General features: G+C 46.0%; 1 protein-coding gene and 1 pseudogene across 5 annotated transcripts; one reads left to right on the top strand and one right to left on the bottom strand.

Annotated features, from left to right (window-relative positions):
- Positions 1–38,472: 38,472 nt before the first annotated feature.
- On the bottom strand, positions 38,473–39,044 carry LOC309643591 (transmembrane protein 14C pseudogene; annotated as a pseudogene). Its single transcript has one exon. The product of its transcript is annotated as a transmembrane protein 14C pseudogene (transcript).
- A 12,424-nt stretch (positions 39,045–51,468) lies between these two features.
- Positions 51,469–121,242, top strand: ST6GAL2 (ST6 beta-galactoside alpha-2,6-sialyltransferase 2). Of its 4 annotated transcripts, none has more exons than XM_082426382.1 (7): positions 51,469–53,793; positions 54,155–55,550; positions 92,476–93,399; positions 101,655–101,752; positions 103,156–103,257; positions 105,803–105,977; positions 116,430–121,242. In XM_082426382.1, the coding sequence occupies exons 3-7, from the start codon at positions 92,532–92,534 to the stop codon at positions 116,681–116,683; spliced, it is 1,497 nt and encodes a 498-aa protein (XP_082282508.1). In that variant the 5' UTR covers positions 51,469–53,793; positions 54,155–55,550; positions 92,476–92,531; the 3' UTR covers positions 116,684–121,242. The 4 variants fall into 4 exon arrangements, 3 of the variants coding, with proteins under 3 accessions (XP_082282508.1, XP_082282507.1, XP_082282509.1); XR_014253830.1 differs by lacking the exons at positions 51,469–53,793; positions 54,155–55,550 and adding an exon at positions 55,687–55,980 and having other exon boundaries at positions 116,430–117,385; positions 117,608–121,242; XM_082426381.1 differs by lacking the exons at positions 51,469–53,793; positions 54,155–55,550 and adding an exon at positions 55,687–55,980.
- The last annotated feature ends 654 nt before the right edge of the window (positions 121,243–121,896 follow it).

Genomic DNA, 121,896 nt, shown 5'->3' on the forward strand with positions numbered 1-121,896 from the left:
GTCTTAGATCACAGGGTTTCAGCATCTCCGTGTGTATTAACTGTATTCGTTGTCACTTTTTGTGCCCAGCCTTGTGCACCAGACATTCTACATCCATTACCTCACTTAATTTTTTACACAGCTTTACAAGAGAAAAGCCGTCTTTATTCTCATTTTCACAAAAGAGGGGTTACAGCTGAGATGACAGAACCAACACCAGAACCCAGTCTGTCTCCAGAGCCCCTCGCTGTCTCCTGCGACACCCCCCGAGCCTCCTCAGGTGATTGTACAGGAAAGTAGGAAGAGAAAACCTTTGTTTCTGCTCCTGCTCTAGCTGCCAAACGGAGGTAGGTCCCGCCTCCTTGAGTTATTGCTCCTGCTAAATGAGGTCCTAAGATTAGTACTAAAAGTGTATTTCAGAAAAAAAATCTACGATTGGCTTTTGCTCTGCCTGGGTCTGGATATTTATGTAAGGGAGAAAAATGCCAAGCCCTACCTTTGGCATTATCTCCCTGAATTTGTGTTTTCTCCTAAATTTAGTGTTTGCCACAGTTTTCCCAACTCTGTGATGTTGACTTTACCCCTGGCCCTGGATTTTGTTTGTACAGCCCCAGAGCTTGTCATTCTCTTTCTATTCTGCAATTGAACGGGGTTTCCAGCGGGCATCTGAGCCCAATTACATGCAATGACTCTGCTCTCGAGCTACACAGTTTCATTCTCTGAGTGTCTTCTCCGCAGGGCCCATGGTCCACCCACAGGAGCAGTTACCAGGCTCAGACCAGAGGGCCAAGATGCTCCTGGGATCTCGTATCCAAAATGTACCAAATGCCTAATCTGAATTCGAGAAATCAAATCTAACTGCCAGCGAGTAAAGGACTGATCTGGAGAAATCAAATTTAAAATAGCCCGTGTCAAAAATTCTCAAATCCAAATTATCGCCTAATTATGTGCAAGCTTTCAGTAACATCACACCCCACCAGGAATTCACATCAACGCAGCAACTAAAGCTGACGTATGCGCCAGAGGCTCAATATACCAGGGAAAAGACAGAACACGATAGAGATTTCACTGATAAAGAGCACATCCTTCCCAGGAGTTAGAAGGAAGAAAAAGAAACTAAGACAGTGCCAGACCCAAGGCTGGATGGCACGTGATGTTTATTTGACCCACACCTGCTTCCATACATTTAATTTATGATCATTTGTACATACCTATCCCGCAAAACATAAAAAGGATGTTATACATTGTTTACCATGTGAGTCAGAGCGTAGACTTTTTCAAAGTCCCACTGAACCAATTCTCCTCATTTTTATTACCCAATAAAAAAGAAGTTAAACCAACAATGGCATTAAAATAGCATTAAGATTCATAGAACAAAACAAATCCTAAGGAGCTCTCAACGTGTTACCCTGGGTAGCACATCTATCAAGGACCCATCCTCCATCTGGTTTGCCAGTATCCCCAGATGTTCTATTTGAAGAACACGACCATGAACATGATCTCATGTATAATTTTTAAAGAGGCAATGAGAACATCACTAAATACGTTTTTGACAGGAAATTGCACCCTAAATCGAAAGGATCAATAGCTATGTCAAACCAGCTGTGGTTTTTGGATGCCAAAGAGTTGTCCTCTAGAGAGAAAACATTGTCCAGTTTATGTGTTTGTTCTCAAGTGACAATAGGTTGAATATCCACTGTTTTTGTTTTGTTTCTATACATAATTACAATTTTTCCCATGATGAGAATTTTTAAGATCAACTCTCTTAGCAACTTTCACATACACAGTACAGTATTATTAACCATAGTCACCATGCTGTACATAACTTCCCCAGGACTTATTTATTTTACAGCTGGAAGTTTGTACCTTTCGACCCCCTTCACCCATTTTTCCCACATCCCACTCCCATCCCCCTACTCTGGCCGCCAGAGCTAGAATCCCACATGACACTACCCGACCCATCAGAGTGCGGCAAGACGGAGCAGGGACTCTGCAATGGAGGAAACTGGAAAACCTACCGTGGCCAGGTGGCCAACATCATCAGTGGTAAGTGATGCTGAGAGCATATGTACCTTTAAAGTGATGTGATGAAGACAGCACTTCACCTCTGGGTTCATTTTCTCAAAAACCCATAACCCTAGGCCCATCAGGAGAGAAGCATCAAACAAGCCCAAAAGCAAGGACAGTCTGCAAACTACCTGACCAATCTCCTCAAACTGTCCAAGTGGTCAGGATAGGGATTCTGAGCCACTGTCACACGCCAGACCTGATCACTAAACCCAGTGTGGTGTCCTGGGGTAGATCCTGGACCAGAAAAAGGGCATTAGGGGAACTTGGGAAATCAAACAAAGTGTGGATTTCAGTCCATAGTAATTCCTATCCCTGTGCTGGTTTTCTAGTTGTGACTAAGTTACCGCAGTAATGGAAGCTGTTAACAATAGGAGAAATGGGATGAGGGGTGAATGGAACACTCTGTACCATCCTGGAGAACTTTCCTCTTTCTAAAACAACGGAATCTAAAACTTCTAAAATTAAAAGTTTACTCTATAAAAAAAAAACATTAGGGCTTCCCTGGTGGCTCAGTGGTTGAGAATCTGCCTGCCAATGCAGGGGACACGGGTTCGAGCCCTGGTCTGGGAAGATCCCACATGCTGCGGAGCAGCTGGGCCCGTGAGCCACAACTACTGAGCCTGCGCGTCTGGAGCCTGTGCTCCGCAACAAGAGAGGCCGCGATAGTGAGAGGCCCGCGCACTGCGATGAAGAGTGGCCCCCGCTTGCCGCAACTAGAGAGACAGCCCTCACACAGAAATGAAGACCCAATACAGCCATAAATTAATTATTTAATTAATTAATTTTTAAAAAAATTAGCTATGCATGTTGACAGCATGATACATAAGAGGGAAATTTGATAAACTGACTGTTTTTTTAAAATTTTAAAATTTTGCTCTGTGAAAGACCCTGTAAAAAAAGATGAAAAGACAAGCCACAGCCTGAGAAACTCTAGAAAACACAAGCTGGGATGAACATTGTGGTACATGACTCTTTTTGAATTATGGTAGATGTTAAAAATATATATACCTGGACTTCCCTGGTTGAGCAGTGGTTAAGAATCCGCCTGCCAATTCAGGGGACACGGGTTCGAGCCCTGGTCCGGGAAGATCCCACATGCCACGGAGCAACTAAGCCCGTGCGCCACAACTACTGAGCCTGCACTCTAGAAGCCCACGAGCCACAACTACTGAGCCCGCGTGCCACAACTACTGAAGCCCGCGCGCCTAGAGCCGGTGCTCCGCAACAAGAGAAGCCACCGCAATGAGAAGCCCGCATGCAGCAACAAAGACCCAATGCAGCCAAAAATAAATTAAAAAATTAATTTAAAAAATATATATATATCTATATTAAAAGCTGAAAAAAAAAAACCCATGCTGGGGAAGGTTTGCGGTGAAACACTTCTCCCTATGCTATTGGCCTACGATAGTGAACCTCCCCTACCCCACCACTGCCGCTCCATCATCAACCATCACTAAAATGTCAATATTTTATCAGGGAAGCAGCAGGGGAAACTCATTTGCCACTTGCACCTGGCTGGCATTAAAGCCGTCAGGAGACTCAGGCCCGCCCCGCGCGGACCTCAGGAAATGAGTGGAAATGTATGAAGCATCACGAAAACCTGAGCTGGAATGTCTAGCAGCACGAGTGCCGTGTCCTCCCACAATCTGAGGGCTCGCTGGTGACAAAGGGAAGCCATCAGCCAAAGGAGGAAGCCGGGCATCCAGGCAGGGGCTGTTTGGCCGAGCAGGTAGGCAACCTCAGGAGCCGGGACCAAAGCGGCCGGTGGCCTGGAAAATCAGACAGGCGCTAGGGCTGTGTGTGCAGCAAGGAAAGACCAGAGACCCGCGGTGTCTGCGGGGTCCCGGCACTGAACCCCCAAACAGGTGTGACGCAGGGCACCCGGAGGGGACAGTTTTCCTCAACCCCCTGGATGTCGATAGTTGGCGGGGGGGTGAGGTCTTGCAGACAAATGCAGTATCCCACCAGCCCACGGATGAGCGTGGCCATCTTCCCCGGGCACAGGGCACGGGGCTTCTGATGTTCTTCCTCCCTAACGTCCCCACCGCAAGTGGCTGCTTCGCTCTAACTGACAGGCAACATGGTTGTTTAAAGCTCAGTGGCAGCCCAGCCTCAGGGTTCCCTGAAGCACGATGCCATCGGCTTTAGATCTGGAAGGAGCCTCCACATTCCTCCTCTGTCACTCCTTCCACATCTGCTGTCACCAAGTCACTCGAGGACTCCACGCCCTCCGGTCCCTGGTCAGGCTCAGGGACTTTGCCATCAGGCTCCTTGTTTGAAACAACTGAAAAGCTTCCCCTTGTCCTTTTAGCCAAAGCCTAGGGGTTACTTCCTTAGGAAGCCTTCTCTGCAGCACCCCACGGAGGCAAAGCCACTTCTAGGCTCTAAGCGTGTTTGTCTGTATTTTTATTCTAACACATTAAACGTTGCATCACAGTCATATGTTTACCTGTCTTTCTCCTCTCCCCATTCCCCTAAAATATTCCCACAAAAGTACAAAACTCCTTTGAGGACAAGGTCGTTATCTCACGTATTAATCACACCTGGAGGCAGATAGCTTAAGAGAAAAAGACTAGGGAGGAATTTGTTGTCAGGAACTCAGAGTGGATCTATGTAATTATTTCTGTATACACACACACATGAACAGATTCTTTATGTAGTTACTAATCCCCGGCACCCTTTTATGTGGTTAAGATGCTATCATATGATTAGGACTATTATGTTCTCCATTCACAACACTTTTTCAATAGAGGCCTATGAAAGCACGGGGAAGTTTTTCAAATTCTCACTAATCATTGCAAAATAAGAGAGGAAAGGTGATTGTGTGGCTTTAGTTAAAAGGCTCTTCTGTATCAAGACTGAGCCTGTGGCATCTGGTTTAAAATGGCTTCTGAAAAGTCGTCCCCGGCGTGGCCTCTTCCTTCTCCCCATGAAAATGCTGAAGAATACACAGAAAAGGCATAAAATGTGTGCTGAGAAGTCCAAGATCTAGGACTGCAGTCCTCGTAGAGAACTCTGAAGTAAAGGAGTGATGGACGTGGCCCACAGGACAGGGGGAAGCGAGACAGCCTCTCAGGTGTTAACACCAAATAGAAAGAACTCCCAAACTTTCTCTTCCATGGCTCAGAAGCCACACTCTCGCGGCTCTGCTGTCTCTGTGATTCCTCTTTCTTCCAACAGGCTCTCTCTGCAGGGCCGTGAGGACCTTGAGACCCCACGGTCCATGGCCTCCCCGTCCAGGAGCCTTGGGAGTGTGGTCTAGGGCCCACGTCCAGGGGCCAGGCTCTGAGCAGTCCAGCTCACGTCCATCGGGACCACGGCGTGGGAGAGAAAATGGGGTGGCTCACCTCAAGGGCCATTCCTGATGGGGCAGGGAACAGGCGTGGACAGGCTCCGTGTCCTTCCAGAAGCCAACTGTGTAGGGCAGAAAGATGGATGGGACACAGCAGATTCTGAGATGTGCATGCAGTAGTCAGCTAGGGCCGCTGGAACAAAGGGCCACAGACTGGGTGGCATAAATAAACAACAGCGGAGTTTGGGATTAACATATGTGCACTACTATATATAAAATAGGTAACCAACAAGGACTTACTGTACAGCACAGGGAACGATACTCAATATTTTGTAATAACCCATAAAGAAAAAGAATCTGAAAAAACATAGATATATATGTGTGTATAACTGAATCACTTTGCTGTGTACCTGAAACTAACACAAAATTGTAAATCAACTGTATTCCAATTAAAAAAAAAAAAACAGAAATTAACTGACTCACAGTTCTGGAAGTTTCAAGATCAAGTGATCAGCAGAGTTGGTTCCTTCTAAGGGCCATGAAGGAAAGATTTCCTTGGCGTGTAGGTGACCATCTCCTTATGTATGTTCACATTGTCTTCCCTCTGTGTGTGTCTTTGTGACCCAATTTCCTCCTTTTATAAGGACCGTTGTAATATTGGATTAAGCTCCAACCCCAATGGACTCACTTTTTATTAATTGAGAAAGAATTGACATATAAGACTATCTTAGTTTCAGGTGTACAACATGATGACTCAACGTTTATACATATTCTTAGAATGGATAAACAACAAGGTCTTACTGTATAGCACAAGGAACTATATTCAGTATCCTTTAATAAACCATAATGGAAAAGAATATGAAAAAGAATGTATATGTATATATATATATATGTATAACAGAATCACTTTGCTGTACAGCAGAAATTAACACAACATTGTGAATCAACTATACTTCAATAAAATAAACTTTAAAAAAGCATTTGTATACATTGTGAAATGATCTCCACAATAAGTCTGGTTAACATCCAGCACCATACAGAGTTACAAAATTTTTTGTATATATGTGGCTATAAAACCAGCTGTGGTTTTTGGATGTCAAACCGTTGTCCCCTGGTGAGAAAATATTTTCCAGTTATATGTGTTTAGACTCATGTGAGAATAGGTTGAATGTCCACTTTTTTGTTTGCTTTTTGTTTTTTATACATAGTTACATCTTGTGATGAGAATTTTAAGATCTACTTTCTTAGCAACTTTCAAATATGCAATAGAGTGTTCTTGACTATAGCTACCACGCTCTACGCTACATCCCCAGGACTTACATTCTTACAGCTGGAAGTTTGTACCCTTTGACCCCCTTCACCCATTTCGCCTACCCACACCCCGACCTCTGGCAAACACAAGTCTGTTCTCTGCGTCCATCAGCTTGTGTTTTTGGTTTTGCTTTTTTGTAGGCTCCACATATAAGTGAGATCATACAGTATTTGTCTTTCTCTGTCTGACTTATTTCACTTAGCATTATGCCCTCCAAGTCCATCCATGTTGTGGCAGATGAAGATTGCATTCATTTTTATGGCTGAGTTTTATATATATATATACATGTATAATGTATATGTATATACACATATAAAGCTGCAATGAACATAGGAATGCATATATCCTTTTGAATTAGCATTTTCATTTTCTTCAACTAAATACCCAGAAGTGAAATTTCTGGATCACATAAGAGTTCTATTCTTAATTTTTTAAGAAACCTCCATACTGTTCTCCACAGCGGCTGCACCAATTTACATTCCCACCAACAGTGCACGAGGGTTCCCTTTTCTCCATGCCCTCCCCAACACTTGTTATGTCTTGTCTTTTTATAATAGCCTTTGTGACAGGTATGACGTGATACCTCATAGTTTTGATTTGTGTCTCTGATGATTAGTGATGTTGAGCACCTTTTCATGTTCCTGTTGGCCATCTGTATATCTTCTTTGGAAAAACGTCTTTCCAGATACTCTGCCCCTTTTAAAATAATTGGATTGTTTGGTTTTTTTGCTGTTAAACTGTATGAGTTCTTTACATATTTTGGATAGTAACCCTTATCAGATATAAGATTTGCAAACATTTTCTCGCATTTGGTAGGTTGCCTTTTCATATTATTTTGGGGTTAATGGATTCATTTTAACTTGATTACTCAGTAAAGAGCTTATCTCCAAATAAGGTCATATTGTGAGGTACAGGTTGGGGGTTAGGAATTTAACATATGAAACTGAGGGAGGCGGGGACATAGCTCACTCCATAAGAGTAAAGTTCTAAGTGCACAGACACACAGGACTTGGGCAGTGTAGTATCTGATGCCCTTTCATCTCAGAGCGACGTAGTCCCTGGGAGCAGTTAAAACTGTTCAGTGCAAATGCTCACCAGAAATTCAGAGCGGGGTGAGGGGTTACACGGGCACCAGTGCCCCAGGTGTGACTGTGGGAAGACCATTTACGAGCTGATCCTTTTAGTGACTACAAGTACGCAAAACAAGACGACAACAACAAGTCACCTTTACTTCCACTGGGCTGACAGAAAGTTGAAACGATACGCCATCGTGAGAAGAATGGTTTAGAGGAACACACACACGCATTGATGAGGGGAATGCAAGATGCAACCACATTTCCAGAAAGAGTTTGCTGATTTTATCAAGGCCCCTTTTTTAAAGGTATGTAATCTGACCCAGGATCCCTGAGTTTAGAAACTTTCCTTCGGAAACTAACGAGGGCTATATTGCAATTTTCGATATTCTTCCCAACGTTGATTATAATAGTGAAAAAAAATGTGAAACAGCCTCAATGTCCAATAAAAGGGGACACTGATATATATTCTGTCCAATAAAAGGGGATAATGATGTATTCAAATGATAGAGAACTACACCAAAACAAAGAGTTTTCAAATAATTTGTTTTGATGAAAAACAATTTTATGATATGATATTAAGTGAAATAAGCCTTGACTGTATAATATAAAATGTAACTAATTTTGTTTAAAATAGTCTCAAAAAATAATGGAAATCTTAACAAATATTATTTCTTGGTGATAAGATTAGAGATTTTTTTCTATTTTTTAATTTCCATATTTCCTAGCTTTCTTACACACAGTATATTTATGTGTTAATCCAATAAAGCACAAAGGATGGAATTATTTTAGTATCGTGCTCCCCTTTCAGTTCCCTTCTCTCCTCCTCTTGGTTTATTTTCCTCAGGGTTGCAGATTGAACAGTGACTAAGTACTCACAAGTCCATTACCCTCTTATATTCATTACTACTGCATCCATTATAGCTTTAGCCATATCCTGATGCTCATGAAGCTTACATGAGAATCTCAATTTGTTTAACCTGTTATCGCTAAGTAAAGATGCACTTGCCCCTTTGCTTCAGCTGTGTCATGGCAGTGGGATGAAAGTGCTTTTAGTGAATGGAAAATGGATTCACATTAAGATTTATAAGGGCTAGAAATAGAAATAATCCAGCTGTATTACTGTCACTTATAAACTATATTTTTCTATATGTATCTTGTAATTCCTAACTTGGAGTTCCTCCATGATAGAAATAGTTTGTCCTCCCTATCGAGAGAGAAAAAGAAACAGAGGTAGATGTAGAAGTAAGTGTAGATGCAGATGTAGAAATACAAATGCAAATATCAATGTATTTATTAGTATGGCATCACAAATTTTTCGCGAATTCTTTCAATACTTTCTTCTCACTTCTGCAGGATAATTATTCTAAAGAAAGAATGTGATCATGTGAACTGCCTGGTGTGAAATTCTTTTAGTGGGTGCCGTGCTGTGCCACCTCAACCCGCCTTCAGAACGAACACTCACTTCCCCAGTTGCTGGTAGTCTTGGGGGCTAACGGCTCTCGTTTGAGTGACCCTCCAGGAGCTGCCCTCAGCCAAAGACAGCAGCCTCACCCCAGGTCACCCCTCCAGGGACAGCCCGCATCTAACGACTCATCAATGCAGGGGTATAAAGGGCATCCCAGGTCTAGAGCTCCCTGTGGGATGTGCCTTGCAGTTTACTGCTTCCCTCTGCCCACCGCTCCTTTCTTCACTCCCCTACAAACGTTGGTCCTGAGAACACTTTCTAATAAATACTTACACACACACACACACACACACACACACACACACACACAAATCGTCTCAGCGTTTGCACCTGGACCTAATCTAAGACTTGGTACCAGGACTGGCCTGAGGAAACTGACTCTAAAATGGGGTTTCGGAAGGAGATTACCCTGGGTAAGCTGGCTGTGAAAATCCTATCAGGGGTGGTAGACGGAGCATGAATAGCCCCAGGCATCCTGCAGCAGTGAGATTAACTTTCTCCAGTAGAGAACTGGGATGGGACACCAGTGGAAAGAAATGCACTGGAGTGGGAGACATCTCAGAGAAATTTCAGGAAAGTAGAAATGAAGGATTACTGGAATCAGGTAGCAATTTTGGAGTGCGATTAACACATTGAAGAAAACAATAATCTGGGTAAGTCTAACAGTCAGAGGGCTTCCTTGTCATGATATTAATATAAAGAGATGCTTATCTTCTGCAGCAGAAGGACAGAAATCACTTAGGATCAAATCCAGGACAGATTGGCAGGGCTTCAGAGGCAGTTGAATTCTCAACCCTAGAAAGTCTTCTCTGCCAATGTCAGGGCCCTTGGAAAGGAGAGGGGCCCTGAGACACAGGATGAGGGGCCCTGAGACACAGGATGGGGATATCTGGGCTCATGCACTTGAAAATTTGGAATGCTAATCCCTCTGGAATCTCTGGGCCTGCTTGAGTAGCTACTCTTCCTTGTTAAAAGCTAGGATTCTCCTCTCTTGTTTGAAGATGGTAAGTATATCTCTGTATTCAAGATAGCACACACCTCCTTCAGGACCTACGCTTACATCCTCTCCTGGACACAAATCAATAATTCGGGTTAAGTCATAACATAAACTTGCCAGGAAGATGCTAGGCTTACTAAGAGAGGAAAGTACTATTGCCCAAAGAAGCCACACCACTTAGCCAACATGAACCAGTGGGAGGTGATATGTGGGGCTGTATTTTAATGGTCTGAATCAAGGGAGGCAGAAAAGTTGTATAAAAGTTTATTCACATGGACGTACTCTCCCATGAGACAGGATTTAATATCCAGGCAAAGACCCCAGAAGATAGTACTAACGCCATGCTTGACTGGTTCTTAGACCCCTGGAGAAAGCAATGGCCTGTGTGCATGCAGTTGCCATGCCATGACCATGGCAGTGAGACAGGAGATCAAAAGCTCCGAGAAGTAGACATACTGGAGGGAACACACCACACAAGGCCAGAAAACCAGCTAGCCGCTGAGGCTCTGTTGGAAGGTACCGTTTACAAAAGCAATAAAAAATCTTGTTGATGCTTTCCTTTGCTGTATAGAATCTTTTTAGTTTGATGTAGTCCCACTTGTTTATTTTTGCTTTTGTTTTCCTTGCCTTTGGAGTCAGATCCTTAAAAAAAATCACTAAAACTAACATCAAGGAGCTTACCGCCTATGTTTGCTTCCGGGAGTTTTATGGTTTCAGGTCTTACATTCAAGTCTTTAATCTGTTTTGAGTTTGTTTTTGTGTGTGGTTTAAGATAGTGGTCCAGTTTCACTTTTTGTGTGTGGTGGTCCAGTAGTCCCGACATCCTTTATTTCCAGTTGAGTTCTTGACAGTGTTTTGAGGAAAGTCAAGTCAAGACAGTGACATGGTCCTAAGCGTGTTTCAGTGAAAGTTAACTAGAAGCTTCTCTCACCTGTGACTCCGTGTTTGCAGTTGACAGAATCCTGCCAGGCTCTCCATCTAGGAGAAATTCCACGGCAGGAGGTTCTGGGTGACGTCCTGACCAGGACCTGCACTTACCCGCTCACTAGGGAGTCTGAGTTTGCAGCTATAACAAGCAGTTAGTATAGCGAACAGAAACGAAACAACCGACTCTTCAGCGTCTCAGGATTCAGAGAATTTCCTCGAGTTCAAGAAAAATCCTCAGAGGCAAAGTGTGTTTCCTCCCAGATGCCCGCGGTGCAGAGCTGGTAAACACCGTAGCGGATGCAGCCAGGGCTCTGCCCCAGCCCGTCCATCCCTTTGGCATTTTCTGCACACGCCCCCGTCTGGCCTCTCAGTGACGGTGACCGTCGTCAATCGGCCAGACCCGCTTTGCCCGCGAAGGGGAGTCAGAGGGCCTGGAAACAGGGAGCGGGGGAGCCGCCCCTCATCAACACCCGGGCGGGGCGGCTCCATAAACCCCACGCCCGTCACTCCCAGGCTTCGAGCCAAAGTCACCGTCTGCGGGGCCCCCTCGGCAGCACACGGCCTGCAGAGCACAAAACCAGCCCGGCTTGAGACTCACGCCTTTAGACAAAGCTGGAGACGAAAACAGCCTGCCTTGGTGGTAAGGCAGGGCGCGCCAGCATCCCAGGCAGTGGCAGCGCCCATTTTCAGCAGTCGGATTCCCAGAGCCCCCGCTGCCCTTGGGCTCCCTGGGGACCGGCTTTGCGATGGGCAGGTGCAGGCGAGGGGCAGGGCGCCCAGGAGCAGCCCTGTGAGGGGCCGGCAGAGTAGCAATGGGCAGAGGAAGAGGTTCACCCGGGAGACAAACGAAGAAGCGGCCTCCCAGGACGCCCGGGCTCCCGTGGCCCTGAGAGTTGGTCCCGTGGAGGCCAAGGCAACCGGCCGTTCCGGCCACCAACAGCGGGCCGGCCGTGGGAACCGGGGCATCCCTGGAGGCGAAGTGAGGCGGCTGCCACCCTGAGGCCGGTCCCAAGGGAGGCCGAGCTGGGAGCTGCCGGCAGCCGACACCGCAGGCAGCGGGACCGGGCTGGCAGGTGCTAGCGGACAGGCCACTGCGTCCGCTGCAGCATCTGTCCTCGCGGGCCTGGGGCCTCCATCCCAGCGGGAAATCTGCGATCCCGGTGCCTGCGGCGGAGGCCTGCCCCCCACTGCACACAGCGGGACCGGGAGGGTTTATGAGGCAGCTGAGCCGCGTCCTTCCGGAAAGCTCCCCCACCCAGGCCAGGGCTCCCCACTGCCCGGGTCTCTGTTCTCCATTAGCTGCCAGCTTGCCCTCCCTGGGTCTCCACAGAGCAGTCAGCGCGGGGCCGGGCGGTGTCAGGCTCGGGCACTGACCTTCTGGCTCTGATGTGACCCTCCTTGCAGGAGGTGGTCACAGGCGATGAGAAGGCTTCAGGCTGTGCGGTCTGCCCCACCTTGCGTCTGTTCAGAAGGACACACGGCAGAGCAGGACTCAGCTGTCGTGCCCTCCGGCCGGCTCTGCTCTCCCAGCCGGGGGGACCGGGGCCCTCAGCCTGCAGCCAGCACGGCCTCTGGGCCAACAGAATTGACCCCTGCGTGTTCCTCTTCTGCAGGAACCCCTGAAATCTGTCTGCTGCTGCCTTTCATTCACTTACCGACACTTACTGAGCTCCCATCAGGGTTCACCTGCAAGGCTGCTCGGCTTGTCCCCGTGTCCCCCATGCCCCGTGATGTGACATGGTCCAGCCACCACCAGGCCGACTGTCTGCACCACTGACAAGCCTGGTGTGCCCTGAACGTCCCTGTGCAAAACCCGGATTCTTTAAAATCCCTTATTTCCAAGACTCAGAATCCTAAAAGGGGTGACATCAGCAGAAATACTACAAAGAAATTCTTCAATGTTTTCAAATATGAAATCTGACTCTTATTAATCATCAGTAAGTTAAAAAATATAACTTTAAAAATGTTTCTACTATAAAATTATTAATTAAGAGGTAAAAACTACTATGGATGAAATGAATAAGCTACGAGGATATATTGTACAGAATAGGGAATAGAGCAAATATTTTATCATAACTTTAAATGGAGTATAGTCTATAAAAATTGTGATCACTATGTTGTACATCTGAAACTGATATAACATTGTAAATCAGCTATACCTCAATAAATTATACATAAATCTAAGCTGACATATCATGTAAAGGCAGGCCCTTTCCTTTCAGAAGTACCCCCTGCAAACCTGTCACTGAGATTCTGTGGCTGTTTCTACCCTAGACCTACAAATGCCTGGAGAAGTGAAGCCAGGATCTTGTCTCTGTTTTGACCTGGAAGCTTGGGAGCTGGGGGCTGGGGTTCAAGGGCATCAGCCACTGAGACCGGAAACGAGAAGGGGGTGTGTTAGAAACCTCACCCCGTCCTTTGTCCAAGATTTTGCCAGATAGCCTCAATTACGACAAATGAAGCAAACACTCTGTACCTTGGTTAGACCGTATGTCTGCCGGTGCCCCTATGTACGGTTCAGAAGATAGGAAAATATTTTCACTGTAGGTACGAAACGTAGTGAGAACCCTTTACCTAAAATCTCCCCATCGTGCTCATATTCGCAGAAACTGTGGCTCTTCACCCATTGAGTCACACCCGGCGATGAGAATCTGATGCGTTCCTCTCTGCACAACCAGGCACACGGAACCTTCCAGAATTTTCAGACACTTCCAGGGGCCTCATTGGCTTCAGAAGTTCCGTGCGCCCCTTGGAGCCCAGGAAGAGAATCCCAAGCTCCCCACCAGGGGAGCGCCCCGACTTTCTCTGACATGTACAGGGAGACAGTGTCTGCACCCGCTGTGCCCTGCGACCTGCGACCTCCATCACTCAGTCGCCTCGGCGACATTTGGAAGCCCAGCGGCCTGTAAATAGATTTAGGTGCATGATCACTGAGTTTCACAAGCTATTATCAATTTCATGTGTCCCCTTTCATGGAACATTGAATGTGTCACTATAAAAACCTTTTGAGATGCTTTCCTCCCAATTACATATATTTTAAGAAATAAAAAGGGGACAAGATAAGTATAATCTCATCACAGCAATTGATGGTAATGTTCTACTGACAGTATCTACATAATCAATCAGCCTGCAAAAATCCATGACAAAAAGTGATGTCTAGTCTCCCAATAACCCAGGTGTTGTAGATTTTTCATTGTTAGAGAAGAAGATAAAACTCTGCCGTAGGCTCGAGAGTTGACATTTGGTTCTGACCTACCCATCTTTGGAGAAAGTTCTTCAGGTCTAAGTAAGATTGTTTAGAGAATATCACACAGGAGATGATTCTCACCAGGCTCATCACTTAAGAAACTCCTGTTCTTCCCCATTCATGAAATCTTCTCCCTGATTCCTTTCACCTGTTTAATTCCTGCTGTGATGCTATAAGAACGGACAATACTGCCAGAGGAAAGTTGAGCTGTATTTCTGGAACCATATACGGTTCAGTTGCCTCAAGGAAGCCACCCAGGAAGGTGCAATCCACACATGCTCTCTCTCTAAAATTCCTAGGCACCCAGAGTTTACAGCATTCCTTCAAACACTGAATTGTCTAAAACTTGGTTTCAAGCACGGCTACCATCAGCCCAACCCATTTGTATATCTCTTGAAGACTGAACTCCAGCTACGGAATTTCCACTTCAGGGATATTCAAATAATTAAAAATAAATTTCTGATCATTCAGAAATGTATCAAGAATAGAGAGTTCGTCCACAATGCTATCAATTTATTTTATGAACAATAATTGTGAAATTTTTATCATAATGGATGTGAATTGTCTCAGTGCTGACGCAAGTTGAATTGCTATCTTATCTAAAACCATTCTTATAGTATGATTTAGTAAAATATGGTTTAGATACTATATATATCTACTGTGGCTTCATGAATATATATAGTATCCTGGTAAGCATAGGCTAGAGATGTATGACTAATTAGGTTCTGAGTTTGACAGCCTACTAAGAAATGGTAACTAATTTATATAGCATTCTGGAAAGCTCCCTTCCCTAAATTGAAAGTTATTAAAACATGCTACTTATAAACCAGTGTATGGAAAAATAAGAAAATAAATATTTTTATTTTAAAGTGTAATCTGCAGAAAACAGAGATGAGCTCGAAGATTTATGTATAAGAATATTTGTTGTCAGATTATATATAAGATTAAAAAATGGAAAACATAAATTTTCAAGAAATAGAGTTAATACAATGCAATATTATACACTCATTAAAAGAGAGTTTTAGGAGAATTTTTAATAACGTGGTAAAATGTTCGAAATTATATTAAGTTTTAAAAAGTAGGTTATATTGGAAATTCCCTGGTGGCTCAGTGGTTAGGACTCAGTGCTTCCACTGCAGGGGGCCTGGGTTCAATCCCTGGTCCAGGAACTAAGATCCCACAAGCCGCACAGCACAGCCTAAAAAAAAAACGTAGGTTATAGCATTATGTACAGTATGGCTTCTTATTTATTTTAATGTATAAAAATCCAAAGGAAAACAATATTTTAAATATTAACTGTGATTAGCACTTGTGAATGAGAATTTGTATTTAAAATCTGTATTTAAAAATTTTCCCCCAGTGCACACATATGACTTTTGTAATCAGAAAAGAAATAGCAAGCATTTTTTCAAAAAAATTGATATTCTGTATTGGAAATACAGTTTTTAAATAAATTCTGATTCTAAAGCATAATTTCTATTAACAGCAAGAAAAGTGTGAACTCATAAAATTTTCTCTGAGATTTAAAATAAATAAAGTAGAATTCACCTAGCACTCTGATTTTGTTTTCCAAATACTATTCTCCAATAAAGGAAACCAGGTATTTTTAGGGGTCGAATTTCAGGGACTGAGGCAGGGAAAAGTCAAGATGAACTCTGAATATCTTTTCATTTTTTTTTTTTAATTTTCATTTTGCACATAAATATTTTTATTCTTAATTTCATAAGCATTACATGCAGAAGTAGTGCTTTGAATGAAACACATCCGAGAGTCCATACTGACATAAAGATAGATGATATAGATAGATGATAGATAGATAGATGATAGATGATAGATAGATAGATAGATAGGAAAATGAGGGGGAGGAAAAACGCCTCCTTACTGTAGAATTCCCATTAATAAGTGAGCTTTTAGTAATTGTACTGTGGTTACAGAAAATGTTAACATTTGAGAGGTTTGATGAAGGAAGTCAAGAACTCTTCTAGTTTGGCAACTTTTTTGTAAACTTAAAATTATTTCAAGACGTAGAGTTTAAAAATTAGGATGATTTAAATAATAAGGTATAATTATTTTATATTATTAAATTAATTTGTCATGGTTGTAGAAAATGGAATAGGAGACAAAAATATCACAACTCACAGGTCAGTCAGACAAAGATACATTTCTATTGTCTTTACTCTTTAATGGATATTTTTGAAGGCACTTAAAGGCAAGAGCTGTATAGATGTAAAGAGAAACCTGCAATGCCTGCTGGGTTTATTCAAGTATCTGACCCTGAGCTCTTACGAAGGACCTTAGACGGACATCTTTGCAAGCGTTCTGACTCAGAATTAAATCCACATGTTGAAACATGGGAGGACAGTGGGCCAGTATCAGACACGCCAAAGAGGGCCTCTTCCCAACCGCTCAGAGCAAGCTTCCGGCCTGGGAACTGCCATCAGCCCATCCCATCTGGAGAACATTAGCAGGAATTTCCACTGGTAGCATCAAAACTCCCCTCCAGGCATGAAGGGGCCTGATGACAACCGGGAGATGCTAACAAGATTTCCAGCAGAAGAGAAAGGGCAAAAATTATGTTTAAAGTATGTAAAACTGCTTGTCTTAATATAGAATCTTGATCAAACACCAAGGCATCTGAAGTAATTACAAGGCATCTACCTGGTAAGGCATCGTTACTAACTTGGAAGCAAACGAACAAGAGGCAGCAACAAGGACATGCCTTCCATTCAAGCCACCAGAATCTTGGTACCACGTTACACGCCCCACTAGAAATGATGGTTTCTAGCTGGACGGGGAGGGGAAAGCAAGCTCAGGGTCCCATGTGAGCCAACACAAGGGATCTGGTCTCTCCAGCTGGAACAAGGCTGTTGCTGTAGCAACCACCAGATGATGGACAGATTTCTGAATGTGCAGGGGTCTGGGATAAGCGCTTCCGGGTTATCCAATAAGCATTTTCAAACCTCCTAAAATGTGTACACTGTGGAAAGATACTAAATGCTATGTTTCAAGATCAATTTTAAATGCTTTTCTTTTAAAACAAAATGGAAAGGATGGACAATCTAAACTATTTTTAGTCCTAAATAACCATTTGCACTAATACCAGTTTTATTCACATGTCAAGTCAAAACTCCCATTCTTTGGGCAGCTCTGCTTATTTGCTTTCAGGAAGGTTGGACAGAATTAATGAAAAAGTATAGTAGCCCTAGATCACAGCAAGTTCTTTCCGAGGTGAATTTAATGCCAGGAGTTGGATAGGTTTTAGAAATCAACATAGTAAAAACACAGTGGGATGCTTTTGACCTTCACTTGCTGTATATACTTGACTCATTCCCTTAAGAAAATACTGTATCCACAAAGCAATTTCACTTTGGTTGAAACAGGAATGAATAATGCCCATACTACAGTAGCATTTCCAGGCAACCAAGATTCAATTCTCTGAGTTTTATGCAAAATACCCTTGACTTCAACACATCTAAAATGCTTTTGACACCCAACATTTACAAAATGCAGTGAGATGCCTAGAATTACTGGAATTTGGAGCAAGTGGTTTCCTCAGATCCTGCCTGGAGAAGACCCTGGTAATCACGTAACCCACAGCTAACATCTGAAGGAACAATCTTAAAATCCAGGCAAAACTTTTAATGGGTTTATAATTATAACTTAAGCTTCTTTGATTGAATGTGGATTGGCTTTACTAAAAAACCTAAGCTAAAAGTCATCTATCTCAAGGCAACCATCAGACTGATTATCTTCAATGACCTTTTCAATGAAGCACGTTATATTCAGGTAGAGGGACGTACCCATATCCTAAGTGTAATCAGCTCAACACCTGTGTAACCAGCACCTAGAAGAAGCAACAGAATGTAAGACAGAATAAGAAGGCAGAGGGACCTTTGTGCTCCCCCCATCACCGTCCCCCAATGGCAACCAGACCCTGACCCAATAAGTTAGCTCCCCTGCTGCTGAGCTTTACACAAACAGACTCACACACTGTGCTCTGTGTCTGGCACACTCAACTCAACTGTCCTTCCATGCTGTTGCTTGTAATGAGAGTTTGTTCATTCTCATCCCGGTACAGTATTTGATCTATCCTTTCCATTAAAAAGATGATCTGGATCTACTTTCACGTGGTCCATTCTAGGAAATAGTTACAATTTTCAAAGTAACTTCTTCTCAAAGCTGAAAAGCAAACAAGATAACAGAGAGCGTGGTGGGGGGGGGGGGTTGACACAAATGTGTTTTTCCTTGAAATGTGAGTGGTGATACTCCTGTCATGTTGCTTTGATGGGATTAGAATAAACATCAAACGTGATTGCCTCTGAGCACTGAGAAACAGTATTTTCAAAAGTCACCATAACTTTTTGTGTACAACACGTTCGAATCCCGTATATTTTCTTCCATTTCTGAAACCCACCCTGAGATTTGGTGGAACCGTTTCAAGGAGGTGTTAATTGATTCCGTCTTATTTTTTTTTTTCAGTCTAGAAGGTCTAAAATGATTTTTGAAAGGAAAAAAATAACACATTGCCAGCATGCATATTTTCAAATATATGACCGGTCGGAAGAGGCAGAAATCCCATGCCTCTGTACCAGGAGCATATTTTCAGAAGAGTCCCCATTTTTATTACTGCTGGGGAAGCAGTGGGACCATCTGCAGAAGCCCTAGAGCAAACACATTATCTTGAGAGCCTGCAACATCCTACCCAAAGCACAGTTCTGCTTTCATATTGCTTCCTGGGAAATGCTTCCACACACCTCCCCACGTCATCCAGATGAGAGCTTAACGTGGTCACTGCGTCATTCAAATGCACGATCTTCCCAAGCTCATTTCCATGAAGAAAAATGCAGGCTCTGCCTCTAAAGGCAGGTATAGACCAAGGCTTAAAAGTCAAAATTAATTCTATTTTTTACACTCTGCTGCATTAACTAACGAATCAAACCTAGATGATCTTTTCTTTTGAAAAGGAGTTTTAGGAGCTTTGATATCTGAGGAGAAAGAAACCAGGTAAAGCTTTTGTCTTACGTTCCCTCCAAAAGATTGAAAAAGTAGTTCAGAATGTTCAAAAATTAGAAGTATGTCTTTTTAGCCAACAGATATTCTTTTACTCCTGCTTACCCTTTCCCGAAAACATTGTGTATAAAACACGAGCAAGATCTAAGCTGATCTCAGCCTCAAACTTCACACGAACACACACGCACACTTGTGGTTTTGTGTGTATGCACAAGACATATAACACGAAATCTAAAACAAAGCTGCTGTCAGGAGTGTCCAGCTGGTCAAGAAGGGCCAAGACCAACCTTGACAGCCAGGTCTGCAGGGGGTGGGCCGGGGCACAGTCTCCCCAAGGTCAAGATTAGCACTGAGCCCTCCATTTCTCTGTCTCTGTTTCATTTTTTATACAACTCAGAAGGATTTGACTACACCGTCTAAGTTTCTTTCCAGAACTAACAGGCTTTGATTCTTCTTCAAAAATAAATCAAATGGTGAGAGGCAGGAAGGAGGTCAAAGCAGAGGCCAGGGGCTGGGTGATCAGCGTTAGAGGAGGTTGGAGGCCTGGCAGCTGGTGAGGGATAAAGGATCAGATCCCCAGGGATTTCTGGAAAGGCCTCGGGATCTAGACACAGCAATAACACACAGCACAGCAATGGCCTAATCCTCGTGCCTTTGCATTTCCTGCTGACTAAGGGCAGGTGGGGGAGACAATACAAGAGTCAGAGTCTGTCCAGAGGGAGGGCAAGTTCAGGAGATGGGCATCGCCAGACCATGGGGCTCCCCACCCACTTCAGAGAAGGCAGCAATTCAGGGGAGAATATGGTATTTGGATTTTTTAAAATAAACTTTAAAAAATTTTAGAATAGTTTCAGATTTACCTAAAAACTGCAAATTTTTGCACTCTGCTCAATGATGGATAAATAATGTGAATGAGTAATAAACCTTTGTTCAATTCAGTTAGATTAAACTAAACTCCTGCGATTTTAGGGTCCCTTTTACTCTGTTTCTGCTGTAGGATTTACCTTTGTTTTTTCCCAGATGCTTATCCAGTAGTATCATTTCAAATTGTTGAGTAGTTTGTCTTTCTTCAGTTACCATACACAAAATTTGAATTAGGGTCAGTTGCTGGACTGTTTCTTTTCTAACTGATTTTGTTTTCCATTGGTCTGTCTAGTTATGCAGCAATACCGTGCTGTTTTAATGTATCTGGCTTTGCGAGTAACTTTTTATGTCTCCTAAGCATAATTCCTGCCCATCAGTCTTCTAATTCAGAGTTTTCCTCAAATTCTTTTAAAAAATTTTTTTTCCATGGGCAATTTCGTATCTTTCTCTCATATCTTACGTCTACTCCTAAATATGTCAGTTTTAAAATTGTGATCCTTGGACTCCAGTTATTACAAATAAGATAGCTAATTTTTCTCCATTTCGTTTTCCTTTTCTCCTTTATCAGTGGCCTCATATACACATTATTAGGTTATTTAGCACCGACATTTGTGTTAGTCTCGGTTCCACTCCTACATGTGCAATGCTTACTTAAGTCTTTCATTGTGGTCTCTCTTATCATCTCTTGGTTAGCGAAGAGCACCTTCCAATAACTCCCTTAGATGAAATCACGGGAACAATGTTTCCCTGAGTTTGCACAAGTTCAAAACCATTTGCCTGTAGCCCTTATACCTGAAGGACATTTCAACGAGTATAAAATCCTTAGCTCACTCTTCATTTCTTTGGATGTCTTCGTCCTGTCGCAAAAGTTCCTGTGGAAAAGAACAAAATAAACTTCATTCTCCCCCTATGTCTTAGTTTGCCCTGCTGCATTAAAAGTTCTTTCTTTACCCTTGAAGTTATGTTTTTAAATACATTTTTCAATTCTGTTATTTTGGTTTCCTTTTTCAGCAACTCACCTGTTGGATCTCTTTTGCCTATCATCTATATTTTTCTCTTTATAATTTTTTTTCTGATAAAATTTCAAGCATACAGAAGAGTTGCAAGAGTTGCAGTACTCTTATTTTCCCTTTACCCTGGTTCACCCATTTTTTAAATATTTTGCCCCGTTTGCCTTATGGTTTGTGCATTCTCTCTCTCCTCTCTTTCTCTCTCTCGCATATATTTTTATTTGCACTCCTTTACCTTAAATATATCAGTATATTCCCTAACAACAAGGCTATTCTTTTATAAAACCACAAAACAATGTTCAAATCCAAGAAATTTAATATTGATACAATACGGTTATGTAATTCACAGTCTCTGTTCAAAGGTCGTCAACTGTCTCAATAATGTCTATCATAAAGACCGCCCCCCAGCCCTGCCCAGCCCAGGGTTTCATAAAAGGCCACACATCATAGTTCATCATCATCTTTTGCATCTCCTTTAATCTGAAGCGTTCTTACACTTCGCTTTCTTTAATAACTTTGACCAGTTGTCTTCGAGAATATCATTCAGTGTGGGCACTTGGATGTTTTGGTGTGATTAGTTGCAGGTTACATGTTTGGGGCAGAAACACCACAGAAGTGATGTTGTGATCTTCTCAGTGAATCATAGCAAGAGGTACTTGATCTTGCTTTGGTGCGAAGTTAACTTCCATCCTTTAGGGAATATGGTGTCTGCAAGGTTTCTTTGTCTCTAAAAGTGTCTTGTGGGGAGACGCTTGGATGGAAACAAGACGTTTACAGGCTCAAACTATCTCCCCCTGGTTTTGACCCAAGTCAACGGCTGTCCAACGGTGATTTCCTAAGGCCACTGTCCCTTCCTCTTTTCTTTGTTGGTTTTCTACATGAAGAAGGAGTGTTTCCTTCTCATTCATTCATTCATTCATTCAGGGATTGACTGATTCTCAGTTTATTCAATGGATAATACTTTCTTTCCCTTGTTATTTATTTTGACGCTCAAATGGTTTCAGAATGGACCAGGGGGAATGTGTTTGCAAGTTGGCTCGTAGGGCCTTTTGGCAGGTCTCTATTCTCTGGTTCCTTTCTTACTTTGAGCACAAAAGGATGCTCTGTTCCTCATCTTGTACTTTCCTTGCTGCAACCCTAGAATCAGCCATTTCTCCAAGGAAACCATTTTTTTAAGCCATTTTGTTAGAGGATGGTTTTCAGAGCTCAAGATGTGGGTGCCCCTGGTGCTGAGAGAGCTGGGGACTCTACGGATAGAGTCACACATGTGTGCACCTGCACATGTGTGTGTGCATGTGCATGCACACAGTCATGAGATTACAAAGACACCTCCAATTCCTCTGCACACAGTGGGGTTTGTTTTAATCTCCACCCTCTCTGTACTTGTAACTCAGCCATCCAACAGGAGAGGAGAAAGTTGAGGCCAAGTATCCTCAAGATATTTACTTATTTTCTCAATCCTAAAATACTCAGAGGTAGTTTCAGAGTTAGTAACCAAAATGACTGTGAAAAACACAGTCACTAATTAGGATTCCATATGTATATACTATTTTTATCTTCAGGCTGAGGTAAATAGTCAAAATATTGTGTTCAAAGTTTTTTGGGCTAGTTTCCTGCTCACCTTTGTCCTGTAATGTTTTTAACACTTTTTTTCCCTGTTTTCTTTTGAGCTTTCTCATTTCTACTCTTCATGTCACCTCATTTTTTTTAGTGTTTATTTGCCCTTAGACTCTATCCAATTCCATCCTCATTTTGGTGATGATTTGCTGTTTCATCATCTTTCACCTGAGTTCTTGCATTTCTGCTTCATTGTATACCTTTTAAAATAGCACTTATTTTAAATTAATGAAAATTTTATTTTTTACCATTTTCATCTCTTCCAAAGCAATGATTTTCTGGAGAATCCCCTTCCTCTGTTGGTTGTCTTCACTGTCTTTTCTTTCTTTTGCAGCGTCTTTGTACGGGTGCTGTACAGAAAGGTTCTCCTTCTTTTTCCATCATGCTGGTCAAGTGAGTGGGCATTTGGAGCCAGTTGCCTGCAGGACTGAGTGAGGGTGAAGCAGGTGTGTTTCCACAAAGCACATGCTCTACTCCTTGGCCTCCACACGCAACTCCCTCTGCAAAATTGCTGTTTCTGTGCAGTTCCACACACAGCCCACCTCCTCTGCTTTTCTTTTTATTGTGTCACCTTATTCCTATAATTGTTTTTCACAATTTTTTCCTCAGGGTGAGAGCCACATGTCCTCAAACTTCACTTTTGTGAGCCCTTTTGAAAATCTGCAGACACTGGGCTCTGTCTTTGTGAACAGTCACCCACAGGTCGTTAAATCGATAGGTTTGGTCTCATAAAAATTCTATTTTCTTAAGAGCCCGGCCACTAATGTTTACAGCTGCATGCTGCCACCAGCTAGTAGTTTTTCCCAGGGAACTCACTGAAATGCATTCAATGGATTCCCCTAAGACAGGGCCAAGCATGCTTTTTATGGACGTGAGTGTTCAGAATTCCCTTAGCCTGGTTCCTCAGAGAGCTTACGTGTTACTGCTTTGTTAGGAAGTGAGATCTCTGGGATCAGGAGTGGGAGAAAGGAAGAGGAAGCAGGGAACGGGGGAGAGGCCAGCAGAGTGCATGGCAGAGCTGCCCGGCTCCACAGCAAGCTCGCCCCACTGTCCATTCATCCACTACTGTCTTGGAGGGGCCCTCTTCCTACATGTGTCAGGGAAGGAAGGGGAAAGACAGTGCGCTGGCTCCCATTCCCCAGTGATCACAGCTTTGCCCCACCGGTGGTACTTTCTCACACTTCCCAGCCTAGGCCACGATTCTTACACCTCAGAGTGGACAGGCAAGCCCTGATAAGAGCTGCAGGTGGGCAGGCAGGAGTCACCACTTTGTGCAGACTTAGCTTGGCCGTCCGTCCTGGTTCCCCAGACGTCCCCATGTGAGTCTTTGGTCCCAACGTACTTATTAAAAGCACCTCCTTTTGCTGAAAAAAATGTTTGGGGATGGATGACAAATCACATGGTTATATGGCTGGACCAGGAACAATGCGCCCAGCTCCCTGGAGACCGGTGAGTCTGACAGATCCTCTGTACACAGAGGATGTACACAGTCTGGAACATGTGTCTGGATGTCTTGCCTTCAAGTAAGCTGCCTGGTCAGTCACTCGCTCTGAGAGGATGAGGATGGCTTTCTCCTTTGCTCAGAAATGTTCATCTTGATGTTCTGGGGACCTAATTCTCTCCTGCATGTCTGCTAATATTCAGATATTCAGATATAAGAAAAATGGCACAATGCATGGGATGGTACTGACCTGATAATCCTCAAAGGAGGAGATGAGGTGCTTATTTAGATGAGATATCCAATATGACCTGAGGAAATAATGGGGAATGTAACATTCAACCTGAAAATTGTCACCTGTCAGTGTCACTTCAGTGGTGACACGCATTGATTGAGTTTAATTAACTGGCCCATAATGTACTATTAAAAAGTCTCTGGGCTTCCCTGGTGGCGCAGTGGTTGAGAGCCTGCCTGCCAATGCAGGGGACACGGGTTCGAGCCCTGGTCTGGGAGGATCCCACATGCCGCGGAGCAACTAGGCCCGTGAGCCACACCTGCTGAGCCTGCGCATCTGGAGCCTGTGCTCCGCAACAAGAGAGGCCGCGATAGTGAGAGGCCCGCGCACCATGATGAAGAGTGGCCCCCACTTGCCGCAACTAGAGAAAGCCCTCGCACAGAAACGAAGACCCAACACAGCCATAAATAAATAAATAAATAAAAATTAAACTTTAAAAAAAAAAAAAGTCTCTGCTCAATGCAAACTAGTTTATATAGGATGGATAAATAACAAGGTCCTACGGTATAGCACAGGGAACTATATTCAATATCCTGGGATAAAGCATAAAGGAAAAGAATATGAAAAAGAATGTATATATGTGTATAACTGAATCACTTTGCTGTACAGCAGAAATTAACACAGCATTATAAATCAACTATACTTCAATAAAATACATTTTTTAAAAAGTAGTTTTGTGCTCAAAACTACTTCAAGAACATGCATGTAATTTAGAAATTGTTACAGGGTGCTAACTTCAGCCACATTTAAAAAGAGCATTATCACACAAAATTTATCTTCCTAAATAATCTCTAAATATTTTCAAACAACCCAGACCTAGTATCCAATGTACTGTTCTGCTTCTTGTAATTTTGGCTTCTACGGTAAAAGTTAATTGGATATATTGAAAACCTCAGTGACACCCCAGAGGTAAAAGTCATCCATTTTAATTACGAAATGTTCAGAGCACATCATGTGAGCTGTGGTCAGCCCGCATCCGAAATTCAGATCATGAGTCATCCCAATATGCGAATCACAAAGCAAGGGGCAAGATTTTTCCAAATGTTTTCTCTCCCACAGAATTGAATTTGCATCTAAAATCACAAAAATAAATTTCTGAAAGATTCAGTCACAACACCAGCAAGAGAAACATTAGCTATAAACTGTTCTTTGCCAAGGCACCAACAAGAGAGTTAGGAGGGGTTGGCCACGGAACCCCTTCGGTCAGTGAAGTCAACAGATCAGAAACCTGGGATGTGAGTTTAGAAGAAAATGATTATAGACAAAATATTGGAAAATAAAAACTACAGGAAGAGTCTGTGCTTCCTTATTATACAGATGTTTGCTATTTCCTTGATTCTCTTGACACCCTCAAATAGAAGCTGCTTCATCAACTGAATAACAGACTTTTGGAGAAAAAAATGTACATATGTTTGGGTTCTGTGTTTATTTTTTAACTAAACAAACAGAACATACATACCACATACTAACTCATTATTCTTTCCTTCTGTTGTTACAGAAGTTTCCCTGCTTTCAGAAGTGAAAGATTATTCTAGAAGACTTTTGGCCATCACTAACCATAGATAAGATTACGGAGGCACGTTGTCTTACAAAATCCATACCTGTTAGTGTTTTTGACCTATTTAGCTGTTGTAGAATCCACAGCATAATTTTGAAACATGTCCAATAACATTATGGTTTTGTCTGAATTTCCTATGATTAAATGTATAGCTTAATTGTTTGTCTGACTTGAAACATATGTTGCTGAAAGTTAAGCAGTTCTTCTTGACAGACATTTTGACAGACAGATATTCACTGAGTGACAGAAATATGAATTCATTATGCCAACCAATCCAAATTCCCACTATGAGACTTCTGGCAATTCCTACAACCTTTGATTATATTGCCTGTAAGGTGACAGGCATTTTTTGGCATAGGAAGTGGTTGTATTCTTAAAGTTATAGTTGTAAATTTATGTTTTAATATATCTTAAGCAATGAATTACAGATCCAAAACTGAGTTAAGTTTCAAAGGCGTCTACTACTACCATTTCTATTGCAAATAACTACATATGTAGAGGATGGACAGTACTTTCTAGGGCAAATCCATGAGTAATAATAACCAATAATCATTTACAGAGAAGTTCTACTTCTGGCTTGTAGCAGACCCATGCTCCTACTGCCTACAAGATCTGGATTAAAATTCATTTAAAAATCCTTCTGAAGGAACTGGGGAGCAGCTGTGACAAGATTTGAGTGGCCACATCTTGGAGAGAAGGGAAGTTCTTAAGGTGTACTTACCTGTCTGCGTGTAGCTCTTCCTCTCAAAACGTGTTTCAATCCATGGCTCATGGCAACAGTGTGAGAAGCTGGTCAGTGGGAAGGTGTTGGGAGGTCGAGAAGCCAGTAAAGCTTTCAGCAGCCCCCTAAGCTTAAAAGACAGATGTGGAGTTTAGGCCAGCCAAGGTCGCTGAGGTGGGTTCCAAAGAAGCAACATTTGAGTTGACTAACTGTCTTTATCACTTGCCTGTTTCCGTTTTCAGTGATTCCTGTTCTGTCTGCTTTCTCTTGTTAAGTAGTATAGAGTCAGCTCTGCTTTGTATCTAGTCTGAAAATCTCAGCCTTTTAATTGGAGTGTTTATATCATTTACATTTAAAGTAATTATTGATAAGGTTAAGTCAAGGTAACCATTTTGCTATGCCTCTTCTATTTTCTTTTGTTTTTGGTCACTCTGTCTCTTTCCCTGTCTTCTTCTAACATTGTTTCATTCTCAGTCAGAGAAAAATCACTTTAACTCAATATGCAATCAAGGAAGCTATGAAATAAATAAATGCAAAAGGGCTTGAGTAGAAAAAACTTAGAACCTATAATGCATTTGCCCAGGACACTTTTATCCTGAAGAGAAGAAGGGTGTCAGAAAAGGAACGGGGAGTAACCAGGGACTCCTACATCTAACCATTCCATCCTGTTTACAGACCTTCACTCAAAGCCAAAGTAAAAATACACTTTGTGGCAGCCATTAGTGCCGTTTAGAAATATCCTGGTTCTTCTCCTTATAATGATATGGTAGGATTGTACTTCCCTCACCCTTTGAAACTGGGTGTGGACGTGTCACATGCTTTGGTCATGAAATGCGAGTGGAATAAGTATCACGTCTGGGCAGAAGCTTTAAAAGCAAGTGTATGAATCACAACGCAATCTCCCCTCCACCTCAGGAATCACAAGCTGTTTGAAATCAAAGTCTGCCGGGATGAATATGTGAGCGAATGTGACAAATCTGCTGACCGTGTCAGAAATGAGTGTAGTGAGAAATAAACTGTGATGTAGTGAGCCGGTGAGATGTGGGGTTGCTTGTAATGCAGCACGACCTAACTTATCCTGATACACTCTCTACAACTTTTCAGATGAGATGATGCAGATTTTATAGCTATGCATCCGCACATATGTATACATGAACACAATGTGAGTTTCTTCTTAGCTGTGGTTGTATGTTTTATTAATATTCAGGTTCTGATTTGTACTTCTATCCTCAATTTTATTTAACATAGAATTTAGTTTTTGCAGTACAGCAGAAATTAACACACAACCATACTTCAATAAAATAATTTTTTTTAAAAAGAATTTAATTTTTTTCAAAATTATCATATTATAAGTAGAATCACATGCTTTTGATTATCATTAGTGGGTTTTTCCAGTCTTTTTTTTATGATTACACCTTTTATTCTCAGCATTTAATCTAAAATTATTCATTTTGGGAAAGACTTGGGCTAATCCATTAACAGGGAAGTTATGGGAAGGCTACTTAATATATATCCTATATAATGTTTTACATTTCCTCAAACTCAAGCAACTTACTAGAAATGGATTTTGTGGATGAAAAAGGCTAAGTATTGGGCTCATTAAACAATGGACCTGGACTCCATCTTATCTGTTATTTTTATCAATGCTTTTTAAATTGCAGAGTAAAATCCCTTGGTTCACACCTGCTTAAGATCTGCTCTGTAGATAAGAACAAGCTCCAAACCAATAAAAGTGACTTGTATAAAATCATAAAATTATAAACCTTTTTTACTAACTCAACATATATTTATCTGACATCTGCTCTATGCCAGGCCTCGGGGACACTCTGGCAAATCAAAGCCTTTGACCTCATCTGCTTGCATTCTTCTAAAGGAGTCAGATAATAAATTTATATTTTTGTATAAAACATACAATATAAAATCTCAAAGATCCTAGGCAATTATATACACTCAGAAGTCTGAGTTTTTCTCCACTTTGCCTGCACTGTGTTCTCTGTGTTTCTGCTCCCGTTCACATCTATGGCACGTCCTGCCCTCTGACAGCTGGCTTTCCTCCTCTTCCATCCGAACACTGGCTCTCCACCACGGCTCTGGTTAGTCATAATTTTCGTTTCTCAGAATATCACCTTCCTCCAGGCTCACAGTCTATCTCATGGCCTTTCTTGAAGCATCCTATTAGCCTGATTCCAGCTACCTGTACTTCTCCATATTTCTCAGCTTAAATTCCCAAGACACCGATTCGGACTTGTCCAGCGAGCTTTGGCATAAGCCACTTAAAAAGCATGTAGACCACCCAAATTTGGAGAAAGTGCCCACCCCAACTCAGTCAGGGCCTGAGAAACATGCCTTCCTGCTGCACAAAGATGGATGAGGACATTTCCTCAAAAAGCACCAGGAGTGGAGATGTTTCCCTTGAAGAAGCAGTAAGCATGGTTCATGATTATTTTACTATTTACAAGTGCTAAAAAAAAAACACAAAACACTCTATTTAGACCACAGGTTCTTAGCTATTAAATCCAAAATAAGGATGAAGAGTCAATATAAACTCCTTATGTTACAAAGACAAACTAAACTAAACTAACATAAACAACACTCAACTAACATAAATTAAACTAAACTAAAATTAAATTAAGTTAAAGCCAATACGACGAATGTTGAGGATGTGGAGAAAAGGGAGCCCTTGTGCGCTGTTGGTGGGAATATAAATCGGTTCAGCCGCTATGGGAAACAGTATGGAGGTTCCTTTAAAAAATTAAAAATAAAATTCCCATATGATCTAGTAAGCCAACTATTGGGTATATATTCAAAGGAAACGAAATCATTAACATGAAGAGGTATCCACACCCCCAAGTCCATTGCATTACTTAAAATAGCCAAGACACAACGTGGAAAGTGTTCACCGATGGATGAGCCGATAAAGAAAATGTCACATATGTGCGCCCCACAGCCTCTCTCAGAGCACCCAAGCCCTGCACTTTATTCCACCATAAATCTTCCCCATTCCTCTCTCTGCCTTTGAGTCTTGAGTCTCTGCCGAAACACAAGTGACAGTGCCTAACTCCCAGCCATAAAAAAATAGCCTCTGTTTGTTTTCATTCAGTGACCTTTGTTTACTACCACAAGAAAAAAAAAAAAAAAGTTTGGGAGTGAAGATGATAAATACCTATAAAATCAGAAAGGATTTGAGTAGGGCAAGCAGAGACTTAATCAGTACATTTTTGTCCTTTGAGAAGGACATCGTAAGTTACTCAGTGTCATTGAAACTTAAAGTCAAGGTCAGGAAATATCCCCTATGGAAACAATCATGACAAAACAGACATGTCAGGTAACCATGAAGGAACCCATCTTAGGAGATTATTTGTAAAGTTGATATTTACTAAATACAGTGTTGTCTGTCTCTGTTTCTTCCAAGGTCTGGCTATCAAAAAAATCTGACCAAGAGCTGAGTAAGTAATAAATCCACAATGAGAGGCAAAAACTGAGATATCTGAGGGTCAGCTCTGATCCACATCCTGCCTCTTCCTTGAAGCTGGTGCAGATCTTTTAAGCACACTCAGCTCTCCGCTTGCCTTCAGTATCACCCTCACAGCCTACGAGAGCCCATGACCTTAAACTCCATGTTCTGTCTGATGCATAGTTAAGTAACTACTGTCCCCGGTCTTGCTAGGGTTTCATGAGTTAATATCAGATCCCTCAAGCAACGGTTAATTTTCTGAGAACAGAAGTATAGACGTACACACTGGACCACTCACTGTGGTAGCAACACAACTGGACTGACCATGGTCCCAAGTCCTCGTGAAGCGCCTATGTCTTCCTACATCATAGCTCTTCCCGTAGTGTGTGCAGCTGCCTGTTTTCTTAGGCGTCCACCACCCAGCTAGAAAGACCCTAGGGCAATAATTGGGTTCTTTCATCTTTACATCCCTGGTATGTAGCATAGGAGCTGGCTCATAGTAGGGCTTGATACTGATGTTTCCTAGGCTGTCGACTCCCATCTGAGAAAGAGCTACACATGAGTCAGCAATGACCCGGCCGAGGTAGCAGGTAGCAGGTATGTGTTTAACATACCAGGGGTTGCAAAGTTTTCCTTAAAGGGACAGATGGTCAGTTTTCCATTTGCAAGATACGGGGTCTCTGGTGCAACTACTCAACTCTACCCTTGTCAGACAGAGCAGCCCTAGACAACAGAACACAAATGAGCATGGTTGTGTTAATACCACTTCCTTCACAAAAACAGACAGAGGGCTGGAGTTTGAGACCAGCCATAGACCTACCTTTGACATAGAATGTCGACACCTCAAAGGGATACGAGCATTAGAAACATCCAACAAATCCAACAATACTTCAGCCCAAGGCTCTGTCTCTGGACCAGTCTCAAAGACGATGTGATTTGTTGCCTGCATTCACAAAGGCAGGAAGCGCAAATTTTCACATCAGTTAGGGAAGAGGAAAGTGGAGGCTGGGTGAAGAGCCTGCCCAGGGAGAAGCAGAAGGTACCTTGGTCTTCAGTCTCCACAACGACCATGAGTGAGGCTCCGACCACCTCACTTAATGCTCAAAGAGCCCTACAAAGCAGGCATTATCATTTCTGTTTTACACCTAAAGAAACAGTGACGCAAGTTTGCAAACTGTCTTGTTTGAGAACACAAGGCTCCTGGGAGGAAAAGACAATGTCAAGTCCAGGTCTACCCACTTGCAGTAGCCCTGGGCTCAGTTCCAGGACTAGAGCCAGTGTCTCAGGACAGGTCCTGTGTGTATTTACAACAATGACCCGCAGTGACCAAACAACCCTAGCCTCCATTCACAACATGATGTTTGATATTCTCTTAACTCCTGAAATCTGTCACCCAAAGATGAGAAGAAACCTTGCACGATGCAATTAAACAGCTTGGATTAACAACTGCACTGAAATTACATTCATGATCTCAGCGAAATGCAACCCATTGCACGTTTGTAAAGAAAGAAGTCTTCGTGTTAAAACGGTTCCATCTATTTCAAAAGCAGAGAATATAGTTTTTCTATAATTAAAACAGACTATTTTTATTACTTAAACACATTTTAAAGGAGTATAAAAGTTCTAGATTTCAAGTTCTCACTAAGATGAGGTTGAACTTTTAAAATGGAATGAACGTTGATCCACAACATTCACACAACTTGCTATGTCCTCTATTTCTGGCAGACCTTCTTATCTTTTCTTCCTGGCCACAGTCTTTCTTCATACAGATTTCATTAAAAAGAAGCATGAAGATTTGGGGAATCAAAATCACACACACACACACACACACACACACACACACACAAAGCCTGTTAATATAACTGACTCAAAATATACACTAAAAAGATGATAAAAGTTCATTTGTTCTCCAGTGGATTTTGACCTAAGCTCATTAGCTGTCTCCTTTCAAAAGATGCAAACTTTTTAGAGGCAGTGCAGAAACAATGGCTAGATTCCCAAGTGTGCCAGTGGAGGTTTTCCTTTTGAGATGCTGATAAAGAGGTTGTTTGGTTTTGTTTGTTTGTTTCTCAAGTTTTAAACACACACACACACACACACACACACAAATGGCTGGAACAAATTCCTTGTTAGAGTTCAAGGGCAGCGAAGCTCTCACGCTTCCTCTTAGGAAGTCTTTGCACTGACTCTGCCCCTGCCCCCAGACCCTCTCCTGTGCTCGGGCATCTCACAATCTCCCCGCCACCAGCTCTCCAGAGGTCTCCTGGCCCTGTTAGCCTGTCCTGGAGACTTGAAGAAATTCTTGGCTATGGTGTTTTTCCTAGAGGTTTAAAAAGTCATTTTCTTAAAAAATAGCAATTTAACATTCAGGTTATTTTGAAGCCTTTGCAATCAAAGACTGCACAAGCAAAGGTTCTTATAGCACTCTCACCCACATGTCCATATGTTATATTTTGGATAGCCAAGATGTTAAACATAAGCTTTAATAAATGCAGCGAGGCTAAATGAAGTCAGCAAGCATGACATTTGCATTTACTGTTTAACCATGATTTAGCCTCACTGTTCCAAATGAAGACAGACAGGCTTGAGCGTGAGAGGGAAAAAAAACCAGTCTCCCTGGATTTTTACCATTTTGTGGACATACATTATAATTTTCAAGTATACCATCTCATTTCTAGTCTTTTTTTTTTTTTTAGCTTTTTTCTTACCTAATTTTTCTTTCTTCATAACCTCATTTCGTGGCTCAAATGAACACAGAGGAAGTAGGGAAAGAATATTGCAAACAATACCTCTCAGGTATGTTTGAGATAAGATTAGAACGCAGAGGCTCAGGCTTGCCTGGGACTCGTGATTCACGTGATGTAAGTTACCATCCTGATGACTGTGGCTCGTTTTGTAAAACACAAAGTCTTCAAGAATACTCCTATGATTGGGTAGTGAGAGGAAGAGCTACAGAAGAATACATCTTTGTTACTTGATTTCAAGTATAATCGCAAATAGCTTTCGACACTGACAAGGGAGCAACATTCAGACACTCTCCTTGTGGAGCCGAGACAAACACCTGGACGGAAACTGAAAAAGAAAAATCAAGCAAATTACCTGTCATTGAATTGTCATGAAGTGAAACACTCAGGTCTTTGGAGACATCAAACACAACCTTTTGATGAGTGGATCCCTCTTCACAGCTAAAATTCTCTTAAAACTGCCCTGTGTTTCTTACATAAAAGTCAGAGTGTCTTCAAATGAACTTATCTACAAAACAGAGACTGACAGACACAGAGAACAGACTTGTGGTTGCCAAAGGGGGAGGAGGGATGCAGGAGGGATGGATTGGGAGTTTGGGGTTAGCAGATGCAAACTATTATATAAAGGATGGATAAACAACAGGGTCCTACTGTATATAGCACAGGGAACTATATTCAATATCCTGGGATAAAAAGAATAATGGAAAAGAATATGAAAAAGATATACATATGTATAACTGAATCACGTTGCTATACAGTAGAAATTAACACAACATTGTAAATCAACTATACTCCAATAAAACTTTTTTTAAAAAGTCAAAGCGTCTTACGTCACAGAATGGCGCAGAGTTACAGAGAAATGGGACAGCAGTGGGGAGAGCACTTCGGGGGCTGGCCTGTCCTCCAGCAAGGAGACAGGAGGTGAACTAGGACACACCACCAAAGACAGACTGACAGCCAACATCTCAGGATTCACGCCAACAGGTGTGGGCCAAGTAATTCACCTCATTAAGCCTCAAAACACCCCCGGCATGTGATCTGTACTGCTCCTATGATACTACTAATGCTACTGCTAAGAGTAGCTATGACTCACTGAGTGACTGTTGTATATCAAGAACTGTTCTAAGCACTTCATGTTTACATCTATGCATTTAGTCCTATGACATAGTCCTATGACTATGCATTTAGTCCTATGCATTTAGTCCTATGCATTTAGTCCATAGTCCTATCTATGCATTTAGTCCCATGTCCTATGACAACCTATGAAATCAGTCCCACTTACTAGATGAGGTCACTGAGACCCACAGAGATCCACTTACCCAATCGACATACCTCAATCCGTGTGGACGGGCTGGTCCTGGAGAGGACGGCCATGTGGAACATGTCCCCTCAGTCTCTGAAAACCGGCGGCATTCCAGTCTAGAGTGTTCTGTCCAGGGATCCCTTCCATCCACTCAACACGTGACTAGTTGAATAACTACCGTTTACAGGATGCTTACTGCTCTTGGACAGAGCCTGTGCCCTGTTGGTCTTGGTTTTTTCATGGCTCCCGTTTATAAATGCAGATAAAAACCATCTGATGACCATGAACATTTTCAGCTGTTCTTTTCCTCTGCTTCTGTTTTCATACATCTCAGAACTCACAATCCCACTGCTTAGTTATTAGTTGTCAGCAATAATGAATAAATTGAGAAGGACACAGAAAAAATGCAGAGAAGAGAGGGATTCTACTACTTACTTTATTCACCATGATCCTGGCAACTAAAACTTTTTTTTTTTAATTTTTATTTTATAGTGGAGTACCGTTGATCTACAATGTTGTGTTAGTTTCAGGCATACAGGAAAGTGATTCAGTTATACATATACACATATCTATTCTTCTTCAGATTCTTTTCCCATATAGGTTATTACAGAGAACTCACTAGAGTTCCCTGTGCTCTACAGTAGGTCCTACTAAAACATTTTTTAAGTGTTAGCATGTGGTGCTCTACCATTTAGTATTTTTACCCTGTAATACATTAATACAAGTTTTTTCATTCTAAGGTTGAGACCTTCTGGTTTGACCTTTTAGAGAGAACCTTATTTCATTATAATGCCGTAACTATCTATCTTTTCTGCAAATGTCTTTCAAATATTGATATCAACCTCAGACTTTCACAATTCATGTAAAGCTTGGAAACAGGAGTTCCTTGACCTGGAGAAGGTAGAATTCCAGCTCACTATAACCAATTAGACAACAAAAGCAATGCGAGTAGAGAACTATGTTTAACACTGTCATCCGACCTCCCCCATTTGTAAAGAAAGCAGGAGGAGGCGCCAGAATCATCCCTTCAGCTAGAGAAGGGATTGGAAGCAACACCTAGGCCAGCAGCCACCCTGACACTTCACAGCTCTGAACCTGCTAGTGTATGATGACGATGTTTTTCTAACTTAAGCAACCAAGGCAACATAAGCCATTTTTTCAAAAATGGTTCAAATCATTATGCTTTGAATTGTTTGTCTTTAACAATAAATGGATGTATTATGCCACGTAATGAGGAATCAGGGGTCAGGTGGTTTGACAATTGGAAAACTGAGAGTCACAACTTCCCCAGAGACCCATGTTATTTCCACCTTCTGTTTTACCATTTGGTTGTCTTTTACCCTCATGCTTGTCCCCTCATGACTGCAGAAAGGCTGAGCAGGTCTGAGCATTCCATCTTTTTTTTTTTGGCAGACTTCATTGTTGTTTTATTTTAAGAAATTTCCAGAGTCACCCCAACCTTCGGCAACCACCGCCCTGATCAGTCGGGAGCCATCGACTTCAAGGCAAGCCCCTCTCCCAGCAAAAAGATTACAACTCGCTGAAGTGAGCATTCCATCTTCACACAGCGGTAGCCAAGACCTGGGGAGAGAATGGTCCTCCTTTGCACCACTTTTTAATAAAGAAGAAAACTTTTTCAGAGACCCACCACCAGCAGCAGCAATGATGAATTCTGTTCAGAACTTTGGCCCATTTTTTTAATTGGATTCCTTGTTTTCTTACTGTTAAGTTTTAAAAGTTTGTGAATATTTTGGATACCAGTTCTTTATCAGATAGGTGTTTTGTAGAGATTTTCTCCCAGGGGGTCTTTACATTCTCTTTACAGTGTCGTTCACAAAGCTAATTTTATTTTAATTTTAAAGAAGTCCACCTTAATAATTTTTTCTCTTTCATGAATCATGCTTTTCATTTTATTTATTTATTTATTTTTAATTTATGGCTATGTTGGGTCTTCGTTTCTGTGCGAGGGCTTTCACTAGTTGTGGCAAGTGGGAGCCACTCTTCATCGCAGTGCGTGGGCCTCTCACTATCGCGGCCTCTCCTGCTGTGGAGCACAGGCTCCAGACGCGCAGGCTCAGCAATTGTGGCTCACGGGCCTAGTTGCTCCGCGGCATGTGGGATCTTCCCAGACCAGGGCTCGAACCCGCGTCCCCTGCATTAGCAGGCAGACTCTCAACCACTGCGCCACCAGGGAAGCCCTATGCTTTTCATTTTGTATCTAAAAAGTCATCACCGGAGAAGGCAGAGTCAAGATGGCAGTGTGGGAAGACACGGAGTTGGCGTCTCCCCACGACTAGGGCACCTGCCGGCCGCTGGTGGCAGACTCTGATGCCCAAGGAGACGGGAGGAACCCCAAAGTGAACCAGTAGGATGTGGGGGGACTGAGGGGGGAGGAGAAGTGGAGGCCACACAAGGTCATCGGCTCTGAGTCCGAGGAGATCAGGAGAGGCAGGCGGGAGGGACCCTCCGGGACCAAAGGAGCAGGAGAGGAGAGGAGGGCGTTTGTCCCTCCCACTCAAGCCCAGGAAGCCTGCTGGGCTCCCAGGTGAGGTCCCCTGCCCTCTGAGACCAGGGGTGGGGGGCATGCCTGGGCCCCTTCTGTTCCTTGAGCCTAAGCCCCACCCCTGACACCCCCAGGGCCTTTTCCAGCCCTGTGGGTCCTGAGCATTGGCCCCGCCCACAGCCCAAACCTCGCCCTTGCTTAGGCCCCATCCTCCACAGCCAAGGCCTTCCCCCCCCCTTTTTTTTCTTTTTTTTTTTCTTTTCCCTCCTCCTCTTTTTTATTATTGTGTTAATGATGTACTTTCCAGTTGTTGATTCATCTGTATTTTTATTTTTGCATTCTTTCTAACATATCTGTTAGTTTCCTAGTCTAATTTTATTTTTTACTTTGTTATTGTTCTTTTTTTTTTTTGCCACCCCACGCGGCTTGTGGGATCTTGGTTCGAGAGCCTGGGGTCGGGCAGAAGCACCTGTGGTGGGAGCTCTGAGTCCAAACCACTGGATTAACAGAGAACCTCAGACCCCAGGGAATATTCATCAGTGTGAGGTCTCACAGAGGTCCTCATCTCAGCACCAAGACCCAGTTCTACCCAACAGCCTACAAACTCCAGGTTGGAAGCCTCAGGCCAAACAACCAGTAAAACAGGAACACAATCCCACTCACAAAAAAAAAAAAAAAATGAGATGGCAAAAAATTATGCCACAGATGAAGGAGCAAGGTAAAACCTACAAGACCAAATAAATAAAGAGGAAATACGCCACCTACCTGAAAAAGAATTCAGAGTAATGATAGTAAAGATGATCCAGAATCCCGGAAACAGAATGGAAGCACGGATTGTGAAAATACAAGAAATGTTTAACAAAGATCTACAACTAAAGAATAAACAAACAGAGATGAACAACACAATAACTGAAGTGAAAAATACACTGGAAGGAATCAATAACAGAATAACTGAGGCAGAAGAATGAATAAGTGAGCTGGAAGACAAAATGGTGGAAATAATTGCCAAGGAGCAGAATAAAGAAAAAAGAATGAAAAGAATTGCAGACAATCTCAGAGACCTCTGGAACAACACTAAATGCAGCAGCATTCGAATTATAGGGGTCCCAGAAGAAGAAGAGAAAAAGAAAGGGTCTGAGAAAATATTTGAAGAGATTATAGTGGAAAACTTCCCTAACATGGGAAAGGAAATAGTCACCCAAGTCCAGGAAGCACAGAGAGTCCCATACAGCATAAACCCTAGGAAAAACACACCAACGCACATATTAATCAAACTAACAAATATTAAATTCAAAGAAAAAAATATTAATATTTTAATATTAATAAATATTAATATTCAGTTTGATTTCATTGGTCTAACATGTGTTCTCAGCATCCAGATGTTTATCAGAGGCCCCAATGGTGACACCTTACATTTTATCCCTGGAGATTTCACCTACAGATTCAGAAAGAAAAGATAACACCAACATACAAGAATCAAACTGTATGCTTCTACTATAGGAAGAAGCGCTTGTGTTACACTCTACCCACCTCTTTAGGGTTGTAATGATAATAACTGACTTTTTTCTCTGCAAAGTTGGGTTTTTTTGGTTTGTTTTTGTTTTAAGTAAAATGTCAGAATATGTGAAAATGCTGTACTTATTTATCTTAATATGCTAAAAATAGTGAAAATTTAAAAATTCTTCATGAGTCCAAGCTGGGCCATGACTTCTACTGATGGGGTTTACCCAACGCACTAATTCCAAGTTTGGCGACCATCAGCAAACTGGCACCTGCAATTAAGGCTGCAGGCATAAATTTTCCAGAGTGGTAGAATCTCATTCCCATAATGCCAGCCAAGGTTCCAGATGTAACTAAGAAAACCCAAATGTTCCTTGGATCCTGAGACAGCTGATAGGCACCCAGGCTCACTAATGCACCGAACAGGAGCCCGGCAGCCAGGGATGGGACACTGCCTGCTTTTGCATAGCCAATGATCCCGCCGGAAGCAACCAGCGCTACATAGCCAAAGCCAATCCAATGTAAAGGCACTAGTGGGCCAGAGTCCTTCTGCATTGTTCTCTTTCACTCCGTCCAAACGGAAGATCACACAAGGCCTTCACCTCCTTCCCGAAGGTCTGCATTTGCCGACGAGGGTGCACAAGCCTAGGAAACCTACTGTCTCTGCCACAAAGTTTAACAATATTTTTTTCTAATTCTATTACTCATCAATTTCCTCATTCCTCCTTGTTTTACATGTGGCCATTTCAATTTATATTTATGGTAATTAAAAATAAATTAGATTTAAAATTCAGTTTCTTAATCACAACAGGACTTTCAAAGGATTCAAGAGCCACCTGTTTTGGCTACTGTCCATGGTGTCAGGCAGCACAGATACAGGCTCTTTCCATCTTTGCAGAGAGCTCTGTTGGGCAGCCTTGATCTAGAACAATAAACTTAGCTCAGCATGCGTTGTGCCAAAAACTGAGATTACTGACACACAATCCTGCCCTCACAACACTTAACATGCAGCTGAAGAAACAATGCATGTGAATACATAATTATAATAAAATGTGATATTAACAATCATAACATATTCATTACACAAATATTTGGGAATCCTGATCCACTTCTTTTTTAACAATCCACCTTTTAAAACATTTCAGCCCCACTTTTTCCCTTAGGTATTAAAACTGTATTTCCATATACTTAAAAAAAAAAAAAAGAATGTTTATAAGCAGCAGTAACAGGGGTAATGGGGTAAAGAGATGTTTCTTAAGGTAATTTCCTGCCCTATAAAAAGTGACACCCCCCGCACTGTCACCAGGTGCAGGGGGTGACCCAAAGCAGCATGTCTGTACAGTGTGATAGGACCAGAAGGGCTCTAATTAAGTTAATCCTCGAGAATTGTAAAAGGCAATGAGAAGCATGAATCCTGCAGTACGAGCAGAACCGGGGGTGTTGGTTCTGCCTTAGAAAGCTCACAGGGCACAGAAATATGCAGCCAGAACGGCAGCTCTCATATTTACAGCCAAGCGAACCACAAAATTATGTCAGCCCCACTGCTGAATTCTCTCCCCCTTGGCGAGTTGCACGAGAAGCCCAGTCCTCAGAATTTCATTTGTGCATATGGCATCAGAGTTATTCCTTGGAGAGTGAAGTGGTGGCCTGGGGTGTCTACAGCCCCAGAAAGGAATTACTGTCAGGCCGTGTAGACATGCCAAGGAAACAGGGTCTCAACACATGGGAAAGAGCAGATCAACTTAGGGAGTTTGGTTTCGGTGCCGCTCGGAAAAGTCTCTCCCTTACTTTTCTTCTGGCAACTGACCCCCTCTCTTCCCCTGGATCCCTCACCTGAGAACTGTGTTCAGAACCTGGGGACACCCGTGTTCTCCTTGCTCAGCATCCGGACGCGCTCCCCAGGCCCCCGCAGAGGCAGTGGGGCAGTCACGTGACACTGGACCAGCCAATCAGCCTTGAGGGGCGTCCGCGGAGGCCTCACCGCCACCCCGCCCCGGATCGCAACTCAGAACTTGGAGCCCTTGCTGCCTGCCGCCTGCAGGGTGCTTGCTGCACCAGCAGAGAACAGCAGGCATTGGGAAACCTTCAGACGGATTTGTAAGTCTTTAAGCAACGTCGTGTTCTCAAAGCGCAGAAATGCTGGAAAGGGGAAATGTAAATAAAGAATGAAAAGGTGTTTGATTTTCTGATATAGCCTAATTTTACTACAATTTTAATCCAGTGACACATATCTTGAAAAAAAAAGAGAGAGATGCCCTAGTGGATTGAACGGTGGTCCCTAAGAAGATATGTCTAAGTCCTAACCCCCGGAACCTATGAATGTAACCTTGTTTGGGAAAAGGGTCTCTGCAGAGGTAGTTGAATTAAATATCTCAAGGTCATCCTGGATTATCTGCCCTAAATCCAATGACCAGTGTCACAGAGGAGGCGGCCATGTGGAGACAGTAATCAGAGTGATGTGGCCACAGAAAGCAGTACCTGAAGCCACTAGAAACTGAGACAGGTGAGGAGGGAACCTCCCCCAGAGCCTTCAGAGCGAGAGAGGCCCTTCCCAAACCTTGATTGCAGACTTCTGGCCTCCAGAACTGGGAAAGAATACATTTCTATTGCTGTAAGTCACCACGTTTCTGGTCATTTGTTACCGCAGCCCTAGGAAACTAATATAAACGCTAAATAAAAAACTTCATTTGTGGAATCATTCAAAATTTTGGCTATAGGAAGTCTATACCTAAAAACAACTTCTTGCTTGTATTAATGCTTGGTCTGACATTAAAAGAATATCCAACAAAATGCTTGGTGCTTATCCAAAAATATTTTCTTTCACGCTAAGCCAGATTTGGGGAAAGTCTTGGCCTGGTTTCCCAGACTGGCTTTGAATCCTATTTCTTAAGTCAAAAGCAATGTCATTTTTGACGGCCACTAGAAGTGGTAGAGCAAGAGCATTTCAAAGGGAATTTTTATCTTCAAATAGAATTTCAGATTTCTTACGTGGAGTTTTTAACCATGTGAGTATTTTGACAGATGCGCTTAAGGCATTTAAAAGTATTTCCATTGTTTGGTTTTCATATTCTTATATTACAGGCCAAGATAAAACAAGGAGAATGGGTAAAATTGCTATTATTCCCTTCAGGAAATAGAGGACAGAGTCTCCTCCATACATTTAAATTGGCTTCTTCATATTTTTACAATTTTTCTAAGGCTTCTGGCAACCAAGGAGCAGAAATAGTACTTCCCTCTTGTAAAGCGTCACATCGTTCCCAGCAAGGAAAGGATCCCATTGATTATAGGGAAAATTAAACAATTATATTTTCAATTGATTCTTACAATGCCCGAGTGTGGCAGCTCAAAATTACTTCCCACCAAAGCATTCAGTGGCTCAGGAAAGGACAGACCTCTGCCTCTCAGGGATCTGTGTTAGAACACCAGGACCTAGTGTGAACTTACTCATTCACACGGCTCCCCTGTTGAATCAGATCTTCGCAGGGGAGCTACTTGTCCTTCAACCGAAGCCAGAAGGAGACTGTTTCCAGAACAGCTGTAGGAGGGGACCCATTTGTACTTACCGGTGTTCCCCTCCCACCCTGCAGCGGGCAGCCTCTCTCAGCCGCTCTGGTGCCTGGAATTGCCCTTAGACACGCGTTCCTTCCCTTCTCAGCCTGGAGTGGTAACTTCTCAGCGTGGCTTTGTCTGAAGCTGCCTTAGAAAGGGGAGCCCTGGGACCTGTCCTCAAAGAAGATGGGAATAGGGAAAGTTCTCACAAGGGCAGTGGAGATGCTGAAACAAGACCCAGGGAAGATAAGCATCCTGCCGAACTGTGTTCCTGCAACAAATGCAGAAGAAAAAAACATGGAGGGAGGGCCCCAGCTAAAAGAGGCATTTTCTTCATTGGGTATTTCAGATTGTGCCAAAATGTGCCAGTGCAGCATTAGGTCCCTTCTAGGTGCCTACTGGGCTGGTGGCAATGATGCTGTTGGTGCTCTGCTCGTACCCATCAGACCTGGCTGTGTCAGCGCAGCAGGCTGACTTCCAACCGTCACCGCTTCATCCCTGTGCCTGGGGACTTCTTCTGGCAGCTGGAGTCTCGTTAGGCAGCATCAAGGAATTAACACCCCCTCCCCCCCCCACCCCCACGCAGCCCTTGAACAGAGGCTGGGAGGAACTAAAGCCTAAAAGCCCTGGCTCCATCATGCTCTGAGCTGAGTGTACTCTGCTGGTGCCCACGGGACCCCTGCAGGATTGAGCTCTGAGCGCCCACACTGGTTATCTTCTTCACAATGCACTCTTTATTGGCTGCCTCTGCTTACAGGCCTTCCTTCCCCAAGCCCCCTCCTACTGATGTTTCCTGGGCTCTCCTCCAGAAAAACTTGCACTTGTCTCAAGGTCTGCTTCTGGGGAAACCAAACTAAAACAACTGGCAAAGTTATCTGTAAGAAGAACCTCCCCTCTGCCTAATGGCTGCTAGCTCTGCATTCGCAAAAGCTCTCTCTGTTCATAGCACCGTCTTATTCTCTCAAGAAAGAGTCAGCCAGGATAGTTATCTGGCCTAAATACATTGTTTCCCTCTTGCCTTGTGAGTTGATTGTTGACAGAGAAATATTTTAGATCTATCATTTGTAATACACCAAGAAAGAACAGTATGCCAGGTACCAAGGTGGTATCAGCAAGAGTCCTAGGGGGACTAAACCCTCACCCCCAACCCAGAAATCCAAGGAGTCAAACCCTGCCCCCAAGGAGGCCAAGTGGAGAATCTAGACTTTCACTACCACCTGGAAGTCACAAGGTAACATCCCCTTACCCCCGCTGGAGTGGTGTCAGAGGAGCCCTACCAAAACACTAGACTTAAAATTAGATCCTGAACCATATACTGCCCCAAATATCCAGGTTTTAATTTTTAAAAAATCACTTTTCATACAAAACATCAGGAATATCTCAAACTACATGAGAAAAGATGATCAGTAGACATCAACACAAGATGACACAGATGTTAGAATTATCTGACAAGGATTTAAAGCAGCCATCATAAAAATGCTTTGTTGACCAAATATGAAAAAGTCGAAACAACTTTTTAAAATTGAAAATCTCAGAAAAGATGTAGAAGATATAAAGAAGAACCAAGTAAAAAGTTTAGAACTAAGAAATGAAATAGCCAAAATAAAAAGCTCAGTGATGGGATCAACAACAGAATGGAGAGGAAATAAGAAACAATCAGTGAACTTGAAGATGGAAGAATAAAAATTACCAAATCTAAACAACACAGAGAGAAAATAGATGGAAAAAAATTGAATAGAGTCTCAGGGACATGTGGGATTATAACAAAAGCTCTAACGTGTATGTCATTGGAATCCCAGGAGATCAAAAAGAGGATGGAAATAAAAAATACGTAAAGAAATGAAGACTGAACACTTCCTAAACTTGCCAAAAAGTGTAAACCTACACATCAAGAAATGAGCAATCTTCAAACAGAATAAAACCAAAGAAACACATGCTAAGACACATTATAGGCAAACTTTTGAAAACTAAAAACATGTGCGAGACACTGCTTCCTTCAGGCGTGTGCCCTGACGCACTCAGCTGTGCTTCAATGTTAATGGGTCGACAATATATATTATACCAGATGTCTTTAAACAGAAACACAAATTTAAAAGGTTATCAATTGGGCTTCCCTGGTGGCGCAGTGGTTGAGAATCTGCCTGCCAATGCAGGGGCCACGGGTTCGAGCCCTGGTCTGGGAAGATCCCACATGCCGGGGAGCAGCTGGGCCCGTGAGCCACAATTACTGAGCCTGCGCGTCTGGAGCCTGTGCTCCGCAACAGGAGAGGCTGCGATAGTGAGAGGCCCGCGCACCGTGATGAAGAATGGCCCCCACTTGCCGCAACTAGAGAAAGCCCTCGCACAGAAACGAAGACCCAACACAGCCATAAATAAATAAATAAATAAATAAATAAATAAATAAAGGTTATCAATTGATCAGCTCATGAAAATGTTGTGGTCAGGAACTTGCAAGACCCAATCCTGTGTTTCACATGGCGCTGTGATTCAGTATTGCTAATCCACGGTTCATGGGGACATTCTAAAACATTACTACTACAAATAACTGAGAACCGAGTGTAACTATTTGAAAAACAATACCTATGGATTGAAGAGAAAAATACTTTTGCTTCGTTCCTAAATATCCACGTTACTTAATAATGTGTGTGCCTGTTGGCAGCTGCGTGGCTTCCCAAGCTTGGGATCAGACGGAACGAGGCTGTCTCCATTTCTGTTTCCACTTTGGTTCTCACATGATACTTACTTTTAATCACAACAACTTCTGGAACCGCAGTTTCTAAGAGATATGATATCGCCAGTGACAGTGTAGCACGCTGTAATGTTGAGGCTGTCAAACCGTGTTATCCCACAGGCATCAAGTATCACTGTGTTTCCCTTGAAATTTTAAACTATCCTGCAGCCTCTCAGTGAGTTTCTGTGCTGTCCGGGTCACCTCCACACAGTTTGAGAATCATGGGTCTAATTAGGGAAAGAATAAAGACACAGTGAAATGGAATATTTTATTTAATAAAGAACAAATTTTGTTTTTTTCCCAATATGGACAAAATTGCATTTCCTTTTTTTTTGCAGAAAATAGGCTGGGAAATGAGGTTTGAATTAGCAGATGAAGGCTTTGAACACCACTTTAAATGTGTTTACCTTTTATTCTGAAGGCATTAAAGAACCAAAGATGGCCTTAGAGAGGGAAAGGCAGATTGGCAAATCTGTACATAAATGTTTATATAATATTGATATGTAGATTCATCTATGCATGGAGATAGATAAGTTTATATTTGTGTATAATATAAACATAATAGACATGAATAGTATATATTTAATGTAAACAAATATCTAAATATAAATATATAAATAAATGCCTTCATAAGTATATAAATAAATGCACATATAATTATATATATATATATATATATATATATATATATTTTTTTTTTAGGAACCCAACGTGGTGGCCGTGAAAGACAGATTGAATTGGGGATAAATTAGAGGTAGGAATGAGGTAGGAGATAGATGGGCCCCTGGGCCGGACAGCTGGTGTTTGTCAAGTGGGGTAACACTGAAGCTTTGTTCTCACCCAGACACTCCGAGGACAAAGCTTCTTCCAAGGCAGAAGCTGAGCTCTGCTGAAGTAAAGGGATAAGATGAGCACTCCTGAGGTCAAGGAAAACTTCCCTGTCTGCACATGCGCAGGAAGGCTCCTTGGGGGTCAAAAAGGGAGGGGGGCGCCACCCCATAATAAGTGTGGACATGCACCCACAGGCCACTGTGGTGGGATCCATCTTAGCAAAAAGTTGCACACACATTTTGGGGAGGGTCCTAGGACCCGTCAGGTGTGAAAAAAGAAACAAGATAATTGGCCAAAGGTAAACAAAGACCTGGAAGGACTGTCCTATATAAGTGATTTTAATCACCTATTTACTGGGCTCCTTCTCATTAGGGGGGACGCCCACACCCTTCCTCTCCGGGTGGGTATCTCTGCCCTGCTTCTGTCTTAACTAAACAAACTGCTTCTCTGTGTGCGCTCCCATACGTTGTGCTGTATCTCTAACAGTAAGCTTTGTACCTGTTTTTACAGTTTTTGCCTCCTTGAAACATTCTTGCTTTCAAACAGAGGTAAGAGCCAGGGAAACTTGACTTCTAGCCTCTAGCCCCTCGTGGTCTAGTGGCTAGGATTCCTGGTTTTCATCCAGGCTCTCCAGATTCAGTTCCTGGGCAGGGAACTGAATCTCCCTTCAGGACCGCTCACTGCTGTTCCTCTGAGATCAGGAAGATCAGACTGTACAGTAGTTGATCACTGTAATTACAGTTTTGTTACGTGTGACGAAAGAAAAACACTATGTGCCATGAAGTTATATCTTTAAAGGACTTAGCCTGGTCTGGGGTGTCGGTAAGTTTTCTCTAAGCTGAGATGCGAAGGATGAGAAGAAAGGGGCTGGAGGGGGCGGCGGGCGGACACCAGGGAGAAGGCACAGGGAGCGGGGGAGGGGACGCAGCAGGCCAGCCTGGAGGGGCGAAGGCAGGGTCCGGGGCGCTTCCGGGGGGCTGGGGGGAGCGCTGAAGCGGAAGACAGACGGGTGGAGCTCAGGCTGCTGTCCGCCAGCCAGGGAGCCCCGCATTCGAGAACGTCTTCATGGGCAAACAGGCTCCAACCCTCCAGCAGAGGGATTCTCCAACTTTTTCATCTCAGGACTTCTTTCTGTTCTTAAAAACTATTGAGGATCCCAGAGAGCTTTTATTTATATGGGTACACCTATGCATTTCAACCATATTTATTTATGTGGGTTATATCTATTGCTTATTTCCCATAATTAAAACTAAGAAAATTTTAAAACACTGAATTCACTTAAAAATAACAATAATAATAAGCTATCACCTGTTCACGTGAGTCACACATTTTTGTGAAAATGTAACTATGTTTCCCGAGACAAAGCAAAACAAAAAAACTAGGAAAAAGAGTCACATTGCTTTAAGTTTTGCAAATTGCTTTAGTGTCTGGCTTAAAATACAACTGAATTTTCACAGCTGCTTCTGCAATCGAGCTGCTGCAGAATCACGCCACACAGCCTCTGAAAAACTTCACCATATACTCACGAGAGAACGCGAGTTAAAAAGGAACCTAATCTCTAGCATTATTACGAAGATAGTTTTGACCTCAGGGACCCTTCTTGAGAGGGTCTTGAGGCCCCCAGACCTGAGCCACACTCAGGGTCTCCTGCTCTCATGTGGGAAGGTGTCCGTGCAAGACAACCTGACTGCATGAGGACAACCCAGGACGCTGATGGCTCTGAACTCTTCCTCCAAGAGGGCTCGTAAGTGGATGTTATCATTCTCAAAAAAAAGTAAAATCATGAGTGTACTTTTATCACTTTTCCTTTTATCATTTCTCAGTGATTCAATACATCAGGAACATCCTCTGCAACCCACGTAAACTATAAAGGAAAAGAAGATAAAATGTTTAAATTGCTAACCTTTTCAGAAGAACAAGTATGACATCAATGCTGCCACCGTAAGTTACAGCTGAACTAAAAGGCAAAAGAGATCAATCTGTCCCTCTGATATTTTTTCATGTCACAGGATAATTGGTTCCCCTCAGATAAGTCACTCAAAAATTTAAAATTTATTTCTTGCATGTAATGTAATACCGTTTACCCTGGCAATTCTTTTTGGCTCTTGTTGCTATTTGAGTTAAGAAATGTATGGCTATCTAAACGTATGTGCTATTGAATATATAACTTACCGCCCATCCCAGTTCTGTGAGAATTCTCTTGGGAAGCAAGTATTGATTTTTTTTAACTTTATTTATTGAAGTGTAGTTGATTTACAATGTTAATTTCTGCCGTACAGCAAAGTGATTCAGTTATCCATCTATTAACATTCTTTTTCATGTTCTTTTCCACACTCCCAAAGACAGTCTATGAAGCCACCATCACCCTGATACCAAAACCAGACAAAGACACTACTGTAAAAGAAAATTACAGGCCAATATCTTTGATGCATATAGATGCAAGTATTGATTTTGAACTGTGTTAAAGGAGACCTAGAAATATGTTGGAAAGAATAGCTTGAGTAGAACAAGAGAAGTATCAGACAACTTAGTACTTCTTTAAAAAAAACTAATAGGGTTTTTTTTTTAAATGTGAATGGTACCCTTTTATTATTATTATTATTATTTATTTATTTATTTATGGCTGTGTTGGGTCTTCGTTTCTGTGCGAGGGCTTTCTCTAGTTGTGGCAAGCGGGGGTCACTCTTCATCGCGGTGCGTGGGCCTCTCACTATCGCGGCCTCTCTTGCTGTGGAGCACAGGCTCCAGACGCGCAGGCTCAGTAGTTGTGGCTCACGGGCCCAGTTGCTCTGCGGCATGTGGGATCTTCCCAGACCAGGGCTCGAACCCGTGTCCCCTGCATTGGCAGGCAGATTCTCAACCACTGCGCCACCAGGGAAGCCCAAAAAAAAACTAATAGGGTTTTTAAAAATGGTCCAAAGTTTCCACTTTGCATTCATGCTTCTGCTGTCTCTTAAATTAGTGCAATTATTACCCATTAGTTTCTATAACTAAAGCTGTTTTGTACCATTTCTATCACTGGTTGAAAAAATTTTTAATTGCTGTAGGATTTAGACTTCTGAACTGGAATGCTGTTTTAAACTCGGTTGTAACTGTGTGCAGTACAGCCTGCTTCACCTTAAAATGATGAGTGTTTTGTGAAAGATAAACTGCAGAGCTAATCAATGGGAAAATTACTCAGCAGTGGAGGTAGGTTTTAATTAATGATATTGCTTGCTTGTTAGGAGAGGTCTTTGGAAAGGTAATCAAAGAAACATCACATATGGGCCGTTTGTTCTCGTAAGACTATTTTTAAAAAGGGAATTTCTTGACTAGTTTTCGGTCCATCTCCAAATCCTCCTAAGGATTAAGGATGGAATTATGTGTCCCCTAGCAACTCTCTGATGGGTCTCCCCTCTCCCTGTGTGGAAATAAATGAAGACCACCCAGATGAGAACCAGCAAAGGCTGATATTCAGAGCTGGCAGTAGCGAGGGAGTCAGCCATCATCGCTTGGTTTTGACAGAGACTCAAAGGCAGGCAGAGGAGTGGGAGAGCTTGATAGTGGGAAAAATGGAAGGTTTCAGGGATGCCCTGATTGGAGACTGCTGGCCTGGGGAGGCTGCATGTGGGTGTATTCGTTTGCAAGAGTTGCCATACCGAAGTACCACAGGGTGGGTGGTTATTTTCCCACGTTCTGGTGGCCGGAAGTCCAAGATTAGGGTGTCGGCACAGCTGGGTCCTTCTCGGGCCTCTCTCCTTGCCTGGTAGACGGCCATCTCCTGGCTGTGTCCTCGTGTGGTCTCTTCTCTGTGAGATGGTATCGCTGGGGTCTCTGTATCATTAATCTCCTCTCCTTATAAAGACAGCAGTCATGCTAAATTAACACCCACCCTAACGACCTCATTGTAACTGAATCTCCTCTTGAAAAGCCCTATCTCAAAATACAGTCACTTCCTGAGGTACAGGGTGTTAGGCTTTACAGTATCCATTTTAGGGGCATGTAATTTATCCCGTAGTCATGGGCTAACTAGAAATGGGGCATCCTCTGTGGTTGGTTAGGGGAGCATATGTGGCTTTCTAGGAATGCTGTACGTCGGAAGTGAGGGCAAACATTTGAGAAGTTGGCTGTTATCAAGCCCTGACTGTACACAGGCTGGGTTTGGCTTCCTGGTCGGGGTGCTGCAGATGTTGGGGCGGAGTTTTACTGTCATATACGGTCTGCTGTCATGGGTTTGTATATTCAGTCTGATGTGGAAAAAACAGAAGCACCTGTTGTGTCACGACGTCTGTCTGCCGGTCTGGAACTGAAGCTGGCTGGCTGAGCGCTGGCACTCGACAAACAGTGGCCGAAGGAGAGGACTCGGGTCGGACTGCTCCCCTGTAACAAGCATCCCTCTCACCCTCTACGACCGGCTTTTCTTATCTAGAAATCAGCACGCTCCACCCTCCTGACAACAGCCGTTCACTGAACAGTTACTAGGTGTGCGATCGGGGTGGGCACTTTGAAGTCACGCTGAACAGCCCTGTGGGTCATCATTCTCATTTTACAGGCGAGGAGATGGTTTCCGAGTTATTACCTTGCCAGGTTTCTTCCATCACTGGATGTGTGACCCAGGACAGTCCGCTCTCTTTGTCTGTGACCTTTCAGTTTCCTCTTTCCAAAGACGGAGGAAAAAAAAACACTGGCATCAGAAGCTTGTTATGAAATCAAGAAATGGGGGAAATGAAAGAAGCTCTTCCTTGTGGCAAAATGCCAACCACTCCGTGCAAAGGGAGAATGGAACGAGGAAATCATTGTCCTTGCAGGAGAGAATCACGATCAGAGGCTTAAACCAGCGAGTAGGAGTTTGAGGAGAAACAGAACATTTACATACTCTCCACGTATCTCCGCACAAATTACCTTTAATTATAAAGGAAGGAACAGTAAAGTCACTGTGGAGAAACCTGGCAGACGCCACCTTGACCATGTAATAGAAGTTAAGCTCATAGTATTGGAACAAATGAAGCCAGTACGTAATTTTGAAATGATGCTCTGAGAAGGACATAACACTGGGGTATTTCTGGCCAAAAAGAAAACAGCATAATCTGAGGTTAATCTGAAGTTGATTGTGAGGAAACAACAGACAAGCCCAAATGGAGGGCACTTAACACAAGAAATAGTCTGAACTCTGCAGAAATGTTAAGGTTAAGGAAATTCTGTTCCAGATTAAAGAGATCGAAGAGAAGAAATAACTAAGTAGAGCAGATGATTCTGGATCGGGTCCTGGCCTTTATTGTTTATCATTATTATTTGCTATAAAGCACATTCACAGGACAATTGGTAAAATGTGAATAAAGTCTGAGATTAGATCATAGTATAACAATATTATTTCCCTTATTATGTAAGAGAATGTCCCTGTTATTAGGAAAATAAAATAAAGCACAGTTCCCCCGCCCCTCCCCCGACTCTCTGAAAGTAGAGCATTCCCAAGGAAGCTTTCGTAAGCCGAAGAAGTTACCTTAGGACAGGTCTTGCTAGCTGGTGCACAAAATAAAGAGAAAAAGCACAGATGCTCACAGAGGTGCTTCACAGCCCTGTGGGCTGGATGCTGAGTGTGGTTCCAGGAAGGAGCTTGGCGGGGCCACTTGTGCAAAACACCTGGACGCAACTTTCACTTTTTGCCTTTTTGTAAAAGTGAGAAATCATCCTAGGATTTCTTTCTGTTAGTGAAAACAGGCACTAATGTAGGTTTTTTTCTAAAAGCGAAGTGGCTTAAAGCGAACTCACAGAAAGCGGGGGATCCGTGTATTTAGGGGGAAAAGGGCAGGACAAAGCAACTTGCCCTCCAACAGTTCACAACAAAACAAACAGAAGTAAAGGATGATAGAGCAAACCTAGTCAAGTGCCAACCTTTGGGGAATCTGGGGGAAGGTATTGCTTACCCAATTTTCTGTGTCTGAAATTATTCCAAAATAAAGTTAAAAAAAAAAAGACCCTTGTTATGAGTACAGTGTTAGGTATTATTACTGTCACACAATTCAGAAGTGGCAGGGCCACCTCTAGATGGCCTTTAATCCCCTCATACCTTCACTTCGTAATTCGGAGTTGTGGGGCAAAAGCCTTTACATAAACTGTGAAGTGCTGTACCCTTGTGAATGTCTGTGAGCTTGTGATGTGAGCTCAGGGTCTTGTAGGTGTTTGTAAAGCAGGCTTAGTCTGCATCGCTGACAAGGTCATTGAGACAACACAAGGTTCAAACAGCTTCACGAAGGTGACAGGTTGGAGGAAAATCCAGATCTCCCAAATTTGAGTCCTGTCCCTTTAACTTTAGGTTGTGGGCTACAAGGGAAAGTTTAGGAAAGGGGAATTTCTTTCACAGCTGTACTTGTTTTCCGCAGGCTCAGTCCTGCAAGTGTGGCTGTGACCCCTGACCCCACCGGAGGCCAGGTCTGCCTCCCAGTGGACCTCTAGGATGGGGAGGTGCGGAATGGATGACAGGAACCCAGGGGCAGCCAATCACACCTCAGTGTCTTCTCGTCTGCATCGGATGCTGAAAAGGCATCTTACTTACATCTGGTGCTAAAAAAGATCCTTTTCTCCCCATCTGAAAATACTGTAGGTGTTAGCTCCTGCACGTCCAGGATTCTGGCCGCTACATGCATCCAAAATCCTGACCCTGTTTCTTCTTAATAGTGGTCATCTCCCCATTAACGTTTGTAAAGACTAAATGACAATTTGAAAGAAGAAAACCTATGAGTTGGCTGGCAAAAAAATGCTTCTTCCCATGTTAGCATTGTTTAATGGGCTCCAAACAGGTATCTGAAATTCATTTTTGCACTGCCCACTAACAAATTTGTTTCACTGATTAAGTATGAAGAACACGTCTGTAGGTTATTTTCCTCCCTGAGGTATGAATTTCATTTACAGAATGGCAACTCAGGTAAATCAGAACCTGAAGACATTACGCTTAGGGAAAATGATCCCCCCCCCAAAAATATATATATATAAATATATACACACACACATATATATATGTCAGCCTCAGTTTCCCCATCTGTAAAAGAATCTGGAGGTTTATTGTGAGAGCTGAATGGCATAATAATAGGAGAGAAATATTTTCTATGAACAGTAGTTAAGTGAAAACAAATACCCCAGATTCAGCAATGGTACCGTTAGAAAATATTTCCTCATTTCCTACCCAAACCCAGATACTTCAGAGCTGGGAGACTCACGGAACTTCCTGATTTGACTGCTAAACAAAGACAAGGTTCAGAAAACAGAAGGAATGTTCCCTGTAAGCACAGCCCATCATCCATCAACAGTGGATTAAAAAAAAAAAAAGGACAGTGGTGGACCCTGAGTTTAAAAATAGAAAAGGAAATTCAGGTTATTAGGAGCAAATGGATAACATCAAGTGGGTTTCTGATGCTTAGGAATAAGTTTATTCGGGTTTTTTGGGTTTTGTTGTTGTTGTTATTTTAAGAAAGGAATATTAAAGTGCCAGAAGAGGCTGGGAATTCCTAGCAAATCCGTAGACTGATAAAAAAAAATTAAATAATCTGCTCCTCCTTTGGGTGCCTCTAAGCAATTAAAGGATGTCAAAACATTTTATTTGCCATACATTTCGACAGAAACAATCATCCGTTGACAGCTTTATATATATCAACTAGCTTTGTGATTTCCTTAGGAAGCCAGAGATTAAGTCCCTTTAGCCCCACTTCACTGATTACCCCAACCATAAATAATAAATTCACTTAAAATTTTACAACAATGATTTGCATATTTGCCCGCAGGTGGTAATTCTGCTACAAGCATAAAGTTATTTGGCCACCCTTATTGAACTTCTCATTAAATTTTCCTGAAGGTAATCAAGGCGTCAACTTCTGCAGCGTTTAAATACATATACACTAAAAGAAGAGCATATAAATTATTTTCCTATTTCATGGTTAAGGGGTTTTAATAATGGCACTATTATTTATTAATTACTACAATTATTAAATATCACATTCCAGGCACTAGGGAGACATTTCAACACCTGATCTCTACTCTTACCATGAACCTTGAAGGTAGGTACTGTTATATGCCTTACACAGAACACAAAACCAAGGCCCGTAGAGTTTACGACCTGCCCCGCGTCCCTCGGGGGATACGGGGCGGATTCTTCAGCATTACCCCCATGCCCACTAGCCCCAGGATTCTATCACGTCACTTTTCTGTAGCCATATTGCCCCTATTTCACTCTTCCTTAAGTCTGTGTGCCAAGTTGCCCTTTCCATGCAGTTCCTCTGAATTCCAGGTGTCAGAAACTGTCACCAGAATTGGGGAAACACTGAGGAAGCGTTTTCGGCCCGCACTTTTTTTTTTTTTTTTTTAAATTTAGATTGTTGGATGGGCAATATTCACATGGATCAACATTTTAATTAATTAATTTATTTATTTATGGCTGTGTTGGGTCTTCGTTTCTGTGTGAGGGCTTCCTCCAGTTGCGGCAAGTGGGGGCCACTCTTCATCGCGGTGTGCGGGCCCCCCACCATCGCGGCCTCTCCCTTTGCGGAGCACAGGCTCCAGACGCGCAGGCTCAGTAGCTGTGGCTCACGGGCCTAGTTGCTCCGCGGCATGTGGGATCTTCCCAGACCAGGGCTCGAACCCGCGTCCCCTGCATCGGCAGGCAGATTCTCAACCACTGCGCCACCAGGGAAGCCCCTCGGCCCACACTTTTGATTGAGGGCAGCGCATTTTGCCCAGTCGGTTTTGTCAATGGTTGAACCCCTGTGACGTTTTAAATTTCTGCAAGCTTCTAGAGGATAAGGAAGGAGATTCTGCTCACGTTCGCAGGGCTACTGCCCGACCCAGAGTCCCCAGCACAGAGCGGGCACTCAATATACACTGAATGAACTGGGTATCTAGTTCATTGCTTTTGTTCTAAGAATCCTCAGTGAGGTCAATGAACGTAAATACATACGAATTTTAAAGTAGTATTTTTAATGAAGGATTTGTGTCTCCAAAATGTTAGCCCTCGCAGCGACCCGGGGACGGAGGGGCCAGCGGTAACTTTTGTCCCTCTGAGATGGGCACTACCTGGTAGTGTCACTCAACTCCTCAACGCAACCTGGCTCCACCCGGGGGTCCCGTCAAGCCGCACCCCAACAGCCCTGTCGGTCCGCGGGAGGACCCCCGCGCAGCCAGCGGCCCACCGCGTCCCACGCACACGCTGGGAGCGCCTTGAAGTTCAAAGGCGCGTGTTCACCAGCAAACAAAGGGCGGCGCGGTCTCCGTCCCGGGACCAGCTGCGGTCGCCTCAGAGGGGAAGAGGGCCGCAGGGACAAACGGGCGTTCCGCACGCGGGCAGACGGACATCCGATCTGCGGCCCCATCCGCGGCTCCCGCTCCGGGTTCTCCGCGCGCCGGGCCAGCAGCCCGGGTGCCGCGGTCCCGAGAACTTGGCCGGCCCTCCCAGGGCCGGGCGCGGGCGGCGGGGTGGCCGGGCAGACAGGGCGCTAGGGAATTCCCGGGGGCAGGTGGCCCACTCCCGCTCCAACCCCGACCCCGGGCGCCTCGGAGAAGCTCCCGGGAGCGAGCGCCGGGCGGCGGCGCGGAGCCCCGGCCGAGCGGACGGAACAAAGGGAGCCAGCGGGCCGGGAGGATGGTGCGCTCGCCCCGCTGCGCCCCACCCGGCCGGCTCCCGGGCTCTGCCTCGCGCGCAGGTAGCCCGGCCTTCGGCGCCGCGGGAGGGTGTGCCGGAGAGGGGCGCACAAAGACTCACTTCCGCGGGGCCAGGCGCCCCGACACCCTCTCTGCCACTCACAGCCCGTCCTCATCCCTGCATCCCTGCGGCCGGCGGGGCCCGAGTGCCCGCGGGTGCCACGCACCGTGCCGGGCGGAGCCTGTGCAGGTGACCCCCGGAGGACCGGGGCTGGCTGGAGGCGGCGGCGGGGACAGGCGTGCCTTCTGAGGCCGCCGCGCCGCCCGAGTCTGCGATCGCTCTGTGTCAGGAGCGGGGCTCGGCGTGCACCCCCTGCGCCGCCGCGGCAGGGCAGCGGGGCCGGGGGCGTGGGGAGCCGACGGGAACTTCCCGGGGCCGGTGGCCGCCCGCTAGGTGAGCGGGGCCGGGAGGGGAGGCCGGCGGCGGCCGCGGAGGCGGAAGGGCCTGGGGGCGGGGCGCGGCGCGGGCTCGGCGCGGGGGCCGGGAGCCCAGCGCCGCCGCCGGGAACAATGAGGCGCGCGGCGCGGGCTGAGCGCAGCTCCGCGCCGGCCGCCGCCGCTGCCGGGCGCCGAGCGATCCGGACCCGCGAAGGCGGCTCGCCGGGGCTCCAGGGCGGCGTCGGGAGGCTGCTCGGCGGAGGCGGGCGGGAGCCGCTGAGCCCCGCGCGTCTGGCGCCCGGGCCCCGGGTCTCCGCTCCAGTTGGCGCGATTGTGGGAGCGCGTGGCGCGCGCCCGAGCGGCCGCCGGAGAGGAAAATGTGACACGCTCGTCCCCGGCTCCAGCGCCTCGGGGTCGGGCGCAGGGAGGCGCGGCGTCCGGAGAAGGTGGGCGACCGGGGGCTCGGGGTCGGGCGGTGCCAGGCGTCTGCCGCGGGGTCGCCGCAGCTCGGGGGCAGCTCAAGAACCGGGTTAGACTCGGCGACCCGCACGCAGACCTGTGGGCGGGATGTTGAGGGCGGTTTGCGGGGGAGAAGCAGGAAATTCTTAGAGAGGTGAGCCCCACGGCGGGCTTGCGCTTCGGGGACCGGAGGACCCAGTGTGCCCCAGTGGCTCAGTAACAGGGATCTTTTCTTTGGGCTCTGGAAGGGAATAGGGGTCTGTAATTGTCTTTCTCGACCCCTCCCGCAGGCAAAACTGAGCTTCTTAAAGCTTAAAGTGCGTTCCACTGATTCCTAGTTTTCTGTAGCTGAGGCGTTTAGGGGCAGAAGGGATCTTTAGAATCCTGAATACCCGGGTATTCATTCTTGCGCACTTGGCGCGAGGAAAACTGCTTTTGAGTTGTTTTACTTTCCACCGTGTACCGAGGGGAGATTTGATGCCCTGGGGGTACGGCATGTAACATCCATCTCGTTCGGATTTTGCGATGCAGGGGGACGGAGTGAAGTTAAACTCCTGGCTTGAGGGAAGCAAGTGATGTCTCCTTCCAAAGCGATCTGAATAGCTGTTCGAAGAAGCCGTGCTTTCCAGGAATTTAAATGAGACTTTTTGTGATCGCCTTCCAGGTCTCTCCTCCTAGTACCATATTTGTTTTGTCAGGCTGAACTTTCAAAGCCGTTTTATAATCCGAGAAGCACTTTGGGAGAAAAGTAATGCTTGGCTGGATTTTTTGTGAACGTATTTTTAATGGTCATGCTGAAAATTTGAGGAGAGACGAACCATATTTGGTCGAAATCTTTGCTTTCTGTGCGGTTGGCGTTCTAACGGTGAAGGGGCCAGCCGATCCTCAGCGCAGCGGGCCGTCTGCTTGGTGAGGACATTGCTGGCGGACTCGGAAGGCATTTTAAGTACTTTCTGAACGTTTTAAAAAGCCTCATGCGGGTTGCTTGATACTTACATTTTTTGACATTTTGGTCAGCATACTTTGCCACATTGAAATAAAATTCGTGAAGCAGGAGTTTCAAAAATTGAAACTCTGTTGTTGCAAACTCGGGGCTAACATTTTCTTTTCAAAGGAGAAGTGATGGCCTTGAACTTATTTTTACCCTGTTATTTTTCTGAAACTGGCAACCAGATTTTACCACACTTGAAGGCTCGCATTTCCCACTAATGCCTCAGGGAAACTGTTGACAGTAGGGGAAGGATATTGTGATCAAAATGAGGAGCGTTCTAAAATAATGGGTGAACTGCCTTGAATTTTACAGCTAGGTTAAAAAAAAGTCACTGAAACATGTTGGAATTCTTGATACAATTTTTGTTGTGAGTGATAGAAACGAGCATTTTACCTTTTTCTTGGTGCAGTTGAAGCTTCTGGAGCTTTGAGCTGAATCTCTGTAGAGGTTGTGGTGTGAGCCTCGGCTCTTGGTGGGGTTCTGAGCCCCGCAATTTAGACAGGAAGGGGAGATGGTGGAAGAGAGTTCAGAGCGGAGACCAGCATTTGGTGAGTGTATTATGTACGTGATCTGGGAAGTAAAGATAAAGAAATGAGGACATTTAGACTGGAGGATTCAAGGCTGAGATAATTTAATGTTTGAAAAAATGTGAATGGATTTATTATGCAGAGAAGGGCAATCAACTGTGCTCCGTCTCTGATGAGGATAATTAAGAGGGATAGGCTTTCCTCAAGGCGTGAAGACTTAAGTTGGGTCTAGGGAAGGATTTGTGGGTAGCCAGCGAGACTGGTTAAATAGGGAAGTGGTTGCTGAGAAATTCCTGTAGATGTTTGTTTCTGAAGCTCTTTTTCTGAGATTCTCCTCTTCCTGAGATGACATAAGTGTGTGAGTATCTGATCTAATGCTTATACTAACTGGGATTTTATACTCTGGGTCTACAGTTTATCCAAGCATTTCTCAAGTACTCCAGCCCGCCCTACAGTGACAAACTCATTTCTAGGCTTCTGTACCTACCATTTAGCTAAGCAAATGATGGGTTCCTTTCCAGAAACTTGGAGATGTTTGCTCTTTGAGAAACTTTGAATCAATTTTTGGACTTGGTGTCTCATTCTTGATAATTTTGAATAGAAATATCTTATGCATTGATAATTGGGACAGTCTTTGTTTTAATATTCACGTCTCTGTACGTGTACAGTGTTTTTTCCCCCTCCTGGACCTTCTGTTATGTGATCTTAAATTTTAATTGATTAATTAAGTGAACTACTTGCTTAAATGTCTTAGTGAAAGATAGTGCCTTCAAGGCAGGTGTATGTTGAGCTTTGAGATTTTAAGCATTGAAAGCGTCTCCTTAAAAAAGAAGTATGGGATGAAATTGACAACTGACAGTAAGAGAAATAATTACATAGAATCAGATAATAATTTTGGAACCAGGACAGTGCAGGTGTAATTTACACAACAGTTTTCAACTTTCTTAACAGATTGGTGTCAAGTCCAAACCCTGAATGTGCTGTAGAAGGTGACCAGCTACTGTTAGTCTATAAACATCAGACTCTCGATTTAACACATCTGCCATTTTTCTGCCTTTGAGAGATTAATTTGTAAACATTATGGGCAGCAACATGGATTTATTATGACTCTTGCCAAATCCGATCCTGATCTGAAATTCCAAGCCCCCCCTCCGAATTGATGGGGTAGAGTCGCAATTCAGAATGCTTGGAGCCCACCTGGCCTGCGGGTGAAGTGGTAGTCGTAGTATAAAGGGGTGAGGTGTGGCCTGGCCAGTCCTAAGCTAGTGGTTTGGTCCAGCACTCGCATCCGTCCTAGACCTGCCACTTGGTAAAAGCTGGGCCCCAGCAGTGGTCTGGCTACTGTCTTCACTCGGCCGTGTGCAGGTTGCGGGCTGTCCCCCAGCGCCAAGTCCCTCCTGCTTTGGGGAGGAATTGCTCTGTGGATGGGAATGACATCAGACCACTGCCCACTCTCAGGGACTTGTCTGCACAGACCTGTCTGTGCCCCTCCTGGTTTCTGCTGCCCCCTGTGGTCTTCTCGAGGAAAGAATTCCCAGTTCCAGGCAGATGTTGTTCCTGACAAGGGTGTGAGGATTGGGGTTGTGGATTTGCACTGGACTTTCTCAGAGCGAAGCAGCAAGGAGACCTCCTGGACGCGAGTCCTGCGGTGACCGGCGCGCGGTTTCCAGGGCTGCAAGATAAAGACTCAGGTTAACCCCTCTGCAAGGTGTCCTCTGGTGCTGGGATCGCGTGGAATTGATAACTGTGTATTCTGGTGTACTGAAAAGCAGATTCCCCTGCACAGAAGAGAATGAGCATTTAGTTTTCATGCTGGACATCCCTGCCAACACCACGTAGCCCCAGGGAGAGCAGTGCTTCCAAGAATAATAACAGCCACTGCTTCGAGGTCTGCACGGGGCACCAAGGGGTACCTTGGCCACAACCTGGGGGGGTGGTTATCATCCCCATTTTACAGATGAGGAGACTGAGCTCAGAAGGAGGAAGTGGCTGCCTCCAGAGTGGGAACGTGGCAAAGCTGGCATTTGAGCTTGGGTTCCTGTGTCTCCAAAGGCCGTGCAGTGAGATGAGGTTCCGCCGCGCAGAGGAAGGGGACGGACTTCTCTCGCTGTCCTGGAGCCAGAAGAAGACTGACCGGGAGCTCCCAGCCTCAGCTGGGCGTGCTGGCTCCGGAAGGTTTTCCAGGCTGCAGGTGGGGGACGGGGAGCCCATGTCTTCCAGAACCTGGAGGCCGAGGGAGGCTTGAGCTGCAGTTCAAAGGTGGCGTGGCTCCTGCCATTTGGAATCGCCAGGCTGGCAGTGTTAGGATGAAACTCAGGCTCACAAGGTGATACAGCAGTGAAATTTCCAAGGAAAAATTTAAGCTAAGATTCAAGAGAATTACCCCTGTGCCTTGAGTTATTGGGGAAGTGAAGAGCACAAGCTTAGAAAGTAGTCTCCTGGGACATTTAGAAATAGATTGGCTAAAGCATTAGAGAAAACACTGTAAAGAAAAATCCTGCAGTGTCTTGATCAGAAGCCTCTGTTTTCAGAAGTTTATAATTCACCCATCTAGTCCTACGCTAGGCTGCTTCTAGGATTTGAGCCTGAGAGGAAAATGCTTTAATAAATTTAGAACAATTGGTTTTGCATGTTCAAATTATACAAATTTTTCAAGTAGAGGTTCTTGCATGTTGGAAATTGTTGCTTCTAAAATGACTTGGCTTTAAATTAAATTTGGGAAAGAGTAAATCTTGTAGATAATCCAATAGCTTTCCTGATTCAGAAATAAATGTGGGGACTTCCCTGGTGGCGCAGTGGTTAAGAATCCACCTGCCAGTGCAGGGGACACGGGTTCGAGCCCTGGTCCGGGAAGATCCCACATGCCATGGAGCATCTAAGCCCATGCACCACAACTACTGAGCCTGCGCTCTAGAGCCCACGTGCCACAACTACTGAGCCCACGCACCTAGAGCCCGTGCTCCACAACAAGAGAAGCCACTGCAATGAGAAGCCTGCGCACCGCAACAAAGAAGTAGCCCCCACTCCCTGCAACTAGAGAAAGCCCGTGTGCAGCAACAAAGACCCAATGCAGCCAAAAATAAATAAGTAAATAAATGTATGAAAAGAAAAAAAAAATAAATGTGAAAAGCAGCTTCCTCGAAAGTGTACTGATGACTTTTTTGAAATACATTATGTGTTAAAAACCTATATTTGTACCTCTAGCCACAAATAGGTAGAAAAAAGTACAATTAATACAGGATTTGTTTTCTAACTGATACAGTTAATACAATGACAATGTCAGACTCAAGGTGCATGATTAAACGAATGAATTTGTTTTTACTATTAGAAGAGAGATCTTACTATGTATATTATATTTTACAGTCGGGAAAACTATATCCCCTGAGAAATCTCAATACAAAAAAAAAGGACTGCCTTTTAAAAAAAACCCCACGAGCACACACACACACATTTGCACACAGTCACACTTCAGTGAAGGAATACATCCCTGCATTGATATGTTTTTACATCAGTGATGAGGGGAGAGAACTTGAATTGGGACACGTAAGTATTCATGGCTGGGATTCACAGCTGTTGAGAAACAAACTGAGGAAGGACTCGAACACTGGCCTTCTCACTGAGAGAACGTTCTTTTTCCTATGTCACTAATCTCTGGAGAATTCCAAGTTACAAGTGGGGTAGGAAGATCTCAAAAATGTTTAGTGTTTAAACTGTACTCTTAGTTTATTATAAGTAGAATATGTGTGGGAACACACTTATTTCTGTGTGTGTGCAGTGTGAGTGTTCTTATAACGTCAGAGTCTTCAGGCACCCAGGGTGGCCTGCAGGATGTGTTTGATCCTGGGGACTGACCGCCAGAGGCATCTCTAGCAGGGCATCAGGGGCGCTGGGCTGGGCCAGGTGACTGGAGTCCTGGTATCAATTAGCTCCTGGCTACCGTGAAAGAGGTTGGGCCGTTTTAGGTGTTTCAGGTTAACTTGAAGTTGGCCAAAGTGGAGGTAAGTCCTTCTCTCTCCTGGGGAACAGCTAACTCTTTCAAGTTGCCCTGAATCGTAAAGTCCTCTAATCACTTCAGACTTTAAGTAAAAGAATGAAGACCATAAGCAAAAGTGTTTTGTTCCTTTTTTAAAAAAAAAATACTATACCCGCTAATTCCCAAGGTATTAATACTTTTTGAGCAAATGATGAATAATGGGAAGCTGACGGTGCAACATGGCTTACTTGATGTTAATATACACGTGTATGTACATGTATGTAATGTGTATGGAAGTATATAATCTCCATTTTCCAAAAGGCAGTTTTCCCCCTTTGAGTCCGTAGTGTGGTTACAAAGTGTATTCCTCTGCCCTGTGTTCAAATTTAGTAGCTGGGAGAGTTGAGCTAATTAAGTAATTTGCCTGACTCCATGCTTGGTACTTTATAATGACTGAATTCAGAGAGGGCCATTAAAGAGATTATCTCATTAACTCTCTGAGGGGGGAGAGTGAGTGTCAGAATCGTGTTGACAGTAGGAGGATCATGGCTGTAAGGTGTGCTGGCTGCTGTAAGTTACACCCAAGCATGTCCCTGCTGGCCTCACTCTATACTTTCCACCGCAAAATTCAAACATACTGTATTAAATATAATCATATCCTAGTAATACCCCACATACTGCTATCTGATACAAACAAAGGAAGAGCAGAATTAATTTCTGGTTTGAGTTTTTTTTTCAATATTTTCATGACTGGTAAGCATAGGGTTAGATGTAAAACCAGAAGTGGATTAAAAAAAAAAAAACTTTAAATTGTTCATTAATGTGCCGCTTAAGGAATAGTCAGAGGAATCCGAGACCAGGGCACTTTTGTGTTTCTAGATGGTTCGTGGAACCCAGTTTCACATGGAACTCCGTGGGTGTGATCGGATGCGTGGTATGCATGTTTTCCTGGCAAAATGAAACTTGCTTTACCCCAAATCTCCTCCATGTGGGTCCCTGCTTCTCAGCTGCCCAAATTAGATCTATACGGAACTTATCACACCGTATTGAAAATGAGAGATGAGTTTATAACATGGAAAAAATGAAGGGACCCTGCATGGTGGCCAACACGTTTGGGAATTACTGTGCCCATGCAATGCAGGGTGACAGCCCTACATGCTTGGGGTGACGGCTCCAGCCAGCAGCCAGGTCCCTGCACCCCTGGACCCCAGCAGCTTGGCCGGAGGGCCATTCCTTAGAGCCATTCCTTGCCCACCTGAAAGGCATGCATGGATTGATTAATTTGCTTTCCAGGGCATATATTTCCTATAAGCCCACATACTCTTTTCTCTCAAGTGAGAATTCAAGTTCTCTATGTGCGGAAAGGTAGACATAGGGCAGGATTATAGGAGGAAGGTCAGATGTGTGTGTTGGTGTGCTTTATATTGTATTTTTACACCGTGGGTAAAAGCGGGATTGATGGTTACAATTAGGTATGCAGACATTCCCCTTGTTACCCTGTGTACTTGCCAAGGACATTTTTCCTTAGAGATAAATTCCAGTGCCTTGGGATGTCCAGTCACCTGTGTACCTCAAAATTAAATGTCCTTCCCTTGGTGCCGGCGGTTTGCAGGGTGGACAAAACACAGCGACTGTCACGGCCCCATTGCTTGTGTGGGGAGAACAGGGGAAAGGATGGTAAAGTTCACCCCAAGACGCTCAAAGCCTCATGCGTTTGTTGAACTCCAGATGCCGGGGGGAGTGACACGGAACACAACGGGTCTGGAGCATGTCTGTCTTTTCTCAACTTTTTTTTTAATTCACAAAACTACGTTGACCTTCCTGTGACGTTGTTCTTGCCAGCTTCATGTATGCTCGTGTATCAGATTTCATCAACCTCAGGTACAAAAGATAGAGGGGAAACAATGTCCCCAGCCACCTCCTGGGATCTCAGAAGGATGGGGAGAAGCAAGCTTAGGGTCCTCTTGCCAATCGGAGAGGCCAGACGAGATTTGCCAAAACATCCTGATTTGGGACACTAGCCCTCGTGCCTCTTTCCTTACCGGTCCTCCAAGCAGGAGTGGGTGCCATCCAGTGGGATTTGGGAAAAGAAAAGAGGTGCATAAAGACCTGACATCCCCACCTCACCTCCTGCTGCCACTAGTTTTTTCCTCCCAAGAGTTCAAAACTCTGACTTTCTTCCTCATTCCTGGGCTTCCTGCATCCATGTATATAGTTGGGAGGAAGCTGTGTCATTTCTCCAAGGTTCAGTTTTACTCCTGCTTCCTTCAGCTGTGTCTCTCTAACCAGAGGACTGCTACATAGAAAAGTTAATTATTAAATCCTTTGCCAATGCCAGCTGCGCACACACAGATCAGAAGGGTAAAGTTTGTGACCTTCCATCAACGGAATCTACGTGTGTAACTGGCTAGATCAAGAAGCAAGCATCACGGGCATCTCAGAAGCCTCCTTGTACCCCTTTCTGGTCTCTGTCCCCAAAAGATAACCACTCCCCTGATTTCTAACAGAATAGATTAGTTGTGTGTCACCTGCTTACATTCAAGTTTAAACAAAATAAATTTTTAACCATTTAGTGTATGTTTCTAGAGTCAAGGCAGAGTTAACCTGGAATGAAATACTTGTTATGCTATTAAAGTAGAAAGTTTGACATATGTTCATCATTGAAATGTCTGTGCTGCATGATGTGCATTTTGTTGTTAATAACATAGGAGCTTGGTTTTGCCATTTGTTGGGTGCTATAGGTCTTTCTTTCAACTCATGTCAACCACAGGATCAAACATGAATTTTAAAATGTGCTAAAAGCTAGTGAGTGCATTGTGCTCAACGCGTGAAGGCATATTTTACCATATTTCAGTTTAATAAAGGTGAGTCTATAACATTTATATGGAAAAAAACACTTTAAAATGAAGTTTTCCTTACTAACTATTTAATTTCATTTGGCAACTTGTAGCCTCTGAATTGTGAATTGGTATGCTTTAATATTGCAAGTGGACACCGGTAGATGCGTAGTTCTATGAAACATTTTATATAATATCATTAGACACTCTTAGGAGATGTTCTTAAGGAACCGGCTTGTAGAAAATTTCAGCAGGATGGATAAACAACAAGGTCCTACCGTACAGCACAGGGAACTATATCCAATCTCCTGGGATAAACCATAATAGAAAAGAAAATTAAAAAAGAATGTATAAATGTGTAAAACAGAGTCACTTTGCAGTACAGCAGAGATTAACACAATGTTGTAAATCCACTATACTTAAGAAAGAAAAAAAGAAAGAGGGAGGGAGGAAGGAAAGGAGGAAGGAAAGAAAGAAAAAGGAGGGAAGGAAGGGAGAAAAAGAAGGAAAGAAAGAAAAAGGAAGGAAGAAAGAGAAAGAAAAGAAAGAAATAGGAAGGAAGAAAGAAAGGGAAAAGAAGAGAGAAGAAGGGAGGGAGGGAGGAAAGGAGGAAGGAAAGAAAAAGGAAGGGAGAAACGAAGGAAAGGAAAGGAAAGGAAGGAAGGAAGAAAGGGAAGGAAAAGGAAGGAAGGAAAGAAGGAAGGAAATTTCCACAAAACATGGAAGATTAAAGTTCTATAGATTCTTCAGGGTTTTTTGTCCTCACAGAGTTAGTCTACACTGCAATTTGGAAACAATAAATAAAAGTCTAAAAACTAGAAAAATCTGAAACCTCAGTACAGGCTCTCAGTGGCCTGGGCTGTACTTGGAGTACCCGGACCAACTTTGAGAGAGGTTTCCACTGCACCAGACACTCAAGTTCAAAGGGATGTAAAGAAAAGGTAGAATGATATCTTCAAATGTGTAGAAAAGAAGAGAATAAGTAACTGAAATGTGATTTTAAAAGTAAAAAGGGTAACAGGCAGATGGCTTCATAAAGAGCTGATGTACTCAGACTGTATTGTATAAGTTCGGGATTTTCCTAAAGCCAGAGATCGGCTGAAACCCAAAGCCAGATGCCGATGGAGCCAGGTGGTGTGGGGCAGCCGCGCCCAGAGGGTGAGCAGGGACCTGCCCCCCGACAACGCTGGCTTTTCCACAGGGCGCCCTTGGGCGTGTGCTGCGTCTGTGGCTTCAAAATGCATGACTCTGCCTCGTGTGCCCGCCAGAATCTCCCTCCTGATGGAGACGGTGGCCTTTACAGTATCTGGAGGGCAAAGGGTGTCTCAGGCTTCAGCCTCTGGTGTTTATCATATTCTTTACAGAAAAGTGGAGAAGCCTGCAGTGTTGGTAGTGGAAGGAGCGTTTTGTCTTAGGATTCGTTTCACAGGTGTCTCATCCCTTCTTGCTCGCCTCCTGCACCCCCGTCCATCGTCCTTAACTGGACAAACCCAAAGCTCGACCTTCCCCTCTCCTTAGCTGCCCCAGGCGCCCATACTGCTTCCAGGACACAGTCTGGGATGTTTAGAGCATCGTGTGCTTCTGGACTGGCCCCCGGCTTATGGTCTCTGCCCTCCCACTTTTAGGCTCCGACCACATTAGGCTGGATGTAAGGACAACCGCGGTTCTTCTCCCTCCATCACCAAGGCTTCCGTTACACACGTGCGCGCGCGCACACACAGTGAATGAGTGGGGCCCTTCCGTCTACACCTCTCTCACTCCTCCTTACTGTGAGGTCCTTGCAGGCAGCCCTGAAGCTGCATCCAGAGCACTTAGCACACTTCACAGACTGAGCTCACATGCTTGATCCATGTCAACTGACTGCAGCTGAAATCCTATCAGATTGAAAGGACCACCGTCCGCTCCCTAAACGTGATTTCTGAAAATAGAGAAAGGGCAGGGTCTTATGTCTTTTTTTCAAGTTGAATCCCCATGTACATACCTCCCTCGGTTCTTGCGATCCAGTGGTAAACAGGACCTCGTCAGGATGAGGGACCGCGCATCAGGTGGACAATTCTGTACATACATTATCTTTCGAGCTGCAGTTCATCCCTTCGGAGAAGCACATTTACGAGCTATGTTAGGAAGTCAGAGTTAAACCATTCAACCGTATTATTTTTATGCTTCTGTGAATCTCAGAGAGAAAACCTGAAATTCACCTTTCTTTTTATAATTATCGCAAATGTAGTTCAGCATCTTTGTTCTTTTTTTTTTTTTAAACAAAGCATTCGGAAGTGAGGGACATGTGTAACTGGTCAGTAATTAGTAAATAAATTGGGTAGGATCTGTCCAGGGAGAGTTTATAAAAGCACTTGTCTCCGATTCATAAATGTATCAAATTCTAACAATTAGAGCCACATATGTTATCAGCACCTGGTGTGGTAACAAGTCTGCTCCCCAGTGATGGGCTCGGTGGTGTTTCTGTTGGGGCCGTGTTTTTTCCTGCCTGCCCACAAATCATCTGTGAAGAGATATTAAAATTTGGAAAATGTCCCTCTAGGGGAAAGTATAAAATATCAACTGTCTATGAAAAATTGTAAATTCAGTGCCTTGACCCTGAGTTCAGACCCACCAGGTGCACGTGGGGAAGGTAACACACACCCTTGGTGGGAAGCCGAGGATGGTGCTGTGTTGTGCCTCCCCTCCCGTGCGTCAGACATGGCCGTGAGTGTCAGACGTGGCCGTGACCTTAACCTGCCGGCGCTTCCACCCGGGCTGAGTGCACCTTGCAGTGACAGAGGGACAGCGTGCATTTGGGTCACTAGAGTTTAGATGGCGCTTCCTGTATTTTCAAAGCATCATCCTGGACTCATCCTCTGTGTGCTAAGCGCTGTGCGTTTCTCTCCCAAAAGGTCAAGTGAGAGCTCGGGGCAGGCCTGGGTGAGTCAGTTAATTAAAGGGACTCTTTCCCTTACTCTGAGCCCATACTAGAATTAAAATTAAAAACGTTACCAGTGGTGGGCTTCCCTGGTGGTGCAGTGGTTGAGAATCCGCTTGCCAATGCAGGGGACGCGGGTTTGATCTCCGGTCCGGGAAGATTCCACATGCCGCGGAGCAACTAAGCTCATGCGCCACAACTACTGAGCCTGCGCTCTAGAGCCCACGTGCCACAGCTACTGAGCCTGCACTCTAGAGCCCACGAGCCACAACTACTGAGCCTGCGCGCCTAGAGCCCGTGCTCCGCAACAAGAGAGGCCACTGCAATGAGAAGCCCACGCGCCACAACAAAGTAGCCCCCGCTCGCTGCAACTAGATAAAGCCCAAGCGCAGCAACGAAGACCCAATGCAGCCAAAATAAATAAATAAAATAAATTTATTAAAAAAAAAAAAAAAACGTTACCAGTGGTTGAAGTTAGGGACTTCAAGTGATTCTCAGTGGTAAGTAGAACACTGCACTAATTTCATGAAAGCACATGGAGTGTCAAATACATGGGGCATTTGAATGAACTGTTCTCTTGTTCCACTTACGTATGCTTCAGATACAGGATATCACTTGCAAATGAAGAGAGAGGAACTTAAGTGTGGCTTTCCTCTCACCCAAGGAAATAATTTTTCAATCGCTTTCATCATCTAGTTAAGTGGATTTTAATGATTTCATGTGTGTTGGCTATTAGCCGCCATGCTGCTGGCTGTGACACCCGGCATTCCACCTGGTGACACCCTCCCCCCACTGCCCGGGGTCTCCACAAAATCTCACAGACCGAGGTGTGTCCTGGAGACACACACCCGGCAGAGGAGGCTTTTTGGGTTGGGTCCCAGAGCATCAGGTGTTACTGATATTTATGGTAATATATTACAATGTGAAAAATCTGTGAAAAGTATTCCATTTTTAAGGATCTTAGCTCTCTGCACACCCTCAAGCCCTTTTAATTTTCCTTGTGAGTCACGCTGTGCCAGCTTAATAAGGTTTGCGTTATCGGTGGGTTTCTCTGCACTTTTTAATTATGTTGTCGTTCTGCGCAAGGTTTTTGATAGCTGGACATGGTTAGAACATTCTGTTACCGGTTTCTGGAATTCTGGTGCCAGCCAGGAAGGCCTAACCCTGTGATAAAACCCACCCAGCTTATCTTGTGCTCTTCTGGGGACTCAGAACCGTCGGATAGTGAAATTGGTTTCTGGTGGATCCCAAGCTTTTAGGAGAGGGTGCGAACTCAGCCTAGACCTCTGTACCGGGCTAGCTGTTTTGCTTGTTTATTTGTTTGGTTTTCTTTTTTCCAACTGATTTAGACTCCTTGAGAACGTTTACTCTCAGGCAGGGAGCCTCAAAGTCAAGACGATTTTGTGGCCTCCGAGAAACTGATGATGAATAACTCAGATCTAACAAACGGTCCTGCCTTTCCCTTGTTTACACTTCAGGAATATCTGAAGTAGGCGGAAATTTCAACATTTGAGGCCCTCTTAGTGAATTACTATGAAGCATTCAGTTTGCTCACCAAAATAATCGTGTCCGTTCTGTTTTTGGAAAGGAAGGCCTTGTTCTGGGTCCGGGGGCGGAGGTGATACGCACACTGGCCTCAGCTCTCGGCCGGGTGAAAGGTGGAGCATCTCACTGTGGGGCCGTCGGGAGGATTCTTCGTCACGCGGCGGCTGAGTGACACCCCCGGGTGCCTGTGCCGGTGGCTCTCCCTACCCCTCCCCGCTGGCCGTTTTGCAGACGGGCCCCCTGACAGGCACCCCGAGCCCGTCGACCACACCAGGCAAAGGGGGACCTGGCTCCACGCGAGGCGGCCCCAGCGCAGTCCTGACAAACAGGTGAATAACGGTGATCTGTCTCCCAGGCGCAGAGGCCCGGCGACCCCTGTGTCTAGCCCTCCTGCGTGTCGGGAAGGGGAAGGGCACAGGTGTCGGGGAGCGGGGTCCCCCGGAGCTGGGGGGGCTTCAGCTTCAGCCTCAGATCCCTGCACTGCTGAGAGCAAAGCCTTGGCTCTCGGTCGAGTTAATGAGAAGCACTAAAAAGCAAACAGATCCTTTCTTCCCTCCCCAGGGTTCTTCTGCTTTCTGGAAGGGTCTGACTGACAGCTCTGAAGTTGCCCAGGGAGGGGAGACGGCGGCAGGGGCGTCGGCACCGTGTAAACGCAGCCTCTCCCTCCCTGACCTAGAAAACAGGCGGAGGGGTCCCTCTGCCCCCATCTCAGCAGGCTCCCCGGGACCAGAACGGTTATCACAGAGTTCAAAGGGCAAGTGTCGTCTGGGGGCTTCTGGAGGAAAAGAGGAGATGGAATGTGTTTTCTGTTTGCCGGAGGAAATGAACAGAGTTGCCTGGGTTTGGTATTTCCCGGAGTGTCTGAGTGGAAGGGGCAAAGCTCTGTGCGCAGGGAGCTTCGGACACGCGGCCGCCTTCCCCTGCTCCCCGGCCGCCCCCGCGGGACGGTGCCCTTCCAGACCCAGATCCTGATCCAGATCCTGACCCAGATCCTGACCCAGACCCAGACCCTGATCCAGACCCAGATCCAGAACCCTAGGGCGTCAGTTGGGACCTCCCTCCCCAGGACTGCCTCAGCGCTGTTCACATCTCCTGTGGGCCGTCCTATGCTTGTGGCATCCTGGCCACCTCCCCAAATCCTCTCCAACACCCCCCACCGACCATTCCTAGATGTGGGAGCTTATCTAATTTACCTTTGTGTTGCCAGGGGCTGGAAGATTCCTCCTGTAGATATTTGTTGAATCAAAGACACTCCTTTCATGGCAGACACGGGCTTGTTGCCATCGGGCATGGAGCTCCACCCACCGACTCTTTTTTTTTCTTTTTTAAATTATTTTTTAAAATATTTATTTATTTGTTTGTTTATTTTCTTTATTTTTGGGGCTGCATCGGGTCTTAGTTGCTTGCAGAACGCGGGATCTTCGTTGAGGCATGCGGGATCTTTCATTGTGGTGCGCAGGCTTCTCTCTAGTTGTGGCATGCGAGTTTTCTCTCTCTAGTTGTGGCCCACGGGCTCTGTAGTTTGTGGCATGCGGGCTCCCTCACTGAGGCGCGAGAGCTCAGTAGTTGTGGCGCGTGGGCTTAGTTGCCCCATGGCATGTGGGATCTTAGTTCCCCAGCCGGGGATGGAACCCGCGTCCCCTGCATTGGAAGGTGGATTCTTTACCACTGGACCACCGGGGAAGTCCCCACCCACCGACTCTTTATCCCGTGGCTGAGGTGTCTCGGAAAGGGATGCATGGCTCTCCTTCAAGAATTCTGCGTTTCATAGGGTTTTTTTTTTTTTACCGCACCCACTCCCTGATTCACGCTCTTCAGCCATAACGAACACATGTGGGAACAGGTACATTCTGAGGTTAGAAATTTCCTTCTTAAGAAGAGAAGCAAGTTGGCTTCTTGTGATTGTCTCTGAAGCCCCCAGACTCTACCCTGAGGGTGGGTGGGCGAGGCTTTTCGTCCTGGGTTCTGTCCTCGCCTCCCCTCAGCCTCTCTCTCTGTCTTTCTCCCACACGTCACATCATCGCATCCGCATCAACACAAGCTCTGTGGAGACGCGGCCGGGGGGTTCCAGGGGCTGATCTCTTGCTTTGGGACTTGTACACAGATGCTTGCTTTCTTATGGCAGGTGCTAACAATTTATGACCTGCAAGAAGTTTCTTTGCAGTGTAACGGAGGTCAGAATTGGACATTTAATCTGAAATCCACATGGCCCTGAGTTGAGAGTATGGGGAAGCCCTTTGTAAACTGTAGCGGGCGGTCCCTGCGAGAGACACAGGCTCTGGAGCCAGCAGACCGAGTCTCAGATTCCAGGGCCTCCACTTTGGGGGGATTTATGGGTCTTATTCTTTTTTCTTTTCTCCTCTCTTTTCTGCTCTTTTAAAAGACTTTTAGAGCAGCTTAAGGTTCCCAGCAAAAATGAGCAGAACGTAGATTTCCCACACCCCCTGCCCCACACGCGCACCGCCTCCCCCATTATCAGCATCCCCCCAAATGGTACATTTGTTGCAATTGATGAATCTACACTGACACATCATAATCTCCCAAAGTCCATGGTTTACATTCAGGCTCACTCTTGGGCTTGTACATGCTATGGGCTTGGACGAACACGTAAGGACATGTATCCATCGTAATAGCATCACACACAGTAGTGTCGCTGCCCTAAAAATCCTCCATGCTCTGCCCACTCATCGCCCCCGTCTCCCACCCACCTGCTCCTGCAGCCACTGGTCTTTTACTGTCTCCGTAGTTTTGTGTTTTCCACAGTGTCGTCTAGTTGGGACCCTATGGTACTTAAATCTCTTCAGACCATCTTCTTTCACTTAGTCATACTCACGTAAGGTTCCTCCATGTCTTTTCATGGCTTGATAGTTATTTCTTTTTAGTGACGAATAACATCCCACTGTCTGGATGGACCACAGTTTATTTATCCATCACCTACTGAAGGACATCTCGGTTGCTTCCAAGTTTTGGCAATTATGAATAAAGCTGCTGTGAACATCCGTGTGCAGGTTTATGTGTGGACGTACGTTTTCAACTCCTTTGGGTAAATACTAGGGAGTGCAACTGCTGGATCGTGGGTTAAGACTACGTTTCGTTTTGAAAGAAATTGCCAAACCATCTTCCACAGTGGCTGCGCCATTCTGCATCCCCACCAGCAATGATGGGAGTTCCGGTTGCACCACATCCTCACCAGCATTTGGTGTTGGTGGTGTCTGGATTTTGGCCGTTCTAGTAGGTGTGCAGTGGTATCTCATGGTTGTTTTAATTTGCATCTCCCTGATGACATAGGATGTGGAATATCTTATTATAGGTTTATTTGTCGTCTGTGTATCTTCTCTGGTGAGGTGTCTGTTAAGGTCTTTGGCGCATATTTTAACCAGGTTGTTTATTTTCTTATTGTTGAGCTTTAAGATTTCTCTGTATAACTTCAGTAACAGTTTTTTATCAGATGTGTCTCTTGCAGATATTTTCTCCTCCCTGTCTGTGGCTTGTCTTCTCATTCTCTTGACGTTGCTTTCATGGAGCAGGAGTTTTTAATTTTAATGAAATCCAGCTTATCAATTATTCTTTCCATGACTGTGCCTCCGGCGTTATACCTAAAAAGTCATTGTCACACCCAAGGTCATCCAGGTGTTCTCCCGTGTTATCTCCTGGGAGTTTTACAGTTTTGTGTTTTACATCTATGTCTGTGATTTCTTCTACTTTTTGTTATAACAAAACAGGAAAAAGTTAACCGGATTCTGGGCTTCAGTTTCCTCCTGTGTAAAATGAGAGTCAATGATCTGGGTCTTTTTTGACAGGCAGCGGTTTTACGTGTCCATCAGCACATCTGCACCAGGCCCAAGGGTGACATCTGTAGCTATTTTTACTAGAACACAATCGCTATACAGTGGTAAAAGGACATGGAATTGGCTGTATGACCAGCAAATGCTTTATGGCTTTTGTGGCTTTAGGCCACCCTCCTAAAGGTTTCAGGTTGTTGTTTTGTCCTTTCCTTACCTTCTTAAGCAACACCTTATCCCAGGGGCATGACTTACAGCTGATGTAACTTACAGCTCATTGTGTGTGGTGTAAGTTACACACACACAATGTAACTTACATTGTGGGGGGAGGGGTCTTCAGGATGCAGAGGTCGTGGGTGGAAATTCCCAGACTTTGAGCCTCTATGGGGCCAAAGCACACAGAATGCTCACCCGCTGCTTCGCGCCCACGTTTGTGTTCACCCGAACGAGCCCACTTTGAGGAGGAGTGAATGTCTGCCTATCAGCACGTGCTCATCCAGCCCCTCCCCCTTCCCCTCCAGCCCTGCCCTCATCCTTGGAGAGATTCCACCTGCCATGAAACACAGCCCCTTGACCAGGTAATGAAGTGCTGGGGAAAAGAAGCAGAAAGACTTTGAAGTTACATGAAACTCATCCGTTCTTTGTTTTTAGTAGGATTTTTAGAAATGCCTCAGCCGTCCTTGTCTCTGAAAGTAGACACTTTGCTGATTCTCCGTTGGGTGACATAGTTGTGTGTTCCTGGGTCAGAGTGATGATTTGCTCAGTGAATGGAGAAAACGCGGCTTCAATGATGCAGAGAAAATAAGAAAAAAGAGAAAAAAGTCAAAGGGGGTAAACACATAAGGGTCAGATGTCCAGATCGCTAATGTTGGAATCATGACAAACATTTTCCAAAACTACACCAACCCTGCGGCCCTTCGAGGGAGGATGAAGGAGATGCTGCCAAAGCCAACGGGATGTGAGGTCAACCTGGCTCACATCCTGACTCTGCCACTTACCAGCCATGTGACAGCGGGCTGGCTGAGGGACCCCAAGGGAGATAAGAAAGGACATGATACGGGCCCTTGGTCGATCGCGTTTCTTTCCACTTTGGGAGCAAGCTCTGGTTCTAGCAGGAAGCTTGGCCTCCCGGGGCTCTGGGGTCCCCCACTTAGTTACAGAGGTGACATGTCACCACGCACTCACTCTGAGTCTTGCTGAGCTGCCGTGCACAGTGGGCGCCCGGGGGTCCGTGCTCCTGGGGCATCACGGCTGCTGTATGTGGACGAGGCAGCAAGGGTTGGTGGTCACACGTGGGACACGCGTGCTGTGCACGTCTGTTCTGCTGGAGCACATGCTCTGTGGTCCCGTTCTCCCATCCAGCTTCACTTAGAACACACAGACTCGAAGACACAGCTGTGAAGAACTCCAAGACAGTGAGAGGGAAGCAGAGAACCAAGGCTGGCTCTTTGCACGTGGGTTCCCGTGGGGCTACCAGCCACGTGCCCGCGAAGCCGGCCCTAGTGATGTCTGATGGGTTCTTAACCTCTGTCTCCTCTTTGTAACATTGAGGCACTAATAGTACCTACAACTCATAGTCTGTCCTCAGGTTTAATGACTCCATTTATTGCTGACGCAGTGGCACACTTGGCCCCTGGTGGGCTTTACCCTTTCCACTGCCGAGCGAGGCTTCAGACACAGATGGCCTGGTGCAGATGCAGCCGGGGCCACTCGGTGTCACGTCCAGAACTGAGCAGGCCGCACAGAGGCTTCTATAAGTCACGGAGGATAAATCTTATTAGCCCTTTGGAAATGAGTCAGTGTCTGCACAAATGAACAGCAAATAAAATGGAACGCCTTCAGTGCTTTGAAGAGCAAGTGGTTTCATATAAGTACAAGACCCGGCTTCCAGCCCCTGTTCCTTTCCCGTGGCAGCTGGCTTCTTCCTCTGCATCGCAGCATTCTCACCTGCAAAGTGAGAGCCTCGGAGGCTTAGTGGGTCCTGAAACTTGGACATCATTTATCTTAGGTCCAGTCTTGCAAGGAGGCTGGACCTAAGATAAAAGCAAAGACATAGCAGTGTATACAACAGGACATGATGGGCACCAGTAAACCAGCTTTATCATCGCCGTCCTGTCGCCTGGGCCCTGGCAGCGGTAGAGCTGGAGACCCTCTCCCCACAGCCGGGGCTTTGCCCACGTGCACCTGTCACCGCCATACAGACACCGGCTGTCTTGTAGCCGTATCGCACCCACGTAGAAGGTCTGAACTCGTACTTCCTGCATTTGTTTAAAGGACCCCGCGTGTATAAAGCCCTCCAACAGGGTGCCCTGGCGCAAACACTGTGCACAGTCGGCTTTTTCTGGGTGGGGTGAGGTGCCCTAGTTTGCTGCAGCTCCCTTGTCAATGTTCCGGAACTTTGTGAGCCACTTATTAAATTATATGAAAAACAAAGGCAGTCAGTTCTCAAAACTCCAGTTCCTAATGATTTTGTCACATTTTCTGTCCTCTATCTTCCAGGAGTCCTTTACATCTATTTGCACCCGTGTGATACAAATACTGACCCGAGATGAGCTTCTGTGCATCTCTTCCCAACTCTGAGTTCAGTGATGACACGTCAGTAGTTTGGAATTGGCCGTGGTGGAAATACTTACACCACAGAAATGGGCAGATGTTAAAAATCAGGTCTCCTCCCCCCACCCCCCTTCCCCGAGAGCCAGTTTTAAAACTGTTATCAGCACATTACTGAATGGGGATGAAATTTAGAGAAGTTCCTTTAGGAAGGTTTGTTACAAGCTGTGTCTATTGTGGACTATTCCAGAACCCACTAGAAAGTGTGGGGAAGGGAAAAAGGAACAAGGGGATGAACATTCTTGGAGCATCTTGCCTGGCAGTACACTGATTGGTGTAGAATCTAATGAAAATCCTCTGAAAGTCTGGCTGAGCTGTATGACGGTACCTCAGCCTTGCAGGGGAGGAACCTGGTCTCTGGTTGGATAACTTGCCCTTATTTATACACCTTATCAGTGAAGAAATGCATGTCGGAAAAGTATTTGAATTTAGGTGTTTGTGACTCAGCTCCTTAACATCTTTCTTCGGTAGAATGGAAATCTGAATATGTTTTGCGAAGGTAATAGTGTTCAGCGCTCTGGGAAAATTTTTCTAAGTATAATTACACTCTCTTTTTCCTTTCATTCATTTATCTGTGCATCAGGCATGGAGAGTCCCGCTGTTGGTTCTGCCTGTAGGAGAAGCAGGCACAGGTGCAGCGCCGGGTAGCACAGAAAGTGGCCAGGGAAGGATGCCCAGGCTGGTTCTTGAAAGGTGACAGCCCCAGTTTTCCTGCAGAGGAAACAGCCCTTGCAGAGGCACTTAGATGTGAGCCGGGCATCGCGTATGGGATCCAGGGTTGCAGGTGTCAAGGTGGAGGCTGGTTTGGGGAAAGGTGACGGGGATTGTGAGATTGCGGTCAGACAGGCGTCTGCAGGTAGTTCTGTGGGTGGTTTGGGGCTTCCTGCGAACCACCTCTTGACCGCACGGTGGGGCAAGGGTGCAGTGCCCGTCCTCTCTCCCGCCTTTGGATTGCACTCACTCGCACCCCCCATCCGAGGGCCGACATCCAAAGGGAAGCTTCTGCAATGCAGGTGTCTGGTCCCTGCCCCTGGGATTTTGGTTCAGCAAGTCTGGAGCAGAACCCAGGAGGTTTCATTTTTAACATGCGTGCAACAGTGCCCACAGAAATACGGTTCTAACTTCAGTGTCTTCACCACCAGGAAGAGAGGATACACACAGTAATAATAAGGCTCTTCCCAGCTTCACATCCTTGTGACACCCAGTCTCCATCTGTCCCCACGATCACCTTGTGAGATGTGCAGCGCGGTCATTACTCCTTATCTTACAGTTGAGAGAACAGAGACGGCAGAGGTTAATTAAGGAGCGCAGGTCCTGCCATAGCACCTGGGGGACCCACACTTCTCCCCATTTGCCAGCGTGTTTTCCTCGGGGACACACGCCCCAGGAGTCCTGCCCGTGTGCCCTGGATGCCACCTCGTGGCGGTCTGCTCCGAGGCCAACCTCAGAACCATCGTGCCTTGAACGGGGGACCACCTGGGCTCCCCAAGATGTCTTGAGCTCCATTGGGATGATTCTACAGACTTTACAGCATAGTAATTTGATTCTTAATGTTCCTCCTGTTTAATTCCCGCAGCATTGTGTTCAGCTACTGAACTTTATAAAATTGTGGAAGTAAAATCCATGATCCGATCTACTTAGTATCATTAGATGACAAGGAGTGTAATGCTAGTAGAAGAGATTTCTGTGGGTTTTAGGTATTTCCATCCATTTCCATCTCTTAATGACAGAGAACAAGACAGAACGAGGGTGTGAGCTTGAGCCCGGGGACCTGTGTTCTCATTCTGTCCACCACCAGCCAGCTCTGTAGCCGCAGATAATGCACTGCGTGTCCCCAGACCATGGGTACCTCATTGCAAAAGAGAGGAAGTGGGAGTTTTTGTAAGGTCTCCCCCAGCTTTTGTGAAAGCTCCCAAGTCTCCCGGATGGAGGGGAAAAAATTACCAGCACGAATTTCATGTTCTGTGGCTTTTCCAAGACAAACAACACATTTACATTGTGAACAGTGAACTCATCATTCTATCATTGTGTTCGTCTATTTGGGGGTGGGTAAAATAGAAATATATTTTATTCATCAAATTAATTAGATTTAAAGTAGTTCAATGATGTGTTTTCTCAAGTGTTGAGTCACTTTTCTCTCCTGCCCTGCTCTGCATCCCTCTAGAAACTCATTCTTCTTATGTGACCCACCTGTTTAGTACCCGCGTAAAGGCACTAAATGTAAAGGATAATAAAATTGCATTCATCTCGGTCCACGCTTCTCAGTTGTCTTCACTTAGAACTGATACTTCTTTTTACTGTAGAAGTGGGACTAAAAGTTTATAGTAAAATGAGAAGGGCAACCAAGTGAGAAGTGCTTTTTTAGCCTGTAAAGCAGAGTAGACCCACAGGAGCCATACATGGCTGAACTTGAACTTGACATTCTGAGAAAGCCAGAACATATTCTGGGGTGTATTCTTTTTCTTTGAATTCAAGGTAATAACTGTACACTGTTCAGAAATGAATTCCAGATACAGATTTTTATCAAACTCATCTGACATTTTAAATAAATTTTAGGCCGATGAATTCAGTGTTTCTGTGGTAAAGATCGTAAACATTTTCCTTTTTCAAAAAGCAATCTGGGAGTGTATATTTGTACTGGAGTTAATGCTGTGTTAAGTCATTGTAACATAGCTGCTGCAAACATTTGTAGAACAAAGAAATAAGCCTTTATTTAAATCTTGCCAAGAGCAGAAATAAAATGAACAAACACATACTGGCGGGAGAGGCAAAGGAAAGATTGGAGCTGTTTGATTACCGTGGGGCCGTGGTGCTGGCGTCTTGGTTAAGCTGCATGTACTAATATGGTATGACTGCTAATAATCTTAGGTCAGAGTGCGCCTTACAAGAGATGTTTGAGGAATGAATAAATGTTGGAGCAGTGATTTTTTTTTTTTTCTGCTACAGAACTTTCACTTAGTATGGAAAGTAGAAACAGAGACCCTAATTATAATAGTACCTGTGTATTTACATAGAGTAAGAAAGAAGAAGAAATGAACATCATTTCCACTTAATAATGAAATACTCTTGGCTGACACAGGCATCATGAAGACAGTGTTAGCAGTTATTCTCTCTAAATTATAGAGTCACGGAGGATAAGACTGTGTCGTATTGTCCTTTTAATCCCCACCGTCTAGCACAGCGCCTGGACATATAATAATTGCTCGTACATTGTGTGTGTGTGTGTGTGTGTGTGTGTGTGTGTGTGTGTGTGTGAATTCCCATCAGGAGTGGATGGGCAGCTTATATGCCACGACTTAAATAAGAATTAGAAGAAAGCTAGAAGAAAGCTTTTCCAGGCCAGGGAGAAATTACAGTAGCAGGAGGAGGGGCTGGGATGGGCTGGGGTGGGGAGATTCCCAGATTACGTGTTTGGCACAGATATTGAACCAGGATTCAGATGATGTGACCCCATCCATCACCTCAGAAACTCGCAGTTTTCAGACAGCATCCTTCCTCTCCTTTGATGGACTGTTTCCCTGTCATCCTAGTTGGCTTTTGGTTCACGTTCTGGTGACTTGCCACAGCTGTGGTCTCACCCTTCTGGTCTTCCTTGAACTTCTGCCCCTGACCTTTCCTGAGCTGGGCAGGCCTCTCCCCAGGGCAGGTCTGGGTTCCAGCGTTCGGCGTGGGTGCATCCTCGGTGCCACCACCCCATCCCGCTGAAGCCCTGCAAAACTTTTGAGCCATCAGTCAAGGCTGGGGAGTGTGGATATATTATTATGTTCACTTTTCTCTCTTCTTCCTGGTTCCATATGTCACAAAATGAACTTCCAGAAGTCATACGTCTGAGTTCCCAAATCTCAGTTTTATGTCGTTCGGTTTTAGCTAAAACTATCTGTGAGGGAAGGTTTTTACTGAGCTCGGACGGGGAGGTTGAAACCCACTGCATTTTACTGCTGTCATTAGATGTGATGAAGACACTAAAATTATAGTGTTTCTCACAAGTTCTTGTTAGTATATTTCACAGAAGCCGGTGTGTGTGTAGATTAAGAAACAGGTGGTTTGAACTTTATGGGAGGTCTGTGATATACCCGGAGGCTACCCAGATTTCAATTCTCAGCGTGCCAACTCCTGCCCGCCCTGCCTCCACAGCTCTTGTTCGGTGTGTGATACACCTGGCCACTAGGTACCTGACTCCCCAACATCAGTTTGTCCTGGGCTAACACCTCACTGCCTGCACATGACCTCCCCAGGCCCCCCATCTGAGCCGTGCCCTGAAGCCCTGGTCTCCCAGTCCTTCGTTCTTTACGTTCCCCGAGTGGCTAAGCATTTAGGAAAGATAGGTCTGCCTCCTGGGACTCAGGGCCCCCTGGGAACATGGGGCCAAGTGTGGGAAGTGAGGTCAGAGAGACAAGCAGGTCACGCACGCCGTGTACCTCGTGGAGGTCAAGACCACACGTGTCTTATAGGGGGAAGAAGAAAGGAGGGTTGAGAGCAAGCAACCAGCTACATGAAATCTCCATTTAAAAGTTCCACTCTGTCTCCAAAGAAGACATCCAGATGGCCAACAGGCACATGAAAAGATGCTCAACATCGCTAATTAATAGAGAATTTCAACTCAAAACTACAATGTGGTATCACCTCCCATTGGTCAGAATGGCCATCATCAAAACATCTGCAAACATTAAATGCTGGAGAGGGTGTGGAGAAAAGGGAACCCTCCTGCACTGTTGGTGGGAATGTAAGTTGGTGCAGCCACTATGGAGAACAGTATGGAGGTTCCTGAAAAAACTACAAATAGAACTACCATGTGATCCAGCAATCCCACTCCTGGGCATGTATCCGGAAAAGATGAAACTCTAATTCGAAAAGATACATGCACCCCAGTGTTCATAGCAGCAGTATTCACAATAGCCAAGACATGGAAGCAACCTAAATGTCCATCAACAGATGAATGGATAAAGAAGATGTGGCACATATATACAATGGAATCTTACTCAGCCATAAAAAAGAAGGAAATAATGCCATCTGCAGCAACATGGATGGACCTAGAGATTGTCATACTGAGTGAAGTAAGTCAGGCAGAGAAAGACAAATATCATATGATATTGCTTATGTGTGGAATCTAAAAAACGGATACAAATGAACTTATTTACAGAACAGAAATAGACCCGTAGACATAGAAAACAAACTTACGGTTACCGAAGGGGGAAGGTGGGGAGGGATAAATTAGGAGTTTGGGATTAACAGATACACACTACTACATATAAAATACATAAACAACAAGCACCTACTGTACAGCACAGGGAACTCTACTCAGTTCACATAGGGATAGAGATATATATATACAGATCACTGTGCTGTACACCTGAAACTAACACAATATTGTAAGTCAGCTAGACTTCAATAAACAGACACACGCACACGTGTCTCACTCTTCTGTTTCAATCCCCGTTCTCCTTTTCCTTCAGCCCAGAGAGACTTTTTATCTCCCCTTGGGCAAGAGAAAACCGGTTCAGCAAGTATCCTTCCAAATTTTTGTCCTCCCCTTCCCCACCCCTTGAAATACAGCTTTTGAACTTAAACTCCAAGAATTTACGTACTGGGCTCCTGGTTCCTCTGTGACAGTCATCCTTGGGCATGGGAAGTCTTCTGTTTGTCCCTGTGAAGGCAGGAAAGTCAGGGGCAAAAGGGAACGTGGAAACAATCAGTTAGGATGCACAGTGTCCTGCCAGACTTACTTATGTACTTGGTGTCTGTCTTTCCCAAATCACTTTAGGCTCAGTGAGGGGGGATTTATTCTTTGATGTGCTCAGCATCGTATACCTGGAATCCAGCACGTAGCAGGTGTCCAGATGTCTGTGGAATTTACGAATGAAGGAAGTAATGGAAGATCAGCCCTGTGCTCGTGGGCACACACGCACCAGATACAAAAACAATTGTTCGGCTCTTCACATGGGCACAGTGACCCAGTGACTGGCCGTGACCTAGGGTGGGTGACAATTAGGGGATGTTGTAATGAGTGGCCAATCTTCAGCGTTAGAAACTTCAGAAATGATTTCATAACCTGGAAACTTTTTACTGGTCTTGAGAATGAAAACTGGAGAAGCAAGCTAGAGGGAAAACATCCGAACCATGTCGGGGTTGCCCTGATGTCCGCTGAGCCCACTCCAGCCCCTCACACCTTTGCACAGGGGGCTCTGCGGATGGAGAACGTGGCTTTGGAGCTCACAGGGCAGAGTTGAAAGCGCCACACTGAGAACTGTCTTTGAAGTCTCATGTTTTATATTAAATCTTCAGGTTGATTTTCTATTTGACTCCGTGATATGTGTGTATATGTGTTTTAAAACACAAAAATTAATGTGTTTCTCCCAGCCCACTGTGAGCTCAGAGCTCTTTTATGCCTTCGTAAATCACTTTAGCTTTAAGTTTTTCTTTTGCAGACTGATAACATTGTCACATGAAAGTTTTAACCAAAGCTGGCATCCAGCGTACAATGTTAGATTTCTATTTTGTGCTGATGTATTAGCAGGAATCATGACCTAAAGAGATTAGGAAATAGAGACATAGATATAAACACAATTAATGAGTTCTCCTTCTTGTTTTTACAACTTTCAGGACAAGTTTTATGTTGACAACTTTTGTTATGTTTCAAATCATAAGTACTTTAAATCCACGTAAAATAGAGAAAATAGTAAGAGAGTTTCTGGTACCCAGATTGAATAGATGTGAATATTTTGCCATTTTCCTCCAGATCTTGTCTTTATGAGACAGGACATATTTGAGTGATAACTCAGGATCTGCCCCCTCCTCTCACCCAAGCTATTTCCCTCCCTCCTCAGAGGAGCTTCTAGCTGCAGCTTGTATCGGGTTGTCAGATTTTACATAAACAGTAGGATGTGCTGTGTTTGTTTTTGCAGCTCCTGTTTTTCCCTCAACGTTTCTCTGAGATTTATTTGCGCTGGTCTTTGGAGATGGAGCTAGAGCAGTGAGCTTGGTTTTTTAAGAGGCGGCTTTTGCCCACATAAGACACTTTCCTTCTGATGGGATTCAAGTGCCACGTGGGGTGTTCGAAGTCTCCCGAGAGGGGGTCTCCGAAGCACCCTGTCGTCTCTGGGCTCTTGTGAGATGCCCCAATTCCAGGCTGCAGAGAGATTTTGGATTTTGAATCTTCAGTGTACTTTTCGTTCATTCGTCTGCTACTCAAGAATTTAAATCTAATGCTTCCCCAAGAATGTACTTTATTTCCTCAAGGGCAAAGAATCAGGTGATATCTATTCTATCTGGCATTAGGTTTAGTAACTATTTGCTGAATTACAGCCGCATAAATTACAATAAACTTCTGAGCAGGACGAAGCCATTAGAAGATGCCCATCAGGTATTCAGTCCACGATGGGTCTACTTTTTACGACCGAAACGCCAGGCAGGGGGTTTACTGGGGGGCTCACTTAGTGCTTATCAGCTTGATCGGGGCCAGGTGTTTGTCTAAACCAGGGCACATCCATTTGGGGTCATTTAAGGGATGCACACCAGTGAACCCTCGAGGGTCTACACACGGGACCAGTACTCATACAGGGAAATCCAGGCTTGGATTGCTTTTACAGAGATCCAACACCTGGACTGAAAAATACTATTTCTTGAGCTCTCGCTGTGAGCCAGTCACTGCGCTAAGTCTCGTAGACCAACGAGGATCAGGCTGTGTATGACACTCGCTGAATGAAGAAACTGAGGCTTAAAGGATTATCCGAGGTGGCAGGGAGGATGTGAACAGCCTCTCCCATCCCAGGGCCTTCTGGTCAACCACACGCTGTAGAGTCCAACACGCACAGTGTGGACCGGGGACGGTGACCCTGAGCTGCCGCCTGGGTGGTGCCAGCACCCCTCACCACTGCACCCCACTCCCTGCCGGCCCACGGTGAGGCTCTGGACACCTATCGGATGAGGATGGGGGGGCCTGCTCTTCCTAAGGAAGGGGGCTTCTGCTGCTATGGAGGCCTCCTTGTAAGAACCACCTGCCGGACACCTACACTCCCACTGCGAAGCCCACTTACATTTGAGGGATCGGGGGAAAAGTTGTACATCTCAGTGGCAGGTATGCAGTCTCCCATCCTGACTCTTCAGCATGAGCGTGAAGCTAGTTTACTGCTTCAGCCGTGAGCCTTTTTGGCACATGATTGGTACAAAGTGTAAATATTCCAATGATAATTATCGTAAAACAAACAGACCACTGTGTCCGGAACAGACGGCTGTGATTGAGGCAGCCAGAGGCCCCAGCTGGCGGGCAGCTTGCGCACCGCTGCACAGCCAGTAAAGGGCATCAGGAACGCCTCCCCCTGCCCTGCTAGCCCCTGCCGCCTCCCTGCAGAAAGCCCCGAAAGCTGAAATCTGCCCAGAGCCGCTCGCCTGTGCGAGCCTTTGCCTTTTAAACCCTTTCCCATCTGCCCTGCCACCCGAGGACAGACCTTGGACTGCTGACCAGTTGACCCAGAAAGATGGCCCCAGGGCCTCAAGGAGAGGGCACCTCCTTGTCCGGCTGGAGATCCCATCGCTCCTGGTCACCCGTCTGCTCACCAGGCAGCCCTGGCGCAGGTACGGCCCCGGCTGGAGGTGGGTAACCCCTCCCACACCGCGCTGTCCCTCAGCGTCCACGTCTGGTCCCCTCCTCTTTGACGCAGCCCAGGATGACTTCGGTCCTGGTCGCTCTTCTGCACACTCACCCGTCTTGGGACAGAGGAAGCAGTCAGAAGCATCATTTGTCTTCCTACCGAGAGAGCAAATCCCCTGCGATCGTGAGCCTTCACACCCGGAGCCTCTCTGGCAATGTCAGGGAGCCGGCCTCCCCTTTGGACTGGGCAGAAGCCGCGTGGTTGACGTGCCAGGCGAAGCTGTCTGCGGTGACCGCCAGCATGGAGCTGTGTGGTTCTGAGGCCCACCTGGGAGGCTCAGTGTATCCAGTGAACATAAAGAGGGATGTTAGGGAAAACGGGATTTTATTATCAAGGCAGGGAGCTAGGCTGAAATTCAGCATGCTACTTCGTGGCAGAAAGGAAAAAATATCTCATTAAAATTTTAAGCATGGTGCACCTTCCCTGGCTTCAAGATATAGTGCAGAAAGACAGGGTTTTGGAACAATGTACAGGAAAGGAACCACTCAGAGCCGAATGAGAATAATAATGTTTGTAAGGAGTTTGTTATAAAGATTAAACTAAAAATGAAGAATTAAAATGAGACATTGTAGATGAGGCCCTGGGTGCAGTGTCTGGCCCATGGGGGCACCTGGTGATGGCAGAGAGTGATGCTGGTCTGGTCCACCACCCTGACAGCTACCGTTCATAATACCAACCCAGTCCGACCTGAGCTAACCTGACTGCACAACACCAGTTACCTTCGCTGGGAGCCGCTCACACAGCTTCAAGCAGCTCACACTCATCTGCACTGACATTGCCCCAGCATCCAAATTCTGAACGAAGGGAAAGCCTGGCACTGCTTTTTGTAACTTACACCTTTGCCAAGCGACCTCCCTCAAGTGGTCCAGCCCTCGCGGCATCCTTCCTCCCATCCGGGACTGTTCCATTCTTTCTGGGGCCTGGGGTCACAAGAAGACTGGCCAGAAGCCGCCAGCAGTGGGGCTGCCCTTTCCTTCCGGAGGATGAATTGCAGTCCTGCTGAGGCAGGAGGTGCAGAGAAGGGGCTACCCTCCCACCACCACTGAGCTCTGCTGGACCCTGCTGACTTTTTCTTTCTGTTCTTGTAGACATTAGCTTAAGAATGGGCTGGGATGGAGAGGAAATGCACTAGGGGGTGGACCCTTAGTGGCCTTGAGGACTCCTTACATTTATAGAAAATGAAAAAAGAAAAACTGGGTCCTTTGTGAAAGGACCCCCCTGAGGCGGTAAAGAGGCTGGGATGGCACCCTCCCCGTGCTCTGCAGGCCAAGTGTGTTCTTGGACATGTGATGAGAGCTAATTTTAGAAAAATGATTCTTGAAAGAAAATGACTCCTGAAGGCTATTAAGACCCATGAGTGCCTCACTATAGCTCACACACTAAATCTTCTTTACTATTATTTCAGAGTTAAAACAAATACTTAGATTTAAGATCACTGAGACAACTTCTATACACAAAAAAAGGCACGAGTGTTTCTCCAACCAAGAGAAAAGCTGGCCAGATGGCAGTTGTAGCAGACGCATCAATCAACGTGTGTTAAAAAAAAAACTCTACATTCAAGAAAACCAGTGACCAAGCTTGTCAACCTCAGGGTGTAGGAAGCACATCATTCAAATGGCGCAGCCCAGAAGTAACTTCTCCTAACCCTTAACAAAATAAGAAGGTGTTAATCCACAGCTGCATCGTACGTAATGTCTGTCTGTGGTGGTGCTTACATTTCATAATTTCATTGGACAGCTTGTCATAAATTGTGCCTTTTGGGGAATGCGATTTCTTTCTGAATGACTTGAAGAAACATTTAAATACTCTCACGCTCCTCTGAACATCAGTGCAGCAGTGGGACGCATTTCTTTGAGAATTAGTATCTAAGATCTGGGCAGCAGAATTCCGGAGCAGGTAGAACCATCAAAATGATTTCTAGCAGTGAGTCACTTTTTTGTTTTGTCTCTAATCATTGTCTCTGTGTTATCGTACAGGTTTCCTAGAGGCTTGGCTAGAAAGGCGACAGAAAGTGGGGGAAAGGTGGGATCAGAGAAAATTGGTTCAAATAGGCAGAGAGCATCCACTTGAAATCTATGCCCTAGCACGGCCGGGTGGTAATGTTGGGAATTGCTATGAGAGAGACGAGAAAGTCACACGGCACAGACGATGCATCTAACTTTGCCAGTCCTCTTCCCAGGGACCTGGCAGGACCTCGGCAGCCTCAGTCACTGTCTTCATCCCCGACGAGGCTGCATGAACCCGTGATCGATCGGGGGCCCATTTTCATCATCGCCTGGGGGCCTCTATTTTTGTATCTCCCGGATGCAACTTATGTCCCCCTGCTGATGATGGGATGGAGCGGCAAGTGTAACAGACGCTACCTGTTTGAGCTGTATCATTACAGCATTTCAGATGTGCTACACTAGTGGGGAAGGGTGTGTCTTTTCTGTTGTTTATCCCACATTTCTTCCCATTAGGCTGTTCGGTTACTTTAAGGAAAAGGCTGGTCCACCGCTCGGACTTGGACGGCATCCTCCACCTCTCTGTGTCCTGGATTTTTGCAAAAATGCTGGTGACTGGGGCCATGATACGTGTGAATGATTCCTACAGCATTTTGCTAGCAGAGGATTTGCGCTGCCTTGAGATTTCATCGTTTTGGAGGCTGTTCCCCCAATTGACAGGAGAGGTTGGCAGCGACAGAGGGTGCAGGGCAGGCTGTGCATCATTGACAGCTGCAGCCTCGCCCGGAGCGCAGGCTGCGAGCCCACGCCGAGCACCAGGCAAGTCTCCCCTGACGAGAAGGCATCCTGTGCCTTGGTATGCTGCTCTCTTCTCAGCGTTCAAGGCCTCACAGACCCTGCCCTTTCCGCCTCCCAGGGCACCAGGTGGAGGGGACCCCGGCTCCCCCAGGGTCCTGGCCCCTCACAGCCCCATCCGTCCTGCAGGGCTTTTCCTTTCCTCCCGTTGAGTGCCCGCACCTCCTCTCATTACTTCGCTCCCTTTCATGTCTCTCATCCCCCCACGAGGGAAACAGCTTCTCGAGCCCTAGGCTGGGAGCCAGGCGTTTCCGTGTAACGCAGGCTCTGTGTGTGATGTTCCGAGTCCTGCCCTGAGATGTGGCAGCTCCCCTCCCAGCCCAGTTCCCGGGGCCTCCTGACCCCGCTGGATGGAGGCAGCTGGGGGTCGGCTGGCCCAGGGTGCGCTGGCCCCCGGCTCCTCCCGGCAGGTCAAGGCTTCCCCCACCCCAGCCCTGGGTACACGCCTCACTTTGAGATTTTAAAAATAGTCTCTCAAGCGAATGCTGGAATAAGAAACCTCTGTTTCCTCTTCTTTAGTGATCCGCCAGGATAAGCCTCAGAGCTGTTCTCAGTGCAGGCAGCCAGGTAATAAGGATTTCCAGCCAGAAGCAGAAAGACTGCCTTTTAAATTAGCTACTACAGCCTTGCTGTGGTATAATGATTTGGTCTTTGTCCCGGTTCTAGGAATGGAGCTTCTAAAACCCTTGAATTTCCTGACTTATAAGAGTGTCTTTGTTATGCTAATGAGGTGACTCTTGGTGACCCCCAGGATGGGGGCCGATCACCAGAAAGACAAACCCTGTGATGAGGGGCTTTGGGCCAGCCTGACCTCTGGGGATGGGAGGGGGACTGGAGTGTGAATTCAGCCACATGGCCAACGATTAGCTCAGTGATGTCCACCTAATGAAACCCCAGCGTAACTCTGGGGTCCACTGCTCAGGAGAGCTTTGTGGTTGGTGGACACATTCATGTCCCAAGAGGGTGACATTCCTCAACACCAAGGGTAGAGGACATGGAATCTCTGCCCTTGGGATGACCCCCACCCAGACCTTGAACTCTGTGTATCCCTTCCCAAAGGACCGTGATCATTCGTTTCGCGCTTTCCTGAGTTCTGCGAGTCTTTTTAGCAAATTTTCAAACCTGAGGGTGTCATGGGGAAGCCCCCAAATTGGTAGCCACACAGTCAGTATGTTACCGAGTCCAAGCCCGCTCTGCTCGCTGCACGACAGGCCCATGAATTGGGAGACGAGGTGCTGAGGCAAGGAATACGACTTTATTCGGAAAGCGGGCAGAGCTAGAAGATCGCAGACTAGTGTCTCAAGATAACCATCTTATCGGGGTTTGGATGCCAGTTTCTTCAATAGAACACAGAGGGGGAGGAGATGAGGAAGTAAAGTACAAAGACCATAAGATTTGCAAATATCCCCTGGAATGGCCAGCCTCGGGGAGGGGATGTGTTAATTTCTTGTTCCTTGCCGCCATCCGCAGGTGGACAGGGTCCGGATGTTTCCCTGGACAAAGGCACTTTGGTTTAACCTTCAGGCAGAGGGGCGGGGTTCCCCGAGGCAGGCCATTGTGTATAGACAGTATCATTTTAGTGAACAAAGGCAGCAGAAAGCAAAGGTGAAACAGAGCCAACAGGTAGTCAGATTTGGCTCTTCCCCGTGCAGGTGGCCTGGGGACCCTGCTTCAGGCTGGTGTCGGAAGCAGGGGGCAGTCTCGTGGGACTGAGTCCTTTCTCCGTGGGGTGCCCGCTAACTGCAGTGGCTGGTGTCAGAGCTGTATTGCACGGCACTCAGCTGGGGGGGAAGCGGGATAACTGCCATTAAGGGTAATTTTGTGATTTCTAATACAAATGTTGAAATCCCGGAAACAGCTTTTAGATGGTTAGGCTGGAGCATCACGGTTTGAAGCACTGGCTCCTCAACGGACAGGTTTAGGAAGATCATTGAGCAGATGCTGCTCAAAGTGTGGTCCCCAGGCAGTGCCCGCCTGCACGCTGCTCGTTGATGAGCTATGGACAGAACTTGGTGAGCCCTGAGAAGCTTTTCCAGCATGGGGACATTGCCGAGACGGTCAGGAATGGAAATGTGAAGGTACTCAGATGGCGACAATTTAGGGGGAGAATGGTCCTTCCCCACAGACAGCTTAAGAAGGCGTATTTAGAATAGACGGCCTCACCTGGTACAGTCAGATGGAATCAGAACTTAGTGTTAAAAGCGTGAGCAGATGGGTTTTTATGTGCTATCTGCTGCTTGGTATCTCTGTGGCTTTGGGCAAGTTACGTAACCTCTCCGGGCTTCAACCTCCTCATCTATAAAATGGACATCGCAGTATTTCCTACCTTACTAGGTGCTGGGAAGACCAAATGAGATAATCCAGAAAAAGCATTAAGTGAGCACAGGGTCTGGCACGGAGCAAGTAAACTGCTGGCATTCTTTCTTTCTTTTTTATTTATTTATTTATTTATTTTTATTTTTGGCTGCGTTGGGTCTTTGTTGCTGCGCACGAGCTTTCTCTAGTTGCAGCGAGCGGGGGCTACTCTTCCTTGCGGTGCGTGGGCTTCTCATTGCAGTGGCTTCTCTTGTTGCAGAGCACGGGCTCTAGGCATGCGGGCTTCAGTAGTTGTGGCACGTGGGCTCAGTAGTTGTGGCTCGCGGGCTCTAGAATGCAGGCTCAGTAGTTGTGGTGCACGGGCTTAGTTGCTCCGCGGCATGTGGGATCTTGCCGGACCAGGGCTCGAACCCGTGTCCCCTGCATTGGCAGGTGGATTCTTAACCACTGCGCCACCAGGGAAGTCCCTGGCATTATTTCTTGTATGTTCGTTTCTTGGCATCGTTGTTTCTGGCTTGGTGAGACCACGTTCTGTGTATGGGTTTGATGTATGACTGCGAGGCAAACCTACAGGCTTGCTTTCACGTGACTGCGAGGTCAAGCAAACACTTGTTAAGTAGCCATAACTTAAACAGGTCACCGAATGTGGCTTTCACATAACCCCTCGGAGAGGCTAGACCGTTGGATGCATTCTGGGCTCCTCTCATCTGGCATTGCTCCAGTCACCGTTTCTGATGCAGCAAAACACCTCGAGACTTAGTGGCTCAGAACAGCGACCTGTCACGATCACTCCTGGCTCTGTGGGTTAACTGGGCTCCACTGGGTTCTCACTTGGGGTCTTACGTGCTGCTGCAGCCAGAGGTTGGCCAGGGCTGAAGTCATCTGAACGCTCCACTGAGCTGGAGTCCAAGGCAGTGAGAGGCTGGGACAGCTGGACAGCCCGGGCTTGGCTGGGCATCTCTCGGTCCACGTGGCCTTTCCCACGCGGCTAGCCTGGGCTTCCTCACTGCATGGTGGACTCGGGTGAGAGAGACGTCTCTCTGCTGGGGGCTACTTCCCCCATTGTGAGCGTTTTAAAGGCAGGACGTGGAAGCTGCTGGACCTGGGCCTGGTGCCTGGTCAAAGCCCTCCCGCTGCTCAAGGCGGGGAGACACAGACTCACCTCTCCATGGGAAGAGGGCAAAGGACCGTGTCCACCTGTAACAGGCATGTGGGCTTCTCACTTTCGCACATCTTTTCCACCAGAGACGGTGTATAGCTTCCCCAGGTGACTACACTGACCTGGGCATCACCCACTTTGATTTCAGCTATCTGAGTAAAACCCCCTGCCCTTGCATTACGGCCTTCTCCTCACCTGCCTCCTGGTTTTCCTGGAGGCTGTTCAGCCTGCGGAGGTGGGGGAGGAGTCCCCTCTGCGAGCCCCTCCCATCAGACGGGCTTCCGGAATGTCTGCTTGCTGCTGAGGCCCCCCTTACCCCACTTCCTCCCTGCCCCCCACTTCCCTGAAAGCCCCTGCCACCAGCACCTCCCTGCCTTGCTCAGAGACCTCCCTCCTCCCCATTTCTCACACAGCACGTGGCCCCGACTTCCCAGTAGGCCCCCATCCCCACCCCCAAGGCTGGAAGGGGCAGCTTCCCAGCCTGCTTTCCCCCCAGATGGTCTCCCCACTTCTTCCAACACCGTCACCAACACACAGCTGTGCACATCTGCAGACACACAGCTCCCACCCCCAACGCACATACACACACACACACACACACACACACACACACACACACACACACACACACACACACACACACACACACACACACACACACACACACACATCATTCTTTCAACAGTATTTATTCAGGGCCGGCCTGTGCTGGGCTCTGGGCTCCACAGCTTAAAGCTCCCGCAGCTCACTTAGCATTCCTTATGTTTGTCCTTTTCTGAGGCTTTGCTTGCATTCCTAAAGCTTAGGTGCATTTCTTTTTTTATTTTTCTTTCCTTAAAAATTTTATTGAAGTCTGGTTGATTTACAATGTTGTGTTTAATTTCTGCTGTAGATCAAAGTGACTCAGTTATACATATATATTCTTTTTCACATTCTTTTCCGTTATGGTTTATCACAGGATATTTAATAAGAGTTTCCTGTGTTATAGAGTAGGACCTTGTTTTTATCCATCCTGTATGTAATAGTTTGCATCTAATAGCCCCAGACTCCTAATCCTTCCCTCCCCGCACCGCCTTGACAACCACAAGTCTATTCTCTATGCCTGCAAGTCTGTTTCTGTTTCATAGATGAGTTCATTTGTGTCGTATTTTAGATCCCACATAAAAGTGATATCATACGGTATTTGTCTTTCTCTTTCTGACTTACTTCACTTAGTATGATGATCTCTAGTTGCATCCATATTGCTGCAAATGGCATTATTTCATGCTTTTTTATGGTTGAGTAGTATTCCATTGTATACACGTACCGCATCTTCTTTATCCATTCATTTGTTGATGGACATTTAGGTTGTTTCCGTGTCTTGGCTATTGGGAATAGTGCTGCTGTGAACATAAGGGTGCATGTATCTTTTCAAATGAGAGTTTTTCCTGATACACGCCCAGGAGTGGGATTGCGGAAGCATATGGCAGCTCTATTTTTAGTTCTTTGAGGACCCTCCGTACTGATAGGAAAGGCCCCTTGTGAAGACTGGTTCGTATAGGGACGGGGAAAAGAGCAAGTGCAACTATGACAGCTTCGTGATCTGCTATCAGCCGCATTAGGTGCGTTTCTCATTGATATTTTGTCGTTTCCTTTAGTGCCAAGCACTGTGCTTGCTACCTGAGTAACAAAGAAGCGATGATCGTGGGCTGCGCTACTGAGTGGAGAAGAGGGCCCTTCTCTCTGACTCTGTTTCTTGTACTTTCATCTCAGCCTCCTTCCTCACCCTTTCCCGGTTGGAGGCTCACCTAGCTCTCTCATCTCCTCCCGTGTTTAGGATTTTGACATTCGTCCCTCTTATTCCATCAGAGGATCATGGTGAGAGCGATTGGTATATCTCAGAGGCTCATGGTGAGAGTCTGTATTTGGTATATCTCAGGGTCCCCCCCCGTGTGTGTGTGCATCTCTTAGCCGAGATGGATTCTAGTGGAGAGGCCTATGGGTAGACTTGACATCACTCCCTTTTTGACCTCCAAGGAGCTTTCTAGGCAGGGAAGTCTCCTGACTTCGAGAATGAGGAATACGTGGTCTCTTACCTTCCGTCTGGGCAGGGCCCAGCCTCCTGTCTCGATTGTCCTGCTATTCTCGTCTGGGAGTATCGGGCCACAGGGAACAAATCTCCACTTGCTTACCTTGGGGGGGGCCATCTACGTCCTGCCTCAGTGGGACCCCTTGCCTTGCAGACGTGATGAGGGTGGGGGGCATATGACCCCTGAATTTAGCCGAAGCTCCGGATGATCCTGGTTTCTGATGCCCCTTCTAACCCTCCCGAGACCCTCTAAAGAGACCGTCCCCAGCGCTGTCCCGCGCGCCTCACCGTGACACCCGGCTGTTTTTCAGGTCCATCCTGCCTCCCGCCGCCTCGGGACGCCAGGTGCTGACCCCGCGGACCTGCCATGAAACCACACTTGAAGCAATGGAGACAAGGAACGCTCTGCGGGATATTCGCTTGGGGTCTCCTCTTCCTGGTGGTCTTCCTGTACTTCACCGACAGCAACCCTGCCCAGCCCGCGCCCAGCTCCTTCTCCTTCCTGGAGACCAGGAGGCTGCTGCCGGCGCAGGGAAGGCAGCGGGCCATCATGGGCGCCTCGGAGGGCCTGCCCGAGGGCGCGGACGCTCGCAGGGGGCTGCCCCGCACACACCCGTATGGCCCCCTGCCCGCGGGGCCGGGCGACCTGCGGGCGTGGGCCCCAGACGGCTTTGAAAATGAAGACGACTTCCTTTCGCCCCAGACGGGGAGAACATCGCAAAGCGCTTTCCCCCCGGAGGACGCCGCTCCGGGCACGTCGCGGGGCCCGGAGGGGGCTCGGTCGGGGCGCCGGGCCCCGGGGCGGCGGGCGAAGCGAGGGGCCCGGAGGCAGAGCCGGAGCGCGGCGCCCGGGGTGGGCGAGGACGGGGAGCGGCTGTACGCGTCCGCGTCCCGGGCGCTCCTGCGCCGGCTCTGGAAGGGCGACGCGTCGGCGCGGATGCTGCACCCGCGCCTGCAGAAGGCCATGGGCGCCTACCTGCGCGCCAACAAGCACGGCGTGCGCTTCCGGGGGCGCCGGGCGGCCGGGCGGAGCCGCGCGGAGCTGCTGTGCGCCCTGCGGGGCCGCGTGCGGGTGCGCACCCTGGACGGCAGCGAGCCGCCCTTCTCGGCGCTCGGCTGGCGCGCGCTGGTCCCCGCCGTGCCGCTCGGCCGGCTGCTCCCGCGCGGGCTGCGGACCTGCGCCGTGGTCACGTCGGCCGGCGCCATCCTCAACTCGTCCCTGGGCGAAGAGATAGGTGGGTCCCCGCGGCCCCCCGCCCCCAGGGTGGCCGCTCCGGCACTGTGTTTCTGGAAGGGCTTAGGTCTTCTTCCTTCCCTGGGACGGAGTGAGCCTCGGCGGGTGGAATCCCAGCAGAGGTCTCCTTTGCGGAGACTCGGAGCAGAGACGGGCATCCTCCCAGGAGCTGGGGGCCCGGGAAGGGGAAGCCCGCGGCCCTCTCACCGCCCCTGTCTCAGGAGCCACCTCCTGCAGAGCCCACGTTCTGCACTGACAGCTCCCAGCCGGGCCTGCACCCCTGATGAACCCTTAACGTGGCAGGATTATGGGGGAGCAGAAAGGACAGCAGGGGAAACCCCACTGGCGACCAGCCTTAGGGGGCAGCTCCAAAGAGGAGTTTGCAGGATGATCATTTTAATTCGCTCAAGGACTAAATCCCTGTCCCTGGGCTCTGCGGAGAGCCCGACAGCTGGTGAGAGCATTGATCCGGTGGGCACCGTCACCTCCAAGGTTGGCACGCACCCAGCCTCTGGGTCCCAGCCGCCTCCCAGGGACCTTCTCCAGGATGGCAGATAACCAGTTGCAGCCTGGGCTTCCATCTTCCCTTCTAAACTGTCTTCAAATCCATGCCTGAGCCCTGGAGAACACCCCTGTTAGTCTGGCCTCTCCAGAGAAACAGACCAGTGGGATATGTGTAGAGAGAAAGATTTATTTTAAGGCCTTGCCCCTGCCGTCCTAGCGGCTGGCAAATCTGAAGTCTGCAGGGCGGGAAGGTAGGCTGGCTGGAAATGCAGATAAGAGTTGATGTTGCTGCCTGAAGCCCCAAATCTGCGGGGCAGGCTGGCAGGCAGGCAGCTCAGGAGGGCTCCTGCATCTGGATGCAGAAGCCCTTCTTACCCAGGAACCTGCAGGCTAGTCTAACGCCCCTGAGTCCCCTCAGCGCCCAGCCCATCCTGGTGCTGCACCCGTGACCCTTTAGGCTCATTTAGCAAACACGCGTGTAGCCTCTACTCTGTGCTGGCTTCCGTGCTACGTACCAAGAAAACAAGTGTGGATCAGACACAGCGTCTGCCTTGAGGCCAGATGTAAAACATACATTCTCACAAGTGGATGGTGTTAGCTCGTAGCTGACCTGGACGTGACCTTCAGGCGGCACTGCCCACTTGATAGAAAGGAATCGTTGTTTCAGGGGCCCATTCATTGTTCCGTGTTCTCGAAGAGTAGCTGATACTCCAGAGCCATCTTGAAATAGGGTGACACCCTTATCATCAGGTTGCATAGCCCAGACCTCCTCCCACAGGCTCTTGGGAATGAGGCTGAATGTGAAAGTTTTAAGAAGTTGAAAAAACAAGGCCCAAGTCTGGACTTGCAGCCTGGGGTCCCAGTGTCCCCGAGCTGACATTAAGCAGACTCGTAATCATGCTGTCTGTGTGTCACATAAGCTTGCAGCCAAAGCCGAGTCGAGCGGCTGCTACCAATTAGGAAGGAGCATTGGTTCAGAGGCCCCCAGGGCCAAGTAAAGCCACACTTCTCTCTGGTTTCCGAGGACCATGATTAATCATGGAAGAAGGAATTTAAGCAGCACGCTTTAAAGCAGGCGGTGACTTGCTCTTGGTTTTTTGGGGTTTTTTTTGCTTTGTTATAAGCCCCACCGCATCATAGCTGCACATTTGCCGTGCTCTCACCTGCCTGGAGAATTCCCTTGCTCTATATTCTGGTGTAAATATCCCTGGCCCCTGACCAGAGTCTTGTAAACTCTCCTCTATTCAGAATTTGGAAGAGAGTGTGAAAGACACTGGGAATTCCACATTTCTGGGGAACATGGCACGTCATTTATATCTTTGTTAGTTTCTAGTATCCACATTTAATTGATAGCGTCTGCACTTCTACAAAGGTTCATGATTAGAATCGTAGAAAGGTAACTGAAGAACAAACACACTCAGAAAATTTTTTAAATTCTCTATTGTTTTGCCTCAGTTCCTTGGAATCCAATTTTATAGCTATCGATACCTTTTTAAGAGTTTGTAACGTAACACAGTTCAACTTGTAAAGACAAGAAGTCTCGCTTTTTTATAAGCTGGCATCTCTCAGCATCAGCCCCTGTGCCTGCCATGTGCTGACATCTCTCCTTCCGACTCTCCTGAACATACAGAGGCTTATCAACACACAGTTGTTAACACCTCTCCTAAAGAGAACAAATTCACATAGCAGAGTCCTTTGGGAAACTTGGAACCGGGCATGCTGTACTATTTAGCTAAATTCATCTTCACCCCTAAGCATCTACTTGTGAATTGGCTAAGTGAAGATTCGAAGTCTTGCACGAGGTCGTGGTTTTATGAAAAACTGAGGGCAGAGCTAGAAAAGTTCCTGCGGGTTGCCCCCTGTCTGCCCCCCCCTCCCTGAGGGCTCAGCCCCTGCCCCTCCCCCAGGGGACCAGGGAGGCGCCAGGGTTGCAAGTGGTTCTGCTGGCTGCTCCCTGGGCAGTGCCGTCCTGTTTCCCCAGTTCTGTTAGACTGAGTCATACCTTGTCATTGTTTAAACACCTCCACTTTGAATATGTTATTGAAAAGCAAACTGAACTGTTTTGGAAACATGGAACATTCTTTTCTAGAGTGGTGAGATGATCTTTTTTTCACCCATTCCTGTAAATAATAATAATCTGGTAGTGAGATCACTAGCAGCAATCCCGTGGAAACACACTGCAGATGAGAAAAGTACTCTGAACTTACAGCTGTCGCCTTGAATGGGAGGTCAGGATCTGTTACTTGAAACTCGGATTCTGGGAAGTGTGTGGGAAATGGGAGGGTAGGGAGGAGGCTGTGTAGGGAGGGGGCATCTTCCCGTAGCGAGCTTGGGATTTGGCGTCTGTTAACCTTAAAAAAGCAAGAAAGCAGGTCATGTAGTCATTCAACAAGCATGGGCCCCCAGCTCTCCACCAGATACTGTGCTTGCCACTAGTGACAGAAAGATGGACGGGGCCCAGCCCTAACCCTCAGATCCTCTGCTTGCTAGTGGGAAAGACAGACTATAAACAGACAATTCCAGTATCACGGTTAGAAGGACAGAAAAATGCGCAGACAGACAGAGAGGACATGACCACGGAATCCCGCCCCGCCGCGAGGGCAGGTGTCTGAGGAGGGGAATCCAGGCCAAAGGCCAGCAGAGCCGCTGGATGAGAAACAGCGCAGTGTGTGGGTGATGTGGGCTGGGGGTGGGGAGCAGACAGGTAAGCTGGACGGTGGGGGGCAGGAGGTCAGCCGCCTCTTGCTCCTGGATGTCATTCCCCAGAAATTAGACTTTTCATAAAGATTGTAATAATAGATACCACTTACAGGGTGTTTACTGCAGGGAAGGTCTCATCCTCAATGCTTTTATCTGTGAACAAGCCTGGCGATGCCAAGTGACAGACAAGATTATTCCTGTTTTATGGGTAAGGAAACCAAGGTACCCAGAGACACAGAGGGTAGAGCTGGATTTGAACCCCAGTCTGGGTCCCAGAAACTCCAGCTCCGGCCCCTTGGCCTCGTGGTGCAGAGGCACTGAAATCTTTGAAGCAGAGGAGTGATGGGTCAGTGTTTCTTTACGGAAAGATTGCTGCAGAGCCTGGATGGGAGTAAGCACGTTGCAGGAGTCCCAGTGAGGCGAGACAGACCAGGGCGGTGGGTTTGGGAGAGAGGAGAATCGTCTCTTTGGCAGGCCATTCCCCGTTCCCCAAAGACTGAAGGCGCTGGCTGCCCTTGCAGACTCCTGAGCTCAGGAAGGGAAGCGGGAGGTGGGGGTGCAGTGCCCAGGGCCGGGCAGGGGTTTCGCGCTGCTCCGCCTTCTGGCTGGCTGCTCCTTGCAGGGTTTTCACCTTCCTCAATGATGCTCTTAGCCTGGCTCTGCTCTCAAGGTCAACGTGAAATGGCTCCAGCCTGGAAATGCCATCTCCAAAAATGACGCTCTGCTTTCTTCCCCTGTGCCGGCTGTCTGATCCGTTCCTCCCTCCGTAAATGTGAATGGACAGCTTAGTTTTGAAGGTGGTTATCTGGGAGAAGCACAGCCAGGTGCACATTTACGAATGTGTCCACGTGACGGACTGTCTCAGCTCATCCTCCCCACACGTCCCCTCCCATCCTGGTGCGTTCTTCTCCCGGCCAGCTGGGGGAAGTTCAGTCTCATCCACAGCTGCCCCGTCCCTACCTACCCCTCTGTGTCCTCCATGAAATTGGCTTTTAACTCTTCAGCCTCATACGACTTCCAAAGGACTGAACCTAGATTACCTTTCTGCGCCCTGTGCTTTGTCACGTTGTTCTAAGGCTTAAAACACACCTCAGTGTAGAACACCGGCTTTTAAAAGCTGGGACATTTTCCGGGGTGATATGATTCGTTAGGAATTTCTACGTAATCAATTAGAAATGTACCCACTGCTTGGCATTCTCAGTTTGTTCACCTTACCTCTAGACGGAGGCCGTATCTAAGGGTGGCGTGGTTCGGTGGGAGAACTGGTCCAGGAGTGCCAGCACCCTGCTTCCTGCCCTGGTGCCATCCTGGTTCCCTCTGAGTGCCAGGAGGCCACCCCACTGTCTGGGCCCCCCCCCCACTCCCTGCCTATGGGAGAGTTGCCCCAGGTGAGCAGGTCATATAGTGTCTGGCCTTGCACTTGGAGCCCCCATGATCCTCTCAGGGGCTCACAAGGTGAGAACAATTTTCATCATAGTACTCAGAGGTCTTTTTAACTGTTGACATCGGAACGGATGATGCAGGAGCAATAGTGGATAAAACTGCTTCTTAGCACAGATCAAGGCAGTGGTACCCAACTGTACTAGTCCCCACGGAATGTTTTCCTGCCAAGCTTAGCAGTGAAAGCAAAGCATGCCAGTTCCACGTATGGATGTCCTTAATGAAGCAGTAAAAATGATTCGTTTTATTAGAGTTCAGTCTTTGAAGTACATGTGTTTTTAAGACCAAATGGGAAATAACATGAAAGCATTTCTGCAAACCAACCCCCGATGGAAGGTCACTGATGTGACTGAGCTGTGAGTGGCACCAGCCGCTTTTGTCACAAAACACAATTAAACTTGAAACAGATGACTGATAGACATACGTAATTTAGACTTGGACATTTGGCAGATATTTTCTCAAAAAGGAAGTAAGTAAGCCCTCACTTTTAGGAAAATAACTGACAGTGTTTGTTGCCAATGATAAAATTAAAGCTTTCAACCCTGAGCTCGGAAGCTTCCCAAACTTAAAAAGTGATGAGATCCATGGTGACATTCATGATATTTGATACTTTATAATGAAATGCTTCAATATTTGAAAGATCCGCATTACTTATTGAACTGATGGCTTCCAAATGACCATTGCACAGTGTTACCAAATATACAATTTTTTTAATTGAAATATATTGGGTTGGCCAAAAAGTTCATTCGGGTTTTTCCATACCATCTTACGGAACTTTTTGGCCAACCCAATAGTTGATTTACAATGTTGTGTTAGTTTCTGATGTACAGCAAAGTGATTCAGTTATACATACATAATATATTCTTTTTCAGATTCTTTTCCATTATAGGTTATTATAAGATATTGAATATAGTTCCCTGTGCTATGCAGTAGGTCCTTGTTGGTTACCTATTTTATATATAGTAGTGTGTATATGTTAATTCCAAACTCCTAATTTATCCCTCCCCCACCCGTTCCCCTTTTGGTAACCATAAATTTGTTTTCTGTCTGTGGGTCTACTTCTGTTTTGTAAATAAGTTCATTTGTATCATTTTTAAAGATTCCACATATAAGTGATATCATATATTTGTCTTTCTCTGTCTGACTTACTTTACTTAGTGTGATCATCTCTAGGTCCATCCATGTTGCTGCAAATGGCATCATTTCATTCTTTTTATGGCTGAGTAATATTCCATTGTATATATGGACCACATCTTCTTTATCTATTCATCTGTCGATGGACATTTAGGTTGCTTCCATGTCTTGGCTACTGTAAATAGTGCTGCTGTGAACGTTGGGGTGCATGTATCTTTTTGAATTAGAGTTTTGTCTTTTCCAAATAAATGCCCAGGAGTGGGATTGCTGGATTATATGGCAACTCTATTTTTAGTTTTTTAAGGAATGTTCATACTGTTTTCCACAGTGGCTGCACCGACTTACATTCCCAACAGACAGTGTAGGAGGGTTCCCTTTTCTCCACACCCTCTCAGCATTTATTACTTGTAAACTTTTCTCTTTTTTTTTAACTTATGGCCGTGCCGCACTGTGCAGCATGCGGGACCTTAGCTCCCCGACCAGGGATCGAACCCGCACCCCCTGCAGTGGAAGCAGAGTCTTAACCACTGGATCGCCAGGGAAGTTCCTATTTGTAGACGTTTGGATAATGGCCATTCTGGCCTGTATGAGTGGTACCTCATTGTAGTTTTGATTTGCATTTCTCTATTAGCAATGTTAAACATCTTTTCATGTGCCTGTTGGTCATCTGTATGTCTTCTTTAGAGAAATGTCTGTTTAGATCTTCTGCCCATTTTTTGACTGGGTCGTTTGTTTTTCTTGATGAATCATCCATTTTAAGAGCAAGATTAACTAATGGCTTTTAATGTAACAGAGCACAAAAATTGATACTGTTTCACATTCCACACTGCCACTAACCTTTCAGAAACTAGCTCTTGTGGAGTTACGATGAAGTATCAGAGGAGAATATTCCTAGTCATCTGGAAAGACTCTTGAAATACTCCCACGGTTTTCAGCGATATATCTGAGTCTTCTTATACTTCAACTAAAGCAATATATTGCAGCAGATTGAATAGAGAAACAGGTATATGAAACCAACTCTCTTCTAAAAAGCCAGGCGTTAAAGAGATTTGCAAACATTTAAAACGGTGCCCTTCTTCTCACGATTTTTTGAAATGTAGTTATTTCTCATAAAGTGTTATTTTACAGATAAGTTAATAAATAAACATTTACAATTTTTCTGTTTTACTCACTAATGTGATATATTCTGAAATCTGTAATCCAGATAAACAAAAGGTCTCTGGGTTGTCAGTAATTTTCAAGAGTGTAAAGGCATCCGGAGACCAAAAAGTGAGAACCACTGCTGTGGGTGACCTGATTTTTCTAGCTCAAATATCATTTGAATTTTTATGACAAAATACTATTCAATAATAATAAATAATAAGGCAAATCATTACCCACCCAATTGCAAATGTGTGCTTAAATTGTGAAGTAAAGAAAATTGGAAGTATTCGGGGGTTTTGGCATCATTTATGCGAAGCATAGATCGCGTCGAATCTGGAGATTGGCAAACCTTTCTTTTCTTTTTTTTTAAGAGCCAGGTAGTAAATGTTTTAGGCTGTGTGAGCCATAGGGACTTTGTCACAACCCTGCTGTTACAGACGACAGATAAACACCAGTGAGTCTGTGTTACAGTACAACTTTATTCACTAAAATATGCCATAGCTTGCCGACTCCTGGAAAATTTCCCCTAAGAGAATGTTGTAGGATTTTTGGATGGCATGTGTTCCAAAAGTATAGTGATTTTGATGCCCAAAACTGGCATCCAAATTCTTCTGAGTTCTGAGCTTGTGGAGAAGGGCAGGCTGTTTCGTCACGTGGTTCTAATGCTGGCATGCCCGCTGAGTGTCTGCTGCTTAGGGAAGGTGGAAGCAACCTCCCAAGGAGACCCTCAGAAGGGATGGCAGATGTGCAAGAAGAAGGCCGGCTGCTTTAGGGGCTGTTGCAGGCTCTGGCCACAGTGCATGCAGCGTGGACCTACAAGGCTCTTTGACAAATCAGAGATACGTTATCTCACTTCTCACTCTCTCACAGACAGGCTTTGTTGTTTGCTCCAAGTTAAATTAGGAACGTGCATGGGGTTTTTGAAGCTGAAGAAAACGCATAGAAATTCCCTATCGCTGATTAACTCTGCTTTCAGCCCTGTTTCTGGGAAACACATTAGACTCCACAAAGCAGTCTAGATACACACGTCTTGAAATTTCCTGTGCAAAGCATGTCTTTAAAGACCGTGAACACATACCAAGTATCTAAATATAACTTAGATGATATAGGACCACTTGTAATGGATTGATATGTTTTTATGTTTATTTGCCCCCAGCCAGGATCTCATTCTAAATAAATAGTATGCCAAACAGTGTGTGTGTGGGTATCGGAATTTTACTGGGGTCGAGTTAGCTTCAGGTATTGAAAGATTTGCTTTAAGATATTTTCCTAGATTATGCTGATTTTTATGCAGAGGGAAAAAAAGAAGTAAGTTTGTCACTTATGTGCCCTCAGATTCCCACGATGCAGTTTTGAGATTTAACTCTGCTCCTACACGTGGCTACGAGAAGGATGTTGGAAATAAAACCACCGTCCGCATCATTAATTCCCAGGTAAGATGGGTGGACTGTTTTCACGGTGGACTGTTTTATAGGTAAATAGCTTAACTGGGTGAATGAAGAGAAATCACCCAGTTATCCATGACCACGGCCTTGCTTATTTCTAAAGGTCTTGTAATTATAAAGAATTAGGGCGGGAAAATGCAGAGAAATGGGAATTCGTGTGTCCTGTGAGTAGGAAAAAAGAGTAAATAAGATCAAAAGGAAAAATCAGAGTAGAGGTACAAATATATATATGTAGCATATTGCATTTTGTGAACTGAGGAAAAGAAAGGTAAACAGAGTAAATCATGGGGATGGAGGGGAGAAAAGCAAAGGAACAGAATTCAAGCATCAGAAGAACAGCTCAGAAACTTTACTTTGTTATTTGAACATTTTAAAAAGGAAAATATCTCTTTTTTGTATGTTCTCAATAAGAATGTTTTCCAAAATTCATAGCAAAATTAGTCTCAGAACAAACCACACCAATTTCTAGAGTTCCAAACTGTATAGAAAAAAATGGGGTAATGAGCGATTTATGGTGAGTTTGTTGCAGAACCAAAGATCAGCTTTCTTCGTCGGGCTCTGGGCTCGCAGCCTGCCGAGGTGAGAAACAGGCCCCGGTTTCCTGAATTCAGAGACGCCACTGATTGAAGATTCCTCATCTGTCTGACGAGAGCTTTTAAGAGAGGAGGAGATAAGCCCCAGCAAATTAAAATACAGGTCCCTTGTGAGATACACCCTAACTTCAGAAATATTAAAATGCCAAGGAAAAGAGGGCATCTTAAAAACTGTGGGAAAATTCCATCTTAAAAATGAAGCAAATCAAATGCATCCTTTTTCCCCCAGACTATAGTTGACCAAAGGTGATGATTGGCAGGTGAGACTGAAGGACTCACTCAGGACCAGAGGGGGCCCAGAGGAGGGGACAGTCATACCGGCTGGATTCATGTCTCCTGGCCTCTGGGCCCAGTTTGTCCTGAGGCTGGCACTCAGCAGGTGCCTAAGAACCCCGTCCTTCTAGGCCTGCAGCTCTCTCTCCAGTGGCCAGTGAGGGCAGCTGTCGTTGATGGGGTCTTACTCAGCCAGGAGTTCCATCAGGATGGCTTGCGGGATCTTAGTTCCCCGACCAGGGATTCAACCGGGGCCCTCGGCAGTGAAGGCCCAGAATCCTAACCACTGGACCGCCAGGGAAAGCCCTGGTTCTTTTCTTAAAAAAGAAAGCCCTCCTTTGTCTAAATATTTCCTGAGTGCCTTAGCGTGTAAAGCCTGCCTCTCTCCCGCCCCCCAGAAAGTCTGAGGAACATTTATTTTTTTTCTTGCTCCAAAACTCCTTTTTAAAATTTTTACCTCTTTTTAAAATATAATTGTGAAGGCCCAAACCCTTGTTTTGAAATGATTCTGCTATGTGTTTGCAGATTCTGACCAACCCCAGGCATCACTTCGTTGACAATTCGTTGTATAAAGATGTCATCTTGGTGGCCTGGGACCCAGCTCCTTATTCTGCAAATCTTCACCTGGTGAGTATTTCCTCGGTGCCCCTACCCTTCAGGGTCAGACAGTGGCCTTTGACCGATACATAATGGGAGTGAGTCAGGGATGAATCTTTGACAGGCAGAATGAAACCGAGTGTGGGTGCGAATGAAATTCACATACGTTCACACGGTTTGAGTCCTGGTTGCAGTAGCACCCTTGCTGAGCAAAGTCCCTCTGACGCTGAAGTGTTTTTCTGGAGGATTTCAAAAACAAAAACAAATGTACAATGTCTAGATGTTCAGAAAGTCCTAGTGACACCAGAGGTCGGGCTGCTTAAACTCTGAATTTTTCCATTTTGAGACGGTTTACATTACCTTTCAAGTAGTTACAAGACCTTTTGAAATACATGGGAAGTTCTTGGCAAGAAAGGGTAAGCTTTGTGAATCCTTATTATTGAAATGGAACGTGTCACAGGCTTTTCCTGAGTGTGCCACTCTTGGCTTCTGCCTCCAAATCTTTTTAATCTTATACGATACAGTGTAAACAAGGTTATCACTAGCCATCAAAATATAAGCAAGTTATCAATACATCCACGGCCTCTCTACTTGTGGTGAAACCTGGCATGAAGAGTCAGCGCACTTGTTCTGAAAGGGGGCTGGGAAGATCGGTTACGATTTAGCCCCGTGAGCGATGCTGTCAACTGTGCCAGTGTCTGTGGACTTGTTCTGCCGTGACCCGAGAGGATGCCAGCTTCCTAAGATGAATGTGGGAACAGATCTCAGCCCCACCAGGGGGTAACTATCCAGGAGAGCTGCCCACAGTCGATGGTCCCTCTGGAAGGAGCATTCTGTCACCATGCGTCCTAAGACGGAGGCTGGACACACAGCTGGCGTGATTGTAACTGTTCTCAGCCAGGAGTTCCCATCAGCATCATCTGGAGAATCACTGTTCAGAGTATCCGTCAGAGCCCATTTCCCAGGAATCCGGGCATGTCCAGCCTCCATGTGTGGTTTTTTAAAAATATATTTATTTATTTATTTATTTGGTTGCACTGGGTCTTTGTTGCGGCAGGTGGGCTCCTTAGTTGTGGGATGTGAACTCTTAGTTGCAGCACGCATGTGGGATCTAGTTCCCTGGCCAGGGATCGAACCCGGGGCCTCTGCATTGGGACCGTGGAGTCTTCACCACTGAGCCACCACCAGGGAAGTCCCCCACGTGTGTTTTCGAGAATGCTCTCTGGTTGATTCTCCTACACACCATCTCCTGAGAACCAGCATCAAGTGGGTGTTTGAACTTGTCAGCTTCCTTCCAGCCTGAGGTTCTGCGGTTGTAAGTTCTGACAGCTTTCTTGCTGTTGGTGGACCCACGAGAGCCTCCGGCTGTTGGCCCGTGTTCCCTCCTGCACGGGAAGCAGCCTAGCCCAGGGCACAGGGCTGTCCAACCGATGGACGTGGGCAGAGGGGCTTGGCTGCTCTCAGGGGCACGGGCTCTGATTCTGCTGTGTGAGGGTCTGGGGGAGACGGCGCAGACTCCGAGCCCCGGGGTGCCCCTGCTTTCCCTCTCCCTGCCCCGGGGTTTGGGCGCACAGTTCACTAAAGATGATCTGGCCCGTCCTTGTCAAAATTTTTAAAGCCACAGACCCCATTCAACCAGGGACTCTTCCTTGGGATCTTCATCCGAGCCCATCTCTGCCCGAGGTGTCTGTTTGAAAGGCCCGTCAGAGCCCTATGAGCCGAGCCTCTCCCCACACACCTCCAAATCCCATTTCTCGGTGGCACCTGAGACACTCCTGAACCTTATTGTTTATTTTTTCCTTACAGTAATTTATGTGTAACCGATGTAAATGCACATTTTGATGGGTAGTAGCAAGTGTATACAGTCCTGCATCCAGCACCACAATTAAGGAACAGAATCTTTCCACTGCTCCAGAGTCCCCTGTGCCCACCCATCCGTCTCCCAGACCCGACCCGAAACCCAGGCGATTACTGACATCTTTCTGCGCTAGAGATTAGATTGGGAAAACATATTTCTGAAATACAGTGATTGAAACTACGGCCATCCGGCCATGTTTTTTGTTTTTGTTTCTTTTTTTCCCCTTCTTTTTCTTCTTTTTGTTTTTTCTATTTTTTTCCTTCCTTTTTTTTCTTTTTGTTTTTTCTTTTTTTTTTTTTTTTTGGTTTGCCCCTGTTTTTGTAAATAAAGTTTTATTGGAACACAGCCTCGCCCATTCATCTTGTACCCTCGGTGGCTGCTTTCCAAGTAAATACACACCAGAGCCCAGTAGTTGCAGCAGAGACTCTATGGCCCTAAAACCCTGATGTGTTTACTATCTGGCCCTTTCCAGAAAAGTCCAGTGGCCCCGCCCTAGCCCTTCTCCCTCATTTTACTAAAGAATAAGGCACCAGCCCCCCAAGCCAGACCCCACCTCTGTACTCACCCCCTCATCCAGTGCAGAAGTGCCTGCAGAAGAGGGGGTCCGCATCCCCTCCCAGCCCGGCCCCTCAGCCTCTAAATACCCACCAACGCGGGCGCTGCCCAGCTTCCTCTTCACGGCGTGGTCCTCTGACTGTGTTATTTTTTTCCTCTTAGTGGTACAAGAAGCCGGATTACAACCTGTTCACTCCGTATGTTCAGCACCGTCAGAGAAACCCAGACCAACCGTTTTACATCCTTCACCCCAAGTTCATCTGGCAGCTTTGGGACATCATCCAGGAGAACACGAAGGAGAAGATCCAGCCGAACCCGCCGTCCTCGGGCTTCCTTGGTAGGCGGATGCCAGAAGGCGGGACGGCTGGGCGGCGGGGTGAGGCTGAGGGTTTAGCAAGTATACATTCATGTTAGATGATAAGAGCACGTAGAAGGTGGCTTTAGAGGGAACACAGATGAACTGAAAAGGGCACAAGGACACTGTCCTAGTTTCCAATGGGCACGTAACAACTGCCCCAGCCCAACCTTTCCAAGGGTGAAACGAGAACTGCTTTACCTTCCCTCGTGACGGTGGGTCAGGATGGGCCCGGCTGGGTGACCCCTTCGTTCCACAGGCCTCGTGGGGTCACTTGCAGGTATTCAGCTGAGTCATGGGGTGGCCTCACTCCCCTGCCTGGCCCCTCGGTGGGGACGGCTGGGAGGCCGGCTCAGCTGGACTGGTGACCGAGTGCCTGCAGGCGGTGGCCTCGTGGGAATTGGACCCTTGACGGAAGCTCAGGGCTCCTGGCAAGTGTTCCAATGACAGGAAATCGAAGCTGCGGTCTCTCAGGGTGGAGGCCTGGGGACTCTCTGTGGGTCACCGAGAGACTCAAGGGCTGGAGACCCCAGGGCCACCCGGGACCCACCACCCACTCGCGTGCATGTTGCTGATGTAGGCCCGGATCGAGAATGGGAGTTTGTGGCCAGAGGACCACACCCCAGACATTGCAAGTTTCCTGGTAGGTCTGGGCTTTGAGTAGCCGGATTCTAGGGCCATGTCCCACTCTCTCCAGCAGACCCGCCAGCTGCGATCTGAGAATGGACTTCCTGTAACAAGGGCATCACACTTGGCTCTTGTGTATTTTTCTGCAGACAGGCTTCGATCCACAAGTTTGTGGTCTTAACCCACATCTCTTCCTGTGTTTCAGCCTCTTACCCCAACATTTCTTTGGTTTTACCTGAATAGGGTAATATTAAGGGAGGTCTTAGATCCCCTTGGCAATATGAAAGCTGCAGAGGAACCAGAAGATAGTAACTTTGTCCAAAAACCACTGCTAATGTTCTCCACCCTAACTTCGATGAATTTACACCCTGCACCTTAACTCGGGTGCACAGTAGGTCCTCATGACTAAAGGAGCATTTGTGGAGGTGACATGGGTTGGTGAACGATGCAAGGAGCAGGAGTATCCGAAGCGAGGCTTGTGGGTTTTGACGCGGGTTCGAGGTACTATAATAATGTGAAATATTTTACGCAGAATTCAAGACAGATTAACGACGCTGCGTGCTATTTTCCTCAAGCATAGCTCCTCCCACCCATTTTATGCCGTGCCGTCAAGATGCTTTGTTTCCAAGTCACTTTGCGAAATCCTAAGTGCTGTATCTTTTGTGCGGTTTCACGGAATCCTGCGGATTTAGGAAAGAATGTGTAACGGGATGGAATGATGCTGAGACAGCATAACAGGACGCGGCCATCTGATCAAGCCATTTTCCCATCCGTGCCTCCCCGTGAATTCCTGTGGCCGATATTTGATTACAGCGAGAGCTTGGGAGACCAGTGAGGGCTGTCAGGTACCCTTAATGTCGACGTGCAGTTTGAAAGTTTCCACTGACATAGTCGTAGCTGGGGAACACTGTTTCCTCACGTGTTGAAAGAAATCCTGCCACGTGTGGACAGCTTCCTTTCACAGCTATTTGCTGGGCGTTTGTTTGGAGTTTTCAGGGGCTGCTGCTTGCCCGGGTGGCATCCTTTCCGGGATGAAGGGGACTGCCGTTGGATGTCACTGCAGGGGTGGCGGCTGGGCTGAGTGACAGTCCTTCTCTGCTGTCACTGGGTTTCCAACCATGGGCGAGTCACTTACTCGTGGGAAAGTCCCTGTGCTCCTGGGAGAAAAGGGAGTCATAACGACACCTTTTTATCAGGCCGTTCGCAATCGTTATTATTTTCTAGCACTGTCCTGTCCAGTACAGCGGCTGCTAGCCACAGGTGGCTGCTTACATTTAAGTTAATTAGGATTAAATAAAAGGAAAACTTCTCTTCCTGGGTGCACGAGCCCCATTTCAAACTCTCAAAGCTATGTGCTCCCGGTGGTTCAGTCCTAGGCAGTGTAGACGGAGACCGTCTCCAGCACAGGGAAGGCTGTAAAGGACAGCACTGCCACATCGTGCTGACCGCAAAAGGATGAAAAGGAGCTCGTGGAGAAGGTATCAGGGTCCCACTGGACACTGCGCCCTGTGGGTGGGGACACACGTGATAGAAGCTGTTTGCTATTATCAATCAGATTTCCTGAAGATAAATTCCCAGTGGTATGAGTGCTGAGCAAAGGGGATGGCATGTCGATCATTGTTGGGAAGCGATGGCTTACCGCTTTTTCTTTGAATTCTGACCAGAGGCCATATTTGTCCTCCCGGGTCACAGAAGGACAGCCTTACAATAGTCAGTGCATCAGAGACGTATGCCGTGAACCGTCCGCTTCTCCAGAGCAGCAGTGAAGGGATTCTCACCCCTCCGGCACTGCACCTGTATTTTTAAAATTAGAAGGAAGTAGCGTGGATCCAGGCGATTCAGATGCTCCATGGACCGGCTTCTCTGGAACAACCCCTTCACTTCGTTAGGGCCTTCACCCTCAGCCCGCTGGGAGCTGCTTGTTCACACACGAGGGACATTTCTCTTTCATCCCCAGTTGGATGCTGGAGGTTTTCTCTCGTTCTTTGGTACTAGGAGGTGGTTTTTGACCGCACCATGGCCTGGCTGAGGATAGGGAATCATTTCCTTGGAATCCCATTGTTTCGGTGTAGCTCTCATACAGACGGATGTTGTCATAGAGGGCCCGTGAGCTCGTCTGGGGTCCTGCAGCCTGGCCGGATGGTTTTGCCACCTGAGGTAGTGGGGCCTCCAGCTAAGCAGGAGGCCCAGCTTCACCCCCCGGGGCTCGGGGCTGAGCACTGTCAGGCAGACGGGCCTGGTGCACCGGCCCGACCAGCAGCATAGAGCAGGGACCCCTCTAGCCTGCAGGGGACAAGGCCTTTAGTGTACAAACCCCCAATGCCTCCTCCTCCCTCTACTGATTATATCATAAGGAATGTTTCCAGAATTCACAGATGCAAACGCTGTAATTTCAGCCTAGTTAATACATGCACAAGAATAATATGCTTAAATACAGGTCATAACTTCCTTTCTTTTCCATTTTATTTTGAGTTTGGGGTTCTAATTTTCCAATATATCATCCAAACTCAGATGTTAACACAAAATAATAACACATTAACCCAAATGAATAAGCCGCTTAACATCCATGTTTATGAGTGTGTAAAATCAATCACATTATGTTGGTCAGGAACAGTTTTTTACATTTCCCTGTAAATAGTGAATCCTTATCAAATAATACAATATAAATGAGCTAAAAACTTGGCTTTCAAGTATTATTTATGCATTACATGATTTTACTTAATATAGTAGATGCTTCTTATTTTATTTCATGAAATGCAAATTTCCAAACCACCTTTTAATTACAGATATTTTCTGGCATTATCACTTAAAATGTCATTTGTGCTCCTTCAATAATCTTAAGTATAGTTCTCATAATTTCCCGTCTTATGATGAATTTATGGGGAAACCACAGAATAGCTGCTAGATTTCCATTAGATCAGCATATTCAATACACTTAACCTTTCACCCTCACCCGTCATTCCGAAACATGTTTTGCAGTGTTTTATTGGACATGCTCAGAAATTTCTAGTTTACCTCACATTATGAATTATGTTCAAGTGTTACCTGGAATGGATGAAAGCCAGTATTTTTCCCGTCACTTGCATTAGGTTCTGTTTATATCCATAGCTTATTTTGCTCCACGTTAAAAGGATCCGTTCATCAAGGAAAAAATTCTATTACTGTGAAAGATTTGGGGTGTTGTTACTTTAAATATTTTGCCAGGTGCAAAGTTAGACGATTTTCGTGTGAGCACAATTAAGGTAAAGGCTCAGTGATGAAACTCTGCTGGACTCTGACACGTACCAAAGGCATCTGTGTATATGCAAAGTAGAGTTTTCTAGGGGAACCTCATTCGTTCAGGATCTGTGATCATCTGAACTTGGGTGGAAGTTTGCTTTTTATCCAGGTTTTGGACAAATAAATGAGTGTACATACTGCTTGTTATGCTGAGTCATATCATGTGACATTTTATTAAGACCAGTGGAAATGCTTTTTAATTGGTTTGATAATTATATTGAATTATACAATATTTTAAAACCTGTCATTTGGCAAATGAATGCCTCTTGAGTCATAATTGCCCAGGAAAATTTGCACTTTTTTTCCTTCAAATGAATCCCTCCTCATTTGTAAAAACTGGCCAAAAAACTTAACATTAACTGAATTATGAATTATGTTTCAAGATTTTTAAGAACTGGCTGCGTGCCCATTCTGATTGACTTGGAAAAATACATTAAAAAGTGTCTCAGTATTGAACCGCCCATCAAAAAGTCTGGCTCCACGTTGAAAGCAGTAAAATTTTATTAGTGATGAAAGCAGTTACTTTTTGGTAGTCCATAAACAAAATTATGTAACATAAAAGTTCCTTAAGTGATTTTTTAAAAAAATTCTTTACTGAATAGCACAGCATTAGATGGTTTGTATTCGTTTCGCTTTTTGGGTAATCCTGAGCAGTCCTAAGAAAGGAAATGAAAAACACACAGAAAAACATTTTTAGCATAACCAGCTGTGAATTCCCCGTGTCGGCCTGGCATGGGGAAATGATTAGGAGCTAACGTGATACTGTGAATTTCCAGGTATATACGGCATCTGTGCAGAAAAGAGCCACCGTGGCAGGCCTGAGTGCCGATGGCTGGGAGCCCTGCTTGCAGGGTTGACCCCTGGCTGGCATCTGGGAGCCTGGGTTTGGGGAGGCCCCCTTAAGTGCCAGGGTGGGTCACTGTGCCCAGATGCTTATGCGGCAGTGGGTCCACGCCCAGCACCTGCTTCCTTCTGGAGTCTGGCATGCTGGTGTGTGCCAGGCACAGCAGGCCTGTAATAAATCGTTGGCTATGTGCTGCGTCTGGTGGGTCCTCCTAGCAAATCATCAAACCCAGAAGTAAGCTGGGGCCTCCCAGCACGGTACCTTGTCAGTGTACCTCAGAGAACATCTGAGGACCACGTGCTGGTGTTAACGTCACTTGTGGATGACAGAGCCCAGCATCACAGCACGTCAGAAGAGATGCTGGTGGCAGTGCTCAGACACTGTTCTCAGTACAGTAGTTAAGACGCTTTCTTCAAGTTGTCCTAAGAAATGTAGCTTATGAGCTTGCCACCTATTGTGAAACTTAAAGTTTCATTCTTTAGTTGGGTTTACTTATTTTTTTTCTTAAAGAAGCTTTCTCCAAATCCCCAGTTTTCAGCACTGTGCCCAGTTGAATACATGTGTGAGTTTAATTGAAAAGGCTTCTAACCATGCTTGACAGCTCTGGTCCCAACCCTATAGGTCCCACACTCCCTCCTCCCCACACACATGCCCCGAGCTGTGCCAGGACTGTTACACCCCTCCTGACATTGAGGTCCACCTAGGTCCCCTTTGTAATACATGAAGGAGTTTCATCTTCAGGGTTTTGTGTGTGACTAAGTACTCTTAACTCCTAGGAAAAGTGATGTGCAGATATAACCACATTTAATAATGATTTTCAGTATTTATTATATGATAGAGTCTGAATCTAAACTCAAATTTATGTGTGATATCGGCCTTAATAAATTAATAAGCAGAGTATACGTATGCCAAATGAAATGACCATGCTGTCTAAAAAAAATTTTAAATAAGAAAAAATATCCTCCACTTTTGATTTCATAAATCTTGTCCACCTTTCACATGTACCAATGAGTCATAAACTGATTTTCCCTTCCCTTTGAAGGTGCTGCCATACTGATTCTGTTATCAGTACTACAGCTGGCTGTCATTTAATCACTTAGAGCAGATTCGGCTCTAACTTAAATTTTAGGATGCTCTGGACCAAGGCTCATGGTTATAGGAACCCACAAGTTCATAGGGAAGCACAAAATGAGATGCAAAAACCAGGAAGATGTACACAGATAACTCAAATTAAGACACTTCCTGAACGTCTGTCGGCCTTCAGTTTGGACGGCCGTGAACTGCCAAGCAAATTTCAGTATTTCTGAAGCTCTAGAAGTCACTTTAAAATATAAAGTATTGGGCTTCCCTGGTGGCGCAGTGTTTAAGAATCTGCCTGCCAATGCAGGGGACACAGGTTCGAGCCCTGGTCTGGGAAGATCCCACATGCCGCGGAGCGACTAGGCCCGTGAGCCACAACTACTGAGCCTGCGCGTCCGGAGCCTGTGCTCCGCAACAAGAGAGGCCGCGACAGTGAGAGGCCCGCGCACCGCGATGAAGAGTGGCCCCCGCTCGCCACAACTAGAGAAAGCCCTCGCACAGAAACGAAGACCCAACACAGCCATAAAATAAATAAAAATAAATAAATTTTAAAAATATATAAAGTATTTATATATGAAAATGCAAAAATATACCTATTTACTTACAGTGAAACCATAACTTTTTGCCCAGTCATATGACGAAATCTATATTGTCTATTTAATAAATACGTGATTTAAAATGTATTGATAGTAGTTCACTAGCAGTAAGAGGAAACCTTGCCTCTGGAAAACTTTCCAGAAAACAATAACCAGATTTGAGCACTTAGTAGACCTTTGAAGCCAAGTAGATAACAAGAACATCTAGAGAAATTACTCAGACTTCTTCTTACTTGGGTGTGGGTAGCAGTTCAACTCTAGGTTAGTTGTCTAACATGCAGAATGGTCAGCTACTAAGGAGACACCTCCGGGATCCTTACAGTAGAGTTTTTCAAAGAATACGTGTGTGAGACCAGCCTGGTCCTCCAAGCATGGTAAGCAGATCAGCATTGGTCCAGGAACGTTTGTTGTTAGTCTACGACTAGATCAGTGTAGAAATTGAAAGTATTTGGAAGGCTTTATAGCAATTTGACATAGCATGGCAACCTAATATGTGATCATTTTTCTAGTAGTTCATTGTTCGTGTATTTTACAGAAGTATTGGTCTGTGACGGATAGGAATTTTTTTAATGGCCCTTCACCACAGGTAGTTTAGGAATGCTTGTTAAAAATTCCATTTCCTTGGGAGTTCCCTGGTGGTCCAGTGGTTAAGACTCCACCCTTGCAATGCAGGGGGCATGGGTTCGATCCCTGGTCTGGTCGGGGAACTAAGATCCCACATGCCACGTGGCACGGCCAAAAAAAAAAAAAAAATTCCATTTCCTGGACCCCAACATACACCAGGGAACCCAGGTCTCTAGGGACGGGGACAAGCCCGGGAATCTGCATTTTAACAAGCTGCCAGGTTGTCCTTTCACGCTGAAGGCTGAGAACTGCTCTCGAGGGAGGACAACAGCATCTCGCAGGAATGACAGTGGCTTCTGAAAGGCATGCACTTGGAGACCAGAGTGGCAAAGGCGACAGCTAGTGCACGCCGGTCGCAGCCCCCGTGGACGAGGCTGTGTTCTGGGCTGACAGTAATAAGAGTGTGGTTTCTAGACACAGCTCCACGCTCATTTATCAGAAGCTTTTGTGCAAAAGACACCCTTGAAGGGGACTTCCCTGGTGGCGCAGTGGTGAAGAATCCGCCTGCCAATGCAGGGGACACGGGTTCGAGCCCTGGTCCGGGAAGATTCCACATGCCGCGGAGCAACTAAGCCCGCGAACCACAGCTACTGAGCCCGCGTGCCACAACTACGGAAGCCGGCGCGCCTAGAGCCCGCGCACCGCAGCGAAGAGTAGCCCCCGCTCTTCGCAACTAGAGAAAGCCTGTGCACAGCAATGAAGACCCAACACAGCCAAAAATAAATAAATAAATTTAGTAAAAAAAAAAAGAAAAAGATACCCTTGAAGCCTCTTCAATGCGCTGCAGGAAAACTGTTGTAATAAATATACGGAGGGAAGATGTTCAGGGTGTGAAGGATTCTGGGATGCTTTGATGTGGTTCCTTGGGCACAGCTGGCCACGCGCCATGCCCAGGGAAGGGAAGGGAGGGCGGGCAGCCAGCGCGAGCCCTGACGGGCAAACTCTGAAGCGTCCTCGGCTCCACAGACATAGGTCTGTGACTCTCACCCAGAGACGCACACGGCAGAGGCGGCCTTGCTCATCAAAGGTTTAAAGTCACGGGAATAAACAAATGTAATTCTCCAGGCACATGGCTTTCTCATCCACTGTGTCAATTCCTCATGGGAGATTTTGTGAGGATGAGGAGAAATGTACACAGAGCAGGGATACCAGGGGGGAAGGAGGGGGCAGGATAGCTTGGGAGTTTGGGATTGACGTGTACACACTACTATATTTAAAAGAGATAACCAATAAGGACCTACTGTATAGCACAGGGAATTCTGCTCAATATCCTGTAATAACCTAAGTGGGAAAAGAATTTGAAAAAGAATTTAAAACAACAAAAGAGGCAGAGACCTTATCCCCTGTGCGATGCTGGGCTGGTGCCCACCCCCTCGGTGACTCGAGGAGGGAGGTGCTGGTCCTCGGTTCTCTCTTGGCTCCACCCGGACACGGCGGGCGGGCCCACGGACGCGGAGGGGAGAAGGGAGCCGGCAGAACTGGGAGGAAGAGGGGGACCGACCAGGGACTTGAAGTTCCGACGCAGTTCCTGGGAACAGTCTCGCTTCCTAGACCTTGACCTGAAGAATCTCTGTCTCTCGTTAGGAGCGTGGTTTACTCTCAGCCACAGCAGCTTCGTGGCCCTCAAGGCACATCCAAACGTCTTCTCAACAGGACACCAGGGTCCTCTCTGTCATCCTTTCTGCTTCCCCTCCCCTTCTTCCCCCCGCCCCGCCCTGCCCAAGGTGGTACCTGCGGGTTCAGGCCTCACCTCCCTGGGGACCTTTCTGGAGCCCCAGGCAAAACCAGGCCCTTCCCACTGCTCCCCTGGGCCCCTCGTGCCGGACTTTGTCCAGTTGTGGGGATTTTCATGATGTACGCACAGTTGATCAATTAGAAATACGATTGTCCTCTGCAGAGAAACCTTGTCTGTAACAGGAGCTAACTGTGTGACTCCATGTGTTTTTCATAACAAGGGATATCCTTTCATAAAAGGGCTAAGCATATTTTTTTTTCTTTTGTTTTCCTCTTGGGGTTTTTTTTTTTTTTTTTTTTTTTTTTGGCCGCGCCATGCGGCATGTGGGATCTTAGTTCCCCGCCCAGGGATCAAACCCACGCCCCTTTCATTGGAAGCGTGGAGTCTTAACCACTGGATCTCCAGGGAAGTCCGTATGTTTTTTAAGTTTAAAGAATGTTTACAAAGATGATGGTGGAGCTAGGAAAAGAACGCTCTTTAGCATAGATCCAGAACGAGATCTGCTCAATGATCACATGGTTTTATAGCTATTTTGAACATTAAAAAAAAAAAAAGAAATGAAAGCAACTTTAATATTGATAGTTCCAGTGAGAAAAATAATTTTAATATTAATTTTGAACTCTGTGTCTCCATCTCTTTCATTTAAGCAACTATTTTAGCATCAGTTTTTTTTTAATTATTATTTATTTTATTTATTTATTTATGGCTGTGTTGGGTCTTCATTTCTGTGCGAGGGCTTTCTCTAGTTGCGGCGAGCGGGGGCCACTCTTCATCGCGGTGCGCGGGCCTCTCACTGTCGCGGCCTCTCTTATTGCGGAGCACAGGCTCCAGACGTGCAGGCTCAGCAGTTGTGGCTCACGGGCCTAGTTGCTCTGTGGCATGTGGGATCTTCCCAGACCAGGGCACGAACCCGTGTCCCCCTGCATCGGCAGGCAGACTCTCAACCACTGCGCCACCAGGGAAGCCCCAGTTTTTTTTATAACATGCGTCTCTTTGGTATATCACAGTCCTCCTGCTGCAAATCGGTTGGACCTGCATGTCGAAGGTGGTACGTGATATTCTGACTTGGGGATGCAGATCTGGCGCTGACTGTCCTTTCCTTAAGTTTGATCACTTTGTCTTTTCTTCTCTCATTCCTGGGCCCCCAGTGGTCAACTGGACAAGTGAATGTTTAATAGCATCACGTCTTAACACGCCCCCAGCCCCCAAACTGCACACATGCCACTGACTGGAAGTTAGAGCCACAAGGTGAAACCGACAAGGAAGGGAGCACAGAGCAGGAATCTCCTGCCCCAGCCGTGCCCCTCCACCGCCGCCCCTTCAAAGACGTCCCCCACCTCGTTACCTTACCTTTAAGAAAAGCAAGAAAGCAGGTCATACAGTCATTCAACAAGCATGGGCCCCCAGCTCTCCACCAGATACTGTGCTTGCCACTAGTGACAGAAAGATGGACGGGGCCCAGCCCTAACCCTCAGATCCTCTGCTGTCTGGTGGGAAAGACAGACTGTAAACGGACAATTCCACAGACGTCACGGTCAGAAGGGCAGAGAGATGCGCAGACAGGGAAGACATGACCGCAGAATCCGGCTGCAGCGCGAGGGCTGACGTACCCCCTCCCGAGTCGCTCACGCCTCTGGTCTCTCCCGCAGGCATCCTGCTCATGATGAGCTTATGCGGCGAGGTGCACGTGTACGAGTACATCCCGTCCGTGCGGCAGACGGACCTGTGCCACTACCACGAGCCCTACTACGACGCGGCCTGCACGCTGGGCGCCTACCACCCGCTGCTCTACGAGAAGCTGCTGGTGCAGCGGCTCAACACGGGCGCCCAGGGCGACCTGCACCGCAAGGGCAAGGTCGTGCTGCCCGGGCTGCGGGCCGTGCGCTGCCCGCCGGGAGCCTGAGGGGCTGGCCGGGCTCCGAGTCCTGGAGATGCTGGAAGGTGCCCTGGAGGTGGCGCGGCCTTCCGTCGCCAGCTGTGACTTCGTGGTGGCCACGGGGCTCCTTCCCTTTCTAAGCCATTGAGTATTAACGACCGCTTTGAATATAGATATGGAACTCAAAGAAATAAACTCAAGAAAGTTGCAAAAAACTTTTGTAAAGAATAGCTAGAAAAAAAGCAAATGTATAACAAGTGGGTAAATAGCTCCAAAATGCTAGTCTTCTCTTTCCTAGGGCTGGTTTCAGCAGCAGGTGTCAGGGATACACCTGATGGATGACAGTTTGTACCTGGGAGCATCCATGCTGAGGGACAGTACGTGTCCCCTCGACTGTGCCACTTGTACGTGCACTTGTCATGAAAGAGCCTACAGTTGATGACGAACGTCCGCATTAGCGCCCAGGCGTGTTTACACTAACAGCGGAACCCGCGGTATATCCTCTGAGGGGTCTCTAGCCCTCGGCATCCCCATCTCTGCTCCCAGCTGCCACCGAAGGCTTTGCTCTTTGTGTATCAGACACATTTCTAAAACCATAAAGCCTTCCTCCTGAGCAGTCCAAGAAAAAGCCAACCCGCAAGAGCAGCACAGGGGAAGCACTTTGTTTTCCTACAATATTTCCTTACTTGACTAGGAACGCCCCCAGGCGGACAGGAACATCCCTGACAGGTGAATGCAAAATCAGGGGCTGCAGGGTAGCCCAGGGCAGGACGGCCCCGGGCCGCAGCTTTTCTGGCCTCCTGACCCGCCAGCCCTCCCCATAGCCTTCGTAACCACAGGCGCTGACGATTAGGACACCCCCGGGGGATGTGGGCGGTGGCTTCCAGGCTCTAGCTTTACCCTGTGCTTCTGGGGATGCACACCTGTCTCTCTCATGCTTTTTTCTTGCAGGTTAATATCAGCTATTGGGATCCTGACGGTGATACACTGATTTTTCACTAATTCTTCCTACAGACAGATGCTTAGGAATCCCACCCTTGTTTTCACAAACCTGTTTTATGTCAGCAACATAACAAAGCCATGTAATTAAATACAGTTGTGTGAAAGCATCGCTCTTTAACAAATAGGAAAATAAGTATTAATATGTGCTTCAGAGGGAGAGGCAGCGAAAGATTGTCATCCCAGCGTGTTAGCTGTATCAGTTGGTTTTGTTGTAATCTCAACTTTTGTCACTGATACATCAAAAAAAAATTTTTTTTTTTTGGCTGTAAATGTAGTGAAACAGAAACATTTTGGAATACCTTAGTCAAACATGCAATTTCAATCTATAACTAAAACCTATCTCAGTGGTACAGTTCAGACTTCTTGGCCATGACAATAGCAGCTTAATTAAATATGTTCTCCTTCGCAGTTGTGTGAACGTCAGGAGAGTTTACTGCACAAGGTTTTGTGTTCCGGGATTGGTTTTTTTCCTGAGCAAGAGTGGCTGTTTGGTTGGTCTACTCAGCAGAAATCGGGTTGGGTCCCAAGCATCTCCTACAGCTTATTGTTATAGTGAAGGAGGGTGTCATTAAAAAACTTCAATCATGACAATATCCACTAGAAGCCCACTTTGAGAGCTTTGCTTCCGGATCTGTGAGAAGGGATGGGAATTCTGTTCAGCGCATTGGCTTACGTCTGAGCAGATGTGGCCAGGCCACTTTTCTTCCTGGTTTCCTGGAAGAGCGTGCTCCTGTCCAGTGTCCGGTGAGTAATATTTCGGTGACTCTGGGCGCTGGGAAGTGGCTGATGCGGGGTGAGTGGTCCAGCCACCCTGGTCCCCCCCTGGACCCTCCAGGCTCTGCCTTCAGAGGCCCACGACACTGAAGTTTCTGTAATAATCTTCCTATTGGATTTCCCTACCGTCCTCCTTATGTCCAGGACAGCCCCCTCTGGTGGCATGAGATCATGGGTGGAAGAAAATTTACTGGGGCTCAGTGTAAATATTCAAGTTCAAAAGCCCCAGAAAACACTGCAAAAATCTTTAAGTATTGATACCCTTTATTGTGACACATGTACTTTTAAAACATACTTTCAGTGTCACCGAGGTTGTAAGATTGAAGAGAGTAAAGAAAATTTAATTGAAAGTTTTGCATTTATCATGGCCTTAAAGACCCTTGGGAACCAAGGTCTGCTAAACATTGAGAAAATGGGGTACACGTATTACTACAACGTGGGCTGGGCATTCTTCTATTTAAAAGTTTAAATTGTTTAACTCCTTAAAAGTATTAGGAGGTTTTAGTTGATGTGCCGGCTGCTTCCAGTATGAATGAAATCGGCCCTAAGAGGCAGTGTTTTCCCAGACACTGATGAAGCCCTCAAATGCCACGACGGCAATAAACACCCAGCCTTCCGTGGAGCAGTTACAGGGAACGGCGCCCAGCTGCATTTCTTCCAGGCTTCGCCTCTTCCAGACCCTTCACCCTCTGCTGAGGAGGGACGTTTGATAAACCGAAGCCATTAGGTGGCCCTTTTCTTCACTCTCAGGACTGAAGGAGGTCACGTTGCTTTACATCTCGAGGTAACTTCACTTGATCTTTTGTTGCTGCTATTGTCACAATGAAACAAACACTGACCAAGAATAACAGCTCACCTGCATCCAGGTCCTTCCCCAGGTACAAGCGGAAGGTCTAACAGGTGTGGCACCCTCACTGTCCCCAGGGACGCCAGCGCTGGTCCTGTGTGTCACCTTACAGGGCACAGGGCCCGCGGGTTGGCAGGCAGGGGTTGCAAGTAAGCATCCTGCCCCCTCAGGGCCCGCGAGGGGCTTAGGCTCATCTTTCGGTCCCGGGGTCTACCCTCGTCTGCGGGACGCAGGGCTCCAGGAACCTCGGCCCCATCCTCCCCATGTGTCCCTCGCCCTCGGCCGGCAGCCGGACCTTTAATCCACCCTGGGCTCCCCAGTAATTCTCTGTCATGGTAGCCGTAGCATCTGCACAAAGCAATGCTGAAATAAGCGTTAGCCTCTTCCAAATTGGGAAATGAAATCAAGTGTTTAAAGCCGCCCCGGGTTACTCTGTTACATGATCACGAGCCGGTTCATTCTGGTGGAACAGATTAATACCTGATGTTGTGGGTTGACCCTTCCCGGCAGGACCACTTACAATCACTGAATTAATTAGGTCCCATCTGGCTGCGGCAGTGGGATCGGGCTCACGTGAGTAATGGTAGGTGATGGAGGAACTTCGTGTGCACAAATGACATAATGAAAGCTCTCTCTCTCCAGCCTTTTTCTTAGAGATCAAGGCACCGTGCGTGGTTGAGACTGGTGGCCAAAGTGACCTGGTCTCATTGCTGCTTAGCTGTGGGAAGAAACGGAGCCAGGAGGTGGGGTGACTATCGAGAAACACGTGACTGAATGCACAGGCCAGATAGGGTCTGCATATATTCACTCAGGTTGTCTGTGTCGACTTCCCACTTTCTGATCCTTTAGGACTCTTGCCCAGTGGTTCCACAGCTGATGAGGGCAGCTGCATGTAGAAATTCAGTGCTTAGGGAAAGTGTACCTGAGTTCAAACTCGTGCTTTGTACTCCAGATATTTCCTTTGTGAAATTATTCTGCATGTTTCTGTCTCTCGGGCATTATTTTACACAATTGGTAAATTATTTTACACAATTGGTAAATGAAAGGTATTTATCTTTCAAGGAAATAAACTGTAAGTTCTGATTCTTGCTTTATTAAGTGAATGAAGCCTTTTTAGTAAGAAGAAATCCAACAAATTAGCTTGGGCTAATGGAATTTAAAGAATTAAAGATACTGATATAGTTCTTACTCTTGTTATAAAAAGTGTGCATGTAGATATAGTTATATAATTGTATATATACGTATCTACACACATGGTTGCTTTTATATTGTCTTTTTTCATCAAACTTTATTTCTGAAACCTTTACAATAAATTTTGTTTTAATTATGCAAACACCAATTTTTTACGAGAAGTAAGCAAATGTTACATATCCTTCTGTCAAACAGAAATCCAGTCTTCCCACGCACTCATATTTCACACATTCTGGCTACGTTAAAAAGTCTGGCAGAAAAATTAAAAAGGTGCTCTGAGGGTAGAACTATGACCTCAAGGTTGTATCATTGCCAGAAGTCTAATTGAACTCTGACCTTTGATGGGTAATTGATCTACAGCTCATGGCTTTTGCAAGATTAGGGGAAGAAACACTTATTTGGTTCTATGGAAAATAGTCTTCTTACTTGGTAGGTTTCACACAAATTAACTGCATTGCAACTGTTAAAACCTAACATTTATGATACCACACAGCCTGTTTTACTCTAGATAAAAATCCTTATGAAGTTTTTCCAGTGGAAACCAGTGAACTTTTTTAACAGCTTTGGGAATTTTTTTGTATGATAATTTTTAAAATTGAGATGTGTACTCTTCAAATGAATTAAGGCTTGAGGTTTTCCAGGAGTCACCTTTTAAAAGTGTTTGTACACATTTTAACACTTTGATATTTTCTAGTTTGGTTTTGTATATTTTTACGTGTACACAGTGTACAGGCTTTTTTCTTGTAAATAAAACGTTTTCATTTGTCTAGAAGTTTCTCTGTTTTAATTTGTAGAAGTTGCACAAAATAGTGAGCCACCCCTAGAAAAAAAATGGCCCAAAGTTGAGACCTAATTGGAAGACTGTAAAAAAAAGTAACACCAGCAGGCGTTCAAACACTGAGCGTGGACACAGCCCGGCCTGAAACAGAGGTCGGGTCAGTGTTCCTCACCCAAGGGTTCACTGCCAGACCAGGAGAGAGGCCACGGCGAAATCCAGCAGAAAAGGCAAAGTTAGGCTAACAGGTCCTGATGTGGACTTGGTAGGCCAGCATTCTGAGTAACTTATTGCCTTGAGGGACGCTGCCAGCGTGACAGAGCTCTTAGTCTTAGAGAACATAAATAAGTTATTAGAGGGAAGACTCACCCACTACCATGTCACATTAGCCCTGGTATTTTCACACTTGCCACGTGAAGGGAAATCAGTTAATTAGGCTCCTCGAAGGAAATTCCCAGAGGTTTGTTGTTTCCGGTTAGAATGTGAAGAATCCTTGAAGGGGAGCGTCCAGGGTTCTGTGTGAGGAAGGATGTGAGCAGCTGGGGAGCCGGGGGCCCTAAACCCCCTCTGCAGGACGTGCTGGCTCCGAGGGGACACCCACACCTTGGCTTGCCATCATTTTTCATTCCCCGCAAGATGCAAGATGCCTGC

The sequence above is a fragment of the Balaenoptera physalus genome (genome assembly GCF_965194825.1).
Source record: "Balaenoptera physalus genome assembly, chromosome: 15".
NCBI classification, from domain to species: Eukaryota; Metazoa; Chordata; class Mammalia; order Artiodactyla; family Balaenopteridae; genus Balaenoptera; species Balaenoptera physalus.

Excerpts from the sequence above, each read along its gene's own strand:
- ST6GAL2 (XM_082426382.1), top strand. The coding sequence starts at position 92,532 with ATGAAACCACACTTGAAGCAATGGAGACAAGGAACGCTCTGCGGGATA. Across the intron at positions 93,400-101,654 it reads GTCCCTGGGCGAAGAGATAG|ATTCCCACGATGCAGTTTTG; the intron begins GTGGGTCCCCGC and ends ATGTGCCCTCAG. Across the intron at positions 101,753-103,155 it reads TCCGCATCATTAATTCCCAG|ATTCTGACCAACCCCAGGCA; the intron begins GTAAGATGGGTG and ends ATGTGTTTGCAG.